This window comes from Canis lupus, chromosome 15 (assembly GCF_011100685.1).
Source record: "Canis lupus familiaris isolate Mischka breed German Shepherd chromosome 15, alternate assembly UU_Cfam_GSD_1.0, whole genome shotgun sequence".
NCBI lineage: Eukaryota > Metazoa > Chordata > Mammalia > Carnivora > Canidae > Canis > Canis lupus.
The window spans coordinates 35,967,057-36,089,815 of NC_049236.1; the positions used below are offsets into that span (position 1 = coordinate 35,967,057).

Below are 122,759 nucleotides of genomic sequence, written 5' to 3' on the forward strand. Positions count from 1 at the left end.
AAAAATGCTAGTAATTTTTAAATTGTCAAGAATGATGATAAACACTTAAATTCAGCATCTAGTATTAGCATATAAATACAAAATATTTTATCATAGAACCAGAAATTGACCAAATGATCACATGTTATTATTGGATTGGAACTTGGATCTTCCAGTTTTATAGAACTGGAAATATGAGTCTATTGATTAAGCTTCCTGTGATTCATAGAGCATGATTTCCTCCATGGAAAAGGTTAATCATTCAGTTAAGCACTTATGACAAGAGTTTTCATAAAGAGAAGTCAGATGTTTCCAAGTTCTAAGGCCAGCAGGAGAGAGTTAAATCAATAACAGAAAATTTACAGATTTTATTGGATAAATTTATTGGATTGTATAAATTGGATAAATGGATGAGGATGGCCTGAACCGTCTCCCCTCAGAGGCCTTCGCCTCTTTCGGATGCTCAGGATGTCCATGAGGAGCCCTGGCTCTGCCCAGCTGGCCCCAGATGGCGTTGGCACCATGGTGAACTGTACTGTCAAGTCAGAAGGGAAGAAGGAGCCCTGCCATGAGGCACTCCAGGGCTCAGCTGCTGGAGCTTTTTTTTTTTTGAGGGCAAAGCGCCCCAGGCTCTGGGGCACTGGCAACTGAGGTTGTCTCCATTTATTGTTGGGGAGGAAAATCCTCAAAGTTAATACAGTGCGTACTTTCCCCAGAGGTGAGCTGAAGGAGGGGGCCCTAGAGCACCCCCGAGATAGCTTATAGCAACAGTGCTTCGACTGAGGGCTGCTGGACGCATTCCCTGGGGGAAAGGCAGTTGTCCCCATCCACTCTTCCTCTCCCATGGCCATCACAGTGGGACGAGCGGCCATCAGTCCTTCAGGGGAACAAGTCGGGAGAGAACGGACAACAGTCAAGTGTGAGACAACAGACTAGTGACAACCACGCATAGGACTGGGCCCGCTACCCCCCAGCTAAATAAACTAAATATTTAGTTGTGAAAATATAAGTTATTATCCATAGAGTTAAAATGTATATACTGATCACTTTCTTTATGAAAACATCCTAGGGACATTGTCAGTTATAAACAAAGAAGGATCAGTACTCAGGCTCTTTGTTTTAAGGAAGCAGAACTCTGAATTTTTGTTTAAATGCCTAAATTAAACTGCTGCATGGAGTCCTTCTTATCTCAGATACAAGCCACATGTTCTTCTATATCTGTTAGAAAGGGTTGTGGAAGTGTTTGGTGGTGAAGTGGTTAGAACCCAAGATAGATTCTGTTCTTTTGCAGCTTCCATTTTCCACATGTAATTTCACAATGGGTGCTGTAACTGACTGTTTGGCCTACCAAACCAGGTCTCCAAAATACTCTTGTTTTACTTTACCAAGGCCTAACACATTTGGTAGAATTGCAGAGTAGGAAAAAAGAAACTCTGATACCATTTGATACCATTCTCATGGCATTAACATAATCCCTATAGGGTAAAACCACAATTTTTAAAAAGTGGCCCCCCCCCAAAAAAAATTAAAAAGTGGCCCATTTCATCTATTGTAACTAAGTAATTCAAACAAAAGTGTTGTCATGATAAAGAAGAATCCTGTTTGTCATTGAACACCTGATAATGGTAGATTGATAATGTGACTAACAGAGGAGGCCTTTTGAGTAAGGAAAGGACCTGGAACAAAGAAGTTAAAGAGGTTTCGAGCTTATTTGATTTTGAGTATCTTTACACTGGTAGTGGAATTTCATTAACTTGTATTCATAAAATCAATTACCATCATCTAGTTTGAACAAAATATTACTTTAGAAATATTTATGATTCAAGAAAATCAATAATACAATTTGAAAAAGGTTCTTTCCAGTTAGGATGTGTATAGTGAAAACAGTTGAACAAACAGGCACAAGGAAATATTTTTAATTTGTGGAGCAATTCTGGGAATTTAGTTTGCTCTGCAGGGAATATCAAGCTTCCAAATAAATATTTTAGCAAATGAATATATTTTGTTCTTTTCTTAAGTGTATATATATATATATTAAGTGTATATATATATATATATATATATATATATATATATATATATATATATTTCCATTCTCAGTTATTGCCAGAGTGGAAGCAGAGTTATAAAACTTGGGGGAAGTACCTGGGCAAGTGCTTTTGCTTGTCTCGAGGATTCCAATCTGGGGTCCATGCATGAGCTTTAAGCACCTTTGCAAATCTGCAGAAATGGCATGAAACAATTCTTATGTGTTTATATGGAAATTTTCAGAAAGTCCATGTTTTTCATGATTATTAAAGGTCTTTATTCCCCTTAACGGGTAAAAATTATTGATTTAAGGAGTCCTTGTTTGTGTAAAATGCATTACTCCAATAAACTGGAATATAACTTTGAATTAAAAGATCTGAAATGATGTCCCCTCCCCACTGATCACAAAATGGGCTTTGAGATGAGAATCACAACATTTCCCTGTCAAATCTTTCACACCTACCTGACATTTGAAAGAAAAACTGTTCCAAACGTGACTTCACACATTTTGGTGATATTAAATATTTCTTCTATTAAAGTTTCTTGTATCCTTTGTCTGTTGAGCTACCAGTATTTCTACAACCCTATTTCATGCAATACACGTTGAGGATAAAACTATGAATCTAAACAGACATGTCCCTTGCCTTCCTGCACAGTTATGTAGCAGAGGGCACTCTTAGTTTTCCTCACTCTCTATATCAACTGGAGGAAAACAATTATAAATCGTATTCAAGTTCATCTAATTTCAACTAGAAAGCACTCATATTAAACTAAATGCATGAAGTAAAGTGACATCTAGTGTTAGTTAAGTGGCAGTGAACTACGTGTCAGGACACTGGGTAGTTTTAACTTATTGGAAATAATGTTAAACTTGGCTTGATCAATTCTTAACAGCATAATTTTGCTTCTTTTTTAATATTTTAGAGTAATATTGAAATCATCTGATTTAAATGTTTTTTATTTAAATGTTAACATTTTTTATTTCTTAAAAAATAGAATACTCAAAGTGTAGAGAAAAGCATAGAGAACAAAATAATATTCATGTTTCTAATCACTCAATTTTCCCAAATCTTAACATTTTGCTATATTTTCCTTAGATGGTTCAAAAGTAAAACATAGTAGACAGATTTGATGCCCTATGAACTCCTTCCTGATTTTATGTCCATCCTTTTCTCTTCAGAGGTAACCATTCTCTGGTTTATTTCTCTGAGATTGTTTCTATATTTCCATCATGTATTTGTATACCTATAAAGTTGATAATATTGCATTTTTTACACGTGATATAAACAATAACATACTGTATAAACCCTGATGAAACTTGCTTTTTCTAGTTCTGTAGTATGCCTTTTAGATTTATTCATATTGGTCATTAGCTCTACTCATTTATTTTAATAAATTGGTTGGATTATACCACAATTTATTTTATAGCTGATGTACATTTGAGTTTTTCCAATCTCTTGCTCTTATAAACCATGCTACAATAAATACTGTTATATGTGATCTCTTGTGTGCACACTTAAGAGTTTCTCTAGTCTGTATGCCAAGAATGTAGTGCTCAGGTATTTATTTTAAAACATCTGTAGATATTGAGAATTTGCTCTCCTAGAGTTACACCAATTTACACCCTCACCAGTAGTGTGAGAGAATTTCTATTCCTTCTCATCAAAACTTAGTCATCTCAGGCTTATTAATTTCTGACACTCTGCTTGGTGCACAATGTTATTTCATTGTTATTCAGTTTGTGTTTGCCTAATTCATAGTAAAACTGAGCTCCCTAAAAAAACATGCTTTCCCAACAGAAGTTTCTTCTATAAATTGTTTATTCCTCTCATGTATCTGTTGGATTGCTGACATTTTCCTTATTGAATTGTTAGGGTCTTTAACATATTCTTTTTTTTTAAAGATTTTATTTATTTATTCATGAGAGACATAGAGAAAGAGAGGCAGAGACAGAAGCAGGAGGCAGGCGCCAAACCGCTGAGGCACCCAGGGATCCCTAACATACTCTTAATATAAGTACTTTGTAGGTCTGATGTATTGCAAATACTGTTCCCCAGTTTATGGCTTGTCTTTTCACTATGTTCACGAGATCTTTTCACTTTAATGTAACCAACTTTATCAATCTTTTCCTTTTGATAGCTTATTTTTTAAAAATCCTTCATTAAGGGGGATCCCTGGGTGGCTCGGCGGTTTATCGCCTGCCTTCGGCTCAGGGCGTGATCCTGGAGTACCAGAATCGAGTCCCACATCCGGCTCCGTGCATGGAGTCTGCTTCTTCCTCTGCCCGTGTCTCTGCCTCTCTTTCTCTATCTCATGAATAAATAAATAAAATATTTTAAAAACCCTTCATTAAGCTTTTCTCTATTTTCTTTTAAAATGTTTGAAGTTGTGATTTCCATATTTAGGCTTCTATGTTGTTAATTCTTGTGTATTGTATGAAGTAGAGAGTTGTTCCCTTCCCTGTAGGTAGTAATTATCCCAGCATTAGATTAGTCCCTAAAGAGACTATTCTTTCCTCATTGTTCTTTTTTTTTTTTTTTGAGAGAGGGGGGGGGAAGAGAGAGAGAGAGAGAGAGAGAGAGAGAACATGCTCAAGCAAGGATAGGGAGATGCAGAGAGAAAGAGAATCCCAGGCAGGCTCCATTCCATGCTGGACATGGAGCCTGATGTGGGGCTTGGTCTCACGACTATGACATCATGACTTGAGCTGAAATCAAGAGTCCAACACTTAACCGACTGAGCCATCCAGGTGCCCCTGCATTGTTCACTTTTGTCTCACCACCACAGTCACTCAACAAATCAGTTGTATAACATTTCTCTTGTATAGTATTACTTGTATAGCATTTTGAGTTTCCTTCAATTGAGTCAAGTGTTTCTACTGACCTCACCTGTGGCTTTATCTCTATTTACACTCCAAGCCTGGTTTGCCATCTGTTTGAGAAATACTGGTCAATCTCAGGATCATTCTTCCTAATGTTCCCAGACTCTGTGTCTGTGTTCCAACCATTAGTATTTTTCCTAGTTGTTTGCATTTCTATTCTGGGTTATTCTATTCTATTTTGAGTTAGGGTGATCAACCACCCTACTTTGCCCAGGACTGAGCAGTTTCCCTCATGCAGGATTGTGAGTGTTAGAACAGGGATGGTTGGTGGCAAAGTGGGATGGGACTGGTCACTTTAGCTCTTTCTTCCAGTTTTAGCTTCCTTCTATGTTTACTCCTTGACTCTTTAGTCAAAGTGTTATCTCTGTGCTCACCAGTCATCTTTACATTGAACTTCTCTTTGTTGAGGTCCTACTATATATCAGAGGCTATATGTGATGTGTTTCACATCATATAGTATCTCATTGAACAGTTACAACAGCTCTATATGTCTTCCTTTTACACATAAGGAGAATTGTATTTAATTGGCAAGGATCACAAAATTAGTGACATAAAAGAAAAAACCCAAGTCTTTTTCTTTTTAAAGATTATTTATTTATTTATTCATGACAGGCAGAGAGAGAGAGAGAGAGAGGCAGAGACACAGGCAGAGGGAGAAGCAGGCTCCGTTCAGGGAGCCCCACGTGGGACTCAATCCCGGGTCTCTAGGATCACACCCCGGGCTGAAGGGTGGTGCTAAACCTCTGAGCCACCAGGGCTGCCCAAAACCCAAGTCTTTTGACTAAAAATATCCTATGTCTATAAACTTGCAATCTTTCTAAGCTGAGGAAAACATAGCTGTAATTACATGAGGATCTACACCTATACTAATTGAACTTCGGGTAAAACTCTATCATGCCTAGTCGCACTGTCTGTATATTTTTGGTCTAGTATGATTCTTGCCACATTTGACAGTACATGAAGTCAACTCTATATGTTATAAAGCACAAGTCAAAATTCCACTTGTTATGCAACAATACAAACATCTCAAATGTTGCATTAGGATAAAAACTAAAAAGATAACATGAATAATAATATCACATAGCATCTCACATTGTCACATCAGAATGTATCCCTCTAGTCAAAATGTCACTGCATGGATATGGGATCTTTTTATTCTAATGCATCTACTTTATCAATCTTCTTTTTATAGCTTATTGAAGAAATCTTACAATAAGTTTTTCTCCTTTAATTACTCTAAACCCCAAATGTTATTTGTGGGTTAATACAGAATCATATATAAAATAATATTATTTGTATAATGTTAGTTTCCCAGATATTAATAGGAGTAGGGGAGATATTAATTAAGTAGGGGAGCAAATGGTCCAATTAGTTTGGGAAACAAATTTATTATAGAACTTCTTAATTTTTACTTTGTTAATTTGCATTGTTATTTCCTTACACAGAGATAGTGCAGCATTTTTCAAATGATTTTACCATGAATCCTTTTTGTTTTGTTTCATGACTTCTCACTAGCTCTGTAATATATGTAGGGAGATGGTATTTTCATCTGTAATGGCATAATACCCTCCAGAGGGTAGCAGATTCCCTTGGCATATGGCCAATCACCTGTTCATTGAACAGACTGACAAAGGTTTTGGAACATGGTCTATTATATTTCTGGTAATGTATGTAAAATTTCTAGTTCCTGTTGTAGAAATAGGCATTAAAATTTAACTTAAGGCTGATAATAAAATAAATGTATTGCACTGAGATATAATACTAAAAAATAAACCAATTGAATCTCTGATCACCAATTACATCATTGGACTGTAAAGTTCAGATCACAGGTCCAATCTTTTCCTTCTTATCTTTCTTCTTATCTTCAAACAACATACATTAATTGAATGTTTCATAAGCAATAAAATGAGGTATTAGAATCAGAGCTTTTCCCAAGGAACTTACTAAGAGATTTAGGAGATATTTAGATAAGATAGCACATTAATTCATTCATGTTCATGCCTGGCTGCAAATTAGAATCACCTGGGGGACTTTTAAATAATAATAATGCCTACGTCCCACCACAAAACAATTTTTTAAATTTTTTCCACCACAAAACAATTAAATTGGAACCTCTGTGTTTGTTTTTAAAACACGTTGGCATTAAAAAAAAACTGTACTCTGATGATTTAATGACTAGTCAGGATTGAGAAACACTGTATTAAGATGATAAAATAATGTTTTAGGCTTCTGACATTTTCAAAGAGGAGGGGAACTTTAGATCTAGAAGAGTACAAGAAATTTAGATGTAGAAGAGTGCAAAAAGAAAATAGTCTTTCTTACATCCTCTGCCCAGGTAATCTTTGTCACCATATTTATTCTTTCTTAGCCATCTGAATTGCATACAACAAAACCCCCACATTTTATAGTTTCTAAGAACTTCAGAAAAAATTTTCTAGTCTTAGAACAAGACATCATTTTTTGGGGGGGTTCAAAAATTCATTATAGCTTACCTTAGTTAACAAATGGCCTAGTACATTCCAAATGTATCCATTGGACCCAGGGACCTTATTTGGCAAAAATAAATTCTGTTCACTTGCTGCTTGAATAGAGCTAAGAAGTTGTGGTTTTTTGTTTGTTTGTTTAGGTTTTTTTGCAAAGACTAAATGGGGAGGCAGAGGAGGAGAGAACGAGAAGTCAAGAAAATATTAATGAATATGTACCTTTCCAGTTGAAAAAACTTTGGAAGAAACAGATGTTTAGCTGGTTTGAATGAGTATAGGCTATGATTATGGATTGGAGGTTTTCTTTATGCAACATTAACTGAGAAGTAAATGCATGGACATGTGTCTATTCAACATTATGTTCTTACTGTGAACTCAGTGTCAATAACCTGATTGGATAGCTGTTTTAGGACATCATTGGACTGGAGAACTCCTGAATACAATTAAAAGTCTTTAAATTAAAAGATAATCTATGGGGCTCCTGGCTGGCTCAGTTGATAGAGCATATGACTCTTGATCTCACAGTTGTAAGTTCAAGCCCCATGTTGGGCGTAGAGATTACTTAAAAATAAAAGCTTAAATTCCATATATGAGTGAAATCATATGGTACTTGTCTTTCTCTGACTTATTTCACTTCATATGATACTCTCTAGCTCCATCCACGTCCCATTGCAAATGGCAAGATTTCATTCTTGTTTATGGCTGAGTAATATTCCACTATATATATTATATATATATTACATACACACACACACACACAACTTATCTTCTTTATTCATTCATCAGTTGATGTACATTTGGGTTCTTTCCATAATCTGGCTATTGTTAATAGTGCTGTTATCAACATCGGATGCATGTACCCCTTCAAACCAGTGTTTTTGTATCCTTTGGGTAAAATTGCTGGGTCATAGGGTAGTTATTTTTGACCTCCTGAGGGAACTCCATACTGTTTTCCAGAGTGGTTGCACCTATTTGCATTCCCACCAACAGTGTAAGAGGGTTCCTCTTTCTCCACATCCTCACCAACACCTGTTGTTTCCTGTATTGTTAATTTTAGCCATTCTGACTGGTGTGAGTGGTATCTCATTGTAATTTTGATTTGTATTTCCTTTCCTATGATGAGTGATGTTGAGCATCTTTTCATGTATCTGTTATAACAGCTATCTGTATGTCTTTTTTTGAGAAAATGTCTATTCATGTCTTCTGCCCATTTTTTAACTGGATTATTTGTGGGGTTTTTTGCATGTGTTCAGTTTTAAAAGTTCTTTGTATATTTTGGATACTAACCCTACATCAGATATGGAATTTAATAAACAAAACCAAGGAACATGGGAAGGGGGGCAGTAAAAAGAAAGGCACACCAGGAAATAGACTCTTAACTATAGAGAACAAACTGAGGGTTACTGGAAAAGAGGTTTTGAAGGAGATGGGTTAAATAGGTGATGGATATTAAGGAGGGTACTTGTGATGAGCACTGGGTATTTTATATAAGTGATGAATCACTAAATTCTATGCCTGAAACTAATATTACACTGTATGTTAATGAACTGGAATTTAAATTAAAATTTGATGGGTATCTGTGTGATGCAGTTGGTTAAGTGGCCAACTCTTGGTTTCAGCTCAGGTGGTGATCTCAGGATTGTGGGATTGAGCCCCACCTTGGCCTCTGCACTCAGCATGGAGTCTGCTTAGAGTTTCTCTCCCTCTGCCCTGGCCCCCTCAAATAAATAAATCTTAAAAACAAAAAATCTTGCAAGAAAAAAAATCTTTATAAGGAAAAAGATAATCTTTGAAAATAAAATGCAGGCAGAAATAAGGGCTCATTTCCTTTTGTGAAATTTAATAAAGGGAAATCTCACTAACATAGAGTTGGAGTTTTGGCAGGGGACACTGTCATGCCCTACCACTCAGGATCAATTGCAAACCCAACAGTTAGAGAGGGACCTTGCCTGTGGATACTACTTTACTATCCCAGCAGGAGAAAGAAAGCCTTCCCACAACCCCCATCGCAATAGCCCAACTAATGAGAGACATCACAATTCAGCCAGTGAGAAGTCACTATACTTTGAACTCCCGGTTTACTCCAATGGGTTTTTTGCTTAGAACAGCCCCTCCCACCCACCACCACACTTCCATAAAAGGGCATACCTCTCCTTTGTTCTCTGGAATTGCCTATGGTTTTGCTGTAGCTTCCTTGTCCTGGATTGCAATTCTCTGCTATTCCTGAAAAAGCACTTCTTTTGCTGGTAAAATAAGTGGCAGTTTTATTTTTTTAAGGTTAACACCATGACAGTTGATAGATACTTTAAGCAAAGAATCAGATCCATCTTTTCTTTAGGAATCAAACTAAAAATCCTTAATGAAGTATACTCTGAGTGATCCAAAAGAAAATATTACTATCTCCATTTTATAGGTAAAGTATTTAAATCAGAAAAATTAAGCAATTTCTCCCAGAGCTACAAGCAAATAAGAAGCCGACTGGGATTTGAAACCAGGCAGATTGGCTTCAAAGTCTGCTACATGGCATTGTCTCAGAACTTATAGAAAAAAACCTCATGTTGCAATAAAGAAAACACACATATGTACACATTACATGTGTTACCTATTCTAAAGCACAAATTTTAATGTTTCTAAAGTTGTAATATCACCAGCAATCAATAAGGTCCACAATTATAATTCAACATAAATTGATACATAAATGGTATCTATAATTATAATTGGCACATAATCAGTACATAAAACAGTGGTGCATCTTTGAAATACAGTAAAATAAATCTCACAGACACTTGTAGTTGTTCTTATAGTAAGATGTTCATAAAATCAGAAATCTTTCTTTTTTTAAGAAAAGCGATAAAGTGATTAAAATAAATACAAATTTCTGCAAATGAAAGTTCACTTAATTTAACCAAATATTTACTAAGCTTGATGATCAAAGTAGTAAAGAGATCCAGGTCTGGAATCAGACCGACTTGGATCATTCTAGCCAAACCATTTTCAGGCTATGTGACCTTGATTAAGTTACATGCTCTCTAAACCTCAGCAAGATGAAGATGCTAATGGCACCATAGAGTTATCACGAGGATTAAATGCAATAATTCATTTAAGGGATAGTACAATGTTTGGCACACTGATAAATGTCATCTACTATTAGATGACACCCCTTCCCAGACATTTTTTTTTTTTTAAATAGTCTTCCTTTGGGTCACCTGGCTGGCTCAGTTGGTAGAGCATACAATCTTTGATCTTGGGGTTGCAAGTTTGAGTCTCACACTGAGCATAGATTACTTTTAAAAAGCTAGTTTTCCTCCAATAAAAATAAAAGTATTCCTTAAAAATAGTTTTCCTTTAAAAACCTTATTATAGAGTCTCAGGAAATTTTAAAATATCAAAAATATATCATTCACCCTCCAATTACACATTCAAATATTTCACTCATTGCCATATTTTTTTAAAAGAAACATCCTTCAAGTCTAGGTATCTTTTTTTTTAAAAAAAGATTTATTTATTTATTTATTCATGAGAGACACAGACTGAGAGAGAGAGGCAGAGACATAGGCAGAGGGAGAAGCAGGCTCCTCGCAGGGAGCGTGATGAGGGACTCGATTCTGGATCCCAGGATCACGACCTGAGCCAAAGGCAGGTGACCAACTGCTGAACCACCCAGGCAGGCATCCCTCATTGCCATATGTATTATCCTCACATATTAACTAAGTTGTTCTTTATCATTATTGTAATTATCTTTATCATCAACTATAATGCTGAATTGCCAAAAAAAAATCAGTTTATAACATAGTTAGACCCCAAAGATAAATTCTTAGTGACGTTTTACCCAACTCTAACAGTTGTCACCTTATGTAAGATGAAAACAAGAGCAGAAGTGAGATGGGTTAGTGGCTCAGTTTCTTTCAATCAGATGAGAACTAGAGAAAGCATGGTGTTTTCATGGCTCTTGTCTCACAGCAAAAAGTGACTGGGCCACTACAGGTTTCCTGGTTCCAATCTAAGGTCATGATCTATCTGTGTAATGTTCCTGACCTCAGTTTCCTTATTTGGAAATAAAAGAGCTGAAAGAGTTTTTTATTTTTTCTTTAAGTCTTTTTTTCTGTGGGATGCCTGGGTGGCTCAGCGTCTGTCTTCAGCTCAGGTCGTGATCCCGGGTCTGGAGATGGAGCCCGGCATCGGGCTTCCCACAGGGACCTACTTCTTCCTCTGCCTATGTCTCTGACTCTGTGTGTCTCTCATTAATAAATAAATAAAGTATTTTAAAAGTTTTTTATGTAAGTAATATATGCACTGATTTCTGAACATTTGGAAAAAATCAGAAAAATATTAAAATAACCCATAACCTTATCATGCAGAGAGCCACTATTAACATTTTGACATATTTCTTTCTAGAAAGAGGAAAAGAGAAAGACCAAGAGAGCATATATATATATACAAGTTAGGAACAGGATATAACTGGATGTATAGATAAAATCAAACAATAGGAGAATACTTACCTAGTACTTTATGAAAATAAAACAAGATGTGAATGATTCTTAAGAAAATATAAATAACAGTAATTGACTCAAGAATAAATAGCAGAAGACCTGAATAGATCTATAACTACAAAAAAAAATCCTGGAAAACATTCCCAGAAACTTACTTCCACGAGGTAAGTAGCATTATGATCCCAATTTTACAGAATGAGAAAACTCGAAGGACTACCGGTCAAGTAATCAGCAGAGCTGGGACTTGTCAATAGTTTCCATTATCGCAACCACCATACCCTGAGAAGGTCTGGATCCCAACAAGGAACCCCCATACGATGGTAGTGAAAGTCATTTAACAATCAGGAACCCAGTCCCTATTCTGTGCTAGGGACTGTTCTGGGTGCAGGCGATGCAAAAATGAATAAGGCTGCTATGGTCCCTGTGCTCAAGAAGTTTCTAATTGAGTCCAGACAAATAATCATACGGACGACACAGAAACATGCTAATTATTATAATAGAGGTAGGAAAAAAGTGTTGTCATAGCTCAGAAGGAGTGAGGCTGTGGGAGACTGGGAAGAGCTCCTACAGAAAGTTCCAGTTGGGCTGGCTCTGGAAAAGTAGGCGGAGAGAGGAGGGAAAGAAGGCACTCCATGCAGAGGGAACAGTATGTGCAGAGGTGATATGCTATTGATAGTCTGTACATTGACTTCTTCATAAAATATTTATTTAAAAAAGAGTGCAAAGAGACATGTGTTTTTGACAGAGAGCCATAGTTCTCAAGCAGCATCTTTTCCATATTCCATCTTGACAAAAGCTGCTGTTAGTTCACAGTGAGATGGTAGTGATATCTGGCAAAAATCTACTGTATTCTTCCTTAATGAGTTGTCAGAGATTTGGCCCTGCCGTTTGTCTTCTAAGCAAGTTTGTTATGAAGGCTGTCAGTAAAGAGTAAAGATGAGGATAAACAATATATTCAGCAGTCAGCAGGGGGCCGAGAATCTGTTCATTCAGAATCAGCAGGGGGCCGTGGGAAAATGTGTATTCTTTAGGCAAGCCTATAAAGGACTACCATTCAAAAGAGAGGGTAGGTTTGTAAGAAGTTAAGAACGCCTTCCTCTAGTTTAAACTCCCAGGAGCTTTCTGTGGGCCCTCTACCTCCAGATGGAGAATGAAATAGAGCATAGCAGACACGGTGATATAAAGTAATCTTAATTTTGACCACTCACCAAAACCTAATTCAGAGACTAGACGGATGAATCTGATACTCTGCAGCAGGTCATATGTACAGGTAATTAAGTTGACAGTCACATATGTCAAAATAATTCACACTCATTCTGCAGTATAGGGACTTCATAGTGAGGCTATTACTGATTCTGTGGGTAATTAAGAATTAAAATTGCTTGTCTTCCCCAAAAGTTCTTACAGTTTGAGGTAGAAGAGCAAAGGAACAAAGTTTAGAGAAAGACAGATCTGGACTGTGAGGCTGATTCCTTGTGAGGTTTTGAACCAGGCTACTTACCAACTTTGGCAAATAATATCTAATTCTCAGACGTGCTGTAAGGATTAAATGAGATAATATGTATAAAGTATTGGCACATAAGTGCTCAATAAATGGCAGTCATAATGCTGCTGCTTCTGGCTGAAGTATTATTATTATATAGATTCAAGGACAGTCTAGACTTTTCTCTCAACATTATAGGTTCTGAAAGGAAGAAGAACATTTAGTTCCCCTTCTTAATTTATCACATTTCTAATAGTTCTGCTATACTGTGAGAATATAAATATAAATGTTAACAGCCATAATTTTTTACTTTCAAAATAATTATTTTACTGCCAAATGTCCTCGACATACATATTAAAATGAAAGGCTTAACCTTCTGAAAACTTATTGTTACTTAAATTGAACAGGGATTCTGTCCCTTGACAGGATAACAGGTTTGTATCCCATAATCACAACTCAAGGGATATTATTTATTTTAAACTTCATCTTTTCCAGTTATCGATTTAAGCTATCAGAGAATAACAATATAGTAAGACTGAAAATGTCCTTAAAATGACTTGTTTCAGTTCCTTGATTTGATGCAAAACTAAGGCCTGGGACTTAACCAAATACCAAGTGTGGTGCTTTAACATTTTTCTTTTAGAATTGTGGTACCTATAAGTAATGTATCCTGATAATTGCCAGAAGTACATAAGAGAACTAATTCGGTATGGAATAAATCTGACTTTTTCTAACTTGACTGGTGCTCACACCCAAGGATAAATATCAGCAATTTGGAACATTGTGGATAACATTAAATACCTCATTTCTTTTTTTTAATTTTTATTTATTTATGATAGTCACAGAGAGAGAGAGAGAGGCAAAGACATAGGCAGAGGGAGAAGCAGGTTCCATGCACCGGGAGCCTGACGTGGGATTCGATCCCGGGTCTCCAGGATCGCGCCCTGGGCCAAAGACAGGCGCCAAACCGCTGCGCCACCCAGGGATCCCTAAATACCTCATTTCTATAGTTCTTTAAATAATAGCCCACATTATTTTGATATCACAGGAAAACATTCTTTAATGTCTGAAAAGTTAAAGTGGTAATCAAAATCCCTCATTTTTGGTGTTGGATAGATAGCATTGGATCCAGAATATTTTGCTTTGGAAAATTTTACGTACTTTCTGGCATACAATTAATATATTTCTCAAATATTTGTCTATCTTGTATTGTTCACTGTGACTACATTATATATTGGTCAACAAGATCAAAGTGAATTTTTTGACAGATATACTCTTTCAGTCTGAGAATAACACAGGATGGGTTTTTCCTGCAAGCCAGTTGACATCACTCTATAAAATTTGCAGTAATTATGATAAAAAACTAAAATAGACTTTTTAACCCTATACTTCAACATTTTTTCACACAAACACATTCAGTCATGCATGTAAAGCTGTCATTTCCAATCCACACTTTTTCTGTTTAGTCTTAGCTATTCTGAATCCATGCCAATCAGAGTGATTATGTTATCACTGTTGTGGCAATTAAATGCTCTATTTGTTTACTACATAAGCACAACTGACCTGACACACAGTCAAGTCATAAATAGTTCTGTGTCTGATATTAATGAATGCCCATAATGCATTTTTCCAAAGTTATGTCTTCACAGTTAAAATGACACAACTTACAATGAAAATTATTTTCCTTTAAATCAGTGATTCTCAACCAGGGGCAACTTTGCCTCCCAGAGGACATTTGAAAATGGTGAAAGACATTTTTGATTGTCACAACTGGGAGAAGAGGAATCTAATGGGTACAGGAAAAAGGTGCTGCTAAACATCCTACCATGTACAGGTCAGGACATGCCTCGCTCCCAAAACCACCCCAATTAAGAATGATCTGATCCAAAATATCAATAATTTAGAAGCCCTGGGGATGGACAATGGTGATGGTTGTACAACAATGTGAGTGTACTTAATGCTGATTAACTGTACACTTCAAAATCATTAACATTGTAAATTTTATGTTATGTATATTTTATGACAGTAAAAAAAAATCAGTAGTGCTGAGACTACAGGAGAAGGGACTTCTAAGTGGAGAGAAAATCATGTGTAAATACATGGAGCTGTAAAAAAGCATGGCCTGAGATTCAAAGGCAGGCATTGTGGTGTATGGGACAGAATGGAGAGAGACGAAGTTGGAGAGAAACTTTGGCAAGGGGTTTGTTTTGGGCTGCTGGTAATTGGGAACCATCCAAGGTTGGCAAGCAACAGAATAGTATGCCCAGATATTCATTTTGTTTTGGAGGAGGGGAATTTAGAGACACCTCTGGTAAAAGGTGGGTAACAGGTGAAGAGGTAGCAAGGATTATTTTTTTAAAATGTGATTCTATGTAAACATTTGACAGATGAGGAAAGTGTGTGCGTGGGGAGAAGATTGTATGGAACAGGCGACTGTGGGAGAAATTCCATGAGCTTTTGTTTTGTTTTATCTCTGTTGTGCAAACAGTGAAGTTCCCATGTACAGATTAACTTGCAAATGCCTCTATGACAATTAGAAAGTTTACTCAAAAGTCACCAATGCCACCCTATGGAAGTGTGGCACGGAACTACAGTATGTTTAAGGTCAATATTTAATGGTGGTCATCTATTTGAGGGATTCCCAGCTTTTTTTTTAACCTCCCAAAGGCTTCTTTTATTTTTTTTAAAGATTTTATTTATTTATTCATAGAGACACACACAGAGAGAGAGAGAGGCAGAGACACAGGCAGAGGGGGAGAAGCAGGCTCCATGCAGAGCCTGACGTGGGACTCGATCCAGGGTCTCCAGGATCACGCCCTGGGCTGCAGGCAGCGCTAAACCGCTGCGCCACCGGGGCTGCCCCCAAAGGCTTCTTTTATTATCTACCCCCCCACCCAATGTTGAAATGATGATTTACGAAACTAAAAAATATCATTTATTGACAATTTGCTTTCCTATTTTTATAAATCAGATACATATATAAATGCCATTCAGAGCTCCTAATCCATGATAATCAACCAGTATTTATATTTTGAGTTAATTTCATTCTAATAAAAGCAAAGATTTGTTTTATACAGTTTACATTAGATAAATATACAATTGTTCAACTGTACTTTGATTTATTAGCTGTTTTATTTTTTAATAATGAAAATAGTTTGCCAAGCCTCAATGCTACCTACAAAGTGATCCAAGTCTTATATATATAAAAAAAGTAAAAACAAAACCAAAGTGATCCAAGTCTGGGGGCAGGTGTTTATAAACCATTGATCTAATCCATTGATCTTCAATTTCAACTAGGCCTCGCTGGAGAAAATTGGGCAATGCCTGGAGACATTTTTGGTTGTCACAACTTTGTAGGGGACGGAGTTGCAACTGGCATCTAGTTGGTAGAGGCCAGAGATGCTGCTACAACACATATGCTACAATACAGGGACAGGCCTCACAACAAGAATTGTCTGACCCAAAATGTCAATAGTACCAAAGATTGAAAATCCTGATCTAGTCTAATCCCTTCATTGTATAAATGAAGGAAATGAGACCCAGAATTTTTAAATGACTCTTCCTATTATTTCAAAAATTTTAGTTTTTGATTATGCAATACATTCAAGGATTCCAAAAACAGAACATCTATAAAAGTATCCAGGACTCGAACAAACATTTCTCCAAAGATATACAAGTGGCCAGTAATGACATGAAAATGACTAACATTATTAGTCATTAGGGAAATGCAAATCAAAGTTACAATGGGAGGGCAGCCCAGGTGGCTCAGCGGTTTAGCGCCGCCTTCAGCCCAGGGCCTGATCTGGAGACCCCAGGGTCAAGTCCCGCATCGGGCTCCCTGCACAGAACCTGCTTCTCCCTCTGCCTGTGTCTTTGCCTCTCTCTCTATCTCACAAATAAAGAAATAAAAATCTTAAAAAAAAAGTTACAACGGAAAGGTTTTTAAAAATTATTATTAGGTTTACCAGAATGACTGTAGTAATGTTTTTAAATGGAAAATAACGTGTTGGTGAGAATGTGGAGGAATTTGGACTTTTGTATGTACATTGCTGGTGAGAATGTGAAATGGTGCAGGCAATGGAAAACAGCTAAGTAATTCTTCAAAAAGTTAAGCATAGAATTACCATATGACCCAATAATTCTACTTGTAGGCATATATCCAAAAGAACTTGAAAAGAGGTACTCAAATAAATGCTTGTATATGGATGTTCATAGGAGCATTATCCATAATAGCCAAAAAGTGTAAATAACTCAAATGTCCATCAGCAGATGCACGGATAAATAAAATGAGGTATGTATATATACATATATATATATACATATACACACACATGCACACATGAATACACACATATACACACACATTTCTCAGCTATGAAAAGGAAATCAAGTACTGCTACATGCTACAATATGCATGAACCTTGATAATATTATGTGAAGTGAAAGAAGCCAGAGAAAAAAGGTTGCATACCGCATTATTCCATTTTTATGAAACACCCAAACTAGGGAAATGTGTAGAGACAGAAAAGCAGATTGGTGGTTGCCAGAAGCTGGGGGGGAGGGGAAAATAGGAGCTGACTGCTTAATGGATACAGGGTTTTCTTTTGAGATAACGAAAATTGCTTTGGAACTAGATAGAAACGGTGGTTACAACATTATGAATATACTGAATTCCACTGAACTGTATATTTTAATAGTTAATTTCATGTTCTGTGAATTTCATCATAAAAGGAAGTTTAAAATATGCATATGGTGGGATCCCTGGGTGGCGCAGCGGTTTAGCGCCTGCCTTTGGCCCAAGGCGCGATCCTGGAGACCCGGGATCGAATCCCACGTCGGGCTCCCGGTGCATGGAGCCTGCTTCTCCCTCTGCCTATGTCTCTGCCTCTCTCTCTCTCTCTCTCTCTCTCTCTGTGTGTGTGACTATCATAAATAAATAAAAATCTAAAAAAATATGCATATGGTGAAAAGCTTATCTTTGGTCTGCTTTCAGCTCAGTTCCAACCACACCTGTAGGTAACCAGTGTTCTTAGTACTGAGGAATCCTCCAGTATATTGTGGTTTTGTTTGTTTTGTTTTTAAGATTTTACTTATTTATTCATGAGAGACACACAGAGAGAGGCAGAGACAGCACCTGAGCCAGCCAGGTGCTCAAGAAATTACCTTTTAGGTGTTTGTTTACCACTGGCATTTCTGGGTTATATGCTGAGCAGTAGAACCCAGGCCTTACCAAACCATTCATCCTAATTAATAACTAGGGACTGTTTGCTCAGAATGTACTCCAAATGTGTTCTATTTCATCTTCAAAAAATATAAACCCTCTGTTTCCCCCACATTAGAGCCAATTATTCTGATGGATATTGTTGAGCCATATGTAAGACATGCTTTTAAAATTATTATGCCTTTTAGCCCAGAAATTTTACTTCTAAGGATTTACTGTAAAGAATCAGAGATATACTCAAAGATTCATGTTCAAAAGTATGTTCAAAACACATTGTTTATAATGAAGGAAATAGGAACAATAGAATGATTTATAAATTAGCACATATATACAATACGAATTATGCATAATAGATGTTACACTATGTTTTAGAAGAAGCTTTAATTATACCAGCATTTGCTCAATACAAAGTGAAGAAAAGTTAAGAACTATATGTAGATATCTTGTGTAAAAAAAAAAAAAGTGCATGTGTTACAATAAACTGTACACCAAGAAAGTAGTTTTCTTTGGTGATACAGTAATTTTTGTTTCAGAACTTCCTATATTTCCAAATTCTCACAAAATGTGCATATGGTTTTTAAAATTCAAAAAATACCAATGACCTCATACCCACTTTATTTTCAAAAAGGAAAGATTAATGTTTAACGTAAGGCTAAAAACCAACTTTAGGTTGCAGCTGGGTGGCTCAGGCAGTTAAGCATCCAACTCTTGATCTTTGCACAGGTCATGATCTCAGGGTTGTGACTTCAAGTACTGCATTGGGTGTGGAGCCTGCTTAAAAAAAAAAAAAAACATCAACAACTTTAAACAGCTATCTTTACAAATATTATAGTAATATTTTTTTTCAGTTCACTGAGAAAAGTTTTTGTTGTTGTTGTTTTAATCAGACTTGTAAAGCACATATTGAGCTTCTGAGAAAGGAAACTTTATGAAGTAGAAAAAGCAGAGTTTTCGGGGATGAAAGCCAGCTGTGTAGTCTGGTTAAGTTACCTGCTGAGCCATTTTCCTCATCTCTAAAATGGGAGTATAACAACCAAATCACGGGCTGTATGGTAAGATTTCCATTATAGCCATTGTGAAGAAGCCTGGCTCATAGTAGGAACTCAAAGTCTGTACAGAAGCTAAATAGTCATTAAATGATGGCCAAACTAAGGGAAAACCCACTGAACTTTGGGGTAAATTCCGACATTTAAAATTACTCTATTTTGTCAGTATTCTCCAGCATTTTCATGGACATCAAAAAATAAACATCCTCCACTGAGCCCTTAAGTCCCAACCTCTTTCACACGAATCCTTGCAAACCTTCAGAGGTTCTTAACTCAGGCTGCCTCCAAAGTCTTACCCACTACTTCCTAAGGCCTCCATATGCAGCATTCAAACCTCAATTCCAAATCTATTTTCTTAGGGCCGCAAAAACAAAACGGAAACAAAAACAAAACACAGCACTTCTCAAAGTGCTTATTCTCCAAAACCTGCATTTAGCATTTCAGATCTGGGAGCTAACAGTCTGCGCCCCCAGGGGGCGGCGGGGGCAGGAGCGGGGAGGGGAGGAGGGGGGGTGGGGGCGGGGAGCGGGGGGCGCGGAAACCAGGGAGATTCCAGCAACCCCGTTACTTCAGAGGGATCGAAGACTGCGCCAACCCTGGTGGCGAGGCAAAGGAAACACCCACGGGGAGGCAACCACAGCACGTTCTAGACTCGGCGAGACCTCATCTGAACTATATTCTGTACTGCACTTTCTTTGGTGAGCTTCGCCTCTCTTAGTCTAGTCTTGCTTCTTCCGCTTCCTTAAAAGTGGGTTGAAATAAGCACTACAGACTAGAGAAGGGGCCTGTGGTATAGGAGCCCCCACATCACAGCATCTGTGGGAACGTGAGCAAGAAACTCAAGATCCAAGGATCCGTCCTCCCAGGTGTAAAGGGACAAGGAACCCCCATCAGCCAAGCTGGCGAGACCTCAAGTCCGCTCTACAGGGTACGCAGCATCCCTCAGTCGACCCGCGAGGCAGCTGAACAGGCGGGAAACCGGAGCCGCCCCCGCAGCCTCCCGGGACCCTCTGCCGCGGGTGGCGCTCCTGAAGTTTCCCACAGGGCTGTGCGCCGCGCGGAACGCTCGACCGCGCGCGCTTCCGCTGGTTGCCAGGAGACCCTGCCCAGCCAGCTCCTCCAATCAGGACGCGTCTCTCTGCACCCAATCACAGAAGCCGAGAGGCCTGTAGTTAGAGGGGAAAGGTCACGCTGCTGTTTGGCGGCCATTTCTCTGGAAGCTTCGCGGTTCGCGCCGGGCCGGAGTTTCTCCCGTCACGAGGGACGGACTACAGCTGGGTCGGCGGCGAGCGGCCTGCAGCGTTGGCTTGTGGTCGCAATGGTAAGGAGGCGGAGTAGGACCGGAGCCGCTAGCGAGCAAGGGAGAGCGGGGGACGCGACTCGCCCGGCCTGCTAGTTGGTTCGCGCGTTCCCCATTCATCCGCGTGAGGAGCCGCGCACCGGGTTGCCTGCCCCCTTTTCTCCCTGCTCTGGGGACCCGAGGCGCGCGCTCTTCCTCCGATGCGCTTCCTTCCCCTCTTCGTTCGAATGTGAGCCTGACGTATCCTTGCTGCCTGGGACCACAGGGTCGGGGTAAAGACGAAGCGGTTTTAAGTCTCATCCTACTCCGACGATCGGCTTTCTCTCATTCCATCGTGTTGGGATTCCCAGCCCCGCAGCCCTCCGGAATACAGAGCCCGAGCTTTGGAGCCTTCGTTTGTTCGTTGAGCAAATTCTTTTTTTTTTTTTTTTTTTTTTTTTTCGCTCACGCTACCTACCGGAGGACTGTTGTGGGCGTCAGAACATAAGGTGAAAAGTACTGACGCGGACCCTGCTCTAGATTTACTCAGTTGGGTAGGAAAGACAGACTTTATCGGAGGATAACATAAACACGTAATCGCAAATAACGTGAAGCGCTAAGAAGAGGGCAAACAGGATGCTGCGAGGATGCGCGATGGTACACGAGAAGAGTACCATCAGTCAGGGTGGCGTCCCTGGTCGGAGGATTTAAGCAGAAACCAGAAACCTAAATGATGCGGAATATGAAAGCCAGCCCCTCAGAGAGCAAGAGGAAGAGTGCACGAAACAGGGGACAGGAACATAGGCCCCAAAGCTGGAAAGAAACCTTGAGCAGTTGGGAGGAATTGACACAAAGCTGCGGGGGCTTGCAGGAGCTGGTTATGAGATAGGGTCGGGAAGACCTCTTAGGTCGTGTTAGGAGGTCTGGATTTTACTTCAAGTGCAGGTGAAAGCCATCGAAGCATTTTAAGCTAAAAATACTTGCCATGTGCATAAGTTGGAGAAAGACAAGAGTGAAAACTGAAGACCCGTTAGGTTATTGCAGTCGCCCCCACGTTCTTGGAGATCACTCTGAATATGGTTATCTGAAAGAGGTTTAGTAATCAAGTTTCTTGGCTCTTTTCTTTCTTTGGGCCAATGGGAGAATGGGAGAGCAGTTGAGGGAAGGAAAAGTCTGAATTCACCGGGGGAATACTACTGGTTTGCTGAATAAACCAACACTGAGTAATTGCCCATGAGTATAGGCGGCTTTGCTAAATCAAGTAAGACCCACCAGATCTAACTCCTGGAATTCCAGTGAAAGATTGTCAAATGCCATCTGCTCCCTCCTTCCCTTTGTAGCCTCATGTTCAGGGCTCTGACATCACCGAATTGTGTGTCCCTGAGATGGCCTTGTTGCTTCACTGTTCCCTCTTTTTACGTAGGTAATCTCCTCTACCTGGAACAGCCTCCTTTTCTCTCTAGAGATATCTTTCACCCTTTAAAATGGAGCCATTACTTATTTCAGGCAAACTTTCCTTTGGACTCTGGATTGATTTGATACCCATATACATAGCATATCTCCTCTTCATACGTCCCAGTGTAAATCTTACTTGTTTTGCCTCCTTCCCACTGTGAGCTTCTTGAGGACAAGGACTACAGTCTGCTCACCACCACCACCACCACCCCCCCCCCCCCCCCCCCCCCCGACTACTTTTATTACCTGTGTTTCTTTGTAGCCTGGAACAATGAGTATTGTATAGTAGGTGCTCCTTGTTTAAGTGAATACTTAATGAAATTGACTAACTGGGTATTTATTTTCTCCTATGCTTTTCAACAAATAAAAGTAGTAAAGTGAGCGAGTCAAAAGTTTGCTTTATTTGGATACCATAAAATATTGGTGATTTGGTAGAGGAGAGTAGGTAATGGAAACTGAGCTAATGCAAAGTAATTGAGTCCTGTTTTTTGTTCTTTGCACAGAGTTTGCCTCTCAATCCGAAACCTTTTCTGAATGGATTAACAGGAAAGCCAGTAATGGTGAAACTGAAGTGGGGAATGGAGTACAAAGGCTACCTCGTATCTGTAGATGGCTATATGAACATGCAGGTAAGTTACAAAGAGAAGGATCATTAAATTGTATTTATTTTACTTTACCTTAACTCCTCAAAGGTTGATTGTGATTTATAAGAATGTAGTTAAACAAATTGACAAACATAAAACATTCGGAAATAAAGTCAAGGTCAGGGAGAGTGATAAACTTTGCACAAGACTTACAAAACCAAAATCCAGCCATACAATTGACTTCTAGTGCTTAAAATAAAAAGGACGTCGATATTTGAGTCACAGTGGCATAAGGGAAACACAAATAAGTTTCTTGTTTTCTTTTCTTTTTTTTTTTTTTTTTTTTGCAGAAAAAGCAAAACTCTTTCAACATTTAGCTCTGAAATTTTTCAAGCAAATTTCTTAAATCTTTGAATGAATGCAAAAGACACAAAAAGTAATTCAATAAAAGCATTTCTTGAGCATTTCTTGAACTGACTGAATGCCTGTTAAGCTGGCTTCTGTAAATGTTTAGAACAGGATGTTTTGGTTTTTAAAGATTTATTTATTTATTTTAAAGAGCAAGAGTGTAGAAGTAGGGGTGGGATAGAGGAAGAGGGAGAGAGAGAATCTCTAGCGGACTCCTCACTGAGCTTGGAGCCCAACACAGGGCTCCATCTCATGACCCTGAGATAATGACCTGAGCTGAAATCAGGAGTCAGATGCTTAACGTGGCTTAACCGACTGAGCCACCCAGGCACCCCTTGTTTTATTTTTGTAATTGTGGTAAAATCTATCTAACATAAAATTTACCACTTTAACCATTTTCAAGTGTAGAACTCAGTAGCATTAAGTACATTCATATTATTATTATTATTATGCATCCATCACCATTATCCCATTTCCAGAATTCTTATATCATCCCCAGCTGAAACTATACTCATTAAAAAATACTCATACTCATTTCCCCTGTCCTCTGGTAAACATTATTCTTTCTCTGTTCTAGCTCACATGGAATTCTACAGTATTTGTCCTTTTGTGTCTGGCTCCTTTCATTTAGCATAATGTTTTCAAGGTTCATCCATATTGTAGCATGTACCAGAATTTCATTCCTTTTAATGACTGAAATAATATTCCACTGTATATGTATAGCACATTTTAATCCATTGTTCTGTTGGTGGACATCTGAATTGTTTTCCACCTTCCAGCTGTTGTGAATAATGCAATGAACATGGATGTACAAATCTATGTTAGAGGTTCTGCTTTTGCTTCTTTTGATATATATCCAGAAGTGGATGGAATTGCTGGATCATACAGGAATTGTTTTCTTTCATTTTTTTAAGGAACTGTTATACTGTTATCTATAGCAGATGTACCATTTTACATTCCATCAGCAAAGCATAAAGGTTCCGCTTTCTTCACGTCTCCCCACCAACACTTGTTTTTTTCTGTTTCTTTGATAATAGCCATCCTAATAAGTATAAAATATCTCATTATTTTGATTTGCATTTCCCCAGTGATATCTGCAATTAGTGATATCTGCAATTTTTATGTGCTTATTGGCTATATATCTTTTTTGGAGAAATGCCTGTTCATGTCCTTTGCCCAAAGACTGGGATGTTTTCTTCGTTGCTTAATTGTAGTAGTTTCCTGCCAGGTTTTTGACAAAAGAGTTTGAAGTTACATATTCCTGAAGCATAGGTATTTATGTGACTAATGGCAGATGGATTTTTAAAAGTTACTTAGATGGGTGGTCATTCCAACTATGACTCCCGAGTATACTGGTAGTACTAGGAAGAATGCTCACAGGGGTACATGTAGGCAAAAAGCTGAGATTTTCCTTAAGAGGTTACCACTTGAACAAACGATGCTTAGATCCCCAAAGTTCTTATAGAGCATGGTTTTGGCCTGGAAAATTCCTCAAGCAGGAATCATTTACCAAAGCCATAGAAAAATCAGAAGAGTATATCATTCTGCTGAAAATGTTTCAGACTTAAGATAGTGATGGTGATTATACAACTTTATGAATACATTAAAAACCACTGGCTTAGGGCAGTCTGGGTGGCTCAGTGGTTTGGCTCCTGCCTTCAGCCCAGGGTGTGATCCTGGAGACCCGGGATCCAGTCCCACATCAGGCTCCCTGCTTGGAGCCTGCTTCTCCCTCTGCCTGTGTCTCTGCCTCTGCCTCTCTCTCTCTCTCTCAAATAAATAAATAAATAAAGTCTTTAAAATAAAAACTGACTTATATACTATAAAAGTGAATTTTATGCTATGGGAATTACATTTCAATAAAAGAAAGAAATAAAGAATATCCACCACATATTTGGTTTTAGAAGTATCATAGTTCATGGTGAGCCTGCCGGAGTTGTGAAGTGTCTCTGAGTAACCACATTAATGATGTTCTTAAGTTTGTTTATTGAGTGAATATTTTTTAAAAGCCCATTGTGTCCGTGGCTCTGTGAATAAACCAATGAGCAAAACTAAGTCCCTACTTCCAAGGAGTTTATGTTGTGGTAGTGGGAGATGGTAATATAATGTGATACCTGGTAATGATAGATACTATGGAGAAAAAAAGCAGAAACGGGGTATTGACAAGAATGTGCAGTGTTAGGATAGCTAGGGAAAGGTTCTCTGAGGAAGTAAATTTAAGCAAAGAACAGGATTGAGTGAGCAACTGAAGAGAGTATCTGGAAAGAGCATATCTCAGTTTGAGGGAGCAGCAAGTACACAAGCCTTGTGGCAGGAACTTGCTTGGTGTGTTCAAGGCATGGCAAGGCAAAAGCAGAATGACTTAGGGGAAGAAGAATAATAAGGTTGGAATGGTAGTCCTAGAGGCCCTTTTAAATGATTGTGTTTTGTTTTGTTTTTTAAGATTTTATTTATTTATTCATGAGTGACACAGAGAGGGAGAGAGAGAGGCAGAGACACAGGCAGAGGGAGAAGCAGGCTCCATGCAGGGAGCCTGATATGGGACTCGATCCTGGGTCTCCAGGATCATGCCCTGGGCTGAAGGCGGCGCTAAACCGCTGAGCCACCCAGGCTGCCCATGATTGTGTTTTTTAAAATAACAAAGTTTATTACTTGTATGCAGAAGGAAATCTAAACATTTTAATGTAAAAATTAGTTTCCTGAAGTAACTATAAAGGTCACTCTGAATTGTTTAACTTTCTCTTAGGAACTTATTTTGCTGTTTATTTGCACATAATTTTAAAAAATTCTTATTCCATCCTTTGGTTTGGGTGTTGATTAATATAAAAGTATTTGATATTTTAGCCATAGATTTTGTACCCTGAATTTTGTAACTTTATGTAACTGGATTTTTGGAAAACTTTTAAAATTGCAACTTATTCATAAATTGGAAATTGTCTTCCTCTACATATCGTTTTAATGTCTAATAGAAAGAAGTGTTACATAACAGAAATTTTTAAAAATTGTTGAAACAAGCTTTATTATATATTCTACATCCATCGATGTTAACTTTACGGAATGTTTATGTGAAACCCAAAAAGTACTACAATAGTAGAAGGCGGCTAATCTATTAATTACAGATAAATGTGAGTTGTTGGTATAGAAAGGTCTCAGTTAATAAGTTCTCTCACCAGTATTACCTAATATTTTAGATAGTGTTACATTATTTTCTCCCTGTGTTAATACGCTAATATATTTTCTATTTTTTTAAAGCTTGCAAACACAGAAGAATACATAGATGGAGCGTTGTCTGGACATTTGGGTGAAGTTTTAATAAGGTAACAAAACAGCAGTATATGTAAAGAGAACACTGGAAATACCTATTTAAATCGACTAGTGCCTCAATTTCAGAATTTAAAAATTACTGTTAATTTAACATAATATTCTACAATTAGACTTAAAGAGTTTTGAAGTCCTTAAACTTGTCAAAGAAGATGGAATGTTTTGGGAGTTATTCATCTTTCAGATTTTTCTAGTGTTAATACTAAATTCTAGCTCTTAGCTCTAACCTTTTTCAGTGGTTTTAGTTGCAAGAGCTTGGTTTTGAATTTTAGTTGGATCTGGCTGCTGTTAGGGATTTTTTTGTACGTTCATTTTCTTGAACTAGCATCACACCTTCAAATTTGACTCATGCCTTATGGAAGATCATAAAGATACTATTTTATAAAACATTCAGGTAGTAAATAAGTGACATTTGCTTTTTAACAAATCAATAGTAAAACATTTTTTAAAAAAGAATGAAGTGATATATTTTAAATTTAGCATTCAGTATTTTTGTCATCAAAAATATCTAGCAATAGTAATTTAGATTTTAATGTGGTTTTTGGATGGGAACAACAAAATGGATTGTTTTTTTATTTACAGGTGTAATAATGTCCTTTATATCAGGGGTGTTGAAGAAGAGGAAGAAGATGGAGAAATGAGAGAATAGCATCTTTTGTGGGGAATGTTTTTTATATATATTTCTAGACAATAAACTTTTTTTTTTCAACTTGACTCATGAACTATTCATATTCAGATATTTTAAATGCAGAGTTCAAATGTTGAAACAGTAGAAAGATTATTCAAAGGAGTAATACTTTAAGAGCCACTCAACTTCATTCGAGTTGGTTTTCTTTTGTAAGCTCAGTATTCTTTTTCTATAGGGGAAAATTATATGCTTCATAAACATTTATGAAGGTGAATTTCAGCCCTTTTTTGTGATTATATATTAACTGAGACCTTTTAAGAACAGCTGTTTCTTTTAAAGTTATTTTTGAAACAGCTTGACAGGTATAAAGTTAAATATATTCTTAGAACTAATTATATACTGTTTTACTCAGTAGTCAACAAATTACATGTTAATTCTATGTCAGTGTAAGCTAATAACGTACGTGTTATATCGAAAATTGAAATATCACCTGAAAATTAAAATGATTGTGGATATAGAGCACAACAGAAATTGTGAACTGATGTTTAGGCTGAAGGCATATGGTTTGTTCACTTAAGAGAATTAAGTGTTCTGAACAGAACTCCTTAATGTTAATTAAAAACCAGTCTCACAAAAAACAAACAAACAAAAAAAACAGTCTCGCAGTTATATTCTGAGAATATACTAGTGGTTTCGCTTAAGTTTTAAGCTCTTCAAAACCATTTAGATGTTTTAGAGTTATACATCCTTAAAATGTATACTCCACAGTGATAAAAGTATACTATGAACTGTGGACTGATTAAAAACAAATTAGTTCATTTAAAGTCCCATGTTGTCAGAATGCCAGTATTGCAACTCAATGGCCATTCACCACATAGTTACACCAATAAAGTAAACTTTGGATGTGTATCCCCAACTGGGGCAACTGAGATATAAATGTTTAGCTATATGGAATTGTACTTAGTATATGATACTAAAAAGCTTCAACAAAAGAAAACTCCTTCCCAATCCTATAACCGCTAGAATAAGTGCCTGTCTTCCTCAAATTGGTTAGGCCAGCATATGGGGCAGAATATTGCCAATATTGAAAACCAGAATCTACAGAATATGCCTAGAACGTTCTGGTAATGAATGTCTTACTGCTCCTATTCAAGTGAAAAAATATTCTTCCTCTAGTGATTTTGTTCTTGTATCCTTGACTAAAAGTAGTTCATGTTTGTTACCAGATGGAGGTTTTGAGCGATAGACAAGTTGTCTTCCCAGCTGAAATAAAAGAAAAATACTTAATATTTTTAGCATACTATTTTCAATGGAATTGTAAGTAAAATAATAACAACTTGATTTTTCCAAGGAATAACCTGGCTTAAAATAGTAAATAATTACCGTTACAAAGGGATTGATAACCTAATGGGTGTGCGACTTGCTAGGCAAAAATTAACAAATAGAGCACCACAGTTTGCAGGAGACAGAGCAGTTAGGTTTTATGGGAAAGTTGGGAGATTTAGGTAATCATCAAAAAGCCTGTGTTTCAGATATAGTTGGCCTGGAAAAGCACCATGTTTAAGGCCAACATTTCATTTCTCAGTGCCATAGCAAGTTTTTCCTCCATTGGTTAGAAGAGATCACTTTTCTCTGCTGAACACCAGTTGACTGGCATTTAGAAATTCTGTTAGATAAAAACTTGAAAAACCATGTACCTCTTCTTAAACACTAGTAATCCTGTTGGCTCTTAGATGTGTTCCCACCAGGAAAGGCTTAGGGAAATCCCTTAATTCATATCTTTTCATTCTGTGGGGCATATACTCAAGTATATTATACTATTCATTATTTCTCTCTTTTAGTCTTTTCCTTCCTTCTTCATGTATTTACTTTGGTTTTGCTTCTATATCTGAATTTGTTTAGTAAATGAAACAGATGAGTATATTTTTCTGTTGAAAATGAGATTGATGGAACATCTCCACTGTGTTTCAAAAGGGGTCCTATCATGTGAGACTGTACCCTGCATTACAGAATTTGACATTCCTGGCCCATGGGAACTAAGAATAGCAGTCTTCTCCATCATTTTATCAACAAAAATGGTCTTAGGGACTGGAATCCCTGAATTCCTTTCTTAATGTCAGATTTAATGTCAGATTTATTTTTCTCTGTCAACAATCTTTTGGTAATCTTTGTCATTAATACTGCCTGAGAAAATTGCCAGTAATGAAGTGCCCTGACTGGATAAGAACTTCTGTCAGAGGCTTCGTACATTGTCAACTGATCAAATTGGCATTTTTTTTCATCCATCTTCCCATTTTAGTTTTCACTCTCATTTTTAGTCTGCTAATTTAATAAGCATTTATTGAATATCCACTGTGTGCCAGACCTTAGGGACACAAAGTTCGTAAAAACTCACAGTCTAGAAGGAAAGGTGATGGATATATTAAAAATAATCATTTCAGTTTGGTGAGCTTAGTGAATAGTAGTTTGTATACATGGAAGGGTAATACTCCTTTGGAAGAAAGAGGGCAGGTCTTTATAAGAAGAGCTGCCCTAGAGAAGTCAGACTCTTTATAAGTTGAAGTGCTTATTTAAGTCAAATTAAGATAACACTTTTTGACATACATATTAATAGTTAACACATTTCAGAAACTTTTTCAAGTACTTACCTCAAAAGGCTGGTTGTGAAGCACACAATAAGTATTCACTGTAGGTTAGCTATTAATATGGTAAGAATCAATGTCCATAGTAGCTTTGCAGATAACCGTGAAATTGGCTTCCCCAAATCTATTTCAGACCCTAACCTTCCCTTCAGAGGAAGGAGAGTAGTGTATATAGAAACACAATGTCCTCCATACCCAGTGGGAAGTCAAGAACCACATATACTTAGTGACTGCCCAATCCCAGACTTCTTATTGGACAGTTAATCTTGGAATATAAAGAACCTTGACTTCTGGTCCTTGAACCTGCTGCTAAATCTAAGCGACTCTGAGTAAATCAGTTTAATGCCAACTATTAATCTTATTTTTTACAATGTGAGGATTAGAAGACCTTTCCAATCATACACAGTTCTCTGGGTTTGCTGTCTCCATTGCCTGATTGAAAGTAGCAAGGCTCATGTAAGAAGGAGAATGTATATATAAATACATAGAATACTTCCAGAAGGATCCAGATGAAACTTTTAGGAGGTTGTATCAAGGGAGGGGAACTGAGGATAACTTACTTTTCACTAAATACTGTTGTATCTTTTGAACTTTGAGATATATGCTTGTTATTACCTATTCAAAAAAATTAAAGCAAAAATTATCAGTTTCATGAACCTGGAGCTAAAGAAAAAGGAGAGGGGAAAAGTTTCTTTTACTAAAAAGTGGGTCTAATGGAGAACTGTAGACCTAGAAATTTGAATTATCTCCCAAGTAACAAGGAATCAGCGATCAATCAAAGCTGGATATATTACATGATTTTGGTATTTTGCTTTTATGCCACAGAAGTGCTCACATCCTGACATAGTTGGGCCTGTTGATAACAAAACACAAACCTTTTTCTTTGGTTGTGCTACTGCTCTTTCTAGAGCAGCTTTTAGCCTTTCCTCTTGGTGTTTTTGTTTTTCTTTCATTTTCTCTTCACGTAACCTGTCAAAAAAGGAAAACATTCTTTTATTTTTTTTTAATTTTTATTTATTTATGATAGTCAAACACAGATAGAGAGAGAGAGGCAGAGACACAGGCAGAGGGAGAAGCAGGCTCCCATGTACCGGGAGCCCGACGTGGGATTCGATCCCGGGTCTCCAGGATCACGCCCTGGGCCAAAGGCAGGCGCCAAACCGCTGCGCCACCCAGGGATCCCGGAAAACATTCTTTTAACTATAAATCACAGAAAGTAAACAAAGACCTACATTATTTTTTAGTAATAAATGAAATATTATAAGCTCTCAAAGTTAAAATAATACTTCACCTTCACTTCACCCATATTGTGTTTTTTAGCATTCAGGTGAAATCTCAACAACAGGTCCCATTTGTGTTAAAATTGGAGAAAATTGCTAGTCACCATTTTGGAAGGAGTAAAATCTACCCATATCTTGGTCTAAAACAAGCATCTCAGCAAAGCCTTCTTGTCACTCCACTTACATTTTAGCACTTTGCAGTTAATGTGTACAAGGCCTCTCGAATTAACACCCAGCCCCTGCTTTAGCCTTTTACTAAAGTATAAGGTACAGAAAAGTGCATAAACCACAGTGTATATAGTTCAGTGAATTGCCACAAAAGTGTACTTTTCCAGTTAATCTTTTTGAATGGTCTCCTGAAATTAAGACCAAGAACTGCTATTTGTCTTTTTCTCTTTAGGGTTGTTGTGAGGATAAAATTAAATTAGATGACCTATGTCAACTGTCTGGCCAATGCCTGGTGCAGAATAGTCCCTCACGAAGTCATAGCTATTTTATGGACTTACACAGTTATAAGTAACATTTACTGAATATTTTTTATGCAAAATGAGTTGTTAATGTACCTCTACACCATAGGAAAAAACAAAATTCTCTTTTTGATAATGGTAAACAACTAGAAATAGATTCATTTATCACTACTGAAAATAAGTTGTATTTACAATTCAATGAGCATATATTTCCTACCATAGAATAAGATGCAAGTTAATGTAATCTGTCATGGGTCATCTTATGGGAGTAATTTTTTTATAATTAAAAAATTTTTTCCTTTATATTAAATGAAATCCTATCAGGATCACCTTAATGTATTCTGTACTTTGTTTTTAAATGGGGGAAACAATACTCCCCGTACACTGGTAAGTTATAACAAAATATCTAACATTAGTACCTAATATTTGAATACTCACTATGTGCCATGCACAAACCCTATGAGATAAGTACCATTATTACTGCCCATTTTACAGATAACTGAGACATAGGAGAGATTATGTGCTGTACCTAAGGTCACAGAAGTTGTAAATGGGCAGAACCTGCATTGAAGCCAAGCAGGTCAGCCATAGTGTTAGTCTGCCTCTTAACTTTTTTTGTTGTTGTTAGGACACGAACAGTATTGCACCTATAAGCATTGTCTACGTGCCACATTATTCTAGGGATCATATATTTATAATCATTGCCCCAAAGGTAGTTATCTTTATTTAATTCACTATGGAAGTTTGTAAATCAGTACATTCTCCTTGAAAGGCAAGTTAGGTAAGGATGTGGAGATGGGTGTCGAGGTGGGGACAGAGAGCTGTTCCAAGGATGATAATCCTCATGAAGTTGTCTTGAGGAATGAGTGAGTTAATGTGTAGATGCTGTGTGTGTAAGTGTTGCCAGTTATGCACTGAGAAAAACCTTCATTGCATGGCTCTTTCAAACAATTCCTTCATGTATAGTCTCCTTGCAGTGAACAGCTCCTAATTCTATGCCTTGGGACCTCTACTATAACTGCAATTCCCCTTCCACAAGATAGCTCTTCAAAAATAATAAGTTGTGAATATTCATCCTGAAAATCCATTTTTTTCAGACTTAACTCCTTTACCCATCTCAAACTAGATCAGTTGCTCTGGTGAACTCTTTCCTTCACAGTGCTCATTACTTGGTAATGACACATTATCTCATAAGAATATTTGATTAATATGTCTCCCACATGAAATAATAGCTCTAGAAGGGCAGGGCTGGGTTTGGATATACAGCATCTTTCTTGAGATCCTTGCCATGTAATGGCTTGCTCAGTGAAAATATTTTCTCATCTCATTAAGTCATTCACTACACCTCCATCATAAGACATTGACTATACTTTTGCCGTCGTTCTTTCTGTTTTATCCTCTCAATTGCCTCCACATTTTCTTTGGGAATGGATTCAATGAGATCGCTCAATTCCACCAGGCGAGACTCTACTTTTACCAGCTTTTGAACTGGGTTGAGGCTGCCGACATCAGCATCTCCAGTGCAGACTTTGTATACTTGATTAATCTTTTTACTAAGAGAGTCTATCAGTTTTTCCTGAGATTGAAAAGAAAAGGGGAACAGAAAACAAAACATCTCATGACTATTTCTTTGTTCTTTCAATAAATGTAAAATTCTATTTTACTGTATTTTAATGAAAAGGCTCTTATGTGCTACTACATATTTCTTTTTAACGAAAAAACTTTAGGGATGCCTGGGTGGCTCAGTCAGTTAAGCACCTGACTTTGGCTCAGGTCCTGATCTCAGAGTCTGGGATCAAGCCCCAGCCCAAGCACCACAGGATGGGCTCTGTGCTCAGCAGGGAGTCTACTTGTCCTCCTCCTCCCTCTGCCCCACCCCCAGCTCGTCCTCTCTCTCTCTCTCTCTCTCTCTCAAGTAAATAAATAATGAAAAAAAAAATAGAATGGTGAGAAAATGCAGCAGTGATATAATTTTAGATTATTACTATAGTAACACCTTTTTTTTTTCTTTAAAAAATATTTCAGTCTAGGTATAAAAAGGCAATTTTAATATGACAATATCCTTACGCTTGAGTGTTTTGTGTATCTGATTCCCTGAACATTCAGGTAAAAGCAATAAATACATATATTTTAAATCCTTTTTTTTTTTTGCCACTTCAGTGCATCTCTTTGCAACATGGCATGTGAGCTCCGTTTCTTTTTTTTTTTTCACTTAACTACTCTTCATTGTTGAAACTACAGTCACCCTACATGAAAGCTATTTGCATACATACATGCCTTATCTCCCCTTCTAGACTTTAGCACCTGGAGGGCAGGAGTTATGTTTATACTTCTATCTAAAGCAGCACCTTGCACATAACTATGCACTTAATAAATGTTTGCTGAATAAATGGCTGAGTGCATTTTGAGAGGAAAAAAAGTTACAAGCAAACAGATTGCCAGGCTGGCCTACAAAGCCTTTTGAGGAGTTTAATTTTCACTCTTGCAACTGGAAGCTGTTGCCATATTCTGGTCTAAGTAGAGGCTTGGGCCAAACCTTGCTGATGATCCCTGTACCTGGCCACTGCGCCGTCTTAACTGTTGGTAGATATGTTCGAGCTTGTAGGTAATGTGTTTCGGGACCATGTAACTCTCAGGCTCTTTCTCCACCGTGTACCCGGCATTCGCAGTTAAGAGGATCTCAATAAACTGATGGGCAAAGTAAATCGTTCTCCAGGTAGCAGCCTGCCCCCATTCCTGCTTCTGCTCAAGAAGATGAAAATCGGGTGTCACCTGCCAGCCGCCAGCTCCTGCGCCTGCTCTTCGGCTCCCTGCCCGCTCCAACCAACCATGCTCTCCGCCCTCGCCCGCCCTGCCGGCGCCGCTCTCCGCCGCAGCTTCAGCACCTCGGCCCAGAACAATGCTAAAGTAGCTGTGCTTGGGGCTTCCGGAGGAATTGGGCAGCCCCTTGCGCTGCTTCTCAAGAACAGCCCCTTAGTGAGCCGCCTGACCCTCTACGATATTGCTCATACACCCGGAGTGGCCGCAGATCTGAGCAACCGTGAAAGGCTACCTCGGACCTGAGCAGCTGCCGGATTGCCTCAAAGGCTGCGATGTGGTGGTTATTCCAGCTGGAGTCCCAAGAAAACCAGGCATGACACGGGATGACCTGTTCAACATCAATGCCTCAATTGTGGCCACCCTGACTGCTGCCTGCGCCCAGCATTGCCCCGAGGCCATGATCTGCATCATTTCAAATCCGGTCAACTCCACCATCCCAATTGCAACGGAGGTTTTCAAGAAACACGGAGCTTACGACCCCAATAAAATCTTCGGGGTGACGACCCTGGACATTGTCAGGGCCAACACTTTCATTGCAGAACTAAAGGGTTTGGATCCCGCACGAGTCAATGTTCCTGTCATTGGCGGTCATGCCGGGAAGACCATCATCCCCCTGATCTCTCAGTGCACTCCCAAGGTGGACCTTCCCCAGGACCAGCTGACAGCCATCACTGGGCGGATTCAGGAGGCCGGCACGGAGGTGGTGAAGGCCAAAGCTGGAGCAGGCTCTGCCACCCTGTCCATGGCATACGCTGGAGCTCGGTTTGTCTTCTCCCTTGTGGATGCAATGAATGGGAAGGAAGGAGTTGTCGAATGTTCCTTTGTTAAATCCCAGGAAGCAGACTGTGCCTATTTATCCACACCATTACTGCTGGGGAAAAAGGGCATCGAGAAGAATCTAGGCATTGGCAAGATCTCCCCTTTTGAAGAGAAGATGATAGCAGAAGCCATCCCCGAGCTGAAGGCCTCCATCAAAAAGGAAGAGGAGTTTGTGAAGAACATGAAATGAAAGGGCAGCCAGCTAGCAGTCCGTTTCCCTAACTTATGAAGGCATCATGTCCCTGCAAAGCCATCTCCTGCCCTCATGTTTCCGTTGCGTTAACCACCAGAGTCATGTTAACGTCACCACCCCTTCCAATCGCAAGTCCGTCAATGTGTGCATCAATAAAAGCAGGCTTCCATTTTCAAAAAAAAAAAAAAAAAAAAGATGAAAATCATCGTGAAGCCAAGGACAAGTTAAACTCAAGACAGATAGGGCTTCAGGAGCCATGGGAAAACCCTCTTGCAATCACAGATTCCTTACAGAGCCACCAGCACTTAATTACAAGTCCAGGTCTCTTACCAATAGTTTGCTTCAGATAGCTTGTGTCTCTCACCTCCTGGTTTAACCACTTTTCTGATGGTCCTGTTTACCTCTAAGCACCCTTTCTTCCCTGACACTTACTGTATTTTCCTGTTTATATTAAAAACATGCTGTTTTTCACACCTCCACCTGATACAACTGTATGCTCACTGGAATTGAAACCCAAAACTTAAAAAAAATGCACCTTTTAGAAAACTTGGAAAAGCACAAACTAATATTAAAGGAAAAAGTAAAAGAAAAATGCAGAAAGGCCTATTTGCTGTAAAGCTCTTTTTTGTTCTCCCTTTCTAAATAACATTGTTTCCTACTTATATTAGTGCATTCATTTTAGAGAACTTTAGGAATACAGGGATATATAAGGGAAAATAAAAGCAGCCCACTCATCAAGAAGTGTATATTGGGTATGTGAAAACAATTTTGTTGCAGTGGGAGTCCTAATTTTAAAAATATGAACAGTGGTTCTGAGAAAAAAGCAACTTTAATATGAGAATGGTTAGAGTTGATGAAAATTTCCGATGGTGAGCTCTTGAACCATAAGACTGTTAGAGGTGGATGGATAGTGGCCTTTCAGGATGTCTTCTTTTTTCTAGAATGCCTTTTTCTTTTTTTTTTTTTTTTTCTTTTTTTTAAGTTCTCCCTGTGAAACAGAAAAGGAAAAGACAAGGAGAGATGTTTTCTTAAGATAACAAGGTAAGGACAGCATAAGAAATAGGCTTAGGAAATGAGGTTAAGGAATATATACTCATATATGAGAAAGATGAGGGCCTGGCCCAGCAGAGCAAAAACGCAAAGGAAAAAGGAAGCTCAAGGTACAGGCCTTCTGATGACCTAGAAGTGAGGTGTCCAATCCCCGGAGCTGCCACCAGATGGCAGACCCAGTCCAGAGTCCCTCAGAGGAGGAGCTGCCTGGGAGGCTGCAAGAGTTGGGAGGAGTTCCTGCTGCTCCCCAGAGGTAGAGTGGGCCAGAGTTGTGGAAGACCAAAACTGGGATAAAGGCTTTGGATGCCTTCCAACAGTGAATAGGACGTGACCTGACCAGGGTGATGTGTAGGAGTAATAATTCTATCAAAATTGGATAAGAGAGTGGGAGATGTATAGATGCCATTTAAAGTTTTTCTTTCTTAAGGATTCTCTAATTCTAATCCATGTCACATTCTGCTGTGTGCTGACTGCAAATAACTCCCAATTGAACTAGATCAGCTCCCTGTTTGAAAGAATAAAAGAGATGAATACATCCTTCAGATTGTTCAGTAGCTTACATTCCATTTCATGTTCAATGAAAATGAACAGATAACAGCTACACAAAACAATGTGAATGAATCTCAAACATAATTTTGAGAAAAAGAAGCCAGATAAGCTAGACATACTACATGATTCCACTTATATAAAGTTCAAAACATGAAAGCTAGTTGATAAGTCAGGATTGCAGTCGCTTCAAAAAAAAAAAAAAAAAAAAAAAAAGGATTGCAGTCGCCTTTGACAGATGGTAGAGACTGGAAAGAGAGCCTGAGGGAAGCTTCTGCAGGGAGTTATAATGGTCTGTTCCCTAAACATGGGTGTGTTCACTTTGAGTAAAGTTCTTAAGAGATATTTATAGAATTTGTGCATTTTCCAATATTATACTTGAATTTAAAATTTTATTTTAAAAAGTAAAATACTGAATCAAAAATGCATTTAGGGAGTAGTAAGTAGTGTAGAAGTTTAGCAAGAATAAAACTTTGATTTTATAGTTATAAATCCAGAGTAACTATGATCATTTATGAGTATCAAAGTTAGATTATAAGCTGTTTACTAATGAAGGATTATGTTTTGTCCATTTGGGGACCTGAAAGAATAGGAGTGATTCCTTTTTTTTTTTTTTTTTTTAAGATTTTATTTATTTATTCATGAGAGAGAGAGAGGCAGAGACACAGGCAGAGGGAGAAGCAGGCTCCATGCAGGGAGCCCGACGTGGGACTTGATCCAGGGTCTCCAGGATCACGCCCCGGGCTGAAGGCGGTGCTGAACCGCTGAGCCACCCAGGGATCCCCTAGGAGTGATTCTAAAAATACTTTTCCCCTATCATTTCCCTGCTCTGTTCCCTCTTTCCCTTGGGAGCATTTCCCATCTCTAGGAGACACTATGAATTATTAGGCCTATTTTCCCAGAGCGTGTAATTCTTGAATACCAAAATTATACCTGTGACCAAAATTTATCTTTTAAAAAGTAATTTTCAGATCAATTCTACTACCTATTCTGCTTAGGGATCCGGTTGCCTCAGAATTTAAGAGTATTGAAAACGTTAACTGTTTGTAGAGCTGTCTGAAACTTGGATGAAGGGGTTTGGTTGGGGAGGGTGAAATACCGCTGATACTTATCTGACATTTTTTATGCCGATCAGCTTCAGAATTATTGAAAACAATTGAAGAGTGGAAGCAACCCAAATGTTCATCCACAGATGAATGGATAAACAGAATGTGGAATACAAATACAATAGAATATTCTTCAGCCATAAAAGAAATTCAGTTCTGACACATGCTATAACATGGATGAAACTTGAAAACATTATGCTAAATGCAAAAGGACAACTATTGTATGATTCCGTTAATGTGAGGTGCCTAAAAATAGGCAAATTTATAGACAAGAAGCAGAATAAGTTACCAGAGGCCAGGAAGATGAAGGAAGAGAGAATTCTTGTTTAATGAGCACAGAGTTTCTATTTGATGAAAAATTCTATGAATAGATGGTGGTGATGGTTACCCAATACTGCAAATATACTTAATCACACTGAATTGTACACTTAAAATGGTAAATTTTGTCAAGTATGTTTTACCACACATACGGCTTTAAAAAAGCCAACATTGAAGAACTGAAAGGTGGCTGTCATCCCACGTCTTGCTCTAGCTGTGCGTGATCCCATTCCCTCCTAACTCCAGGTACAAAACCACCCTAGGAAATGTGTGTAAACGAGCCATGAATAGCTTGCTTTTGTAACTCTGCTCATCCTATGTTTAGGGAGGACAATCTTCTGATTGAGTTCCCCCAAATCTACCTCTGAAAATCCATTTCATAACCATAAATGGCCTCACATATGAAATTTGAATTTTTATTTCATTTGAGGTTTTTTTATAAGGAAATCCATGCTGGCTGGAGTTTGTTGTGGGTCTAGAACGAATCATTCATTCAACAAACATTTATTGAGCACCTACTTTATAGGGACACTTAACATACCTAACTAGGAAGGGTCATACAATCCCTGCCCTGGAGGGGTTTGTACCTTGCTGGGAGAGATGTTCAGGTAAATGCATAGTACATTAACGTTTGTCACAGGGGCTCCCATAATGGATCTATCTGTGCAAGAGAGGCCAGAATCTACTAGAGGCTCAGTTCTAGGCAGATATTCCATTCAGTTTTGATTCAGTGCTTCCCGTTAATTATTTGCCTTCAAATTACTACTAAAATGATCATAGGCAATGAACTATATCATGTATATACACTCTGACAAAAGAAATATATTTATAAGGGGAAAAATCTCAGCATCATACTTTGTAATAATTAGAGCAACATTTTAAAAAGAACCTCATTGCCAATTTGAATGCTTTCTGTATGTAAATTGACTTACATACTGACAGGATAATTCCAACCTGGTTTTCTGCCTCTGTCATCAACCCAGGATTTGTGGTATGCCTTAACTCCCCATTCCAATGCTTAGTGGACAGGCAATGCACATTATTATTAACAGAAGCCAAAATAAAATTACCATAGGCAAAGAAGGATTACCTGAGCATCTGATTTAAATTCTCCAAAACTAAATAGCTTGGACCTTAATTCCAATTCTGCTGCTTTTTCCTCTTCTCTCACACAGCTAGCCTTAAGCATTTCCTTGTGCTCCAGAAGAAACTCTATATTGCTATTTCTATTGCAAAAGAAGAAAGAGACCCTTGTCTGCAATTTGTGGTTTAGAAATAAGCCATCAGTCAGTAGTTTTAACACTTTCCATATCATGTGTCAACATTCTATGTCTAGCAAGCCAAATACGAGTATATTTTAAGAAATTGTCAAAGTACATGCAACTTTTCAGGTAAAATGAGAAGAGTAAATGTCTGTACATGTACTGCTTTTAACTTCCTCCAGGAAGCATTTTCTTCCTGTGATTCCCTTGAAACTCCTAAATAGCAGCAGAATTGATGTGTCAGGAAGCCAAGTTGTGGTGTGATCTGGAAATAGATTCTGTCCTAACATAGATACCCTTTTCCTGCCCAGCCATACCCACCTCGTTCCTAAGACTCATACTGTCAGGGTGGGGCACCATACGCTCTAAGGATTGAGAGACAGAAGACAAGGATGAAAAGGATACATTAGTAGTAACAGGTAGCTGTGAGATCATGATTTGTAGGGTCTTCACTTTTCAGAAAGTTAATTTGTTCCAAAGTCCAGTATAGTTTGACCTACTGTTTGAAAAGATTGCAATCTTCAGGCCCAGAAAACTCTTCCGAAAAAAGCTTTACACATTTTTATAATGGAAGATAAACAGATTTATTCTCTGCAGTTTGAAGCTATTTTCCAGTAGCTTCCAATATTACTTCCAATTATATAAAATTTTACAGAAGGAATTTTCATCAAATTCAGCCTCCTTCCTGTGACAGAAATCCCTTTTATGGGATCCCTGGGTGGCGCAGCGGTTTGGCGCCTGCCTTTGGCCCAGGGCGCGATCCTGGAGACCCGGGATCGAATCCCACGTCGGGCTCCCAGTGCATGGAGCCTGCTTCTCCCTCTGCCTGTGTCTCTGCCTCTCTCTCTCTCTCTGTGACTATCATAAATAAATAAATACCTTAAAAAATTAAAAAAAAAATCCCTTTTATGAGAGCCCTGATATATCTACATATGTACATTATGAAATGATATAATATTTAAGTCACGTAAGCTTTGCTGAGAGTTACTGCCAAGAAAAATGATTTAGCCTAATCATCCAGAACCTGATTTAATTAGCTAGATGGTAGAGTGAAAAGTACACCAAACAAAACTTAGTAAGTTGTGGAATCACTATGTTGTATACCTGCAACTAATGTAACGTGTGTCAACTCTACTTCAGTTGAAAAAAATCAAGGCAGTACATTTTAATTCTTTATAATCTTTCAAACTGCTTTTTATTATTGCTAGCTAGGAAAATGTTTTGACAAGTGAAAGGAAGTAGAGACTAAAAGTAAAGCCAGTCTACTCTGTGTAAATCAAACTTCTACATTTTAAACTCTACAATATAAATGATTATTAATAAAAATCCCACCCTAAATCCAGAGAGACCATGAGGAAGGGTCACTATAGGAATCAGCTGGATTCTGTCGCTGGTTAGAGACTGCTTAATAGAATAAATCTATTGTTTTGTTATCTTTAATAACTTACATTTTATCCTGTATAAGTTTTTCTCTTTTATTTACATCTTCAAGATTTTCATCTACATCTTGGGAATATTGTACCAAAGTTAGATTCTGCTCTTCCAGCTCTGTGAGGACTTGAAGTAACTCTTCTGGTTCTTTGAAATAAAGCTCTGGCTCCTAATCAATCAGTAATGAATATAATTCATTTAAAAATATGCTATTTATGCACCTATGACTTATCTAGAGAAATACAGTGGAGAAAATGAATACCATTCTGATTATGATGGAGGCATGGGCAGAGAATGGCAGAGGAGCCTATTTCTGTGTGAGAACTGGCCTTCAGCAAGAAGACATTTAGGGTGTCGGGGGAGATGAAAGGTATTATAGAAAAGAAAAAGGAAGGTGAGGAAAACAGAAGAGATGGAGCAGAAGAGAAGCCCAAGGCAGGAAAAAGGGAAAGCAGGTACTGGGGAAAGGCAGTAGAGGGAAGAGAAGAAAAAAAGGAGGCTAAGCGAAGGTCATTTCCTCCCCCATTTTATTTTATATTTTCCAAAAAATAAATATATGTATTACTTTAAGTAAATTTAATTTTTAAAAAGATGACTTGAGTATTTGCACACCATGCTCATCATATTTACTCTAGTCAAGAGGTGGAAGCAACCTAAAGGTCCACTGAGGGATGAATGGATAAAGAAAATGTGGTATATTCATAGAACAGGATATTATTCAGCCTTAAAAAAGAAGGAAATCAAAAAAAAAAAAAAAAAGAAGGAAATCCCTGCACACACTACCACATGAGTGAACCTGGAGGACACTAGGCTCTGTGAAATAAGCCAAGTTACAGAGAGAAAAAAATGTATAATTCCACTTTTATGAGGTATCTAAAATAATCAAACTCTTAGAAAGGAACTGTGGTTGCCAGGGCTGGCTGCAGGGGAAGGAGAAAAGGGGAGTTCAGTGGGTACAGGTTTCCATTTTGCAAGATGATAAAGTTCTAGAGATCTGTTTACGACAATGTGCATTTAGTTAACATTATACTGTACACTTAAATTTGAAAGTGGTGAGGATGATAAATTCTGTTATGTTTTTTACCACAATTTTAAAAAGATCACTTGTATAAGATGTGTTATATATAATAATGGATGGTGTTTTTAAATGTTTTTTGTTCCTTGTGAGTTTCTGTGGTTGTATTCAGGATGGGGTTAGCTCAAAGTCAGTCTTGTAAAATAAAGGGCTGTTTTGTTGAAGACTGGTTTATCTTACAGTACAGCTACACAGTATATCTTGAGCTCCAGTAAAATGAGAAGCAATCAGAAAGTGACTATTTTTACAAAATGATTGTAGATAACATATTTATCTCCTAAACCTCCTTATAAATATTTTTTCATAAAATGATGTCAAAGATGAACTATAGATGCAACTGGGAAACAGCATCAAAATTATAATTTCTTCTGGAAAGTTGTGGATTATTTAGAATAGGAAATTTTAATTTTAAAAGAAAAAAAAATGAGCACTTTTACTTTTCACCAAACAATATTTAAATCAAAAAAGATAATCTGGTTACCAGATCATAGTCCATATCCTCGTCTAAAAATAATTCCAAACTGTCTTCTGAACTGATACTGTCAGTGTGGCTGTAAAAGAAAGAAAATGTCTGATTTCTGAACCATTTTCAGTCAACAGATTTCCTTCATTTCTAAACTGCCTTTGGAACCTAACTAGAACAGTTCTTTTCAATAGCCTTTTTAGCCTTTTAGGGAACTGCCATTTGCAGGAGTCAATGGATTCCACACATATGCAAAAAAAAAAAAAAAATCAGATTCCATCTGGACAAGGGTGACATTTGCAAACAAGTGAGACCACAAGGAAGGGTCAAGCATATGGTACCAATTATTTGAAGTGCATTTATAAAAAATCTTTTTAAAGAAACACATGACAGCCTACATTGCTGCATCTGTTTTGCCCCTGTTAATGCAGTCAAATAAACTAAACATGTTACTCTAGTGCTCAAAACAAAGCCTGTTCCAGAGTAATACAATATTTGTCTTCTGAAGAGCAGATTTTACTTCTTAAAATATCCTCTGTTCAGGCTGAGGAAATGTTGGTTGGAGGGATGCGGAATGAGGTACATTCTTAAAGAATAATTATGTGGTTTGCATAGTGACTGGAAAAATCAGTTTAAAAAGATAAATTGAAAATGATTGGAAAATTAAAGAAGCGGGGACTAGGGAGAGTTAGGTGGCTTTTGGTGTGATAAGTAATTAACACATTCAAGTAGAGGGTCATGATGAAGGGAAAAGTGAGTAAATGGATTGGGGATGGGAGGAGAATCTAGAGATAGATGAAAGAATGAAATCATAGGAACCAAAAGTAGAAAGAGCTACTGGAACCCAAAGAGAAGAGACAAAGATAACTCCAACATTTGTAATCTGTGAGCCTGGAATAATGGAAGTAATCCTAACAAGATGGAAAACAGTTGAAGGATGAGATAAGAAAAAAATTAATATTTGCTTTATTCATGTTGAGTTTAAGGGGACAAGATACCTGTATGGAGCTGCCCTTTAAATCTATGGAAATAAGGTGTGGGAACATGGAGAAAGAGCCATAGAAGTAAATGAGTATTTAGGAAGCATTCCCTGAGAAAGCATTTCTTCTCTTGATCCAGTGGTATCAATTTCTAATCAATTTTCTCCCACCTCTCTGAAATTCTTGTTACCTTTTTGGTTTTCTTTTCAACATAAATGTTTGTGGTTCCCCAGCCTTCTTCCCCTCCACTGTACCCACTCTTTTGGGGTTATTTCATCCTCTTTCATGGATTCTATCACTGTTAATATACTAATGGCTCCCACACATCTATCTTTCTCTTGAGTTCTAGACTTCATTGTCCAACCTCCAACTGGACATCAGTGTCTACTTGGCTATCCTACAAGGGGCTAAAACTAAAACAATCTAAAATGACACTCCTTATCTTCCTCTTCAAGCCTGCTCCCCTTTGCTGTGTTCCCAATATTATTGAATGCCAACACTCTACACCCAGTTGCCACACAAATTTGGGAGTTAACTTTGATGATATGTAGGAGTTATTTTTGACCACTCTTTTCCTCACATTTCCCCCAATCTTTATGCGAGTCTTTCAAAGCCTGTCAATGCCACTTCCCTGAGATGCCTCTCCTTCTTCATTCCCATTGTCACTCTGTGGTTGGGGCAGTTCATTATCTCTTCCCTGAACTGTGACAACAGGCTCCTCCTAACTGGCCCCTCTTACCTCTAGATTTGTCTCCCTCCATTTCATTCTTTAAATTACTCCCACATCCAATTTTCTAAAATGAAAATCTGAGTGAGTCTCTGTTATACTCTTGATTAAAACCCTATTGGCTCCCCAGGACCCTTGGGACAAACCACAGTCTCCTTAGGACAGCACCACTGCTTTCCTGCTCATGATACAATAACTATTCACCCCTTGAGCCTCTCACTTACACCCTGTGGCCCAGCCATTTTGAACAGAGCCAAGCTCTGCCATCTTTATGACAGAAGGCCCCTACTCTCCCAGAGCTTGTCCTCCTTTATTACTCGTCTTCTCACCAGACTCAGCTTGGACGCCACCTGTTCTGGAGTGTTCACTGATCCTGCTCTTTGTCTCCTACTCCCTCACCTGTCATTTGGGTTAAGGGTCCCTCCTTTGCATGCCTGTGGCACTCTGCCTATCCTTCCAATGGCATTTTATTATATTGTAACTGACTAATCCCTTGTCTGTTTTCTCACTAGATGGTAAGCTCCTTGAGGGCAGAGACTGTCTTTTATTTACTGTTGAATCCACAGGGCACTCAATAAATATTTGTTGAATGAATGAAAGAGACTATGAGAGTGGTGAACTTTCTGAGGAGTGGAGATGGTATTTGCATGTTACTATGTGTATTGGTAGATTCAGAAAAGGCATTTGGCAAAATTCAATGCTCATTTATTATAAAAAGAGAATTGGAATAGAGAGGATTTCCTCAACTTGATAGGGTATCTATATCTATAAATATCCTACAGCTAACATTTTACTTAATGGTGAAAACCTAAATCCTCTTAAGACTATGGACAAGGCAATGATGTATGTTCCTACTACTCTTATTTAACATAGAATGTTCTACCCACTGCCGCAAGGCAAGGATAGGAAATAAGAGGGGTACATATCATAAAGGAAGAAATAAAATTGTCTCTATTTGCAGATGACATGATGGTCTACATGGAAAATCCAGAGGGATCTAAAAAACCCCAAAGAATCAAACTCCAAATTCCTGGAATTAGTAAGTGAGCTCAGCAAGATCACAGTACATAAGATAAAAGTACAACAATCAGTTGTATTTCTATATACTAGCAATGAACCCAAGGACATTAAAATTAAAAATACAATGCCAGAAAAAAAAATAGGAAAGAAACTTTTAGGTGTAAATCTAACAACACCTGTACAGGGACATGCATGCTGAAAACTACGCACAGCTGATAAACAAAATCAAAGAAGATCCAAATGGGAATGGAAAGACATGGATTGGGAGAGTTAATATAGTAAAGATGACAATTCTCCCCAAATTCGTGTACAGGTTGGAATTAGTTTCCTAGGGCGGCTGTATCAAAGTACCACAAACAGCTTTGTGGCTTAAAACAATAGGAATATTTTCTCACAGTTCTGGAAGCTAGAAGTCCAAAATTAAGCTGTCAGCAGGGCCATGATCCCTTCTAAGTCTCCAGGAAAGAATCTCTTTCATGCCTTTCTGTTAGCTTCTTGTGTTGCCAGCAATCATCAGTGTTGCTTGGCTTATAGGTGCCTCTCTCCAATCTCTGCCTCTTGTCACATGGCATACTCCCTGCACCTCTGTCTCTTCTCTTAAGGACACTAGTCATAGTGGATTAAGAGCTCACTTTCATGACTTAAATTTGATTATACCTACAAAGATCCTATTTCTACATAAGGTAACATTCATAGATATGTACCGTAATTAGAACTTTAATATCTATTTTTGGGAGATATAATCCAATCCTTAACAAAGTTTAACATAATTTCAATAAAAGTTTCAGCAAGATTTTTTTTTGTAGATATAGACAAGATAACTCTAAAATTTGTATGGAAAGCCGAAAGAACTAGAATAATTAACAAAATTTCTAAAAAGAGGAATGAAGAAGAATCAGTCTGATTTCAAGATTAACAGCTATAATGATAAAGACCATGTTGTATGGGTGGTAGATAGCTACACAGATCAATGGAACAGAGTAGAGAATCTGGAAATACACCTGAACAAAAATGCCTAACTGATTTCTGACACAGATACAAAAACAACAAACAATTCAGTGGAGAAGCCATTTCAACAAATGGTGCTGAAGCAATTGACATTCAGAGGCCAAAAAAAAAGAAAGAAAGAACCTCAATCTAAACCTCACAGCTTATTAAAAAATAATTAACCTAAAATGAATCACAGACTTAAATGTAAAACTATAAAAGCTTTTAGGAGAAAACAGGAAAAATAATCTTTGAGATCTAGCACTAAGCAAAAAGTTCTAAGCCTGATATGAAAAGTATGATCCATATTAGAAAAAATTGATAAATTAGACTTCATCAATATAAAAAACTTTTGTTCTACAAAAGACCCTGGTAAGAACATGAAAGGATGATCTACAGACTGAGAGGAAATATTTGCAAGCCACATATCTGCAAAGGGCTAATATAGAAATATATAAAGAATTCTCAAATTTCAACAGTAAGAAACAAAAACAATCCATTTAGAAAGCAGGCATTTCGCCAAAGGAGACATAAAGATGTAAACAAGTACATGAAAAGATGTTCAACACCATTAGTTACTAGGGAAATGCAAATAAAACACAAAAGACAGGAATATTATGCAGCCACAAAAAAGGATGAGATGCCATTTGCAACAGCATGGATGGATCTGGAGGGTATTATGGTAAGTCAAATAAGTCAGACTGTGAAAGACAGATCCCATGTGATTTCATGCGCATGTGGAATCTAATAAAGCAAATGAATAAAAAAAAAAGAATCAGACCTATAAATACAGAGAACAAAGTAATGATTGCTAGATAGGGGATGGGGGATGGGCACAACGTGAAGGGGAATGGAAGATACATGCTTCCAGTTATGGAATGAATGAGTCACAAGAATAAAAGGCACAGCAGAAAGAACATAGTCAATGATATCATAATACTATTGTATGATGACAGCTGGGAGCTACACCCCTGATGAGCATATCATTGTATCACCATGTCATACACCTGAAACTAATGTAACATTATATGTTCACTATCCTCAAATAAAAAAATAAAAAAGTATCCAGGAGTAAACTTTTTTTTAAAAAAAGCACAATAAGGGGGATCCCTGGGTGGCTCAGCGATTTGGTGCCTGCCTTTGGCCCAGGGCGCGATCCTGGAGTCCTGGGATCGAGTCCCGCGTCGGGCTCCCAGCATGGAGACTGCTTCTCCCTCCTCCTGAATCTCTGCCTCTCTTTCTCTCTATGTCTATCATAAATAAATAAATAAATAAATAAATAAATAAATAAATAAATATTTAAAAATAAATAAATAATAAAATAAAAAAGCACAATAAGATATATATATAAATATATATATTTATATATATATATATCAGAATGTCTAAAATTAAAAAAAAATGAAAACAGTAACTGCTGATGAGAACGTAGAGAAACCGGATCCCTTGTTCATTGTTGGTGGGAATGCAAAATGGTGTAGCCACTCTGGGAAACAAATTGGCAGTTTCTTTAAAAACTAAGCATGTACCTACCACCCAATTCAGCAATTGTACTCTAGGCATTTATTCCAGAGAAATGGAAAGGGTGTGCACACAAAAAGTTGCACAAATATATAGCAATTTTATTCTTTATAGCCCCAAATTGGAAACAATCTGGATATCATTCAGTGAGTGAATAGTTAATCTGCAGTGTGTCCATATCATGTATAGTTGACTTGATAACAGTATGGGGATTGAGGGCCCTAACCCCCTACACAGTCAAAAATCTGCATGTAACTTTTGACTCCCCCAAAACTTAACCACCAATATCCTACTATTCACCTGAATCCTTACACATATTTTGTATGTTTTATATATTATATACTATATTCATACAATAAAGTAGACTAGATAAAATGTCAAGAAAATCATTTACAGTACTGTACTATATAAAAAAAATCCCACATATAAGGGACAGTGCACAGTTCACACCCATGTTGTTCAAGGGTTAAGTGTAATACTACTCAGCAATAATAAGGAGCCAGCTATTGTTAGACCCAACAGCTTGGGTGAACCTTCAGAGAATTATGTTCCATGAAACATCCCATCCCAAAAGGTTGCATAGTGTATGATTCCATTTATGTAACATTCTTGAAGTGACAAAATTGAAGTGATAGAGAATAGATTAGTGGTTTCCAGGAGTCAAGGGGAGGAGAGAGGGAAGTGGATGTATTACAAAGAAGCAACATGAAGAATCCTCATGGTGATGTTCTGTACTTAATTGTGTCTTGACTATACCAATGGCAATATATTGGTTGTAATATACTGCAAGATGTTACCATTGGGGGAAACTGGGTAAAGGGCACATGGATCGCTCTGTGTTATTTTTTTGCAACTATATGTGAATCTACAACTATCTCAAAATTTCAAAAATTCATTAAAAGCAAAATAAAAACATTGACTCTTAAATGCCACAGAAATGGAGTGACCTTGGGTTCCTGAAATTTAGAGTACAGTGTCTGTGTTGACTTTTGTCATATGGGATTGTCATGGATACTGTGGTACTAGCCCAGATCCTCTCCTTGGCGGCCAGTGTACCTATCCTGGACATCAATGTATTTTCTTAAAGCTCCCTTGGAGTAGCCAAGGTTGAGAACTAGCAGTTTATGAATAATGAGTATGAATGAGTTAACAATCAAGCAAGGGACAAAACAAACAAAAAAGCTTTGCGATCCTATTTCAACAATTTTGAAGAACATGGTAAAACTGCAAACACAAGGATCAGCAGAGTAGCTTAATAAACAACTAGCAATGGCTCTAAAAGAGCCAAACCCTAGATGCAGGGGACAGGCAATTTCTGCAAATAGCAGTGGCAGGCACTTATCAAAAAATGTGGGAGCTCAGTCACCTCTGGAGCACCCAAAAATGGCAACCGCTGCCTCCAGAATCTGAGGAGGAGTACGGATGTGTGATATGTATATGTTGACGAAAGGCTAAAAGGGATATTTTTCTGAAAAACATTCACAGTTTCCAAGAGAGTTAGTCAAGTATGTACCGTACGTTGATAAGGATGATTTCCTGTTCTCTAGGGTGAGAGTGGTCTTCTTGCGTGGTTTTCCTATTCAAAATGTCCAGGCGATGTCCATGTCATAGGTGCGGGTAGAGGTGAAAAGAAATAACATGCAATTAGAAATGAGTCCTTGTTATTTGTGCAAGATATTTTTTCCTGCATTGGTATACCCATTCTTTTTATTATTATCAGAACAATAATCCTAGAAAGTGGAGCAAGCTCTTTCATTCTACTGAAATTGGGTTCCAAGTCTAAGAATAAAATCAAAGGCACTGGTTTGGGTAGGGGGTGGGGGTGGGTGCAGAATACATATTGTCAAAAACATGATGCAATTCTTGATAGTCCCAAATCAGGGGCATAAATTGTGAAATATAAATCATAGTTCTTTTTAACTTAACCATATATATTTGTTACATAATCACAGATTTTCTTTTTACATTTTTAAATTTAAATTCAATTTGTCAACACATAGTATAACACCCAGTGCTCATCCCATTAAGTGCCCTCCTCATTGCCCATCCCCCAGTTATCCCATTCCCCCAACCTCCGCTTCCGCAACCTTTTGTCTGTTTCCCAGAGTTAGGAGTCTCTTGTTTGTCTCCCTTTCTAATCACAGATTTTTTTAAATTAAGGCAAAAAATAGAAATGATGGACACTTCAATTGTTACATCCCGTGGAGGGGATAACTTGCCACAGGTTCTCTGCCCTTTACTTCTTTGCCTGTCCTGTCCAGTCATCACTTCTCCAAGTTTTAGAATAATATCAAAGAGAAAGAAATGGAACTCCTAGCTTGTAAGGATTATGGGTAATATGAACACCCACTTTTTGTTTGCCAGGTTAGCTTATACATCCTGGATTTCCAATTTGAGATGGAACTCTGGTTTTACTTCTATGAGTGAAGTCCCAAATCTCTGATGTTACCTTGGCTACCTCTTTCCATATAATAGTCATCTGAAAATGATATCTTCCTGGATTCCTCAATATTGCTCTCTGTTTTCCTTCTATTTAATTCTAAAAATGAAAAACAAAAGGGAGAGAGAAAGGGGAGAAAACATTTCTGAGAATGAGAGGTTTGTCTCATGGGTGAAGGTAGAGTTACTGTGAAAATTTAAAGGGACAGAAATATAGGATGGGGACATTGTAACAGACAAATGTATGATGCAGGCAGCAAGGGCTGGTCTCTGGAACAGGCGGGATGGATGGGAACTGACCTCCAGGGCAGGACCTGCAGGTCTTTTATTTCCTGCATCAGTCTCTCATAACTTCTATAATCCCAGTGTCAGCTATTCACTCCTCTGGCCTGAAAAGCTCATTGCTTTCTGAGCATCCTCTAATTAGAGGACAAGTCTAGGAGCACTGAATTTTAAGCTGTTAAATGCAATTACTTCCTGATGTTCCTTTTTATATGTTTTCTCTTTTGTCAAACACTATATTGAGTTTAATCAAGTGCCATTACCATGCTCAATACTCTGTGCATATGATCTGATTTAATCACAGCACAGTGAGAGGTACTGAGCAGGACAGCCATCACTGGGGTGCTGGTCAGCTCCCTGGAACAGAGTTTTCCCTGATTTGTAGGTTTCTGGCTTCTATGGGGTCAGTGGTCTTACCCCAGAGTCTCAGGATTGCTCTCAGCTGAAGACTCTGCAGAGAACTCTCTGTATAGCTCTCTCCTCTCCAGTACTATGCTCTGGGAACTCCAGCCTCCCTGCACCCTTTGCTTGATCTTCAATACATGAGCACTGCTGGGTTCCTCTTCCCTATGCCACATCCTGGAAATGCTTCCCAGGCAGTGCGCTGAGGCCAGCATTTGCCTTTCCTCTCTCACGGATCACTCTGTTTCTCTCCTTGATGCCTGATGCCTGAAGCCTATTGCTTCATATATTTTTCAGATTTTTGGGGGGGCAAGAGGGTGAGTCTGGTCCTTGTTACCCCCATGTTGCTGGAAGGGGTAGTTTTCTTTTTTGATTTGTGACCTCATTTGGATCACTTATTCAACTTATATATATAAAATAGATCTATTTTGGGCCCCTTGAGCTGACTTCATAATACCAGTACTGTTCTGTGTTAATTTCTGAGACTCTGTGATAATAGATTAAGACTTTAAAAGATTAGTAATACTGGTGCACCTGGGTGGCTTAGTCAGTTAAGCAACTGACTTGATTTCAGCTCAGGTCATGATCTCAAGGTCCTGAGACAGAGCCCCAACTTGGGCTCCACGCTCAGTAAAGAGCCTACTTGTGATTCTCTTCCTCCCCCTGCTTGCGCATGCTCCCTTTCTCTCTCTCTCAATAAATAAATAAATAAAATTTCTAAAAATAATAATAATATTAGAGATAGTAGAATCCTTGTTCAGGTTTTGCTTAAAATAGAAATTCTGACAGTTTAATAAGGAACAAACAAATATTGAAACAATATTTGAGACTTAGGGACATTTAATTGAAATTAAGAATATGTGACTCACTTGCTAGTACTGGAAGACTAACATTCATACTGTCTCTGCTCGTTGTCATTTGCACCCTTTTCAGTGCTTGCTGGATTTGCCAGTGTTTTGGAGACAATTTCAGCAGAAAAAATCCATATTTCATGTACTCTCTAAGAAGGAATTCTGCTTTTGCTATCTCACTACTCAAAAGAAATGAAGATATCATTAGAAATATCTGTGTGAAAGCATGTCCTTTTTTTTTAGCATGTCCTTTAAAAAAAAAAAAGATTTCACAGAATTTGTTGCCTTGATCATGTATTTGAGTAATAATTTATATAGCAAAAATTATGGTTAGTATGGTTATAAAAATATGGGTGTCAATAAGATAAGAGGAGAAGAAAAAACCCATAGGAGTGCTTTTTGAATAAAACATGTCAAGGATATATACACATGGAATGGACTGATGATAGTTTTACTCATTTATTTTAGAGAAATATATTAAATTTTAGACATAGGGAGAAATGAGAAGGTAGCAGAAGTTGGTACTTCCGTAAAAAGAATAAAGAAAACTAACACCAAGGAGCACCTACTGTGGAGTGGGCAATATGGAGGATGCACTATAGGCATCATCATTTCATTCTCTGTACAGGACCATAAAATAGGTATTATTCCTGTCTTTTGGAAGAAGAGATGAATGACTTGCAAAGTCATCTGTCCAGCTGTCCAGTGCAGAGCCAGCACTCACACCCGGGTCTAGCTGACTCTGATGCCCAAGCTTCTGCCAACAATATCCAGGGACTTGGGCTGAAAGCCTCTCCCCAGCCTCACGTTGCTTTCCCGTAACCATGTTACAAAGTGGACCTTGAAGGAATGTTTAAATAAACAGTGAAGGCCCTTGTGAAAGGGAGCCCCACCCATACTGAGGCTTCCTGAGTCATACCCTTCTCCATGTCCTGACTAATATTACTCCTATACCGTATCCCCAGCTTCAGCATTTCCTTCAGTCAGGGCCTTCCTTAAGCCCTGATGTGAGAGTGAGATTCAAAGAGTCTGTAAGAGACTGGCTCAACACATCACACAGAAGGCGGACGGGAGCCCCTCATTCTACTACCCCTTTATTTTTAGATGGAAAGCCTCCCAGGGCACCTGGGCAGCTACCCAAAGTTTTGGGAGAAGAGGAAAACAGCTTGTCTAAAATACAGCAAATGAACGGATGGCAGTTTTAGACAAGCTGTTTTCCTCTTCACCCAAAGCATCTACCTTTAGCTCAGGGTGTGATCCTAGGGTCCTGGGATCAAGTCCCCCATCAGGCTCCCTGTGAGGAGCCTGCTTTCCCTCTGCCTGTGTCTCTGACTCTCTCTCTGGGTCTCTTATGAATAAATAAATAAAATCTTTTTTTTTTTTTTTTTAAAGAAAGAAGCCTCCCAAATGTGCTGCAAGAGCAGGGTTAAAATGGCTAGAATTACACAGCTTTCAAGCAAAAGCTTCAGAACAAGCTCCCTTTCCCTTTGTAAACAGATTTCCAGCCCTACCTGCAGTGGAGGACCTTCCTGGGCCACACCAAGCCCATAGAGAGAAAAAAAGGAAATAAAAGCAGGTGCCTGCATCCTTTGTGCTGTTCCCAGCTTGTTTTTCATGACCTTTTGCACCTTTCTAGGATGACGAGACACATATACACTAATTGAGCAAGTTCTTTTCAGCAAGGCTGTTTGCTGGGTGGCCATCGTGCATAAATACAGTCCTCTCTGCAAGCATAGCAGCTGCTACTCTGGTTCTACAAATAGAGCAGAATCTTCTAATTACACGATGGAGTGAAGGAAGGGAAGTCTCCACCTTGGAATGCCTTCAACTTCAGGCTACCAAAATAGGCTTCCATAGCCAGAATGTGTTTGAAAACACATTCTGTCAATAACAATTGGTTTCAAAGAAACTGCCATCCAGTTCATTTGCTGTATTTTAGACAAGCTGTTTTCCTCTTCTCCCAAATCTTGAAGACTTGGTTTTAGGGAAACACTAAGTATCAAAGCCTCAAAAAGAACAAACAAACAAACAAACAAACAAACAAACAAGTTTTGGTATGACTTGATACCAAGACTAGTGTCTCCTGCGTCATGAAATTCCTGTCCAAGAATGATGATAGAAGGAAGCTTCTTTAGATATTTAAAATTAGATCAAATGAGATACACTTGACCACCAAAGAAAACATCTGGGCTTGAAAATTAAAAAAAAGAAAGAAAGAAAGAAAGAAAGAAAGAAAGAAAGAAAGAAAGAAAGAAAGAAAGAAAGAAAGAAAGAAAGAAAGAAAGAGTGGTAGGTAGTATAGTAATTTTATCCCAATTATCCTTCCTGTAATTTTTGTCATTATGGATCCTGTCATTATTAAATCCTTAATATCGATTTTAGGTTCAACTAAGTGTGAGTATGAATATAAAAAAATACTGCCCATTATAGTTGAGAGATGGTTGTAAACATGAATCCCAATTTCAGAGATGTTAAAATGTGGAAAGAAATATCCCTTAGAATGAAGGAGAGAAGGCACTTAGAAAATAATTTACAGTTTACTCTTAACACAGGCTTGCTTCTTCTCAACCCATTTCTAGGCTTCTACAATGAGAAAGTTACAGGAACTTTTCAGCCAGAGGTCACTGTGCTCTGATACCCAGGCAGAGACAGCCGGCCCTTGATTGACAGGTTACTTGTTTAAAAAGGAGGTCATACTTATGATCAACTGATAAGGAAGACCACGTAGGTCTTGTGAGGCACAAGTAAGTCTCAACAGGGTCTGGACATTTGAGCAGGAAAAGAGGGTGCCCTGGGCTCACCTTTTCACTGCCTGCACTTCCATACTGGCTTTCTTTAGCTCTGTGGTCATTTGGAGCTTGTTGATAGTTTCCTGTGCTGCCCTGAAAAGTAACAAGGGGTAACAAGGGGATTTGTTAGTTTGTTTTGTGTTGCATTGTATTCTGAGAAACTGGGGGGGGGGGGGGGGGGGGGGGGGAGTGAGGGTTGGCGAGGAGGCAATTTGGCCAGAATGAACCAAACGAACATTTTCAGAGCATCTACAGATCTCTGGTCATTTTCTCGAAGGAACTCTTCAAAGGCCATTGCATCTTCTTGGAGCTTTTTTTCTGCTTTTATGAGTTGCTGTTCCTTCACTGCCATGTGGTTTTCAAACTTTTTAATCGTATTTCTTTTGGTTGACAGGGCATACTGCGAATATTAAAAACAGAAGTGCAACATTATTCCACGTTTCTAGCCCATTGCTAGTACATTTCAAAATTCTCATGATAAAGGGGGAAATAACTTGCATAGTAAGTGATCACTTGGTTTAGAAACAATAGCATGCCAAGTCTTGAGACTACAGCCTTTATTTCATAGAGGAATTTTATTTTGGGAACTTTAGAAGGGAGACCAATTAATTCCTCTTTCCCTTTTATGAAGAGGCTCAATTATTGTTCCACCATGGCTGTGTCCCACAAATCAAAAGTAGCTCCATATCCCTTCAGGTTCTATCCTTAAAAAAATTTAAAATAAAAAACAATACATATTACTCCAAAGAGCAAGTCTACCTGTATTATCCACAATATCCCTCCAATATTTCAGGCATTGGGAAACTGGGCAGTCTGCAGTTACCAAGCCTCCTCCATTGGGAAGTAGGATGAAAAAATAAGGTTTTAACCCTGCTAATGTCTATGCCACATTCCTCCAAACTGCACACGGCTAGGGGTATTGAACCAGCCTCCAAGAACCCTGTTTAGATCCCCAATACAACTTTGACATCTAGCTCTTATTTTATTTTATTTTATTTTATTTTATTTTATTTTATTTTATTTTATTTTATTATTTTTTTAGTACAGAATATAATCATTCACTTGGGTTTTTAATGCCATGCCTGAAAAAAGAAATTATAATGTCACATGCATTAAAATACAAAAGAACTTAAAATACGTAAATGAGATAATTTTAAAGAAGTAACAACTGGGGAGCACCAGATAAAGTCACTAGCGGTCTTCAGCAGAGGAGGGGCATGTGTGGAGAATATGCTGACTGTAGGGAGCAGAAGTAGAAGCAGGATACCAGTATTCAGAAGTTATATCAATAATTCATGCAAGTGATATTGGTGACATGGATTAGAGTGGTGGCAGAGGAGGTCATGAAAAGTAGTGTGTGTATGGATATATTGGGAGAAAATATATATATATATATATTTTTATGATTTATTTAATTATTTATGATAGACATGGAGAGAGAGAGAGAGAGGCAGAGACACAGGAGGAGGGAGAAGCAGGCTCCATGCCAGGAGCCCAACGCGGGACTTGATCCCTGGACTCTAGGATCGCGCCCTGGGCCAAAGGCAGGTGCTAAACCGCTGAGCCACCCAGGGATCCCCGAGAAAATATATTTGAAAGTATATTGGGATGTGGGTTGTAAGTTGGAGAGTTGAGGATAGCTCCAACAGGTTTTTCCCAAGCAACTGGAAAAAAATGAAAATTGCTACCCACTGCGATGGGGGCACACCACGAGATGCAAATCTGCGGGGGTAGGGAAGAGTATGGAAGGGGCAAAATTTTGGAAATGTGAAAGCAGAGGTGCCCACTGGGCATCTAAGTGGCTATGGTAAGAATTACGGTTGCCTTTGTGAGTCTGGAATTCAGGGAAAAGGATCAGGGTAGAGACATAAATTTGGAAATTGTTAATAGGGAAGTGGACTATAAAGCCAGGGGCCTGGAGGAGGGCAGAGAGAGCACAGAGCAAGGAGTGCTTCAACATTTGGAGACCAAGGAGAAGAGGAACAAGAAAAGAAAACTGTGAAGGAGTGAGCAGCCAGTGATGAGAAAGAATCAAGAGACAGTGGATCCTTGGAAACCAGCTGAAGAAGCCATTTCAAGAAAGAGGAAGTGACCAAATGATCTAACTGCTGCTGAAAGGGAAGGAAAAGGAAGACCATGAGGTTGACAGTTTGAACTTGGCAATGGGAAAGTCACCAAGAACCTTGACAAAAGTAGTTTTGGTGGAATAATGACAAAAGCCCAGCTGAAGTTGTTCGGTAAAGGACAGGAGGAGCAATAGATCTGGAGCATGTAATGGAAAAGTAAAATGTCAAGGGTGAAATTTGGCAACGCTCTGCAGCAAGTCTTCTGTTTTACTAATGGGAGAAAGAAATTATTTTTACTACCTCCAGCAGAAACCTGTCTCTCTGGTCATTAATAAATTCATGAAGTGTCCTTTTTGTGTCTGCACCTTCAAAGAAAATTGAAAGAGACTGAGGTTTAGTTCTAACCCTCAGGAGTTTATATAAAATAAAAGCTATGTACTTAAATTACTGGATACAGGTTGTATCTGACTTTAAAAAAAAAAAAAAAACCTTCAAATAAACTTTCTTCCTAATCGCTAAAAAACTAATTTCATAGTAGTAACTACCATTTATTTTGTTTCTGTCATATTCTATGAACTATATTAGACACTTTAAATGAATAATTTTATTTAATCCTAACACTAACCCCAAGGAGGTACATGTTTCTATATCCATGCTGTATGTGAGCTCAGAGATGTCAAGATACTTGCCCAAGACAACAGAGCTAATGTGTGGCAGAGGGGCATGTGACTCCTAGGGCTGTGCTAGGTGGACTGAACTGTTTTAACTCTTGGTGTTTTGGGGATCCCTGGGTGGCTCAGCGGTTTAGCACCTGCCTTCAGCCCAGGGTGTGATCCTGGAATTCTGGGATCAAGTCCCGCATCAGGCAACTTGCATGGAGCCTGCTTCTCCCTCTGCCTGTGTCTCTGCCTCTCTCTCTCTCTCTGTAACTATCATAAATAAATAAAAAATAAAAATAAAAATAAAAAAAAAAAACAAAATCCTATGCTGTCCATTTATTAAATATTATAGTTATGCTTACATTTTGGGCTACTTTATCATGATACTACCTGGCTGAGTTGATGTGATTTTATTCTTCAAGTCTAAATACACTGGTTACATGGGTTTCCCATTTTAGCTCTTCTAGCTATCCAGAAGGGTTTTTTTGGCAAAGAGACAATGTATGATAAAACCGTCATTAAAGCATTAGTGTTCCTCAACACCAGAGCCCCTAACGGCTCACAGCGGATATGCTCCAGTGGTGTTGCCCTCCAAGAGTAAACCACAGTCAGGCTGTCAGCTACGTAGAGGAGGAAATGGCACGTTTTTTATGCAGCCCAACCGATCTGTCTATGACAGTTGCCTGTGTAATTTCTTCAAGGTAATCTAGCTGTTGGCTACTACTGCATGCAGTTGGCTACTACTGCATACACAAAAATAACTGGGCTCCCAAAGTAGGGGTCACTTGCTCCTTTTACATCATGTAGACTTGTCTTTAATCAGAATTCAGGCAGGAAATGTAAAGCTGGGGGTTGGGGGTTTCAACCAAATCAACTCTTAATTGGAAAGAGTCTGAGGAGAATTTCTCTATTTTCCACAAAAACATCCAAATTGCTTGTCTGTGTAATTGGCAAAAACTGACAACCTGATTTCCATTGCTGACAGAGCCCAGATTGCCTTGGATAATACCAAACAATTTTACCATTTCCTTTTTTAAGAGTCTACTTTATGTCATTTACTCTTAAGAGACCAGTCACCCCTCTGTCAATCAGCATGGTGTCATATAGAGTCACCTGCAAAGCCATCTTCGCTAGTTATCTCAGAAGCGGTAGTGTGGCAAGGATTTTTGGAGGTAGCCACTTTATGTAGAACTCTAAAACATATCACATATCATTTTAAGTGCTCTTGATGACTTAGGGTTGACCACTCTACAGAGGTGAACTACGAGACACAAGACTGAACCTAGCTGTACCCTATCAGTGGTCACTGATACTACCATGTCACCTGACATTTGCACTTTTTCATACGATAGTGCAGAATATGCACCTTCACAATCTAAAAAAAGTTAACATGGCTTCCCTCTTTTATACTAATTATTGACTCTGGAGTTCTTTCCTAAGTGTTTTGTTGTGGTTTTCTGAAGATTTTTTTTTTCATCACAATTTGGCAAAGTTACGAAATTTTTAAGTTACCATGGCAAATCCTGGACACTCAATGTATCTTCCCCACTTCCTCCTTCCTTTCCGCCTTCCTTTTTAATTTAAAATTTAAATTTTTTTTTTTAATTTTTATTTATTTGTGATAGTCACAGAGAGAGAGAGAGAATGAGGCAGAGACACAGGCAGAGGGAGAAGCAGGCCCCATGCACCGGGAGCCCGACGTGGGATTCGATCCCGGGTCTCCAGGATCGTGCCCTGGGCCAAAGGCAGGCGCCAAACCGCTGTGCCACCCAGGGATCCCTTAATTTAAAAATTTAGACAAGACTCATTTTGGGGGAAGATTTTATGACCCCATCATCTTAGCATTAATCACTTCAACCTCACTGGCTTCAAACTGCTTTCTTTCTTTCTTTTTTTTTTTCTCTTTTTTTTCAAACTGCTTTCTATTTCATTTGGAGGCACTTCTTGATCTGATAAGTAAGAAATGTCTATGACATTTTGATTACCACATGGCCCCTTTTCATAGAGCAATAATTCATAGCCTGTAATATTTTAACGTGTTGCCTTCAGGTGCCATTAAAACAGGTTATGTTTTTGTAACAACAGAGAAACTTAGTTAATTCTATTAGCTTCCTGATTCTGGATCTATGAGTTGTATGGCCTGGAAAGTCACGACTTCTCTTTAGAAAGTTTCTATATATTTCTACATCTAGAAATGAATTTCGATGGTCCTAGCCTTAACCTTTAATACTGTATCGTTTTGACAGTGGCTTTCTTCCTTAGAGACATAAAAATAAGTAACAATCTATTTCTTGGAAAAATAGGTTTTCTTATTTACTTTTTTATTTTTAAAGATTTTATTTATTTATTCATGAGAGACACACAGAGAGAGGCAGAGACACAGGCAGATGGAGAAGCAGGCTCCCTGCAGGGAGCCTGATGTGGGACTCCATCTGAGTTGAAGGCAGACACTCAACCACTGAGCCACCCCAGGCATCCCTGTTTTCTTATTTAAAATAGATTTTGTCCTGACTCTCAGCTTCCATTTACAAAAAAGGGCTTCCCTTCCTTCCCTTCCCTTCCCTTCCACTCAACCATAGTATGAGACAGCATACTTTTTTTTACCTCCAGAAAAGCCCCCAAACCTGACATTAATAGTAAATATTCAAAAAATATTCTTTAACAGTAATCTAGACTTACCTTCTGTTAATCTTAGAATAAGAGTGGGATCTAACCCAAATTTTTCAAATGAGCCACCAGTTGCGTCAGAGTAGAATGCTACTTGGCCCAGGTGTGAACGACTCTTCATTCGAGATGAAAAGGTAGACTTTTGGTAGACTTTCATGCTGCGGTTTATAAATTTTTCCTGCCCAAGTGTGAAAGTTTAAAATAATATCTGTTATACCAAAATAATGTTGTCTTTAAAAATATAGTGATCATATATAAAAATATCATTTGCAGTAAGTCTTTTCTCATTATTGGTATATTTCTTTTTATTGATACATTAAACAAGCAACTTTGAGTTCTTATCTCTGAAGGACTGGGTATAATTTGTAATTCTTTCTCTTCTGAAGCTGAGCACAAACATAAAGACATTCAACCTTTACTAAACATGGATGTCACAAATATGAGACTAGATAGTGTTCTGGCTTTATTTTCAGTTTCACTTTTATTTTTTCATCCTGTCTTGCCCAAACTGCAGGTAACTTGGAAATTCCACTGATTTGAAATGACTGGTTCTGTGGAATTGAGGAATTGAATTGAAAACTTGAGAGGAAATGGACCTCCCCATTAAACATAAATAAATCAACCTTTTATATTCATGAATCAATTTAATTTTGGATGCTTTCAATAAAACTATAGAACACAAGCATAAAACCTTCACCTTACAGATGAATCTGTTATTCAGCATTTCTAGACATTTTCTTCATCTAGGAATAAGGAAAGCAAGCCTTTTGAAATCCAAATTGTGTAATAAAAGGTACGATAATATAAGGAGTGAGGTTAACTGCAAGGCACAGCTGGAAAGTTTGCCTCATCTCTGGTTTAGCTTCATACCAAATAATTCTTTATTTTTTTATTTTTTTTAAAGATTTTATTTATTTATTCATGAGAGACACAGAGAGAGAGAGGCAGAGACACAGGCAGAGGGAGAAGCAGGCTCCATGCAAGAAGCCTGATATGGGACTCGATGCCCAGTCTCCAGGATCACAACCTGGCTGCAGGCGGCGCTAAACCGCTGCACCACTGGGGCTGCCCCATACCAAATAATTCTAAAATGACACCCTCTTCCACTTTTGTTCCTTCTTCTTTCTCCGCCCCTCTCCCTAATGCACACTTACATCCTCTTATCTGAATCTGGTGAATTTTAACTTATTCTTAACAATTCAGCTCTCGCTATCTCCTCAGTGAAGTCTTTGTGCATGTGATACAAACAGACACACACATACTCTCCCACCTCCATCCCCACCCCCATCACCATCACCCTTCTCTCTAACAAAGATGGTCACTCCTTTCTCTACATGTCTTTTGTATGCTCTATTACTGTATTTTACCAAGTCTAAGATGTCATTTATAGAAGCACTATTATTTTATGCACTGCCAATTATACATGGCATCCTACCTATATAAGCTGGATCCCCCTGCAGGAATAAGAAAATGTGAAAAAATATGAGCATTGAAATCAATGAAGTGGGGTGTACCACACTTGTCATACACAGTGTGTGTGTCTTCCACCAGTAGGCAGTGATCATTAGGTCCTTGCCATGGGCTTGATGTTGTTCCTGTCGTGCATGTTTACACCCCAACATAGCGTGCGGTACCTGACCCCTTTTCTTACGCCAGCAAAGTTCATAAAACTGGTGGGTAAGAGGATACATTTCTAACATTAATTTGGATTGGGTTTTTAATAAAACTTTACCTTTTTCTTTGCTGCCATTTCATTTTCTTTGAAAAGAAAGAGATCTTTGAAAAAGATCTTGTATGGCCTGTCCTTTTTGACTGAGTCATCTTTTCCTTTATCTGTTAAAAAGAAAGAAAAGAAAAATATCTGTCATCCCTGCTCTTTTGGCCAGAAGGGCAAGGCTCTCACCAGCCAAGGTGGAGCAGGAGGATAGGTGAGCCTCTCAGGAGGAGGACACAGCTTTTGCTCCCCAACTGAGGCAGGGATGCAGGGCTTGGATCTCGAGGGCAGAAGACACAGCTCACCTGTTTCCCATGGCATGGAGCACAGTGCTTAGTACTTCAGGGGGAATGAGTCTATATTTGTTGTGTGAATAGATAAGGGGGCCTGTTACAGGATAGTGGGATCATATTTTGAGGCATTAAAATATTGGTTCTTCTCATCACTGTGAAAATATGTACTATTACCCTTACACCACCATTTTGGCAGCAAGAGACACAGCTACTACCCTTCGGGGCATCCTCGGTCCAGACTAGAGAGTCTTCAAAAACAAAACCATAAAAAAGCAAAGATAATGACAAGAATTGGGAAGGGTGTGTAGGAATTGGAAACTCAAACATTCTGCTGGCAGGAATGTTGAAAAACAAACTGGCAGTTCCTCAAAAAGTTGAACATACAGTTGCCATGTGACCCAGCCATTCCACTCCTAGAAATGAAGACGTATTTCCCCATGAAAACTTGTACATGAATATTTATAGCAATATTATACATAGCAGTCAAAAGATAGAAACAGGGACGCCTGGGTGGCTCAGTTAGAAAAGCACCTGCCTTCAGCTCAGGCCATGACCTGGGGTCCCAGGATTAAGCCCCACATTGGGCTCCTTGCTCAGCAGGGAGTCTGCTTCTCCCTCTGTCCCTTACCCGGCTCATGCTCTCTCTCTGTCTTCCGTCTCTCTGTCCCTCTCTCTCAAATAAATAAAATCTTTAAAAAATAAAAAGATAAAAACAACCCAAATATTCATCAATTGATGAATAGATAAACAAGATGTGGTATATCCACACAATGGAATAGTAATCAGCCACAAGAAGGATACATGACTGATGAAACTTGGAAATATTATATTAAGTGAAAGAAGCCACATTAAGTCTCCACATTATAAGATACCATTATATCCCATGAGATGTCTAGAATAGGCACATCCATGGAGCCAAAAAGTAGATTAGTGGTTGCTTGGGGCTGGAAGGGAGATGAAGGATGGGGGTTATGGCCCAGGGTTTCTTTCTGAGACAATAAAAATGTTCTAAAATGGACTGTGGTGATGGTGGCATGTATCTGTGCATACAATCCATGGGCTTGTACCCTTAATAAAAAGAAGAAGCCTGGCTGTAGAGGGGAAGGAAGTGAGGGAAAGGGATTGGAAGGGAGGAAGAGAGAAGTCAACTGAATTTATGAACAGATGTTTTGTTTTTATTCATAAAATTTGAAATGATCAAAAGTCTTTCTCTTTTTCTTTCTTTCTGGCTTTTTAATGCTTGAGGGTGGAAATTTTGGTTTCAGGGATCCCTGGGTGGTGCAGCGGTTTAGCGCCTGCCTTTGGCCCAGGGCCCAATCCTGGAGACGCGGGATTGAGTCCCACGTCGGGGTCCCGGTGCATGGAGCCTGCTTCTCCCTCTGCCTCTCTCTATCTCTCTCTCTCTCTGTGTGACTATCATAAATAAATAAAAAATTTAAAAAAAAAATTGGTTTCAGATACCCATAGCCACAAGCAGGAATTCTGGAGCTTGGAATTGACATCTTAAATCAGAGAAAGGGAAAGGATAACTGAAAACACATCCCCCCCTCCTACCCTGGGCCCTGCACCCACTTTCACCTCCTAAAATACTGGAGTATCTTGAAAGCACCTCTCTTCTCTAAGCAGGTAAAAGATACAGCCGGGCTGGGGGTTACTGGTCTGGAGCTTAGAGGCTGCCTGAGAATTGGCTATTTGGCCAGGGATTCAGGTGGGAAAGTGGGAATGTCTGGGATAGAAACCCAAGCATGTTTTTCTGCAGGTAATGGGCCTGGAAGAAAGAAAATTGCAGAGTGGAAGCTTTGGGCTCAACACAGAGTGTTGTGATTCACCTTGTGGGTGAAGGAAGGATCCCTTGCCCCAAATAGTATGAAATGACTAAACATATGACACTTCACACTGGACTGATGAAATAGATAGTGGGTTATTAGTCACTTACACTCACAGCCCAGGGGAGGAGGACACTACCTGCCAGGCAGGGTCACATCATGACCACACTCAGGAGCAGAGTGAAACAGACAGATGGCAGGAGGCAGGCTTTGTAGTAATAAAAGGGTGAGGTGCCTCCAGCTTCCCTCAAGAGGATGTAATTGACTTGTGAAACCCATTAGGTTGAAGACCACTGGAGTATAACTGGTCCAACTGATGGAGAAACTACAGGGGTGGGGAACCTTTCTCACTGGGTGGAGGTCAAATCTGGCAAGAACAGAGAGACTTACAATTAGGTCTTGGGGGCTCTGTGAAGCTCAAAGACGTCAAGGCAATATATGAAATCTAGGCCTTATAATACATGAGCAAAGACAGGTGAGGGTGGGTCCAGGCAGCTGGGCTTGGAGACAGCAGGAGTATGGAAGGGCAGAGCCAACAGACTGAGGCCCAGGAAGAGGCAAGAAAAGTCAAGGACCTAAAGGGACTTGGGGTTGAATGGCATTGCCAGAAACTGTACTTGTACCCTACGCCACCACTCTCAGGACAGAGCTAGACCTGACATCCCAGGATGGGACCACTGATGTCCTGTAACAGGTGAGTCATTGGTAGGCTGGACATCTCTCCCTCAACCAACCCTCTCTCCTCCCAAGATAAACCTCACAAACTTACTGTCCACCCCACCCTAGGTGGCTTAAAATCTTGAATGCCCAAGTTTAAACCCTTTCCAAACAAGTTCAAGCATCCTGGATTGACAAGACATTTCTTCCCAACTCCAAAGCCAAGTGCCTTTTAGTTATAAAGAAATAGAAAAAACTAGAACTCTAAACACCAAGTATATCAGTTTCCTATGGCTGCCGAAATAAATTACCACAAACTTGGCAGCTTAAGACAACAGAACTTTATTCTCTCACAGTCCTGGAGTTCAGGAGTCCAAAATCAAGGTGTCAGTAGGACTATGCTCCCTCCAAAGGCTCTACAGAAGAATCCTTCCTTATCTCTTGCAACTTCTGGTGGCTCAGGCACTCACTGGCTGTGTAACTCCAATCTCTGCCTCTATGTTTACAGGCCCTTCTTTTTCTCACAAGGACACTTGTCCTTGGATTCAGGACCCACCTTAAGTCCAGGATGATCTCATCTTGAGATCCTTCCTTCAATTACATTTGAAAGGTCCTTTTGCCAAATAAGGTCCCATTGCAGAGATTAGGACATGGACAACTACCATTTTGGAGGGACCACCTTCACCCCACTCTAGCAAGATTCCTGAATTATAAACCCACTTAAGCATTGGCCCTTAGCCAACCCTTCTCTCCACTTGAATTACTTCTTAGTCACATAGAACTAGGGCTGCTATAACAAATCACCACAAATGGAGGGGCTTAACACAGCAGGCATTTATTCTCTCACAGTCCTGGAGGCCAGAAGTCTGAGATGAAGATATTGGCTTGGTTCCTTCAGGAGTTTCTGAGGGAGAATCCATTGCGTGACTTTCCCTGAGCCCATGAAAAGTGCCTAGAGTGCCTGTTACCTGTAACACACTCTTGGTGTTACCCAGTGTTCAAATCTTTGCCAAATTTGTAAGTGACAAAGAAGTTATTCTTCTATACCGATAAATACGAATTCCTTATACACTTGTAAAGAAGCAGGAGGAGGAGGGAAAGGCTGGAAAAGGAAAGGAGAGGACAGATTTTGATAAAATGTAGTTATTCATGACCTTTATTATGACAAATAATTGAGTTACTTGTTTTATGTCATGAATTTCCCTAGCAATCTGGCCAAATATGACAATTTAATCAAATATGACAATCTTCCAATGTGAAGATTTTTCTTTGCAGAATTAAAAAGTGGAAGGGAACCTTCTCAGCAGGTCATTTGTAACCTCTTTACACAGAAAGGCCATGTCTGAGGCCTTCACGTCGTGTGTCATTCTCCTTTTCCCACGTTCCCAATCTATTGTAGAGACTGACTGTACCAGGCACAAAACAAGAACTCATGGACAGATTTCTTCTTTACCTTCGGAAGCCAGGGATATCGGAAAAAATTGTGATGACATTTTGTCTCCTGGTCCTGTCCAAAGAAAAGGGAATACATTAAAAATTTTGTAAACCTGAGCTTCGGGTGATGTATGGAAGTGTGTTGGGTCACTAAATTGTACACCTGAAACTAATATTATACTGCATGTTAACTAAATGGAATTAAAATAAAAACTGAAAAAAATAAATTCTGTAAAGCTTGCATAAAGGGGGCTAAACTCAACAGCCCATGATTCCAAGTGGCCTTCATTGCTTTTATTTTTTATTATTTATTTATTTATTATTGTTATTTTTTTCTTCATTGCTTTTAAAAGCACAAACCCTTTGACCCAGCAATTCCAAATCTAGGAACTCATCCCAAGAAATAATCAGATAAGGGGGCAAAAAAGTATGTACAATAATGTTTGTTGACATGTTATTTAATAAACAGGGAGTTTATTAATTAAATAACCTTGGTATGCCCATAACACGGATTGCCCCGTGTCCCATCAAAACAATGCTGCAGTTGTGGGACCCAGGAAGTTTAACAAAAATCCCCTACCCCTGGACAAGCAGAGCAGGACTAACTCCATTTTGTGCTGCACCCGCCACCTCCTGTATCACCCCCACAGGACCTGCTTATTGCTTAAGGCGCTGCCCCACCCCAGTCAGGCTGCTGGGCACACCCTAATCGGAAATCGGCTCATAACAACGTAACCCCGCCTTGTGCCCCCCAAAACTGCGCGCCAATTCTGACCAAAACAAGAAGCCAGCTCAAATGGATACTATAGGGTAAAATGTAATTCAATCGGCCACCTGCGTGTGGACCGACATGACTGTGCAACTTTCTGCCTATGTTACAATCCCACTGGCCCCTATAAAGCTGCTACGCCTCTTAGCCTCGGGGTCCAAGTCCCTGCTCCGCTGTGTCGGGTACACTTGGACCCAAGCTCGAGCTTGTAAATAAACCCTCGTGTGTTTGCATCGGTGTCGGCTCCTCGGTGGTTTCTCGGATTCGCAATCTTGGGCACAACACAGTCACTGCTTACCGTGGTTAACTATATATCAAAAGTGGAAAGAATGGGAGCAGTGGGGATAAAAAAAACACCTGCCAAGTCAGATGTTTGAGAAGCTGTTCACCGAACATTAATAGTGGTTGTCTTCGATTTGGAGCAACCTCTCTATTCATTTCTATCAGGTTTGGGATTAGGGCTAGGTGCAAAATTGAAGGAAGTGGCCCCCAAACTTCAGTTATCGAAATAAATAACATACTAATGCAATTTATAAAAAAAAAAATTCCAAGTCAATGCAGGAAAAAATCCATGGTGGACAAAATATCAAGACTTTAAATACTGACAGGTTCTGACTGCACTCACATGACCCTTAGAGCAGGTGCCTCCCTCGCCACACCTTCGTCCTGGCCCACAGATCTCGTATTTATGTACATTTTTGGTATTTTGCTCATCGTGGAATTTTTTTTAAATTTTATTTATTTATTCATAGAGACACAGAGAGAGAGGCAGAGACACAGGCAGAGGGAGAAGCGGGCTCCACGCAGGGAGCCCCACGTGGGACTCCATCCCAGGTCTCCAGGATCATGCCCCGGGCTGCAGGTGGCGCTAGACCGCTGTGCCACTGGGGCTGCCCTCATCGTGGAATTCTTTGCATTGATTTTTATTTTTTTTATTTATTTTTATTTTTATTTTTTTTAAAGATTTATTTATTTATTTATGATAGACATAGAGAGAGAGAGAGAAAGAGGCAGAGACACAGGAGGAGGGATCCCTGGGTGGCGCAGCGGTTTGGCGCCTGCCTTTGGCCCAGGGCGCGATCCTGGAGACCCGGGATCGAATCCCACATCGGGCTCCTGGTGCATGGAGCCTGCTTCTCCCTCTGCCTGTGTCTCTGCCTTTCTCTCTGTGTGACTATCATAAATAAATAAAAATTAAAAAAAAAAAAAAAAAAAAAAGAGACACAGGAGGAGGGAGAAACAGGCTCTATGCACCGGGAGCCCGACGTGGGACTCCATCCCGGGACTCCAGGATCGCGCCTTGGGCCAAAGGCAGGCGCCAAACCGCTGAGCCACCCAGGGATCCCCCTGATTTTTATTTTTAAAAATAGTGAATTAAAATGTTGTTTGTTTTTGCCCTCCTCCTTAGGTGTCACACCACAGGTAAATGTTTCCCTTGCTTCAGCCTAACCCTTGTCTTAAATTTTTATACTTTTTTGTATTATTATTTCTCAATGAGCTTGGTGATTTTTACGATGAAAAAAGTGGCAATGATATTTTCATTTGGGCAGGAAAAAGGGCCTTCGGGAGTTTATATAAAAAAGGGAACAATGTGAGACACATCCCATCTCAGGCTGCTAATTTAAAGGTGTCCATCAGTTCTCTCAAAGAGCCACATTGACAAGACTCTCAGAGGCATTTGTAGCAGGTGATTCAAGATACAGACTTTGGAATGGAGAAGCCTGTCAGTTTGGCATTTACAGTTGTGTGAGCAAGATCATTTAACATTCTAAATATATTTATTGAGTATGTACCATGTGTGAGGCACTGTTCTGGTGCCAGAAACAGGACAGTTTAAAAATGATGACAACAAAGAGAAAAACAAAAAACAAAAAAACCCACATATTTTTTCTCCAGGGGGCCTACATTTTAATTACTTAGTAGCTCTGGGACTCAGGCTCCTCTTCCATAAAGTAGGAAGATAATTTTGTACCTTAAAGCTTTCATGAGGAGACAATGATGTAATGTGTGTAAACACCCAAGCAGGGTGCCTAGCACACAGAGCAAACGTAATAGGTGGGAGCAATTTTGTGCTAATATTTACCAAGGAGAATGTGGTTTTACTTCCAAGTGATTATAAAAACAAAAATGGAAAAGCAAAAAGACGTGATGTTAAAGCTTATAAAAGAGAAAAGGTTAACAAAAACTATGTCATTGATACTTTTTCACATTACTGAAGATTTGTTTCACAGGCATTGGGTTCATTCTGACAGTGGAAAAAAAGGGCCGGTGGAAAATTGAGGACAAATTGTTGGGTTGATGTATTTGGAACTTGGATGGCCAATAGTAAAGGTTGGTAGAAGATTTTCATATATATTTACACACTCCACACTCATCCAAATCCCTAAGATTCTACTCCCTTATTTCTTGGCACACTTTTCATCTTCCAATTCTCCTAACTCAATTCACTCCTCTTTCATTCACTTTATCCTAAGTCTATCTGCAATAAAAATCTTTACCCATGGGTTCTGGCACTTTTTCACTCATAGGGAAACTGGAAGTTCTCGTTCCCCTAAGCCAACTGCTAATAGCAGGTATCTGCTCTGATTCCATCTCTCCAATAATTCAGAGAACATATGAATGGAACCAGTAGTCTCTAGAAGTTGTTATGCTTCTGTACTTCTGTACATATTAATCTCCCTATTGATTAGTGAAAGATTGGTAAAGAATGAATGAGAGAAGAAGACAGCCAACTATTCCTAGAAGGGATTATAAAGTTCTTTGAACTAAACCAATAAGATGTGCCAACCAGGAAAAGAAAGTCAAAGCCAGTGAATGTCTTTGTTGTGCAAAATAAAAATAACATGACTACCAGAGTCTCTGCGTTGAAATAGAAGGAAAATGTCACTGGATTGCATAGCAAACACCTGCAAATTCACATCTAAGATACATGCTAAAAAAATAAAATATATGTTTAAATCTAGCTTCTGACAGATGAAAAAGATGAATAGCTCAAAAAAACAAGGGCTTTAACATGGTGACTTCAAGCATCATTTTTAGAGGTGGCAGAGGCTAGTCGTTAAGAGCATGGACTCATCATGCTCCTTAAATCCCCACGCTTCAATTTCCCCATCTTTCAAAAGGGCTGATAAGAATAGCATGTACCTCATATGATGGTTAAGTTAGGTACTATGTGGCCCCCAGCTTGGGCAGCATGAGGCGCACCATGAGCCACAGCAGCGTAAGCCCATGGAGAAAGCATTTGGAAGAGGAAGGATACCCGGTGTGTTTGAGGAACCGCCAGGAGAGTAGTAGAACTTAAGCAGAGGAAACAACGTAGAGAAGGATAGGTGAGATCAGAGAGAGAGTGAGGGCCCTGTGGGTCACTCTCTCAGTGAAATGGGAATCTGGAATGAACCACTGTGGCCGCTGAGCTGGGAAGCGACTGTACAAGGGGGTTAGGGTGAAATAAAGACATCTGTTGGGTGGCTACAGTCATTGAGAGGCAAGAGATAATGGGAAGAATAGAAGTGGGGAAGGGTGGTTAGATTCTAGATCCATTTGGAAAGTAGAGCCTGCAGGACTGGGTGATGGTTTGGATGTGGGGTATGAGATAAAGAGCTCAGGAAACAAAGGGTGGAGTTGCCATCAATGGAGACAGAGCAGCTATGGGGGAAGGGGCAATTAAGTTCAAAGGTTTCCAATTAAGTCGGGAACATGTTACATTTGAGACATGTTAGGGGACATGGGCGTAAAATACACTGTTCTTCCAAGGTAAACACCATACTGGTTGATTTAATTAATGCTAGCATTCCTCTGGCATTATGCAATTATGTGTGGCCACTGAGCCAGGTTTTTTCATGTGGATCATCACAGGGATGGATGACACTATGGAAAGACCCTGGTCTTGACAGCAGGTCCAATCCTGCCTCTGGTTCTCACCAGCTTTTTCTCTTAGATCTATCTGCTGAAACTCAGTGCACCTTAGGTCCTTCTTCTATCAGGTATGGATACTAATATCTTTCTTACAGGCTTGTTGCAATTTTCAAACACAGGTAATGTATGCAGTGTGGCTACTCATGGTAGGCCGATAGGGAAATAATTGCCTATTAATTTCTTCAAGGTAGATGTCCAGATCTGTCCTCTTTCTAGTCCTGTCTTGTGAATAACCACTAGCCTTTGAAAAGGAGGGATAACTGACCACCAACTTTTGTAAGAAATCCTGAACTCAAATTCCCTGAAACCCTTCATTTGAGTCCTCTCAATCTACCAGCAATACTGCTGCAAATTTGGGGAACCTGACTCACCTTCATGCACATTCTTAACATTCCAAACTTCATGGAAGTAGAAGTGGAAAAAGAAGAATGGGGTTTTTCTAATGACCAACCCTAAAGTCCAAGACCAACTCCAAATGAAATGAACAATAACACTATCTACCAGGTATTATTTGAAGCAATCTGTTTGATTTTTTTAAAGATTTTATTTATTAGACAGAGAGAGAAAGAGGCAGAGACACAGGCAGAGGGAGAAGCAGGCTCCACGCAGGGAGCCCAACGTGGGACTCCATCCCAGGTCTCCAGGATCACACCCTGGGCTGAAGGCAGCCCTAAACCACTAAGCCACAGGGGCTTCCCTGTGTTTGATTTTCTTAACAACTCTCTCTACAACTCAGGGAAAATGGATTTCCAGAGTCTCTTAGTAGGAGATAAAACGCTTTATCTTTGTTTAGCTCCCATATGCAAACAAAGATTTAGACAGATTCAGACCTAAAGCCATTTTTGCCCACCTCCTTCCCACCCACTTGGACAAATACTAGGAGAAAGGGCTGTAAACTGTGTCCTTGGATAGTGTGTAGAGACCAGAGCTAGCAATTTTTTGTTTACCTGCGGGCCAGGAGCCACTAGGTCCTTGGCCTGCTCAATGACCTGCCTCTTTCGATTAGGTCAGAAGCAGAGCACACTGATAGGAAGTTACCTTCAGCTTGACCTTTAAGGCCCTGCTGGCGTATTTTGTGTGGACTTTCCTGTTGACATTTGTCTGCCCCTTTTGCAAACTGAAAAAACAAAAAAACAAAAAACAGCCTGAGTGTCAAAGGGAAGGAGAACAGGGGAAGTCAGCCAATGCGAGTAAGATGATGTAAAAAGTACCCTGTGAACTGAGAAGTGCTACAGGGATGCTGGTTATTATTAAGGAAATGATCTGTAATTACTTGCTTAACAATGACCTAGGGGCAGAGCAGCTCACTCTTGTTCTTCTTGCTTCTGCAAACCTCTTCTTTGCAGGGACTTTTCAGCCAATGCTGTGTACCTGGACTGTAATGGACACAGTTCACCCACAAATCAATGTCCCCATGAAAAGAATGAGCATTTCTTTTTTTTACTTCCCCAAAACTTGTCAGCTTTCAGTTCGTGGTACATTCTGAGAACTCCGGAGGGGACCTTGTGGCTGAAATCTTACCTTGAACTTAATTGACCAGGAAGAGAAATAAAAGTATTAAAATAAACTAGCAGCAGCAGTTGCTGCTGTGGTAGTAGTAATATAATAAGAATTACACCTATTATTTAGAGCTAGGCACTGGGTAAAGTGTTTTCCATTCCATTTTCTATAAAGTTCAAACAAGTCCATGAAATAGAAAGAAACAATTACCCCCCTGAGAAGATGGATGAGAAAACTGAGGTTGGGGAAATTAAGGACATTTCCCAGGATCAAATAACTCATAAGTAACAGCGGGATTAAGACCAGTTTATGGAACCCCAAAGCCTTCTATATTACCATTATTTCACCTGCTCCTTCACACCTACAACTTCATAAATCTACAAATATGCCTATAATTGCAAAACATCACAGATTCAAGTCCTTAGCAGAAATGTTAGAAAATTTGGATATTTCTCTGAAATTAGTAACTTTACGTGTTTGTTTTCACTATATTTCTCCTGTATTATTTTTCTCTATATACCTTTCTCTTTAAAACTATTGTATAGACACACACACACATACACACACACCTCTTTGTGATTTTGTGTCCAAGCCTGGGTAATATATGGATTTTTCTTCTCCTGTAGGGTCTCTTTTACTCATATTCTCTATTGAATTCTTTTCTTTCCTTTTTTTCTTTCCTACCAATTTTTTCTCTTGTAAGACCAAAGTACAAAGCTATATTCTTCTTATGTTCATCTAACAGGTTTTTTTTTTTTTTGCTTTCTCTTCTTTGTTTTTAGAGGGCTTTTAAAATAACCCTAAAATTGACTTTTACATTTTATGGTTTTACAGGCCTCAGCCTGCTTTTATGGTCTATTTTTCGAGTTTATAAAGTGCCTTCCTTTTGATTGCAGTCTTTGCTGGGCAGGGAAAGTGCCTTTCCTGTCTTTGTGTGTCCCACAGCCTAACACAGAGCTTCTAATGCAAGCGTATGAGCAAAATAAAATAAGGCTCAAAACCAAACCCGGTCCCTGTCAGTGTTGTCACAGCAGGTGACAGGTGAGAAGAGGCGTGAGTGAGAATCACAGACCATCTTCCTTAAACAAACGTGACTCTGTCTCCAACCCTGGTGGCAAATCGAGAGTAGGCCCCGCCACGGACGGCCGGGGAGATGGGGGAGGGACGCTGAGCTGAAACCACTTTTACCTCCGAGAGTTTGGGTCCGGGAGCCGGTCCGACCTATCCTTCGGGAAGGCGTTAGGGGACGGGGGGCAGAGGCGCCAGGGGGTTCTCTCGTCCCGGTCTAGCCTCCCCCGCCCGGATCTCCCTTCATCTCGGGGACCTTCTGGGAGGGGATCCCGGAGCGGAGCTGGCCAACCGAAAATTGTGCGCGGCACCCGCCCCCCCCGCGGCCGCGCGGACCCAGGAGCCCCCCCCGCAGGGGTTCGTCCGCGCAGCCCGCCCTTCTCCCCGGTAAGCCAGCTTCGGGGCCCGATCTGCAGAGTAGGGGCAGTGGTCCCCGGCACACGCGCCCAGAGCCGGACGGGGCGGAACCAGGACTGTCCCGGTCAAGGGTTAGCACTACCCCTCGCTCGGGGTGTGGGCCCTCGCGCTGCCGCCGCGCCCGTCCGGTTGGGAGAGGGGGCGGGGAGTGGGTGGGGGCGGCGAGCGGGTTGGAGGGCTGGGGCGAGCGGATGGGGGGGGCGGGGCCGAGCGGGTTGGAGGGGGCGGGGCCGAGCGGATGGGGGGCGGTGAGCGGATTGGAGGGGGCGGGGCCGAGCGGATGGGGGGCGGTGAGCGGATTGGAGGGGGCGGGGCCGAGCGGATGGGGGGGCGGTGAGCGGATTGGAGGGGGCGGGGCCGAGCGGATTGGGGGGGCGGCGAGCGGATTGGAGGGGGCGGGGCCGAGCGGATTGGAGGGGGCGGGGCCGAGCGGATTGGGGGGGCGGGGCCGAGCGGATGGGGGGCGGTGAGCGGATTGGAGGGGGCGGGGCCGAGCGGATGGGGGGCGGTGAGCGGATTGGAGGGGGCGGGGCCGAGCGGATGGGGGGGCGGTGAGCGGATTGGAGGGGCGGGGCCGAGCGGATGGGGGGGCGGTGAGCGGATTGGAGGGGGCGGGGCCGAGCGGATTGGAGGGGGCGGGGCCGAGCGGATGGGGGGGCGGCGAGCGGATTGGAGGGGACGGGGCCGAGCGGATTGGAGGGGGCGGGGCCGAGAGGATTGGAGGGGGCGGGGCCGAGCGGATTGGGGGGGCGGGGCCGAGCGGATTGGAGGGGGCGGGGCCGAGCGGATGCGGGGGCGGCGAGCGCGCGCCCCGGCTCCACCCCCGGCCCCGCGGTGCCGCCCCCGCCTGCCTCCCCGCGGCCTCCGCCCCGCGCCCTCCTCCGCTCGCGCCCTCCGCCGCCGGCCCCAGTCCCGCGCGCCGGCCCCGCGGCCCCCTCCGCCCTCCGTCCTGCCGGGCGGCCTCCCGGGGACCCGCGGCGCCATGGCGGGCGGCCACCGCCTCCTGCTGGAGAACGCGCGGCAGGTGGTGACGGTGTGCGCCCGCGGCGAGCGCTTCCTGGCGGGGGACGCGCTGCACAGCCTGGCGGTGCTGGAGGGCGCCAGCCTGGTGGTGGGCACGTAAGTGGCCCCTTCCCCGAACTTGTGCGCCGAGGAGGGAACCGGGGACAAGCTTTCCCGCCGCCGGGGAGCCACCGCGGGCCTGTCCTTCGGGCACCTGCTGCCCCCTACCTTGTGTGACGGCGACCGGCTGTCATTCCGTGGGAAAACGCTCTCAGGCTGAACCCCCTTCCCTCCGCGTCCCCCCATCCCCAGATCTTTGGAAGCAGCGCCTCTGCGGTGGACTTCTGGGGCTTTACATGTTCACGAAACGCCCTCCCGCCCAACCCCTTGGGTGTGCGGAAAACGTTCAGCTGGTGATGGTTTGGGGGTGGTAGGAAATCAACGATTCAGCCACCAGAAAAAGAGGACATTATCGGTTTGCTTTGTTTGGCTTTGTTTTGTTTTTCATTTAACCCTCCGTGCTTCCCGCTAGAGGTGAGTAAGAGAGCAGCGAAGTTCGGGAGGACGAGCCCGCAGTGGGAGGGGGCTTGGATGCCCATTGGAATTGCAGCGCCCCAGCCCCGCCGCGGCGCCCTTGCGCAAGGTGCTCTGGCGCTTTTCTGAGGCTGCTTAGGGTTGTGCAACAGCCCAGCTTTCAGGGACCGTGTGTGTTTAATTAACAACGAGATAAAAACATTCCCAGGGTTACTGTTAAAAGTTTGTTAAAAACCAGTTAACAGAGGGCTCCCCCGGGTGGCTCAGTGGCTGAGCCTCTGCCTTTGCCTCAGGTCCTGATCCTGGGGTCCTGGGATCGAGTCCCGCATGGGGCTCCCTGCAAGGAGCCTGCTTCTCCCTCTGCGTGTGTCTTTGCCTCTCTCTCTCTGTGTCTCTCATGAGTAAATATACAAAATCTAAAAAACAAACAAACAAAACAAAAACAACCCAACAACCAGTTACCAGAACTGGACAGAGGTAGAAATCCAGGGCTGACTGACAGCCCTGCCCTGTGGAGTCCGGAGGCCGGTCTCTCTTGCTCGGTCGTGCAGGAGCCTTCCCCACTCCATCATCCAAGGTGACAGCCCCATCTCTCCTTTTGGTGTCCGCCTTCCAGACAGTAGGGAACAGGAAGAGAAAACGAACCTATTGGTTAGAGTTTAGTCATGAGGGGGCACCTGGTTAACGGGAAACCCAGAAAGGTAGGTTTCATTCTGGGTGTTCATGTGTTCAGCTAACATTTAGGAATCTAGCGCTGCAGGGAGGAGGGAACACTGACCTTGGGGAATAGCCGGCACTCTCTGTATCTGTGATTTGACTTGTTTTGCTGGCATGTGGCATTTTTTCCCCCAAAAGACGCAGATGCAAGAAGGAAATACGGTAAATGTTGACTGATACCCAATATTTGAAATCTTTAGTTTTTCCACAGTATTTATCCACACTTTAGTAATTATTTCTTGATTTTTCTTCAGGGATGGGTTTATAAAAGCCATCGGTCCTGCTGACGCTATCCAAAAACTGTTTTCTGAAGAAACGTTCGAAGAAAGAATCGACTGTTCTGGGAAATGCATCTTGCCAGGTATTAACCTTTTTTCCAGTAAAGCCCTGAAACCAGTTTTAGTAATGTAAAGAGAAAGAGGAGCAGCTTCTTTTAAATAGGGTCTTGAAATAATATTAAAATATAAGAATAGGTACTGTGCATTGAATTTCTACCACTGAATGCCTAGCTGCTTTACAAATGTGGTTTCATCTTGCATCCTTATAACTGCCCTGTAAGGTAAGTATCATTATCTCTATATTACAGATTAGAAAACTCCAGTTTAGGGATGCAGTACCCCACCCAAGATTGCTGGACAGGTAAAGGGCGAGCTGGGAATGAAACCTACTCATTCAGGTCACTTCTTCCCACTGAGATGCTGAAGACAAACCAGTTGTGTTTAGGTTCAAAGCTGTTGGAAGAATTTTACTAATCTATTTCAAAAAATAGATCAAGAAAAAAAAAAACCTGATGCACTCTGAATAGAGATTCTTGATTTTAATCCAGTCAGAACCCCTAATGAGACATTTAGTCCAAAAGGTATTTTAAATATTCTGGAAAGACACACTTTACTTGAGCTGTACCTGGATAAACAAACGTTTCACATGATTGCTTATAGTGTCTCTTCAATTAAACTGCATTTCTTTTTTGAAGGAGAATTCATATTTCTGATTTCATATTTTTCCTTCTCAAAGTGAGGAAGGATAGTATTCTGTTTTCGTACCCAGATTATTCCTTGGTGATATAGTCCTTTGTTTTCCTCACATAATAGAGGTGACACCTGTTTCAAAAGCTTGCTTGGGGGCAGCCCTGGTGGTGCAGCGGTTTAGTGCTGCCTGCAGCCCAGGGTGTGTGATCCTGGAGACCCTGGATCGAGTCCCACGTCAGGCTCTCTGTATGATGCCTGCTTCTCCCTCTGCCTGTGTCTCTGCCTCTCTGTCTCTATGAATAAATAAATAAAATCTTTAAAAAAATCGTATTAAAAAAAAAACAAAAGCTTGCTTGGTGAGCACGGACTTAGTGGGCAAAAGGGGCTGTAGGTATTTCTTTAATGGGCATTCTCATCATGCCAGTCGCCCTCCTGCACCAAAGCTTTCTAGACCAGTGCAGACAGTATTCTTGTTTCCTTTCTGTTGGAGGAAACCTACAGACAAATTCTTCTCCTCCAAGATGGTTTACCATCATCTTGCTTTCCCAAGAGTGGTATGGGATCATTGGCCTGCTGTTTAAGGGCTTTCTCTTTCTCAGCTTTAAAGATGATTTGATTCATTGATTACAGGTTTGGTGGATGCACACACACATCCAGTATGGGCTGGTGAAAGAGTTCACGAGTTTGCAATGAAGGTAACTGCAATTAACGATGGCAAGTCAAAATAAGGCACAAGTACAGACAAGTCTTTTTCTAAAGAGTTATTGGCCATTAGGCTTTGCAACTTATGTCTACATTTCTTTTTCTTTTTTTTAAATTTTTATTTATTTATGATAGTCACAGAGAGAGAGAGAGAGAGAGGCAGAGACATAGGCAAAGGGAGAAGCAGGCTCCATGCACTGGGAGCCCGATGTGGGATTCGATCCTGGGTCTCCAGGATGGCGCCCTGGGCCAAAGGCAGGCGCTAAACCGCTGCGCCACCCAGCGATCCCCTACATTTCTTTTTCATGGATATTTTTACTGGCCTGGACTATGCAAAATAAATTGCAACAAAACTAACTTATAACTGTCCAAATATTTATGCTATGCACAGGGCCAGCAATCATTTTAGGTATAATAGTTATCAAAATTTTTTACCTGTAGAATCCTTATGTATGTACCTATGCATGTATGTTTTAGAATCATCCCTTTAAAACAGAACTGGGCTGCCTTCTGGAGCCTGGGTGGCCTAGTCTGTTAAGTATCTGACTTCAGTTCAGGTCCTGATCTCAGGGTCCTGGGATGGAGCCCCAAGTAGGCCTCAGCACTCAGCAGGGAGTCTGCTTGTCCCTCTCCCTCTGCCCCTCCCCCTGCTTGCACCTGCTCTCTCTCAAATAAATACAATCTTACAAAAAACAAAATAGAGGGACGCCTGGGTGGCTCAGCGGTTAAGCATCTGCCTCCGGCTCAGGGCATGATCCTGGGATCTGGGATCAAGTCCCACATCGGGCTCTCTGCGGGGAGCCTGCTTCTCCCTCTGCCTGTGTCTCTGCTCCTCTCTCTGTGTTGCTCATGAATAAGTAAACAAGTAAATCTTAAAAAAGAAAAGAAAAGAAACTCTGGTAGGGAGACACCAGGCTGGCATACTTCGTTTGTGCCACCCACCTTGCTGCCCAGAGTAACTGGAACCCAGGAAGAGCTTCTTTGCTTGAGTGACAGAGGTCAGGCCCCAAACCCTAGTGGTCAGATACTGAGAGGTGGATACCCCCCTCCAGGGTCCCCTTAGTGGATATTTGGAATAACTGTAGCAGGGTTCCTGAATTGCTTAAGCTTTGTTTTCTCATAGGTGCCAGGGGCGGACAGAGACTTTGTCGGTATACACTGGGGCCAACCGGGTTGTTAAAATACTGAAATACTTCTGGGCTGGTTGGTAGATTGCCGCTGCTGTGGTAGACCCTAAGTGCCCCCCCCCCCCCCCATCTCCCATTTCTGCCATCGCAGTCCTTCCTGGGATATTCACCCCCCACCCCGGGCTCCCCACCAGCCGGCACAGTAGGGGCCTCCCTGGCTCTGTACCCCAGCATCCTTTCTGATCTGCTGGTGTCCCTGACATGCCAACTGTTAATCATTTTGGATATCGCCCCCCGGGAGACGGGGGGGTGCACCGCGGCCCTGCCGGCCACCTCCCGCGTGCGGCCAGCCTAAGGCCGAGCCCTGTGTTCAGCTGGCAGGTGCCACGTACATGGATATCCACCAGGCTGGAGGAGGGATCAACTTCACGGTGGAGCACACGCGCCAAGCCTCGGAGGAGGAGCTGTTCGGCTCCCTCCGGGGGCGGCTGCAGAGCATGGTGCGCGCGGGGACCACGCTGGCGGAGTGCAAGAGCGGATACGGCCTCGACCTGCAGACGGAGCTCAAGATGCTGCGCGTGATCGAGCGCGCCCGCCGGCAGCTGCCCATCGGCATCTCGGCCACGTACTGCGGGGCTCACTCGGTGCCAAAGTAACCTCCGTGCGCCCGGGCTTGACGTGGGGCGTCGAAAATAGAGGAGGGAGGGGGCAGGTGGCGCCTAAGTGGGGATGCGTTGCCAGGGCTGGAGGTGCGGCGGCGCTTTTGGGGCTTGCAGAGTCCAGCAGAAGCCCTTAGAAAGGTGTTCTGATGGATTCTAATAGTCCTCTCCGCGGGCGGTTTTAGGAAGGCCCCTCGCAGTCATCAGTTTGCTAGTCCCTTAATGACGGGCGAGGAAGAAAAGAAGAGATGCTCAAAACTCGTTTGGTTAATAAAAAGCAATGCCGCCTCATAGATCCTTTAAAATGACATATTACTTTAACTAGTTGCCCAAGGCAGCATAATGACACTCTAGAGATTAAAAGTAACACCGTGTAGGAGGTAGATCAAATCTTGAGGTCAAGACGACTCAGAATTTTTTTTTTTTAGAAGTTTTTTTTTTAAAGATCTTTTATTTATTTATTCATGAGAGACACAGAGAGGCAGAGGGAGAAGCAGGCTCCATGCAGGGAGCCTGAGGTGGGCCTGGGACCCTGTGCTGAAGGCCGTGCTAAACCCCTGAGCCACCTGGGCTGCCCGCAGAATGGTTTCTATTTTTGTTCATCTCTACTTGTTTAACAGCAGCAAACATGTTTTCTTGTAAATGTGTTTTAGCTTTCCCTTTTATCTAAGAAGTTTCTCCTATATGGCTTTCTTATAGAGAAATCTGTTCCTTTCTGCTTCTTATCTGTCCTGGAATTTCTAGACCCAAAGGCCCACAGTTTCAGAATTAAAAGGTCCAAAAGAAATCCAGGACTTGAAAATAAACAGAACAAAGACTTAGTGCAGTTTTGGGTTTTGATAACTAAGATATGTAGGAGCTACAGGCTTACAGAAATTATTTGGAAGTTTAATAACATATTTTTACATTTAGTTTCATGCACTTTGGAAAGTAAGTTTAATGTTAATTTTTTTGCTTATTTTCAGTCAGAGAATAAAAAATGAACATTAAGTTTATTATTGTAAATTCACAAAATTAAGTAGAAAATAAATAAATAATATTTCCAGTGATGTTCTTGTACATTTTTAGCATTTATACTTCTGAAATTATTAATGCTTAAAACTGCACTAAGACTTTTGGGACATCTGTCTATAGGAAAGATTTTTTTGTTTTTCTAAACAGAACATAAGGGACACCTGGGTGGCTCAGTGGTTGAGCATCTGCCTTCAGCTCGAGTCCCACAGTAGGCTCCCTGCGGGGAGCCTGCTTCTTCCTCTGCCTATGTCTCTGCCTCTCTCTGTGTCTCTAATGAATAAATAAATAACATCTTTAAAAAATAATAAAAATAAACAGAACATAAGGTGGATGACAGGCAGTGTAACGTGGTAGAGCTGTCCTAGGCTTTGGAGCCATACCAGGCCTGGGTTTGAATCCAGCTTTGCTACTTCCCACTGGGTGATTTTGAGGGCTTCACTTAACTTTTTTGAACATCTATAAAACAGCTAAATAACACACAATTCTATTTGATTGTCTTGAGAATTAGGAGCAACATATGTGAGTGCCTGTCTCCTCAAGGTTCACCTCTATCTTCCCACCAAAATGGTTTTTGCTGAGCAAGAGACCTCTGTGTGCCAAATACAGGACTAAGGTTTTACAGGAATTTTCTCCATCTGCGAATGAGTCTCTGAGGTCTGCGTCTTGGCCCTCAACGATATAGTCTGAGGCTCAGAGTATGCCAAATGATGGCTACATGACGTCTCTAAAGTTACATAGCCAGCAAGTAGTAGGGCTCTGTGTCCAACTGACTTCAAAAAGCCCAGCTCTTTCTACTCTAAAACTACCCCAGAATTTTAGAGAGAATTTCAGGGTCTCCCACAATTCTCTTTCCCCATGGTTCTAAATGGTGGGACAAGAAGCCTTACTTAGGCAGATGCTTCTAGAAACAGTGTGGAAGAAGGAAAAGTCCAAGTGATCACTAGGACTCAGGTGAGGAACCTGTAGTTGGGTTATTAGGGAAGCATCCAGGATGCTGAGTGTCCTTGGCAAGAACTTTTTCAGCCAGGTGGCCTTGCTGGCATTCTCGAAGGCAACATGGCTGGGCTTTGAGTCCCTGTGTACAGTCATTGCTTATAGAAATCTTGTCAATACCTCTTCTACATCCCAAATGTTAAGACTCTTGAATTGTACCTTTGATTATTTCTCTGCCTTTGTGAGGCTTGAGGTCATTTGCCCACAGTTGGTCAGATTCTTCCAGTGCCAGAAAAGCCTTTCTTCAATGAAAAACAAAATATTATTATTGCTATTATTATTATATTTTACCCATGTAATCTCATTTTCTTCCCCCAGAGGAAAGACTGCTGTGGAAGCTGCTGATGAAATCATCAATAGCCACCTCCCAAAGCTGATGGAGCTGGGTGCAAGTGGGGAAATCCACGTGGACAACATAGATGTGTTCTGTGAGAAGGGCGTCTTCGATCTCAATTCCACCAGAAGGATTCTTCAAAGTGGAAAAGAGATGGGATTACAGATTAACTTCCACGGGGATGAACTCCACCCAATGAAGGCTGCTGAGGTGTGGTTGACCTTTTGTTTTTCCGTTGTCAACACTCATACTACAGAAGACTTTATTCAGAGGTGGCAGTAGCCTTCTGCAAAGGCAGAAGATGGGGAAATTTGTCTGAACAAGGTGTGGATTGGTCTGGTTGGGCCTCAGAATCCCTAATCTCAGTTAGAAATGTACTTTTTTGCTGGTCATTTACCTTTTTAATAACCCGCTGGTGGCATTCGTAGAAAAGGAAGTGTTTTTGAGATCTTGTTTATCAAATTCATAACCTCTTTGGGTTGGCACCCAACGCCACACTGGCCAAGTCTACTAATTTCACATGTAGCTTCTAGGGTTTTTCCGTGGCAGCGTCCAGGTGAACGTTGGCAGAGCACACCATTAATAGTCACAGGTTGATCTTCTGATCTTATATCTTGCTCAGATTCATTTATTCATGCTTTCTACAAATACTTGAGTGTGTGCCCTGTGCCAGGCACTGAGAATTCAGCAGTGAATAAGGCAGACAGAACTCCGCAGTCGTGTCTAGATGTCTCTCTAAGCTCTGGAATGAAACAAACAACTGCCCTTGGGGCCTAAAAACAGATGTGGATACTCCACCTGTGTCCCAACCACAACACATCCAATGTGCTCTTAATATCACTTCCAAATCCTGTCCTGTGTTTCCTGCCCGGTGAATGACCCCGTTATCTAGGTATTGCCCAAGCAGGCAACTTGGACATCACTTGTCTGCCCCCCCCCCCCCCCCCCACATTTCAGTCAACCAGCAAGGCCTCCAGGTTTGCCTCCTGAGTGGGTCTAGATCTGCTTCTCTTCAGCCCACCGCCTAGGTCACACCACCATCAGCTGCTTGCAGCTGGACTCCCCAACAGCTTCTTCTCCACGGGCCAAGCGTGCCCGCACTCTAACCCGTTCCCATAACCCCTTCCCTCAGTGCCTCTGATCTCCTTCTCCATTGCTGCAGACCAGTGGAAGTCTCACCAGGGCTCGCAGGACAAATCCCATACTCCATACCTGTAGCCCTACTGGGATCCAGCTCTTGCTTACCTTCTCTCTCTCTCTCTCTCTCTCTCTCTCTCTCCCTCTTTCTCTCTTTCTTTCTCTCCTCCCCCTTTTACTTCCATTGCCCTCTTTACCATGAGCCAGCACAAATAGTTTTAGTACGCCTGATACCCCACGCCTCTGGACATGCTTTCTCTAATCCGAATACCCCTTGACTGGCTAACTCTAACTACCCCACCCCTCCATTTTCCATCTCAGCTACTGCTCCTCTGGGATCCTTCCCAAACCTCTCCAAGAAGGAGCTGTTGTCCCTCCTTGTGCTTGTCCCCCTGTGGTCAAATCCCTACTGCACTGTAAACAAACAGGCTGAGGACGTACCCATGGCTTCACAGCCCTGTTCCTGGAGGTTAGCATAATGCCCGGCATACAGCTGGCCATTAGTGAGTAAATATTTGGTGAATGTTTGTTGAATGAATGTGAACTAGGTGGTCAGCAAGCTACTTTAGGTTGTAGAGAGTGAACTGGTGAATTAAACAGAGGGATCAATACCTGGGATCAAACCAAATTGAGTTTGGGCAAGTGAAGGTAACTCCAAGGTTAAAAGGAAGCTCCGCCTGGGGAGCAGAGCCTGTCTTTGGTGCATCTGCCTCCCCAGAGCCCCAGACCAGAATGCTCTGAGACCTGAGCTAGCTGCTGACGAGGGGCCAGCCCTCTCCTGCCCTGGTGTGGGCATTGCTGCCTCCCTGGGCCACAGCGTAATGTCAAAAATGAGTTTCCTTTCTTTTCTTTGGAGAGCTTAACATATCACCTTACAGGCTGGGGCACTATGTGCATGTGTGTTTGCGTGTGTGTGTGTGTGTGTGTGTACACGTGTCAAGCTGAGAAGAAACCCACTCGAATGCCATGTTCTTATTATCATCATAGCATTACCTCCACCTAGTTTTCTTCTAACCATTGAGCCCAGACTTTTTATCTGGAGAGAAATCAAGCTCCAGCAGATACTCTCAAGTTATATGTATAATTTCACATTTTTAAAGTTTGTTTTCTTAACTGATCTGTTTCTGCTGAGTGCAATGGCACCGCAGCATACCTTTCCTTATTGTGTTTTGAATGATGCTGTAAGAGTCAGATTTTATTACCAATATCACTCTGCTTGAAGAACATCCGTAAGCACTTGGATTCGAGAATAGTTTTGGAAGTAGCACACTAGCTATTTTTCAAATGAATGTCCGTCATGAACCTTTTACCCATTTGGGGGCTTGTGCTTGTGAGAAGCAGTTGCCAAGACATTTTAGTAGCAGAGTGCTGTTTATATTTTGCAGGGAAAAAAAATGTTCTGGCACTTTATTGATTGTTGTTGCTGCTGGTGAAAGCTTTCTCTCTCTGCCCGTTCTGCTTAGCTCGGGGCTGAGCTGGGAGCCCTGGCGGTCAGTCACCTGGAAGAAGCTAGCGACGAAGGCATCGCTGCCATGGCAACGGCCAGGTGCTCGGCCATCCTCCTGCCCACCACGGCCTACATGCTGAGGTGAGCTATTCGGGCAGGTGCAGGCATAAGGACACAGGTCCAGATGCCTACATCTTATTTCATTGCCCTTCCAAATTCCTTACAAACTCAGATCATGGAAGATACCAACTCTGGAGTGAGGTATCCTGATACCTTAGACCTGATACCTTAGACCAAATGGCCTTTCTGTGGCAGGGTTATTGGGAAGAGTAGAGCTTTCTCTTTCTCCCCCCCCCCCCCCCCATGTTGAGAATGTTCTAAATAAAAATTCAATGTGCGTTATGTTTATAACTATAAAATAATGAAGTATGCTTTCTGCTTTAAAAAACATGCATCAGATGTTAGAGAGGTCTGGCAGTGTTCAGAATCTGAAGGAGCTGTTGTCTAAGAGGATGCAAGTGGGTACCACAGTCCTCACAGATCCCCAGGGGTGGGAGGAAAGGGGAGATATCTAAGTGTATTTTGTTAAATCTCCCCAAGAATTTTGCTGTTTGTCCTCTAAGGATTGAATACGCCTAGTCTGTAGTGCATCTCTATGGCTGCTGTTGGAGAAATCAGCGTCTGGAGGTGGGTTTGGATGTCATCACCAGAGGGCGCTACCTAGCACCTCATAGGTGGCCAGAAATAATATCCCACAGCCCGCAGAACACCTCCCACCGCAAAGAATTATCTTGTCTAAGAATTGCACACCTACAATTATGAATTATGCCAAGGTTGAGACACTGCTTTAGGGATTGAAAAGCCAGGCTTTGAGTAATTTCTATTAATTTGTTTGTTTGTTTGTTTGAGAGTGAGTGAGGGCGCTCCCATGTGCATATGAGCTGGGGGGAGGGACAGAGGGAGAGGAGAGAAAGAATGTAAAGATTCTTCACACTTGACAGAGGGCTCGATCTCTTGACCATGAGATCATGACCTGACCAAAATCAAGAATGGATGCCTAACGGACCAAGCCACCTTGGCTCCCTTCGAGTAACTTTTATAGGAGAGAAAATAGGAATACTGCAGTATTTTTCTCAAATATATTATGATGTTATACATATATGTGTATTATTACTGTTCTCTTAATTTTAAGAGTAGACATAATGCAGATTGCATCCAGGAAATATCAATCAATAACCATTCTTGGTATCTTGGCATTTCCAACAAGTCTCAGCAGTCATCAATCAGTACTTAATCTGGTTAGTTTTCCATCAGCCAAGGGATAAATTTTACCAAAAAAAAGGTTCTTCCTTTACCTCACCTTGAATCTCTTAAAGATGGAGCGAAAATCTGAGAATTGCACTGTGAAGGGCAACTCAGCAAGAGAAGTCTGAGCTCTGTCCCTATGCCAGAGGCGGCTGCCATCTGTGGTAACCGCAAGATGGGCTGACCATACAGTCTGGAGAAAGCCACACTTTTTCTCTCTGGCTTCTCTGGTCCGGTATTTTTCTGATATCTCCAACGGGAGCAACCTGCAGGACTCCCTGCCGTGCCCTAAATTTCTCCACTCTCATTTCCAGAGTAACAGTTGCCTTATGCCACTTCCTTTAATCATTATTTTATGCACCTTTTGTAAACTGTTTAAGTTTATTCAGGATACATTCACCTCAGTTTTTCTGGAACTCCCTTGATACTTCTACAGTCTCATTTTTTCCCCTCTTTATTTCTGGAAGGGGAGGGGAGGCCATCAGCATGAACTGTGAGGGTTGCTGGGTGGCTCAGTGGGTTAAGCAGCTGCCTTCAGCTCAGGGCATGATCTAGGGTCCTGGGATGAGCCCAATATGGGTTCCTTGCTCAGCGGGGAATCTGCTTCTCCCTCCCCTCCCCTCTCATGCTCTCTCTTTCTCTCAAATAAATAAATAATAAAATCTTTAAAAAAATAAAAAAGAGAATGAACTGTGGGGAAATTTTAAGCTCTACCTTTCCTCCTTCTCCTCTCTGCTTCACCCACCTCCTCTCATACATTATCCCATGTTATCCAGTGTTGAGGAACATTATCTTAGGTAGTCCTGCAAATTGTCAATCATAGACTATGAATGTTTCAAGGACCTCACTCATGGCCTAGAAACCTGTAGGCTCTCAGACAACTGATTTTATCTATTCCCCTCCCCACAACACTGTGAGCCTTGAATAAACACTAACATAGTTTCTGACAGCTCAAGGCTGTATGCCTAGGATGACCCAGGCCCCCTTAAAGGGAGCACCTGCCTGAGAGAGCCCAGCCTGCTAGTAGCAGGGGAATTTACTGTTTGTTCCAGCAAAACCAGGTGATAGGCAGATAGGCCCCTGGACTTCCTCTTAGAGCAGTCACTTTACAAAGTTTGCAAATGTAAATCCTTTCTCTGTTCCTTTGAGATATAACTCTTCTACCACTCAGGATTGTCTTCTTAAATACCTGCCCCTTCTTCCTCCCGACTTTCTTATTCTTTCTTTGAAACACCCATTTAAGGATGCCTGGGTGGTTCAGTGGTTGAGCATCTGCCTTCAGCCCAGGGCATGATCCTGGAGTCCCAGGATCGAGTCCCACGTCAGGCTCCCAGCATGGAGCCTGCTTCTCCCTTGGCCTGTGTCTCTACCTATCTCTCTCTCTCTCTCTCTCTCTCTCTCTCTGTATCTCTCGTGAATAAATAAATAAAATCTTAAAACAACAACAACACAACATCCAGTTACCACTGTACAAATCAAAACAGTCTAGTCTACACTGGACTCTTTCCCCTTTTGCAATAGACTATACAGTCTGTCTTCACCACTTTAGCCAGTGTTTGGCTCAGTTTTTCTCTGATATAACTTTTGAGTCATGTCCTAAAGAATAATATTTTGCCAAGGAGATCAAAGAGACTTGCAACCCAGGAAGAAGCACAGACATTTTGTATATTAGATTCTTAGGCCTTCAAAATTTTAAAGGGCTGACAAAAAAATGTTTGAGACCCCTCTCCACCCAAGGAGAGGGAGAGACATGAATTTTTTAAAATTGCAAAATGGAAAAAAATAAAAAAATAAAAAAAATAAAATTGCAAAATGGAAGTTAATAAAAATAGCATTATTTTAACCCCATTGTTTATGTTTGGGAGTCAAAAAAAGTCTGTTACACTTGAAGAAAATTTTAAGTCATATTTTTCTTCCTTAGCAAGAATCTCTGAATGTATGTAAAGATTGCCAAAATACTCCCAAATTAAAGAAGTTAGTCACAGACAAGTCATTTCAAAAGCAGAATGATAAAATTCAAGAATCCCGGGGTTCCACCTGGCCTCACCACTGAACACTTAACCTTGAGTTTGTTTCTTCCTCCAGAACACACGGGGGTTGGATAGCTTAGGTCTGTTTTTTTTCTGAACATCTCGTCTGCAGAAGTTCTACTTCCAGAGACTGACATCTTCCTTTTTTTTGCCCCCTCCTCTTAGACTGAAGCAACCTCGCGCTAGGAAGATGTTAGATGAAGGAGTCATAGTTGCTCTGGGCAGCGATTTCAACCCTAACGCATATTGCTTTTCAATGGTAACTATTTTTAATGTGCCTTTCCGAGCAAAGAATCAGTTTTCTACCATGTGTATAAATGATTTAAAAATAGTTCACTGTTAAAATGTACCAAAGATCTAAGAAAATATTTTCCTGTGAAACAAAAAAAAAGTGTAGACAGCAGGGTAAATTGGGTACGTCTGTGCCACATGGATGCCTCTAGGCATCGAGAGAGGAGAGAAAGTTCTATCTGCATAATTTTTTGATTCAGCCTTGGGCATTGTGGTTTGACGATAATTTACTACCATCTTGGAGGAGAGCACAAGCTCAAAGAAGTTTTAGTAAATAAGTATGTAGGGGGGCTTTCATCTTACATAGTGAGTGGTCTTGAAAAGTTGTAAATAAATACTCAATACACGGGGGTCAGGGGCGCTAGGGTGTGATCTCTGTAACAAAGGAATCTTTTCCAAAGCGTAAGAATCTTTATATGTAAATTAAAATGTTATACCAGTTTAGCTAGTTCATCCCACACACTTAATTTCCATTATTGGTTGCGCCGTGTTGAGAAATGTCCTAGGGAGCAGTTGCCATCTTGTGACTTTCCTCTAACACTCTTCTTTTCTGCCTCAGCCAGTGGTCATGCACCTGGCCTGTGTGAACATGAGAATGTCCATGCCTGAAGCCTTGGCGGCTGCCACCATCAATGCAGCTTATGCTCTGGGAAAATCTCACACACACGGATCCCTGGAAGTGGGCAAACAGGGAGATCTCATTGTCATCAATGCGGCCAGGTGAATGACCTCTCAACCGAGCTATTTTATTTTATGTCCCTCGTAACATGTGGACTGGGTTTAAATGCCTTTCCTGCATCAGGCTCTGTGTAGGCTCAGAAGCTCCCCAATCTCCTTCATCATCATCATCCCTTTCCAACCAGAAAGTCTCCCTACAGGTCGTAGACCAAACAGGGTAGATAGACCCCCTTGTCTGGTCTCGTTATCTGCCTTATACCTGTCATAGCTCTCCAGGTTTTTCTTCTGTTTACCTGGACTTTGGACTTGTGCCCCTGGCTTGCATTCTTGTTTTTCTGCTGGAGTTCTGACCTACAGCTTGTGCTGAGCCATGGGTGTCCCAACTCCAGCTGGTCACCCTGCTTCTGATTCATCACCTCTCTGGCTTCCCCTACCAGATCCCCAAAGCCTCACTTCAGTTTTCTTGGCCCTGGGTTCATATTATTCACCCACGGTCTGTTGTCAACTGTGCTTCCAATTTAACAATTTGAGTCTTATTTTCCTAAATCTTGAAGTTGTAAATCCTTGACCCTAGCAAGCCTATTGCACTACTTGGTCCTCAAGTTCAACTGAAGAAAAGCAACTCTGTAATTCTACTCTTCACTCTCTCTATTGAAAATAATGCTGATGTCACCTTTCGTATATCACTTAATCGGATCAAATATTTTAAGGTCAAATACTTAAATAATACCATTGAACAATATTTAAGTCATAGACTAGTTATCATAGTAATCTACTATTTTTTTAAAAAGCCCAAATATCGATGACAAGGTATAAAGACATTTCTAGAGAATGTATTTCTAAATTAGCATTTATTGACAAAGTGATGATTTTGACCTGTATGCATTAAAGTGTGTTTGATTTCTTTCTAGATGGGAGCATTTGATTTACCAGTTTGGAGGCCATCATGAATTAATTGAATATGTTGTAGCTAAAGGAAAAGTCATCTATAAAAATGAAAGATCTGAAAGAAAATAGAAGACTCTGCGACAGTATAAGTCAACGCAGTTGCAGTAAAAGTTAAAACACTCTAGTGATTTACCAATGTGATGTCACTTAAATATATTTCAGTACTTTGTTAATCCACTTGAAAAAAAATCAAGTCATTAATTTCTTTTAACATGTGCACCTGGACATATTAACAGGTAAATCAAATGGATCATGATCTTAGAACATTACATCACTTCACAGAGATTTGTTACAAATATTTTGGAGATTAATATGATAGAGTATCATCGAAATGCCTTCATTGGGGAAAAGCAGATTGGCAGTTAGGTAGACATGGCTTGAAATTGCCATTTTGTTTCTGCTTTTCAAATTTCAGTCTTTAAACTACATTTTGTGAAAATTAGGGGATGGTGAGAAATCCAAGTGATATGTCCCAAACTAAGCAAATGTAGCCTTCTATGATAAGCAGCTAGATTGTCCTTTCCCCACACATTGTTTCTCTAAAAGCTCTTTGAATGCATGAGTGTCCCCTGAGAGAGGATGTCCTTCTATTCCTAATCTCTTCTCTGCTCTAACAATAGAGCTTCACAGCACAGTTCAAGACTCATCATTTTACATGTAGGTATAGGGGCCTTCCTAGAATGGATGCATTTGGACCAAATCCAATAATGTAATTTTCAAAAATCATTTTTAATTTTTTGATTATTCACATTACAAATAAAAACAAAATTTTTATAGTTCTTAATAAATATTTGTTGTCACTATTATTGTTTCTAGCCCTGTAAGTAGATCGGTAGCATTACCTATTATAGTTTTTTAGGAAATGAACAATATAAATAGGTGTTTCTAAAACCATATGAGTTTACTTGAAATCTTTTTAAATGTTTAGACATCCTTATAATCACAACTGCATTATTAAACTTTATCCTATTTATGAATAATTTGAGAAGTAAATATTAATCAAATTATCAAATTATCACCCATTACACATTAATAAAGGCTGAATCAATGAGGCTTTACTGTATTCCACTTAAATAAAATCAAAATATTCCTTGTTGGGAGGTTATGGGTAACAATACACAATGCTGTCATTACCTAGTAGCTTGGGATCATTGGAGCATTGTCCCTCATATACTTGGGGGAGTCTTGAGGGAATGTGGGAGCAGCATGGTCACCATGGGTGATGCCTCCCCTGTGACCAAACACCTACTCAACAGTAGGAATTTGGGATGCAGACAATAGATATAAAGGCTAAAATTAAATACTAGGTATGTTTAAACATAGAAGTCTATCTTGATACCTATGGAATAAGAAGGTAAAGTGCACCCTACTCTCTCTAGGAGGCATTCATTTTAAACAAATAGCATTAATGTCTTTTCTAAGTGAAAGCAGAAGAGGATACCCATCCAGAACTGCCTTAGTCCTCCCAGGCCAGTGTCCTGTAACCCCTTGCAAATTGGGAGCTTGCTGGAAATGAGAACCATGGCCCCACCCCAGACCTGCTGAATCAGAATCTGTGTCTTAACCAGCCACTGGGTTATTGTACACCTGTTAAAGTCTGAGAAGTGCTGCAGCGTAGGCCCTAGCCATACTGGCTTTCACACTGTGCCTCAAAACACAGTTTGTTTTTGCTGTTCCAGGTCTTGCAGCACTGTTCCTTTTGCCTAGATGGTTTTCCTGCTCTTCTCTATGTGGGAAATTAGAGCTAGTCTTTCCCCACCCCTACTGCACACCCATTGTCCATGCTAGCCTTAATAGCACTGTGATTTAACTCTCTCTTTAGAATGTAAGTTAGTAGAGGGCAACCACCACCTCATGCCCTGGATCTAGTATGGTGACTGGATCATAGCAGGTGATCAATAAATGAATTTTTATGCTGATAAAAATTCACTGATAGTCACAGTGAAAATTACTTAATTAAAACATACTAAGTATGCCAACCCAGGAATTCATGTTAAGGATTCATGTTTGTGGATTGGAAAGAGCATATGAATTCCTTAATATAATGCCAAAGAATGATGCTTATGGGGGAATAAATTGTAAAAGTAAAACCAAAGACAGTTCCATAGTTGAGTGGAGAGGCTGCTATCATTCTTAGCTTTGGGGTCTGGAAGGATTTTGATGAGAGAGAAAAGCTCCAAGATGGAACATTATGAAGTGTTTAGAAGACAGGTGATGAGCTCTCCTAGCTCCTTGGGGATCTAGGGCCAGCTCAGAATTCACAGGGCTTTGGAACATCACTAGTAGGAACCTCATTCTTAGGGTCAGGAAAAGCCACTGAAATTTTTGAAACCAGTTAGGACCAGGAGAAGACTATTGTAGAAAAAAATTAATCTGGTTTTAGTGTACACAGTAGGTATTCAAACATTTGTTGTATGAGCATACTCTGGCAAGATACCTTGAACTAGTCCTTGAGGGGAGAGAGTAGGAGGTATCGGGTGCTAGACATTCAGGTGGAAAGCTCTCACAGTGGGCAGTGGGATGAGAAAACTCCTATTCTGTGTTCCACATTGGGCTAGGTCAATGTTTCTTTTGTCAATCTTTTAAGGTTATCAGGCCACCAGCCCCCTGGAGAAAAATTAAATTTCTCCCTAAGGAATAAGATTTTGTCAGATAGGGTTGAGCTTTAGAAGACCCCAAATCATCACAATATACAAGTTCTTCTACAACCTGAGAGCCAATTTTTGCCTTATTGTGCACAATATCACCTTTGCTAAATTGAGGGCACACACACCAGATGCCATGGGAGAAAGGCGAGGCAACGTGCTATGCTGGAGGAAACGCACATCAGGGACTTGACATCTAGGCTTTGATTTCTTCTTGAACTTTTTATCTGTAGAGGCTGGATTCCTTCCATCTCTGAAATTCTGGTTCTAGAATGAGGCCTGCCTTCAGGGAATTCACAATCCAATTAGGCTGGTAAGACTGACATCAAAGAGTCAAAGCCAGAGTGTATTGAGAGCTGGTTCTCCTAAACGGAACTCTGGTGAAATACATACTTTTAAAATTTAAATTGGTTTTGCCAGAAATCTCCGAAAGCATGAGTGTCTTGATCTTTATTACAGTGAGCAGTGAAAGGATAAAGTCAATGCTAGCTTCTTAGATTTTTATGTGGTGGAAAGTTATTCTGAAATGTGAGGGCAGATATTTTCCAAGTGGTTCTACTGCAGTTGCTTCAGACATCAGGAACCTGGCACCCAGATGGTAGAAACCACTAATGAGCCACGGCAACCCATCCTTGCTCACTCACCCTCGAGATCTGAGGTGTTCTGTGCTGGTTGAGTTTTGTTTCCCCTACTGTACCATTAGCATGAGTTCTCACGCTCTTGATCTGGCCTCCCAACCTTGCCATCTTATTGTTTGCACATTGCTACTGTTTGTTTAATCCTCTGGCCCCCCTGCCTACCTAGGCTATAAGCTGTGAGGGCAAAGACCAGGGCCATCTTGGTCACCGTTTGGTTAATGATAGAAATAGATCAAACATAGAATTGGTTTCCTGGCATAGATGTCTTCTGACACTGACATTTGGCTCATATTTCTCCTTTTTCCTACCTTCTTCCTCTGACTGCCATCACTCAAAAACCAGCTCAGTCACTTCTAGGAAGCCTCTCTGATGACTCAAAGGTGCTGTGGTTATACTGTGCTTTTCTCTAGGACACACACTTGGCACAGTAATGGGCATTGCATGTTCCCAACTAGATGGAAAGTCTTTGAATACAGGACTACATGCAATATTGATGTACCATATAGCCCAGTACAGTACCTCAGAAACAGCTGTGGATGCTAACAGATTTCAAAATCTGACTAAAATGGACTTGTAAAAATAAGGAAGTATATCAGATCACCCTTGGAAATTCATCAGAAGGACAGGCTTCAGGACTGGTTTTTCCAGTAGCTCAATAATACTGAAGACTCAGATTCCTCCCTTCCCTCTGTTTTGTCATCCAGTGTTGGCATCGCCCCAATGCCAAATTCCCCAATGGGTTGGGCTGGCTGTCAACAGGCCTAGGTGCTCTGTGCCTCCTCCTTATTGTCAAATAGGTGAATGAGAAAGCCTGGCTACTGTGGCTCTCAGGAGAAAAAACATTTCCTCAAAGCCTCCAATAAAATTCATCTCTGTTTCATTGGCCCACATTGCAACCTCGGCCTTTTTTTTTTTTTTTTTTTAAGATTTTAATTTATTCGGGCAGCCCGGGTGGCACAGTGGTTTAGCGCCGCCTGCAGCCCAGGGCATGATCCTGGAGATCCGGGATCCAGTCTCAGGTCGGGCTCCCTGCATGGAGCCTGCTCCTCCCTCTGCCTGTGTCTCTGCCTCTCTCTCTCCCGCTCTGTATCTCTCATGAGTAAATAAAATAAAATCTTAAAAAAAAATTATTTATTCATGAGAGGCCCAAACACAGGCAGAAGGAGAAGCAGGCTCACAGGGAGCCTGACATGGGACTCAATCCCAAGTCTCCAGGATCACACCCTGAGCTGAAGGTGGTACTAAACCACTGAGCCACCTGGGCTGCCCTGCAATCTTGGCCATTTCTTGAACTAATCACTAAGCAAAAGGAATGTGACACCTTGTGACTAACCAGGCCTATGCTGTGGGGCTGAAACACATTTCTTGGCTTTGATTTTTGGTATGTTTTTAATGTTTACATTTAACAAATTAATACCTTTAACCAAAGTAACCCCCAAAATGCAAAATGATCATGCTATTCATGAGATAATCAGAAGGTTTAATGAAATGATAATAATCCAGTGACCAGATCCAGAATGAGACTCAAGTTTAAAGTAGTAATGAGGGGATCAGCGGTTTAACACCTGCCTTTGGCCCGGGGCGTTATCCTGGAGTCCTGGGATCGAGTCCCGCATCAGGCTCCCTGCATGGAGCCTGCTTCTCCCTCTGCCTGTGTCTCTGCCCCTCTCTCTCTCTATCATGAATGAGTAAATAAAATCTTTAAAAAAAAATAAAAATAAAAACAATAAAGTAGTAGTGAAAAGAGTCCTGAATTTTTCAGGTTATATGTATATTTTTATTTTATGTACATGGTAGATTGTTACAGTAATGGACTGCAGATCACATGCCAATGTCACTGAGTATTACTCTCCCAGATTGACTTGGGCTTGAGAGGGTGACTAGCTTTGGTCAACAGGACATTAGCAAGTGTGGCACTGCCGAAGTATAAAAGCCCTGATGCTTTGGGGCCTGTCCTCTGGCTGCCCTGAGACAGCAGGAGAAGCCCAGGTGAGCCTGCTGGGAGGAAATCCTGATGCCCCTAACCCTTGCTGCTACTCCACGGGAAAGAGAAAGAAAACTGAACCAACCACACTCTCTAAAGACACTTGTGCTAACATTCATTGACTAAAGCTTTCAGAAACTTGATTAATTCCCTAAAGAGGTGCAATTAAACTGTTAGAAAAATCTAAGAATATAGTGACAACATAAGACAACCGAGACGTAGTTTATTCTATTCTATGTTTGCCTTGAAATTCTCTTGGAGGCATGTGATAACCCATTTCTAACAGAGCTGTCCACAGAACTCACTAATCTAGTGCCCAGGGAGACCGGAGAGGCCTATGGGAATCCGGCACTCCCCAGCCTGGAGTGGGGAGCAGCTATCAGACCTCTGGGTTTACTGGCTCAGCTGGGGTTCCTGACTAAGAACATTAGCCAACATCTGTGCATGTTTACATTCTAGCAAAGAACAGCACCAAGACCAGCCTTTTGGTAAACAGGCTCCTCGGCACATTTTCGATCACTGAATTGCTGTGGCAGCAGTTTTCATTTCTGTCTCCACCTTTTCCTGTGGACGAGGTGCCATCTAAAGAGTGAAAACCCTATTGTGAAATATGCTGTTGGACCCATTTTAGGCTGGAGCTGGGCAGGCAGGCTGGCAAGTGTGTCTGGTCTTTCTTTGGCCTACTGTAGTTTTTAGAGTCATGGTTTCAGATTCCTGCGCTGGAGTGCCTTGCATGCATTCACAAAAGGGGGTGCAAAGTCACAGATCTCAGCCTTGGGAAACCAAGAGGTCATCTGACCCATCTTTCATCCAGATGATTATACTTAAGCCTTCCAAGAAGGTCCTTTGTCATTTTTTGAGGAAAAAAACAGATTGGGTAACACGTCCCAGGGCCCCATCGACCTTTGTCAATAGTTCATCCTTTTAATGATTACCGTTACAGAGAAGGGGTTGGTTAACTCTGAACATAAGATTTCTTATTTTGGGGACAGGAGGCTTCTTAACGCAGGGTTATCACAGGGATGTGAATATACTACTAACGCATAGTAAGACAGTAGTAATAATAACCTCCAACTCTAGCTTAAGCATCTGAGATTTTTTTTTGAGATATTTATTTCATAAATATCAATAAGGGCCACTCCAACAGCAATCTCTATATTCATTGCTTACCTCCTTTACACAAAACCTCTTGTTGACCTATTGACTGTGGTATGATGCAATTAATAGAAGAAAGAGAAGCTTCAGGACAAATTATGACTTTAAAAGAAGTTATTTATCAAGGCCTATTAAGGAACATTTATCGCATCACATCATGGTATAATTCAATCAGCCAAAGTCATCTGGTGGGGAGCTTAGCTTGTCAAACCAAAAGAAAAGAGGAAAAAAAAGAGAGATTCATAAAAGTCTAATGTTTTTGGAAAAGAATACTACCAATTTATTTCAAAATCTGAGTTCAAATAATGTGAAGTGGCCTGTGGCCTGTTGATATTGTTAAGGAAGAAAGGAAACTCTGATAATCTGAAAACAGCTTCTGTGTCTCAAACCAAGTCACCAAGAGCACAGTGCTGGAGTGAAGTGACTAGAATGCTGTCGCCAGCCTAACCAAAGGAGGTTTATAGAAGAACTGAATAATACAATGAATTGATCTGCCCAGGAAAGTCCTCAGGCCTCTTCTTCAGCATAATGTGCTTTACTATTAAACCAAGTACCCTCTGATCTGCTAATACATGACAAAGCCCTCTAAAGATCCCCAGACTCTGGGATTTTGGTAGATTTCTTATGTAGAAATTCCAGTGAAAAGGCTGTTGGAGAAACAGGTCTGGATTCTGGAATATGTTCCATTCTGTATTTTTCGATATATGGTGCAGCTACCTCCCAAACCTGAGAAGGATAAAATAGAGTCAAAATGTTGACGCCACTGTCCTCACATGCCATTAAACATCAGCTTCATCTGATCAAAACATCTATTGCTGACTAGGCACGTAGCAGCTGTTTACTTGCTTTTATTATAAGCCATTTGACACATGATCTGTATCAATTAGCTTCTGGCTGCATTAACAGCTTTTAAAATGCAAAGTCCAGAAGCTTTCTAAAGTCACCATAAAGGTGGTGACTTTAGAAAGCTTCATGGTGTTCAGCTGCTGAAAGCAGTTCTTCTGAAGTAAAATAAACAAACAAAACTGACAATTCAGTGTGGACAGAGTTAAGGAAAGCCGCCCCAAGGTATGACCATGTGTTTTCTAAGACAAGCTTTGAATAGGGCAGTGGATTTCCTCATTTGCTGGCTCTCCATGCCACATGCCTGTGGGCAGGCAGCATCGGCATCCCCTGGAATCAGACCCCCAGGAGGTTCATGGGCACGTACGTTACAGTTTGAGGAGCGATGCTTCATACCCTTGTCTCCTATGTACCTCCATCCACCAACCTGCTCCCTTTCAAGGATCACATCTTCTCAAGTTAAGGTTTTTGATTTACAGTTGCTTTTTAGCAGCTTGCTGCTAACAATCAAGGAGCGATTCCTATTCTTTTGTATTACCTTAGAAAATGTATTCTTTCAAAGGCTAGCTTCCTCGGAAAGCTACCTGCACCCCCATATTCATGCAGCATTGGTTATGAAGAACATGGAAGCGACCTAAGCATCCACCGACAGATGTATAACAGCAGACCTCTGGCCTTTGGGAATGCAGGACCAGAGATTTCCCAGGCCACAGAGGCCAGCAAGTCTGTTTGAAGCCGCCTTGGCTTTCTGACAAGCCCAGCAATCTTCAGCAAAGCGTTTTTCGTATTTAAGATCACGAAACAAATGACTTTCCTTTGCACATCTATAGATCTTGTCTTCTTTTGCAGAAAAAAAACAGAACGTTTCTTATGCCATCTCTGGGTACCAAGAAGCCAGACCTCCTTGCTCCATCCCCCATCCTGGGGGCACCCACCAAAATACTAGAACTTCTTGCACAACCTCTAAGCACCAGGATAACTCTGTAGGTGACATCAAGTCTGCATGTAATCAAGAAATGTCACTGACCACTATCCTCCTTTAACTGATTAAACCCCTTTAAATATTGCTGGGCCAGGCAGAAACCTGGAAGTGGGCTTTTGTTGTTGTTATTTTAAAGATTTTATTTATTTCTCCATGAGAGACAGAGAGAGAGGCAGAGACACAGGCAGAGGGAGACGCAGGCTCCATGCAGGGAGCCCGATGTGGAACTCGATCCCAGGACCCCAGGATCACACCCTGGGCCAAAGGCAGATGCTCAACCTCTGAGCCACCCGGTGTCACCCTTTTTTTTGGAAGTGGGCTTTTGGACAAGACTCTGCCTTTACCCCAGGTAGCTGGCCACCTGAATAATGCTCATATTATTTTCCAATCAAAGCTCATCTCTTGAACATTGGCCTTTCAAGGGATGGGCAGCTGATTTTGAGTGATATGGGCAGAGGGGGTCAAAAGGTACAAACCTCTAGTTATAAAATAAATAAGTCTTACAGATAGACTATGCAACATGGTGACTATAGTTAATAATACTGTATTGTATATTTGAAAGTTACTAAGAGCAGATCTTAAAAGTTCTCACCATAAGAAGAAAGAAATTATAACTATGTATGGTGACAGATGTTAACTAGTCTTATTGTGGTGATAATTTTGCAAAATATACAAATATCAAATCATTATTTTATACTCCTATAACAAATATAATGTTATATGCCAGGTATATTTCAATTAATAAAAAGGCTAGCCTCTTATACACCTCTTGATGAGAACCAAAGTTGGCAGCAAGCAAGGGGCTTCCCCTCAAAGGGTGTATGTAGGGCATACTTAGGGATGACAGGTGTGAAGATCAAAGGGAAAAATCATTCCCCAAGAGCAGAGCAATGGTTCTAGGGGAAATCAAGAAGTCCTAGAGAATGTGATACCAACAAATTATGACAAAAGTCTCAAAAAATATATTTAAAAAATGAGTCAGCCTAGGAGGCATCTGTTCCTGTCAGATAAATCTACAGTCAATGAAGCCAGAGGAAATAAGTGGTATCTCACTTAGAGAGATGGGACAGGACACACCCCAGCACCAGACAGACCAACAGATCTTTGGAGTAAAAACCTGGGACTTTGTTAGTCATTGGACCAGTTGGAGGTGGTGAGGATAGCATCACGGAAAGAGAATGTACTTTTGAACAAAAGAGAATCTTCTTGGTGGGGGGGATGCATGAACCTTTCATCTCATTTTCTCCCCGTGAATACCCATCCCAAACTCCATTTAAAATCATTTCAGTTTCTAATTGCTAGATAGTCAGTGTTTGGGTGTAATATGGGACACTTAAGAGTTCATCAAATAGCTTTTTAGTTGCTGTGGAAGTTGCTTAAGTTCCTTTTCTGTTCATGTCCAAGGAATAGACAGGAGACAAGAGAATAAGAATATTTCTTCAGTCCCCACTCCCACTCTGCTTTCCCATAATGACCCCAAACTAGGAAGTAAGCTAAGTGGCCAACTTGCCTTCTGTTCTACGAGCAGCCTGTGTGCTGCCTCAATGTCTGGAGCCATGAAGCGATCTTTTATCCAGGGCCTACAGAGAAAGCAAGAAAGCACATCAAACCATCAGCCAAACATTAACTGCTGCCAGGGTTCACAGTTCTGCAATGATGTCACATCCAGGGACCTATTTGACTTTACCTTACAACAGAGCGCACGAGGTCATAGACCTTCTCTAGAGGAGTGGTTGTTCTCAGGGGGCGTAGAAACTCTATTCCTTGGCAGGCTGCAAGAAGCTCAATGGCCAGCACTGGAACAAGAAAGGTGGAGGGTATAGCTGTTTAAAACTGCCTTTGTGCTTGGGGGATATAACTCAATGGAAGTTGAAAGCCATCTCTAGCCAATGAAGAGATGGTCGGTCCTCTGTCTACTGGTAGAATGAAGCCAACTTGGTATTTGGTGGCCTGTTGATATTGACCATCTTAAATTTGCTTTTCTACTCCCTTGGCTGTATCTTTAATGTTAAGAAGGGGAGTGCTATCCAGGTAAATATATTAGTCCTCTCCTTACTTTATCTGAGCAAGATGGATGACATGTGTGTCCTATTTCTACCTTTGTGTAAATGTCAATTGGTTTTTAGTCTTGCTGTTCCTTTGGCCTGAAATTCCTGGCACATACACCTTCATAGGATTGAAGGAGCCAGTGAATGAGCAAATGAATCTTTTGTTGCGGTAGATCTTGTTCGTTTCAAGCCTTCAGACTCAAAGTTGTACCAAGCCCACTAAAACTGAAATTGTAGAAATTGGTATCTTGCCAACTTTAGGTTTCTTGATAAAATGCAGTTTTTTTTCCTAGTTAAGAACTCTTATTAAGTGTACGATACCTTGGGATCAACTTTGAATACCGGAACCTAAATTTCTCTACCTTTGGATTCCATTATTTGCCAAGAAAATACTTTAGAAGCTTCAAGTTGATCAAACCATTTAGGGGTCAACTGAAATGGAGTATTAAAAACATTTGACTTCTTAAAATTTATGAAGCACACTACAAACTCTGGTGAGTAGACAGGTCACAGTGGGAGCAGATGAAGTAGTAGAATCTATTTTGGACCTGGAAGAAACTTCACATCTTCTAGTCCAATCCCCTCACTTTATATATAAGGAATTGGAAACTTCAAGAAGTTTAGATAGGGTGGACAGGGAAGACATCTGAGATAAAATCTGCACAGCTACAAAGATGGAGGGAGGAAGTGAACCATGTGAAGTCCTGGGAGAGCAGTGTTGCAGGTGGAGGGGCCAGTGAGGACACAGATACTGAGGTAGGGATGTATCCTTGGCAGGTGCATGAGTAACACTGTGGTTCCAGGGTAAAGAATGGAATGGAGAGAGGTGTCAGTGAGAACCAGAGGCCAGATCACGTGTGATTGCTGTAGGCTACAGGAAGCGGGCTGGATTTTGTTTTGAGCACTAGGAAGTAACTGGTAAATTTTCATCAGGAACATGGTGTAGTCAAAATGACATTTTAAGGACCATGCACTGGTTGTTGTATGTGGTGCCCGTAGAAGAACAGTAATGAAAACAAAGGAGACCAATCAAAAGGTGCTGACAGAGCCATGATCTCGTGTCTTTTGATGGTAAGGTTGATTTGCTGATGAACTAGATAGAAGATCTGAGAACTGACAAGAGTGACTCTTTAGGCTTTTGGCCAGAGTAACATGCTCAATGCGGACATTAGGATCACACCATGGTAGGCAGATAATAACAAGTGTTGGTGAGGATGTGGACAAATCAGCTCTCAAACACTGCTGGTAAGAAAGTGACATGGCACAGCCACTTTGGAAAATAGTGTGGCAGTTCCTCAACAAGATGATCATAAGCTACCATATGACTCAGCAATTCCACTCTCGAGAAATGAAAACATATGTCTGCACAAAAACTTGTACACAAATGTCCACAGCAGCAGTATTTATATTAGCCAAAAAGTGGACAAAACCCAAATATCCCTCACCTGATGAATGGGTAAACAAAATGTGGTATATCCATACAATGGAATATTATCCAGCCAGAGAAAGGAATGAAGTGCTGACACATGCTACAGTGTGGAAGAAACTTGAACACATTGATTGTGCTGACTGAGCCATTACAAAAGCCCATGTGTTGTATGCCGTGTATGTGAAGTGTCCAGAACAGGCAAATCCAGAGAGAGAGAAAGTATATCAATGGGTGCCTGAGCCTGGGGGCCAGGTGAGAATGTGAGAGTGATAGGTAAAGGATACAAGGGTTCTTTTTGGGATGAAATTGTTCTAAAATTGATTTGCGGTAGTGATTGCACAACTCTGTGAATATACTAATAACAACTGAAGTGTACAATGCAAATGGGTGGTTGTAGGGTATGTAAATTATATCTCAATAAGAAGAGCACTTAACTCTCCCACATTTGTCTTAAAATACTGTAGTCCTTGCTTATCTGCTGTTTTGCTTTCTGCTGTTTCGGTGGCCCGAAGTCAACCACATTCTGGAAGCAGGTAATCCTTCTGATGATTTGTCAGATTCCTCCTCCTGTCCAATCATCAGGAGGTCAATAGTAGCCTAATGCTACTTCACAACACCTGCGGTATTCCCCTCACTTCATCTCGCCCTGTAGGCATTTTGTCATCGCACATCGTCACAAGAGGGTGAGTAAAGCACAATAAGGTATTTTGAGAGAGTTCACATTCACATAACTTTTATTTCAATATATTGTTATAATTGTTCTATTTGATTAATTATTCTTGCTAATCTCTTACTGTGCTTGATTTATAAATTAAACTATTATAGGTATGTACGTATAGGAAAAAACATGGTATACATAGGGCTTGGTACTACCCATGGTGTTAGTCATCCACCAGGGGTCTTGGAACATTCCCCCTCCTCCATGGATAAGGGGGGAATTATTGTAGTGATACTCTTTTGTCATCCCACAGCTTCCAATACAGTTGGGAAAATTTAGGAGCTTAGATAACAATGCCTAAAGGAAGGCAATTCCTCTTTAAAAAAATAACAAAACAAGTAGTAATTAAGGAGGCAGGGAGAGGTTGGTCTAACACGGCTCCACCCTAGAAACTATCTACCAAAAGGTATGGATTTGAATCTTGTTAAGCCTCCCGCAGCATACAGGAAACACAGGGAACAAAGATAACATGCAGATTAAAAGTTAAAAGTAACACCACAAGGAGGCTAACAGGTAAATCCAGAATGTCAGTCTCTAATAGAAGACTGACATGTTTTTTTAACTAGTCAATGGCATGAAGAAAAAAAGGAGAGGGGGCTGTTCTGGATGAAAAGAAGCTTAAAATCTTGACCACCAAATTTAAAATGTGGGCCTTGAATTCAGATTTGAACAAGGCCACTATGAAGACACTGAAATAATTGGGAAATTTTGAATATGTACTCAACAGTGATACTGAGACTTGATTTTTTGTTGGATATGATAACGGAATCATGGTGGATAAAAAAGCATTCATATTTAAGGGATAAAATATGCAGGAAGAAAATAATGTGATGGGATTCGCTTGAAAATACTTTGAGGGCAGCCCGGGTGGCTCAGCGGTTTAGCACCACTTTCAGCCCAGGGCGCGATCCTGGAGACCTAGGATGGAGTCCCATGTCAGGCTCCCTGCATGGAGCCTGCTTCTCCCACTGCCTGTGTCTCTGCCTCTCTCTCTCTCTGTGTCTCTCATGAATAAATAAATAAAATCTTAAAAAAAAAAACATACTTTGAGAAAAGGAAAAAAATGAAGCAAATGTGCTGTTGAGTCAGAGTTAGGTATAAAGGGGGTTGTGGTACTAATCTCTCCACCTATGAATATGTTTTCAATTGTTTAAAAAATTAAGCCAACCGTGACACTTATTTGACAGCAGGTGTGGTTCTTAAATTTCAGTGAGCCTCAGAGTCACCTGGAAGACTTGTTAAACCCATATTGTTCTGTTCTCTTCCCTTGAGTTTCTGATTTAGTTAGCAGGTTGGGGGCCGGGCCTAAGAATCTGCCCTCCTAACAAGTTCCCAGGTGATGCTGATGCTGCTGGTAGGGATCCTACATTGAGGATCACACATGTTGTAGTTTATCAGTGAGGCCTGCCATCCCAGACTGGCCGGGTTTACCTTGTTCCACATGCTCGATGACCCGAAGGGCCTTCCTTGCTGCCCATCCTCCCATGGAGACATGGTCCTCTGTGGCAGCGCTAGTGGAGAGAGAGTCCACAGACGAGGGATGGCACAGAGCCTTGTTCTCAGAAACTGCAAGAGGCCAATGCAAGTTGAATATGCTAGTATGCTCATTTTCATATTAGAAATAGGAAAAATTGCCATGTTGGCTGCTCAATGTGCTCAACATTGTGGAGTATCCCCTCTAGAAGCTCTTGGTTGTTATCGAAGCACTGGATAGTCTAAAATTATTTTGGGAAGAGGAAGCAGGTTGGGTTTGTATCAAAATGAAAAGGAAGGACTAGTGAGTGTGCTAAGACCAGATAGAAACCTTATTACAAACCCTATTACAAAGACCAGTGGAAAACACTGGAAGCATTTAGCATGCCAGGGAGGCTAGGTAAAAAAGACATGGTGAGCTTTTCCAAGTACTCAAGAACAACTGGACTGGTTGTATCAGCAGAGGAGGCATTAGAATTCAGGGTGGTATCTAAGGATGGAGACTGGACCCACAGATCTTGAGCAAGGAGATTTTACGGCTCAGACTGTCCAGTGATGACACAAGTGGTTGTACTGGGTTTGAGCAAAGACTCCATGACTGCCAGACGTATCTTGGGGAGGAGGGGGAAATTCTAGAGATGGCCTAGATTGGTGTCTCCAACTTTATTGCGCCTATGAGTCACTCCCATCTTGTCAAAATGCAAATGTCGAGTTTCGAGTGGGGCCTGAGATTCTGCTGTTCTAACAAACTATCAACTGATGGCCAGATTCTTGGCTTGAGGACAACACATTAAGTAAGGAGGACCTAGATTACCGGGCTCCTCCTCCTGCCCCAGAAACCAGGGGAGAGTTTTCTCCCCTACATTTTTGCCCCTGAAGGCGGCTGGGTGAGACTTCAGTTGCCCTCTGTACTATAAAGGATCCCGAGATAATCTAGCGATGTAGACCAGGCGGTCAGCTCATCCTGGTCTGCCCAGGCCTTTCCAGGTTTCAAGTGCTGCAAGTCCCAGGTCCCAGGACCCTAAGCCTGCTTATATGGATAAGTGGTCTGTGGTGAGGCTCGTTCTGAAAGAGAAGTTACTTGGCCCTGGGAAAGAAAACTATTCATTTCCTTCTAATGAAACCAAGGTGCACAACTTCAATAGGCAGTTTAGGGAAGGAAAACACATTCAAACGAGGCTTTCCAAAGTCCCTGTTGTTTTCTAGATCTAGATCTGTTAATGTGAGAAGTCACTGCCCTTGAAAGGAGTATTTTAATAAGGAGGTAAGTGAGCAATTAGAATATACTGGATAGAGGACACAATGAATTCCTTTTGGTTGTGTTGAGTTTCCATGTGAGGCTTTGGTGAGGAAGGGGTTAGGAGTAATATTAATAGCAACTAATATTTACTTTGTGCTTACACAACATGGCCAGGCACAGTTCTAAGGCTTTATATGCATTAATTCATCTAATCCTCAAATCAGTCCCCTTAGGTAAATTTATTACCCCCCCATTTTGCAGAGGAGTAAACTGAGAGTGATAGGAAACTTGCTCCATATCACACCTCTGATAAATGGCAGAGTTGGAATTCGAACCTAGAGTCTATGCTCTTAACCACATGCTCTCTTGCCTCTTGGGTAGGTTTGCCCGAAAAAATACAGAATGTTTAGTTAACTCTGAATTTCAGAGAAAAACAAATGATTTTTTTGTACTTATGTCCTGAATAATTCAAATTTAAATGGAAACCCTGCATTTCTATTTGTTAAATTTGGCAATCATGTTTTAGGATTAAGTACTGATTAAAATGAGATTCACATTATTTGAAGTAAGAGCACAGATTTGAGAACAAAAATGCCTGGGTTTGAATTCAGTTCTACTTACTAGTTGTCCAGGGTAAGTCACCTAAGGTCTCAGATCTTCAGGTTTTCCTCTGTACAATGGAGGTAATAATAGTGCACGCCTCTTGGCATTGTTGTGACCATTAAGTGAGCAAATATAAATGAAGCCCTTGGCATGTTCTTTGTACTGAACCCTGTTCTAATGTGTTACTTACAGTTTTGAGTCAGAAATCAGCTATACTGAAGCTCAGTTTTCCTGGAGGGCATCTTCTTATGAGCATTTTTGCATATTATTTTTTTAAGAGAATTTATTTATTTGAGAGAAAGAGAGAGAGAGAAAACACAAGCTGAGAGGGAGCCAGCGAGAGAGGGAGAAGCAGACTCCCCACTGAGCAGGGAGCCTGAGGTGGGGCTTGAACTCCTGGATCATGACCTGAGCCACCCAGCCACCCTGCGTTTTTGCATATTGTAATCACATCTTTATGTTTTCAGTGTTTGGTATGTCTAATAGAATGTACCCAGAGTTTAATCATTCAGGTCAGTTCAAGTTTTGCCATTAATTATAGATATCTTTGTCTTTTTTCCTTCTGAAAGTCTTCAAATTGGGATTTGGGAAAAAGCTACAAAGGTGAAGTTCCTGTGTGATGTCAAATTGCTTTCTACAGAGAAATTGTGGAAACCTCATTATTCACAAAGTCATTAGGGTATTATTGTGTTTTCGTATAGCTTTGTTTACGTTTTATTTAGTTTTTTTCTAAAAAAATGTTAAAGAGACTTCCTTCTGCATTTCTACCAAGACAGGTGGGATGCGAAAGAGGTGGGGACAAAGATGGAATTCAAGGACAAAATTTGACACTTTCAGATGAAATGGACAGACTTGGGCTCTGGGCAAGGGGCAGTATTCTTACCGAGTGCTGCGGCTGTGCAATGTGCAATCATGAACCCAGAGTTCAGGCCACCTTCAGCCACCAGGAAGGCAGGCAGCTCACTGAGGGAGGGATTACAGAGCCTTTCTATTCTTCTTTCACTAATCGCAGCAAGTTCATGGATTCCAATGGCCAAATAGTCTAGAGCCTAGAAAGAGCATCTCAGTTCAGTTGGTTTAAATTGGATTATGCTTTCAGGGTTAGGAGCAATTCTAAAAAGCTTACTTTGGCTGGGTATTCACCATGGAAGTTTCCTCCAGAAATAGTCTCTCCTCTGCTGGCAAAAACCATCTTGCAAAACAGGTTAAGGCTAATTTTTAACACTGGTAGCTCTTGTACAAATATGGGTGGAGGGAAGGAGAGTCCTTCTACAAGCAGTTGTTGACATGAATGGATGCAAAAGCAAAAACAACAAAACAAATACCCAAAACCTTAAAGATGAATGATGTACACCTAATTGGGGGCCAAAGAAACATGGAACAGGAAACTTTTCTTTCTGAAATTAGAGATTCTCAAACACCATAACTATAGTTATTTGATGATTAGCACTTTCCCTCAAAAAGTATATATCTAAAATTAAGAACAGAGATCAGGACACTAGTTCTATTTTTTCAGTGGACTATGTGAGCTTGCCTTCCGTAGAAGAATTTGCTGAATGGAAGACTTTGCTGAGGAGCAACCACCAAATTATCAGGAACAATCAATTCTTGAAAGACTTTCAAACTCTCTACTCAGTGATCCTGTAGCAACATTCATAGCAAATGGTGGCCAATAGGCTGTTGCAAACCCATCTAAGTAGGAGCAACTTAGACTCACCGCATATTAATGCCCTCAAAGATTATTCCATTCTATCACGCACTTCACTTAAACCAATAGGCACCCAGACAAATGCAATAACAACCCTTCCAAAGAGCTGACTTACATCTACTGGACTAGAGAATATTTATTTCTATCAACTAGGAACTCACTCTGTGTGAGAAAGATTCTGACTTCCAAAGAGCTGGAGATGCATGTATTACATTAACTTAGTCAAGTTGGGAGTTACCTTTTCTATGCATAAAACTGTGAGCCTGTTAGGCCCAGTGCTGGCTCTTCTCCACCAACCCACCCCCAGTCACAGGCCCTAGTCTTCTCTTCATTCTTTGAACCCCTTTTTTTTTTTTCTTTGAACCCTTATAGCAAGTAATCTCTGCACCTACTTAGGACTTCAGCATGTTTGATTTTTCTCCAGTTCCAAATTTGTTTGTTGGTTATCAGATTATAGCAATTAGAATTTAGCATCCATAGCATTGAGCAACTGTGTTAATAGGTGCTCTGTATCTACAATTGAAAAATTAAGAATAATATTCTTTCAACTAATACCAGTATTGCAAGAAAATTCCCAAATATTACCTTATGGAAATTCATCAATAATTAAGAATCTTTAATTGAGAAAGGAAAGTACTTTCGGCTGAAATTTTTGCTGCAGTAAGTGGTGGGAGAAGAATTTAGTAAGGAAATATCCCTCTCTCATATCCAGTAATTTAGTGGTAATTCTTTGTTTTTATTCTTTAAAATACCTTCTCAAGTCTAAATTATGGAAGTGTAGAATGGATACCTCTCCTCTACAAGAACTGATAGACTTACATAGTCTTCATGAAAGCGCTATTCTGTTTTGGGGGGTAGAGTGGTGTTGAGGTAAGTGAGTTGAGAATCATTTAGTGTGGGTCTGACTTCACTGTAGAACAATCTGACATTGAGGACATAAAACACACATCCTGAAGTAAGCTTGTCAGAGAAACCACACTGGAAACATCCTGTGATAAATCTTACACAGGAAGATTTGCTGTGAAACCTGTCTGCTTACCTAAGCTGTGAAAGGCTTTCAGGGTTGTTAACTCAGCACTTTCTCCAGTGTTAAGAACTGAGACAGGGGTATCTGGGTGGCTCAGTGGTTGAGCGTCTGCCTTCGGCTCAGGTCGTGATCCTGAGGTCCTGGGATCAAGTCCCTCATCAGGCTCCCCACAGGAAGCCCACTTCTCCCTCTGCCTATGTCTCTGCCTCTATGTGTGTCTCATGAATAAACACATTTTAAAAAAAGAACTGAGGCAGACGTGGGATAGGAAAAATATATTCCTAAGGGCCTGGGTGGTCTTCAAAGGCAATATCAAGTATCTCTGTGAAGACTTTGCCAGTGTGACCCTGGACTGACCACATCAACATCTAGGAACTATACCATCAAAGAACATTCCAAAGCAAAAAGAATTTGGCTCTACAATACCTACACCATGAAGAAAAGAAGGGTTTCATCTTTGAGAAATGGAAGGATTCTTACTATTCTTCATAAAATTTGGAAACCCTGATTGGAGTAAAGTCCGCACCAAAAATAAAAACCTGAGATGAGGAAAGCCATAACTCTTGGGGCAATACTTTGGTAAATGTCAACAAATTGCCTTCCATTTAAGGTATCCCCGGAGCCAGGAAGGCTTGCATAAATGCCAAGCTACCCAGGGTCCCCACAATCACATTTGTGACATGGGTCTTCATCCTCTATCAGCAATCTCAGCCCTGGCTCTTGGGGCAAATGTTTTCATGAACTGTCTCAGCCAATGCTGGGAAGACACCCTTTAGCCTTTAATGGGTCCATATGGAAAGCACCGTGTGTTAGACTCTGAAGTGAAGTCAGGTTCACAGATCTGCCTCTGTCACTTACCAGCTCAAATCTAGAGAGAGTCACTTAACCTCTGAACCTCAGGTATTTAGTCTATGAAACAGAGTGACAGAATGAAGATGCTATACAAAACAATCACTTTAGCAGATCTAAAGATTACCAGCTGGAATTCTATAATTCTGGCTTAGGAAGCAGTCAAAAGATACAGGATTATCTGTTGCACTATTAAGTTCTGTGGTAATGATGTTCTTCACAAATGCTATCGTGTCATTCACCACACCGTGGACCTAAAATATAAGATCAGATGAGTGAGTACATTGAAAACACTAATAATGGTGTCTGTTATGTAGAGTCTGATATTTGTATTAGAATAGCAAGGATGTTTTAAACTGGGATTTATTTGTGCTGTACGGATAATTTAGCAATATTTTGCCATAGACATTTTCAATCAACTGGCTAGAATGGAACTTGCTGAGTAAAAGGAAATGAGGGTATTTACTCCAGGGAGGACTCTCGATTACACTCTAGACTAGCAATGGGCACAAGATGAAATATTGTTTCATTCTTGAGAAGTATATTAATCTCTCATCTGATTAATTGCCATATACAAATGAGCTGTAACATTTTTTTTTAATTTTTATTTATTTATGATAGTCAGAGAGAGAGAGAGGCAGAGACACAGGCAGAGGGAGAAGCAGGCTCCATGCACCGGGAGCCCGACGTGGGATTTGATTCCGGGTCTCCAGGATCGCGCCCTGGGCCAAAGGCAGGCGCCAAACCGCTGCGCCACCCAGGGATCCCAACATTTTTTTTTTTAATTGGAGTTCAATTTGCCAACATATAGCATAACACCTAGTGCTCATCCCATCAAGTGGAGCTGTAACATTTGTAATGCTGAATGCCTCATGCCAACTCAGGTCCTTTGCATTTTTTTAAATCTAAAGTTAAGCCTCACAGATTTACTTGTGATGGTTTGTATCTGCTTATTAAATGCAGATAAGGTACAACCACGATATGCACTTGAATTATGATTCGCTTTTCCTGCGAACCTCGATGGCATGCTGGTTCTTGTTGTACCTAAAAGAGAGAACCAGTTAAGTCCCACTAACTGGTTAGGATGATGTTATTACTAAGCATTTTTAAAAGTGAGGGCACTAAACCAACCTAGCAAGTTGTCTCTTGTGCTTCCGTACGAGAGAAGCGAGCAAAGCAAATCCAAAGGAAACAAACAGCTTATCACGTAGAATAGAAAGTCTGCAGTAACTGGACAAATAGAAGTAGGATATGCATCATTTTTAAAAGAGGCAGTAAGGAAATTTGGATTATAATTGACCATTACATGACTTATTCACACGTTCCTCTTTTTCTGTTCCCCCCTCCCCGAGTTGGAAATAAGCAAAGATTTTTTTGTTTGTTTACCTGTGGACAGCAGCGCAAGGTATATGCATCCTGAACACGATCACAGAACCTGTGACTTTCTGTGGAAGGTTATGGCAAGGGACAGGTTATCAATTTTTTTTCCCCACAAAACACAAAACTGCATCAGCTCATTTGCAGAAACATGCCCAGACCTGCTATTTCAGATGGGTGGTGGTCTGAGTCCAAGAGGGATCGAAACCGAAAAGCAACTTCAATTTGCCCACGATGAGGGCGAACAGCATGGATGTCTAGGTTTGACAGAAGGAAAAAAAAGTCAGAGCAATTCTTACATTAGTACAGACTACCATCGATGGTTCAGAACCAGAGGTTCTTACCACCATTCCCAATTAGAAACTTTACCCCAAAAGCAAGATTTCCCTTACCAACTGTATATCTTCCACTTTAAATAGCCAAGTGCAAACTATATGTTGGGCCCACTGGGAATTCAACTTGAGAACCTGGGTCTACCCTAAAAAGATTTAGGCTCAAATGGAAGGGAGCTCTGCAGCGGCCAATTTTTGATCATTTTATATCATCTCTAGACAGTTTTTCTGTCCTACTACATATAATGGTAGGCAGTCTTTCAAATTCACTACTTTACAGGTAAGCTGCAACTTCTATCGTTGTCCTCTCCCAATTTTCTAAGGGGAACCAACTTTAGTCCTGCTCTACTTCTAAAACCCTGTGAACAGGTTCCTAAGACAGCACCCAGTCTGATGGGAGTCAGACCTGGGTGATCCGGAATCCTGGGCAAACTCTAGAGTCAGCATCTGTCTGTAAAATGTGGTCATTGTAAGGATCAAGTGTGGCACAACTCGGAGGAAGATGTGGCAATACTGGACCTGCTGTAGGCACTTGGGTTTTTTTCTTCTTCCCCTACCGTCCACTCCCACCATTCTCATGTCTAAAGACCTAGACCCACCCGCCCAACCTGCTCCAGTTGACGAATAGCAACCCAGTGGAAGAACTGTGCTGACCAGTGTCGAAGGCCTTGGTAGTACCCTTGAGCACCTCCAGAGTCAGGGCGGCCACGATGTCTGCCTGGCGTGCAATAGCACTGGCTCTCTCCACGGCTTCACAGCCCAGGGACGTGATCATCTGTGTCCCGTTGATGAGCGCCAGGCCCTTTGAAAAGGAAGAGGGAAGTCCTTTGCTAGATTTATTGTAACCCATGTTCAAGTTGATTTCATATCTTTTGTTTCCATAAGAGGAGAGTTGACCAGTCGGCTGAGTGGTGTTTATTTATGTTTTCTAAAGTGCAGGGCAGTAATGCTTATGTAAGCGTGGGAGGATTAAGTTCCATCCTATGCAAAATTGCTGTATAAACCTGGCAAATGGAATACCTGTTAAGTATTCCCATTCTCAAGGCAGCCAGGAACCGCCAGTGCAGACTGCACATGAAATCTTTATAGCTCCTAATTATGCTGCTTTTCTTTAACTGCTCATCAGTGTTGACGAGATATCATAAAAATTCTGGTCCAAGACTCTTGGTTGAGAGCATTCTGAGGAATCTTGATTTCTAGCATCTGTGAGGTATCTTTAGAGATCCTGCTTTGAAGTTTAAGTTCTTAGGTCAGAGAACCCCTAAGCATCCATGGCATAAAGAATCTTTTAAATGCTTGTGGAGGAGTGCTTTCTTCAGTGACAAACTTTTTAACAAACATGAAAGCCACATTTAAGAAACCCAAGAGACTGATCTTAAGACTGAAAATAATATACAAATAAAGCCTTATTAAAATGAGTAAATTTTCCTTGATCTGTTTACCTCTTTTGGTTTCAAAACAACTGGTTTCAATCCATGAGCTTCCAGGACCTGCAGAATGGTTAAAAAGATAAAAAATGGATATCAATGAAATACCGATCTATTTCCAATTTCATAAGGAATCAGTAAAATATCCTTCAGCCTAAAGATCTGTTTTATAAAAAGTTAGACCTATGTGAATTGATTCTGTTCATCGACTCTGGTCTACGCTCTAGTTCTGTTCTTTAGTCTAAAAGTAGACTTACATTTCACATAATTTTTGTACTTAAATAAGGGGCTCTAGCATTTACAGAAGTAACCCTGGATGTTGGTTCCTAGGTCCTTTGTATTCAACGTCTACCTTAGTGACTCACTTTTTCTCCTGCTGCTTTCTGAGCACATATGGGCACTTCATACTGTACTGAGGCTGGGTTCCTGACTGTCCACAATTCTCTGCCTCCAGAGCTTGACCTAAAAACTCCTCCACCCTCATCCTACTTAGCTAAACACTGGCAGAATAATCTTCCCCTGAAATAAAAGAAGTGGAACAGTCATTACATTAAGGTCCCTTTAGGGAAGAAGGAAGACAGAGTCAGCACCATTCACCATGTCCATTTCACAAGCTTATTAGCATACTCATTACACACCACTCTGTCCTGGGTGTTGGACCAGGGCTGGCCTAGGAAAATTGAGACAGTTTAGCTCAGGGGCAATTACAGACAATTACAGATTTAAGAATATCGTAAGTGTTCTAGGAAGTAGGGAGTGTGTGGGGTTTGCAGGCAAATGAGCAGATAAGATGCTGGAAGAGCACAAAGGAGGGGCCAGGGAGGAGAACCTGAAGGACAGAGAGGGAAGCTTCCCAGAGGACTTCTGAGCAGGAGGAGCAGGAGGAGGAGGAGTGAGTGGGGAAGAGAAGAATGAGCCTGGGGTGGTCCCTCTGTCCCAGACACAGCACATTCCAGCTGTAAGGAAGCTCCAGCTCCTGTAACGTAGAACCTAGGAGGAGGCATTAGACCAAGACTCTCACAAATCACTTAAACTTTATTCTAAGGACAATGGCAAGCATTACAGGCTTCAGCCAGGCACACTCAAATTTGCTGTGGGAAGGTGGCTGAGCAAACACCCTGCACCAAGAAATAAAGATCAAGTTCTAGAGAAGAAAAGTGATCTGGAACCTATATCCGCCTAAGGATTATCTGTTCCCTTAACTTCTCCTCCTTGGTCCTCTGCCCCTTCACTGAGGGATCTCAGCAATTGATCTGAGCTAACACTTCAAATAATTCTTTGGGCTGCTCCGATGGAATCTGGAGATGGATGAACAAGCCCTTCTGATTAGCCATTGGGGTAGGAGCTGGGAGGGAGAAGGAGCCTGCTTTCCAGAGGCCATACAGTCAGTGCTATGATCCACAGCTCTGTCCTGTGAGACCAGAGACTAAATAAACCCACAACAGTGTGAGGTCTCCTAGATAAGCCCTGGAATAGTTTTAGCTGAAGAATAAATTGCTGGGGTTAACACTGGCCACTGTACCTTTTCTCCAAGGTGACCATCGAGTTCCAGAAGCCTGAGGGTAATGTATGGAAGCTAAGAGCCTTACCTAGGTTGACTTGTAAGCTCCAGTTTTCATCTACAAAACAGGGATAACGGTGGCTCCATCCCCAGGCTGCCGTAAGGATTCAGTGCTACAAAGCATGCCAGAGCAGCTGGCGTCCAGCCTGGGGAAATTACTGCGGATACAAGTTGTTATTAAAGTCTTACGTATTTAGCGTCAGCCCAGCCACTCTTTGGAGACCACATCTTCCCTTCTCCAATTAGCCCAAGAGCAAGATGAGAGAGTGGAGCAAGGTCTCCACTTGCACCAACGGTTCCTTTCTCTGGAACGTAGGGCAGGCAGGAGGCTGGGAGAGAAAGAGGCACCAATTACTTCTGGCTATCCTCATTCAGCCAGGGAGGCCAACCTCCCCCCCCTCCCCCTTAGGAGCTAGGATCGCTTTATGGCACAAATACCTGGGGAAAGACAATTCCTCAAGCCTAACTAATGCTTAAGGGACCTGGCTGAGCCGCTATTAAAAAAAAAAAAAAAAAAAAAAAGGCAGAGGGGAATAAGAAGGGATAAGCAGGAAGGAGCACCAGCCAAAGCAACCTTGAGAAAGAAGAACAAAGCTGGAGATATCACAATCTCAGATTTCAAGATACACTACAAAGCTGTAGTAATCAAAACAGTATGGTGCTGGCATAGAAACAGATATATAGATCAATGCAACAGAACAGAGAACCCAGAAATAATGGCCTATGCCTAAATGGTTGATAAATCTATAGCAGAGAACATAAGAATATACAATGGGGAAAACAGTCTTGTCAATAAAAGGTGCTGGAAAACCTAGACCACTTTCTCACACCATATATAAAAATTACCTCAAAATGGACTAAGGACACAAATGTAAGACCCAAAACCATAAAGCTCCTAGAAGAAAACATAAGCAGTAATCACTAATCTTGGCCTTAGCAACATTTTTGTAGACATGGCTCCTCAGGCAACGGAAGCAAAAGCAAAAATAAACTATTGGGACTATACCCAAATAAAATATTTTATACAACAAAGGAAGTCATCAACAAAAGGAAAAGACAGCCTACTGAATGGGAGATGTTTGCAAATGATATGTGTGATAAGGGGGTCAGAATCCAAAATATATAAAGAACTTAAAGAACTCAACACCAAATAATCCAATTAAAAAATGGGCAGAGGACCTGAATAGACATTTTTTCAAAGAAGACATACGGAAGGCCAACAGACATATAAAAAGATGCTCAGCATTACTAATCATCAGGGAAATGCAAATCAAAACCACAATTGGCTATTGCCTCACATCTGGCAAAATGGCTAAAATAAAACAACTCAAGAAACAACAAGTGTTGATGAGGAAGTGGAGAAAGGGGAATGTTGTGCACTGTTGGTGGGAATGCCAGTCGGTACAGCCACTGTGGGAAACAGTATGAAATCTCAAAACATTAAAAATAGAAATACCATATGCTCCAGTAATTCCACTACTGGGTAGTTACATGTAAAGAAAATGAAAACACTAATTTGAAAAAAAGATACATGTCACCCCTATATTTACTGTAGCATTATTTATAAAAGCCCAGATACGAAAGCAGCCCAAGGATCCAATGATAGATGAATGGATAAGAAAGAGGTGAAAGAGGTGAACTATTGCTCAGCTATAACAAGTAATGAGATCTTGCCATTTGTGACAACATGGATGGAACCAGTGGATACTATGCTAAATAAAATAAGTCAGAGATAAATACCAGGTGATTTCATTCGTATGTGGAATCTAAAACAAAAACAACAGAATTAGATTCATAAATATGGAGAATAAAATTATGGTTGACAGAGGTGGGGGCATAGGCAAAATGGGTGAAGGGGAGTGGAAGACAAAGGCTTTCTAGTTATGGAATGAGTAAGTCATGAGGATGAAAGGTACAGCATAGGAAATATATATTTTTTTTAAGTTTAGACTTTATCCTAAGGACAATGGAAAGCATTCAGATTTTAGCCAGGCATACTCAGATTTGCTGTGTGGAGGTGGTTGGGAAACCCTGTACATAGAGAAATAATCCAGACCAGGCTGCATGGAAAGAAGGTGATCTGAAACTCACATCCCCAAAGGATTATCTATTCCTTTAACTTTTTCCTCCTCCTTGGTCCTCTACCCCCTTTGCACTTACTATGCATGTTCTAATCAGACCAAGAAATTTTTAGAAATTGTAACAATGCATCTTAAAGATCAGGAACTAGCTGTTGTTCATTACAGCTTTGATCCTAGGAACAAGTTATAAATGATCTAAATATGAATTAAGAGACTTCCATATGAGCAAAGAGTGTGTGTAGCCATTAGAAGCTATTGAAGAAAAAAAAAGCTATTGGAGAATGTTTGGAAACATATACATATTTACATTAAAAAAGTAATATGAAGAACCTTTGTACACTGCTGGTGGGAATGCAGGTTGGTGCAGCCACTCTGGAAAACATTATGGAAGGTCCTCAAAAAGTTGAAAATAGAGCTACCCTACAACCCAGCAATTGCACTACTGGGTATTTACCCCAAAGATACAAACGTAGTGATCCACTACTGAACTACTGAAATGGTGTTTGGGATAGACATTGAGGAATTGTTGTGTTTCTCAGATGATTGGCTGCAGCTTCTATAAACCACATCTGGGCATCACTGAATTAAAGGTTCTCTCTAGCTTTGAGCTTAGGGATAGACTTAAGGAGTTTGTTCCAGACTTCTATAAAGATGCCAAATACTAAGCAAAGGGTGATGAAGAATGAGTTGAAGGTACATAGGAGTAAGCGTCTCTGCCCCCACCCTCACCCCCTCAGCCATCCTCCTTCTCACCAAGCCCATTTCCATTCATCTCCATCATTTTATGTCATCTTGTCTCTGCTAGTTCCTCACTATGCCTTCAACCAAATCTACTTGTGGTACATGCCCAGCCTCAATGGAGGGTCAGCCTGGAGATCCATGGCATTACCATTAAATACTTCGATAACTCGCTTGAGGGTCTCCAGGGAAATGCCACTGTATCCTTTGGCCAAGACATTGATCCTTAAAGCCAAGAGCATCCGACATCTTTCAGGGATTAGTGGTTTCCCGACACCTGAGAAACAGAATTGATATTCTTCTCCTAGAAAAATCAAAACCTTTCCCACCTCCAACTCTCAAATCTTTCTCCACTTCAGTCCAGTCTCCTACCACCTTTCTCCTCTTGACTCAGATAGTTGGACCACTCTCCTTCCTGACTGTCCTGCTTCTGAAAGTCCCATCTTCTAGAGAAATGTGAAAGCCCAGTTTTGCCTTTTCAGTTCTCTTCCCTCGAATGCTTCAGTGAGCCCCACCTAACCTGACACCCTTAGAATACCATCCAGACTAGATTCTTGACAGACCTTCCCACCTCACCTCATCCTGATCAACTCATTCCCTGAATTCCAGCCTTAACTTCGTTCCCTGAATGCACCACTCTGTTGGCATGGCAGTACACGTGCTCCTGCCCCAACCCCATCCCTCCAACTTGGACCATTCCTTTTCTGATTCAGCTGAAAGGTGGTCTTGCATGGTGCCTTGTGCTTCCCTTCCTCCCCTGAAGCAGAATTGGCACTAGTTTTTAGAGTGCACCAGCTATTCACAGCTGTTACAGGATGCCTCACGCCGTGCTGCACTTTATTCATCAGATCAAACAAGATCTATAAGTCACTTAATGTTTGAAATGACTTACCTGAAGAATGTGAACGTACTAAGTTGACCTGGAGCTCTCTGGAAGAGAAAGGGAAGACCTCTCTTAGATATCTCGCAGTGAACGTGTCCCCTCAGCTAGGGAAATGAAGGGAAGAACAGGTGACTCTTTGGAGAGACAGACTAAAGGCAGTGGGATGCATGCAAGGGAAGAAAGCAGCAAGCCTGTGTTTTCAATGCCAGCTTGTATGCAAGTGAACAGGAACCTCATCCTCCTCATCTGGAAATTGGGGCAAATGTTAATTACTTCTCTTGTTGAAAGTAATCTCAAAGATGGGGACACTCGGAGGCATGTGAATGTGTGTTTGCTGAGGAGGGTGGGGGTCAGACTTACTCTAGCTTATTGACAGGAATTACAGTTCTGGCAAATTTCCCAAAACCTGTAGTTATACCATAAACAACTAGAACAAAAGTAAAAACAGACATTGTACCATTAGAGGCAGACCATTAAAAAAAAAATTCAATAGCAAGAATTGTATGACAAAGAGAAAAGGATACCAGTTTTTTCTTTCACGATGCTCTCTATGACTTCCCTGGATTTTTGCACCTTCTTTTCAGCAGTTGGGGTGAGCTAGGAAAACGTCGGTCAAAGCAGAGCACATTGAAAACTTCATAGGCGGTGAAAAAGTCCAGACGATATCCTTCCCCGCCCTCCCCTGTACCTTTATTTTGTAGTGTCCTTTCCCCAGGTTGACCAGATCCTCTGTGGTCAGACTGTCCCCATCTAAGGCAATGTACTGCACAAAAGAAGGGGACCTCTGTGAGCTTGGGCAGCCGGGCTGCTTGGCCAAGACAGTGGGGAAGAGATTTCCCCCCTGCTCTGAAACATTCGTGTGTTGGTGGGAAAGGCCGCTTGCTCAAGAGGTCGCTGAGTAAAGAAAGCTAGAAGCGAGCAGAATGCCTCTTCCTACTCCGCAGAGCGGGATAAAGCCCCGTCCTGATGCGGTTTGCTCATAAATTTGGCTGGCCCTACCCCTCCTGAAACGAGGGGGACTTAATTTTCTTTACCAAAAGAGTGTGGCTTGCAGCTTACCTTTTCAGGCTCCCGGTACTTGCTGTACCTGACGCCTGGTAAAGGAAAACCCCGGGGAGTGTGAGACCGCCCCAGGCCGCCCGCCCCCCGCGGAGGAGCCCCCAGGGCAGCCCCGGCCCGCAGGAAAGGATACAGGTACACTCCTTCTGGTTGCGATGGGATGAAGTCGGGGGACATGGCATCGCCTTCTATGACTGAAACAAGCATACAAGAGAGGCTCCCTTAGGGATGGCGGGGAGAACCGCACTTGGCATTGCTGGTAAACCCAGAAAGGGCTCTTCCACTCCCTCTCACGTGTGGAGAAATGGCTGCTTTACAAGGACTTCGGGGGGCCCTTAGCATCTTTGCCGAGGAGGAGAGCAAAAGGCACAGACGCAGGTGTCTGGGGTGGGCGGGGTTTCATACAGAAGTTCAAGAGCTAGCCCCCACCCCCACCCCCACCCCCACCCCCACCCCCAGCTCCAGCCCCGGCTTTATTTTGTTTTAATCCGAACCCCTTAGGCCTCTGTGCCCCTGGCTTCCAGGCGCTTCTGAAGGGCAGAAGGGTCTTCAAAATGATTGTCTCCCTGCCCAGGGATCCAGACAGGCCGTCTTGGGTTCGAAGGTAGCCTTTGCTGCCTACCAGAGGCGCCCTCTAGGCAGGTCAGCCCATTCCTGGACTGTCGCCTTGTTGGAAAGGGGGGCCGGGGGCGGGGGGCAGAGGGGGAGTCCCTCCCTCCCCCAGGCGCAGGCGCGTTCGGGCCTCTGGGCCGCGGCAGGTGCAGGTGCGAGCCCGCAGCCAGCCGCACCTGCCGGGGGCCGAGCGAGGGCCGCGGCCACTCACCCACTTCCACGAACTCGTTGTCCTCCAGGGCCGCGTGGAGCGGGTCCTCGCTGTCCAGCAGGCCCAGGCCCTTGCACCGGCGCACGAGGAAGCGCGCGTCGTCCGCCGAGGCGAAGCCGCCGTTGTCCGGCTTGTTCTTGATGTACCTCCGGATGGCCTCGCGGCCCAGCCAGCCCACGGTGAGCGCCGCGTCCCCGCAGGGCACCGCCAGCCACTCGCCGCGCACGTGCGCCGTGTACCTGGGCATCGCTGCTCCCGCGCGGGCGGGCGGCGCGGGCTTTATCTGGGAGCGACGCGAGGTGGGGTCGCCGGGAGGAGCGGAGCGGGAGGGACTTTCAGACACGCCCCTCTCCTGCTTTACTCATCCGCACAGTGGACAAATATTTATTGAGGGCCGCGCAGTGGCCCTTTGGGTTTCCGCAGCCGAGCTGGGGCGGGAGAGGGGGATGCGCGGGCAGGTGGGCGGCAGGTGAGCCGGGCAGCCCGCGCTCTCGCAGGAGGGCCTGGCTTCTCCCGGCCCGGTGGCGGGTCCCAGTGCCTGTGGGCACTTGCTGGGCGGGTGGGGGGCTCTCATAGGGGTCCCTGAGTTCTCCCTCCCCTGGCTTCTGTGTTCTCCATTGATGGCAGCTTACAAACACCGTGTTCCTGTTTTTATCTGGAATTACTCAACTGTAAAAGGCACCTTCTGGCCTACTGTGACACCAGGGAGTGTGGCAATCTTCATTTTTGTGTTTATTCCGCAAACATGTGTTGAGCAACTGCCGCCTGCCACCCCTGAGGTTTTCTAAAGCTGTCTGTCCACAAAGGGAGGCTGCCAAAGTCAGGGATGGTTCTCACGAGGAAAGGTCACCGATGAATGAGCTACTGCGGCTTGGAGGTCAACAGCTCAGCAGGCCAGAGTGGGACTCCAGCTCCACTCTATTAGCTCTGAGCAAGTAAGTTATTAATTAGCCTCTGTTTCCCTTTCAAAGGGGAAAGGGAGCAAACTGCCTCACTGCTGTATTGGCAGTATCTTCTTGGCATCAGATCCTGGCTCTGCCATTTACTATGTGACCTCTGGGTGAGTAATTTGACTTTTTTGGGGTCTCAGTGTTTTCATCTCTAAGCTGGAGATAATGCTAGTGCCTATTTCAAAGGGCCTTAGGGAAGATAAAGTGAGTTCATATGTCTAAAGCCCTTAGTGCAGCACACGGTGCATTGGAAATGTTCTGGAAGTGTTTGTGATTACATCATTTGCACTTGAATGCTCTGTATACCTATTTTGCCTTCTAAATGCTCTTTCATAAAAAAAAAAAAAAAAAGTTCTTTCACCTTGAGACATGGCTATCTCTAATCCAGTTAAGCATCTTTAATACAGTTAACTGCTCCCTGCACCCAATTCGTTACTGGTAGATTAAGGTACTCTGAAAAGCATGAAAAAGGAATCAAAGTAATGTTGGCACTGTTTTAACTAAGCAGCATTTTAGTAGTTAAGCCAGTTTCTGGACATGTGGTTATTGCAATGGGAAGATCTTGACATGTGTTTCCACTAAAACTCACTTGTGTTGGGAATAGAGACACAGTTCACAGAAAACACCAACACCCACAATCTCTCTTTTCCTGACAGCTTCGTAGGAAGTGTACAAAAAAGGACTACCCCTCCTTGAGACTTACTGAAACTTATACCTCAGTCACGCATATCCTGACCACACCCTGGAATTTGTCTCCACCTGAATTTTGTTTTAATTATTATTATAGATTTTATTTAAATTCAATTTGCCAACATATAGTGTAACACCCAGTGCTCATCCCATCAAGTGCCCTCCTTAGTGCCTGTCACCCAGTTACCCCATCCCCCTACCCTACCCTCCTTCCCTTCTGCAACCTTATGTTTGTTTCCCAGAGTTAGGAGTCTCTCATGGTTTGTCTCCCTCTCTAATTTTTCCCACTCAGTTCCCTTCCTCTCCCTTACAATCCCTTTCACTATTTCTCATATTCCACATATGAGTGAAACCATATTATGATTGTCCTTCTCCGATTGACTTATTTCACTCAGCATCATACCCTCTAGTTCCATCCACATCAAAGCAAATGGTAGATATTTGTCCTAATGGCTGAGTAATATTCCATTGTATATATAGATCACATCTTCTTTTTTTTTTTTTTTTTTTTTTTTTTTTTTTTTTTAGATCACATCTTCTTTATCCATTCATCTGTCGAAGGACATCGTGGCTCCTTCCACAGTTTGGCTATTGTGGACATAGCTGCTATGAACACTGGGGTGCAGGTGTTCTGGCGTTTCACTATCTTTGGGGTAAATCCCCAGTAGTGCAATTGCCAGGTTGTAAGGTAGCTCTATTTTCAACTTCCTGAAGAACCTCCCCACCGTTTTCCAGAGTGGCTGCACCAGCTTGCATTCCCACCAACAGTGCATGAAGGTTTCTTTGCATCCTCACTAACATTTATTTCCTGTCTTGTTAAAAAATTAACTCCTCACTGGTGTGAGATGCTTTCTCATTGGCTACCACCTGAATTTGATGCACATAAGAAATCTTAAATTCCAGTACCCCTCCTTATGACTACGACCTTCTAGCCTTGCAGTTCTCCCCTTACTGGAGTCATTTTTGCCCTTGGACTTGACCTCTGGTTGGCTCCTCCTTCCCTCCATTTCCCACCAGCTTCCTCACTTTCTTTCCTAGGAAGCTGGTGTCCTAGCTACTTACCTGGGCCACTCTTTTTTCCAGCACTTTGAAATCCTTTTATAACCCTAAACCTATGCTTGCACAGAGTAAAACTCCACCCCTGGGTCATCACAATAAACTTCTGTGTTCACCCTGGTGGAAGGCTACAGAAAGTTCTGTGATCGTGCGCATCATGGTGCTATCCTTTTACTTGCCCCTCTGTGCTCAGCAAGTTTCTAAAATATTCACCCCAATTAACATCCATTCACTCTAATTTTCAAAGGAGGATCTTACCTTTTACATCTCTGAGAAAACCAAGGCCCTTAGATGTGAAGCACCTAAACTTTCTACCCTTCTCCATTCACTCAACTAACAGATATTTCTTGAACACCTGTTGTATCCCAAGCATGATGCTATGCTAGGTGCTGGGAATGAAATAGGATACATTCTCTGCCTTCCTGGTGCTACTTTCTGGTATTTGATGCACTTACACAGAAGACTAATAAGAAGTCCAAATATCCACTGTGCTGTGAGAAAACCCAAACTACTAGGGTGCTCAGTCTCTCGGCTGAGCCCAGCTTTTGCGTAATCTCAGGCCACACATCAGACATGTGAGGGAAGAAACCTCCAGATAATACCACCTCCCAGCAATGTGAGTTTGGAGATTCCAAGTTCATGCTCTAAACACTGTGGAGCAGAGCCAGCTACTTTCACTGTCCAAATTTAGGATCCAAAGATCTCATAAGTCTATACCTTTATATCCATTTGGAACACACTTCCAACTTCCTTTGCTTAGCCAGATCTCTTATCTCGTAAGACTCTGTGTAGGCCTTCTCTTCCCCAGGAGGC

General features: G+C 41.2%; 4 protein-coding genes and 1 long non-coding RNA gene across 7 annotated transcripts; 2 read left to right on the forward strand and 3 right to left on the reverse strand.

The window, feature by feature from the left end:
- Window positions 1-357: 357 nt before the first annotated feature.
- LOC111090045 lies at window positions 358-19,289 on the reverse strand. Its single transcript, XR_005370566.1, has 5 exons — window positions 19,230-19,289; window positions 9,520-9,614; window positions 7,381-7,529; window positions 2,125-2,199; window positions 358-856 (listed from the first exon to the last, which is right to left on the reverse strand). It is a non-coding gene; the product is annotated as an uncharacterized LOC111090045 (long non-coding RNA).
- Window positions 19,290-19,704: 415 nt separating this feature from the next.
- Window positions 19,705-27,372, forward strand: SNRPF (small nuclear ribonucleoprotein polypeptide F). Its single transcript, XM_038559170.1, has 5 exons — window positions 19,705-19,740; window positions 20,408-20,932; window positions 22,849-22,974; window positions 26,590-26,654; window positions 27,241-27,372. Exons 1-5 carry the CDS (start codon window positions 19,705-19,707, stop codon window positions 27,305-27,307), a joined length of 819 nt encoding a protein of 272 aa, XP_038415098.1. The 3' UTR covers window positions 27,308-27,372.
- Window positions 27,355-73,787, reverse strand: CCDC38 (coiled-coil domain containing 38). 3 transcript variants are annotated; one of them, XM_038558697.1, is made up of 18 exons: window positions 73,445-73,787; window positions 66,092-66,145; window positions 61,881-61,981; window positions 60,161-60,326; window positions 57,123-57,187; window positions 54,993-55,156; window positions 54,769-54,849; window positions 51,986-52,146; window positions 50,443-50,532; window positions 49,512-49,569; window positions 42,777-42,846; window positions 41,238-41,389; window positions 39,618-39,753; window positions 34,232-34,417; window positions 33,046-33,251; window positions 30,804-30,897; window positions 30,489-30,543; window positions 27,355-28,549 (listed from the first exon to the last, which is right to left on the reverse strand). In XM_038558697.1, exons 2-18 carry the CDS (start codon window positions 66,129-66,131, stop codon window positions 28,506-28,508), a joined length of 1,869 nt encoding a protein of 622 aa, XP_038414625.1. In that variant the 5' UTR covers window positions 66,132-66,145; window positions 73,445-73,787; the 3' UTR covers window positions 27,355-28,505. The 3 variants fall into 3 exon arrangements, with proteins under 3 accessions (XP_038414625.1, XP_038414624.1, XP_038414626.1); XM_038558696.1 differs by lacking the exon at window positions 30,489-30,543 and having other exon boundaries at window positions 73,445-73,777; XM_038558698.1 differs by lacking the exons at window positions 30,489-30,543; window positions 34,232-34,417 and having other exon boundaries at window positions 73,445-73,763.
- Window positions 73,788-74,695: 908 nt separating this feature from the next.
- On the forward strand, window positions 74,696-90,415 carry AMDHD1 (amidohydrolase domain containing 1). Its single transcript, XM_038558699.1, has 9 exons — window positions 74,696-74,860; window positions 76,249-76,355; window positions 77,593-77,657; window positions 79,166-79,443; window positions 81,776-82,001; window positions 84,392-84,516; window positions 87,876-87,969; window positions 88,561-88,721; window positions 89,591-90,415. The coding sequence occupies exons 1-9, from the start codon at window positions 74,724-74,726 to the stop codon at window positions 89,694-89,696; spliced, it is 1,299 nt and encodes a 432-aa protein (XP_038414627.1). The 5' UTR covers window positions 74,696-74,723; the 3' UTR covers window positions 89,697-90,415.
- Window positions 90,416-95,975: 5,560 nt separating this feature from the next.
- HAL (histidine ammonia-lyase) lies at window positions 95,976-119,521 on the reverse strand. The gene is made up of 20 exons (XM_038558700.1): window positions 119,251-119,521; window positions 118,561-118,621; window positions 118,428-118,455; window positions 118,057-118,131; window positions 117,893-117,965; window positions 117,729-117,795; window positions 117,378-117,415; window positions 116,637-116,762; window positions 113,856-113,995; window positions 112,121-112,168; window positions 111,333-111,480; window positions 110,508-110,603; window positions 110,356-110,414; window positions 109,143-109,223; window positions 106,512-106,577; window positions 106,269-106,434; window positions 103,501-103,635; window positions 99,562-99,670; window positions 99,385-99,454; window positions 95,976-96,775 (listed from the first exon to the last, which is right to left on the reverse strand). The coding sequence occupies exons 1-20, from the start codon at window positions 119,495-119,497 to the stop codon at window positions 96,635-96,637; spliced, it is 1,974 nt and encodes a 657-aa protein (XP_038414628.1). The 5' UTR covers window positions 119,498-119,521; the 3' UTR covers window positions 95,976-96,634.
- Window positions 119,522-122,759: the final 3,238 nt, after the last annotated feature.

Bases quoted from the DNA above. Each gene is read 5' to 3' on its own strand.
- SNRPF (XM_038559170.1), top strand. From the start codon at position 19,705: ATGGCCAAACTAAGGGAAAACCCACTGAACTTTGGG. The intron at 22,975-26,589 runs GTAAGTTACAAA...ATTTTTTTAAAG, and splicing joins ATGGCTATATGAACATGCAG to CTTGCAAACACAGAAGAATA. The intron at 26,655-27,240 runs GTAACAAAACAG...TTTTATTTACAG, and splicing joins TTGGGTGAAGTTTTAATAAG to GTGTAATAATGTCCTTTATA.
- CCDC38 (XM_038558696.1), bottom strand. From the start codon at position 66,131: ATGTCATCACAATTTTTTCCGATATCCCTGGCTTCCGAAG. The intron at 52,147-54,768 runs GTGAGCCCAGGG...TCTTTTGAGTAG, and splicing joins GAAGTGCAGGCAGTGAAAAG to TGAGATAGCAAAAGCAGAAT. The intron at 49,570-50,442 runs GTAACATCAGAG...CATTTTGAATAG, and splicing joins TATGGAAAGAGGTAGCCAAG to GAAAACCACGCAAGAAGACC.
- AMDHD1 (XM_038558699.1), top strand. From the start codon at position 74,724: ATGGCGGGCGGCCACCGCCTCCTGCTGGAGAACGCGCGGCAGGTGGTG. The intron at 74,861-76,248 runs GTAAGTGGCCCC...ATTTTTCTTCAG, and splicing joins GCCAGCCTGGTGGTGGGCAC to GGATGGGTTTATAAAAGCCA. The intron at 76,356-77,592 runs GTATTAACCTTT...CATTGATTACAG, and splicing joins TGGGAAATGCATCTTGCCAG to GTTTGGTGGATGCACACACA.
- HAL (XM_038558700.1), bottom strand. From the start codon at position 119,497: ATGCCCAGGTACACGGCGCACGTGCGCGGCGAGTGGCTGGCGGTGCCC. The intron at 117,416-117,728 runs GTAAGTCTGACC...TTTCTCTTCCAG, and splicing joins ATTCCTGTCAATAAGCTAGA to AGAGCTCCAGGTCAACTTAG. The intron at 110,415-110,507 runs GTCTGGGCATGT...AACCTTCCACAG, and splicing joins CCACCCATCTGAAATAGCAG to AAAGTCACAGGTTCTGTGAT.